Raw genomic sequence first — 131549 nt, 5'->3', positions numbered from 1 at the left:
TTCACTTAAAATCTTGTCCTGTTTGCTTTGTTGAATATTTTATGATGTTCCTGGTCTCTTTTTGAAAGGAGATCTGCTGCTTTATTTATTTGCATGTGACTGATCAGTGCTTGGGTTTGTAAAACTTAGCTTATCTCAAAAAATCTCCTTCAAGAGCAGGTCCTTGATACACAGTGGGTACTTGATACTGTAGCTCTTCATCCCAAGATAACTGAACTTCAATCTTCCTTTGTGTCCCATAGTGTCAGACTGACAGTTCTGTACTAAATCTTGTTTATGCCCATCACAGAATTAAAGTACTTAAAGCAAAAAAGAAAGACATTGTCTCTCCATGAAAAGTCCAGTAAGTGACCTGCTGTGACTGCATTTTGCACATTCTTGTGTGAGATGCTGGCCACTAGTGTTAAGTCTAGTTCAAGTGTCAGGCAAACAACAGTATTAAATCAATTTTATAGACTTTTCTTGGATGATGCTTCTCAACTTGCAAGAGATCTTTTCCACTTGCAATCTTCTGCAGACAAATCTGCTCTATCAACTCATACTCTGTGATCAGGTGTATTTTCTGTTCATTTTATCCATGGACCATATTTTTCTGATGAATAAAGAGGTGTGGAATGCACGAGGAAGAAAGTCTACCTTATGGCATCCTAAATCAGTTCCATTTCAAATAGCATTTTTTGTCTCAACAGCAATTTAAAGAGCTTTCAAAAATTAAGATAGCAAATATGCTTCTGCAAATTTACAGTGAACTTCTGTATACTCCTCCATAATCAGATTGCCAAAAGAAGGGAAGACAAGGAATGAATACTGTCCAGCAAACTCTGAGCAAGCAAATGAGACCATAATCAGGCAGTGACCAGCACATCACTTATTTTCCTATGTCTGCAACTGTGCCTGATGGCTCTGATGATGCACCTCATTTCTGACCTGGGAAACCATCTGCAATTATACCAATTTAGGTCTGTTTCAAAAACATCTTTCTTCATGCACCACCTGCAATGTTCTTTGGGAATCTAAATTTCACTTGTATTTTTAGTCAAAACCATAATTCTTGTAAAATTCCAAGTGAAATATTGAGATAACGCTCATATGTACCTACTGAATGTTTCCAGACCAGATATAAAGAACAACAAAGGAAAAGTTTTGACAAAGTAAAATCCATATCTTGAGGCAAATGCAGACAAACATCACCTGGCACAATTTGCCAAACAAGATACTGTGTGAGAAATAATAAAAGGAGAGGTTAAAAAATCGACCACTTTTCACTTGGTAATCTGTTAACCTCTCTAGTTCTTTCCAGGTCAGTCAGCAAAGTCTGGAAACTGAGATCCCTCTGCAATAGCAATAGCTTTGTAGGAATCAGATGAGCAATTCCAGGGTGGATGCATTAGAGTCTCAAGTTTGTCTGTAGAAAAAGCAGGGCACAGCAAATCAGGATATAAACTTACAGCAGGTGATATACTTTGTGCTGACACTCATGGGAATATTGTCCATATACTAATATTCAGAAAAAAAAATTTAAAGCCCATTTGACTCTATTCAAACCTTGTGATGGATGCTTCTTCAGAACAAATGTAGCTTTTATTCAGTTCAGTTTATTTCCATTTTCCAGAGGCTGTGCAAGGATTTAATGCAGTTTATCTAATCCATTATAAATGCACTTGGTTTTTAAAGCTGGATTTAACCTTCCTCAATGTCACTGTGTCAATAAAGGCTCCAGCCATAGGGGCATTTACGAGAATAATGATAATGTGGGGCAGGCCAGCCTCACTTTACAGCCTGTGGAGAGATAATGGTTACATACATAATGTTAAATTCCATGAGCTGGCCTGCTTAGAAGAGCTCTCTCACTTCATTGACTGTGGAAAAAGACTGAGCAGGCTGATTTCCTTTATTTTTACCTAAATTAGCCTCTAGGAGTGCCCTTCATTCTGCATGCTCGTATCTAATGTACACACATAGGTTACTTCATTTTGAAAGTAAATAGTCTCTCTATGGATCTGTTTGCACTAGTATAATAAAACAACTCACAACTGCATTGAATGAAAGAGTTTAAGTACTGAAGAGATAAACAAATTATTCTGTGCTCTCTGGAAATGTAATAGCTCTCAGGACTCCAGCTGAAAACCTTTTAAGATGTTTAGCAACAGTATTTTCTGCTCCTATTTACCCTAGGCCCATTAGCTGCATTAATAATGGAAGAGAAGAAAATAGAAACTAAGACATTCTTTGCCTTCCTGAAGAATTGATTGCAATTCTGGATCAGTTGATTCTTGACCTTAGACAAACTTGTCCTGTCCTGAGGGTTGGAATGTGAAGATTAGGGAAGGTTGACATTTCTGTGCCAAATATCAACTAGTTCAGTCTTCACTGATCTGGAGAAGAAAGGATGATCTGATTGCCATTACTCTGGGCACTGGGTGACTGACTCTTAGAGGTAGAGCACATCTTCCTAGGCTCACCAGCTGGGTTTGTTTTATCTTTGTAATTACATTTATATGACTGTGTCTGTGTAGGAGCATATGGACACCTTTCTGAGACTTCATGGATTTCTGCCCAGAATTACAGTGGAAACCCTTTTCCAGCAGTGGTTAGGAAACCTACAAAGAAGCAGACAAATAGAGACATTATTGGGGCACACTACCAATCAGTGGTGATTACTGCAAAATATTTCTCAGATTATCTTTGACTGTTTTTCTCCTGCAGTGTTGCTGAATTCCCATAATTTCTATTTTGTGACTCCTGTTTTCTCAGCCACACACTTAGATAGTGAGTAAGAAGTTCATGCCTCTTACTCAGTATCCTTACAAGAATTAGGATATTATTGCATTGATGTCATCACTGCAGGGACTTGTCCTTGCCTTTTGCCATCATATGATCTGAGGTTTTAACTCACATCCAAGAAGAGCAAACAGAAAACAGCTATAAGCATATTCTTGAAACTCTGAGCTATAAAGCTAAAACATATTTAAAATTGGACAAGTGAATATTCCAGACAAGATCTAAAATTTTCCTTCCAAAAATACAGTAGTTCATAAGCTAAGTGACACCAGGAAGTCCATAAATTGCTGCACCTTAGACATATTACTTTCCTGACATACTACTTTCTAGCGCCTCAAAAGCTCCAGTTCAATGGCCTCTACTGTTCCCTCTCAACATGCATCTGGCTGACTTTCTTGTTTAGCATGGGAAAGACCTCTCAGATCTTGCCAGACACAATATTTGGCCAGGTCTCACACCAGAGCTCTGAAAAGGGAGCATGACTTTCTTACTTCCACAGAATGAGACTAGCTTAACAGGGAAGAGAGGTGGTGACGAGTTCTACTGGGTAAAGCTTCCCTCATATTTTAGCAGGTAGATATTTTCTAGCTACTGATATAACCTTCTGGTCAGTGAGGTGTGACTGACTTGACTATTGTGGCAAGACTTAAACACTATGTCTCCCTCAAAAGAGAAACTGGACATGTCTGAGCCTTCAGTGATGATGCTTTGTGGGGTGTGTGGGATGCTTTGTGGAGTGTGTACCTGATGCCATGAGGGACTCTGGGATGTCAGATATGATGTCCCTGGGAGCTGAAGGTAGCAAAATGCAGATGCAGCTCTCCAGGGCTGGGAGATGTGAGTGCTCAGAGAATAGTGGCGACTGCAGTCACCAGTCCCAGGTGCATGGGAGATCCCAACACCACATTACAGAGCCCTTCTCTCCAGGGCTTTTGATGATGGCCGTGAGATTATACCAGAGAGATTACTGATAGTAACTGCATACTTGGTCACGGGTGCCCTCCCTTGCCCATTCAGGACCTTACAGTGCCTTGTCCACTTGATCTCCAATGGCTTCCATACTTCAGTGCACCCCTAGGACAGACCAGAACAACCCAGTGCCTCTACTTAGAGAAAGCATTTTCTGGGGGCTTTCCCAGGCTTCTCACTCTGTCCAATGTCCTCTCACAGAGAAGTCCATAGGGTGCACCAAGCTACCCTAAGATCTTGGTGAGTGGAAGCCAGGCTGGTGGTTTTGGTGCCATCCATGACTCTCCAGCTGCCTGGTTTCCTACCTCTCTGTATCTGGCAGAGCATGAACTCTGCAGCAGGTTATTCACAGCACAATGTGATTAATGTGGCTGGGAACTCTCTGGCACAATGTCCTGAGAGATTTTAAGTGCCAGGAAGTCTAATACCTACAAATATATTTATCTTCCTTTGAATATTTCATCAACTTGGAATTCATGAAGTGGATCTTTTACACGGGAGTTTTATGAATTATGTACCAGAATCAATGATTCTTCCTACTTTGCCCATATTTTACTTCATCTCAAAGCCACAGTGGGGATCACAGCCCATCGAAGCTGCTGCAGCAATTAGAGATCAAATGGCATTGAAGGAGGCAGGCATGTGAGGCCCAGGGTATTCCCCTGATTCATGGTCCAGGAAAAAAGCTTCACTTAGTTGTAGTTTCCCTTCTCATTTTTCTGTATTTCAGCCTCCCTCTCCTGTCTGCCTCACTGTCGTGGTGAACATGGGGTCACTGGGAGCTGACTCACCACTGCTACTCATCAAACACACCTATCTGGCCTTTACCTCCCATCCGTGACACCGACATGGATGCCTGCTGTTCCTGTCAGGAAATGGCTCTTGTATCTTCCCTGCTGGCACTAACTATGCTGGTAGCTTTCTATAGGTTAGTTTTTCGTGTTTTTCAAGGGAGAAATAAGTGCTATGGGTGAAGACCACTTACGTTACACTATGCTGGGTTACGTTATGTCATATTATACTACATTGTCAAAATGCTTCTGGCTTAGCCATTAACAACCCACCATCTTCGGCATCAGGAACTGAAGATCTATAAACTTCTAGTTATGCATATAAACTGTTTAGTTGAAACCACAATTCCCCTGTGCACAGTGGAGGTGGGAGGGAAGATAAAGAGGCACAGTTACAGCATGCTAATTGTGCACCTTGTTGCGCTAGTAGAAGGCATCCTGGTACTGTGCTGATGACAGCAGTATAAAAATAGCCTAGATAGAAGTGAGACTTCCATTGTTCTCCTGCTCCTCACCTCTCACCTGAATCACTTTTGCAGGCTGCTGCATTGCCTCTTATGAGAACCACTATGTGAGTGGAGTTTAATTAAAACTGAGGTCAGAGGCATGAGAAGCTCTTGCAGGCTGGCGCATAAAAAAGCTTGTGCCAAGTGATTTGTAGCAAAGTGAAAGAAAGCCTTCCCTCTAGATATTATTTTTTTGCATCCCAAGTTTTGCTGTTGGGAACTCAAGTGTTCTTTCCATACATCCCCCTTAAATATCCAAGTGAAACAAACTGAAATCCAGATTACAGTTAAAGAGTAAGTGGATTCCTTTTATATATTTCTTCCCGTATTCTTCTTGCTTCCTAGAGCTATGCCAACTCATTGAATCCCATCCAGCTCAACAGGAGCTTGCTGACTTCTTCAACAATCTACCTAAGTCCTGTTTCTCACAGGGGACAGCTCTTTATATCCCAGGGATTCCTTTCTCCTCCAAACCCTGATGTGGAATTCTGACTTCCTGCAGTGCTGGACCAGTTATCATAGGAAAGCAACTTCATTCCAGCTTCAGACCAACCAGTTTTTCAAGAAAGTGGACCTTTCTGGATGTTGCACTGCCTCACAGGCCTGAAAAACCAGCTTAAGCAAGAGGATGCTCTAGTACTGAACCATAATATCTCACTGGGACTCAAGACCATCAGCAGAGACTTCCCTGCTTTTAGGATTGAGTTGAGGGTCTCAGCATGGATTTCATATTTCTGCAAATGCTGTACAATAGCATGGCCCAGCCACCTAACTTCTGTTCTTTTGCTACTTACTTGGCTACAATAAAGGAGAGAGGGTGATCACAAATGAAAGTGGGTGCTTTTTTATTGAAAATGCAACACTTTTCTTCCTAGAACAAGTCTTTACAAAGAATGTCAAAGGTGCAATCCATCTGCAGTTACAATACTAGTGAGTCTTGTAGGGATTGGTTCTTACATGGCGAAAGTGAAGCCACCTTTGAGAAATGACTGTAAATAGACAAGAGCTATTTACTTAAACTTTTTTTACTTAAAACTAAAAAAAAAGCTAAAACTTAAGTTGAGTCCAATAACAATAATATGACACTGAATCTCTTTCCTAGGCGATGATGCAACGAGCAGATGAGTTAAAGTCTCCAAGCTTCTGCTTGGCTACTGCAGTGAACACCTACACTGAAGAATATCAGAGACTCATGGCAGAGCATGTTACTTGGTCAGCTTTTCAGACAAGCCTCAAGTTAGGGTGTGGTTCAGGTAAAACAGGATTGACAACCTGTCCTCAGACCCTGGACAGTTTTGTTTTTTTTCAAATGTAACTCTTAAATTACTGGTGTGGCACTGATTTTACTGCAAACATTTAGTCTGGCTATTTTATATGGGCTTTCTGCCTTGAGCTTGGGGTGTCTGTTTGGCAGGCAGCCCCTGTTGTGCTGTTCTGTGCCGTGGGAAAATACATGTAGAACATGTAACTCCAGAACATTATTGCCCTGTAGTTCTACACAACCACCCAAACCAAGTTCCTAAACTTTAATTGATGAGGCAATGTGAACACATAGTTCCCAGCTACCCACTTCTTCCATAGACAGCCTTAACTCATAGTCCATGTGCGTCTTGTGCTGCAGAAAGCCCTGAGCAGCAAGATGAACAGCAGTTTTAAATGTACACGAGCAACATAAGCAAAGTAAAAAAATAATAGCATAAAACATTGTCTTAATAAAATGCAACCAAGCAATTGACAGTAAGCTAGTCAGAAAGATGAGGAATGTAAAGTCTTTGTCATTGCAAATGCCGCTTTCTGTCTGAAATCCGGTGGCTGCAGAACTATATCAGCAACACCAGTGCCAAAGAGACCTTCTAGGCTGCTAATAAACAGACAGCATAATAAGACATCTTCCCTTCTTTTTACTGTTATTATGAGAGAACAGTGAATATAAATTTCAGCTGGTGTGTATAATAAAGGAACTTGAGTGCCACCGCTGAGAAACACCAAAGAAGAGAACAGCCAATAATAAATATCTCTAAAGATAAAACCAACCAGAAGGCAAATAAACACCAGACTTAAAGACTGGAGTTCACAATGCTTTGTCTAAGTCTTCTTATACTCAGAAGAGCAATGTTATGCACTGAATAAGAAGGGAAAAAAAACAACCCAATGTAAAAATATATTACCTGATTCTGAGATAGTTAGAAGCAAGAGGAGAGTCCTGGTAATGGGATCTTTGAGGAAAGGCAAAATGAAAGTGTTCAAAAGGAAAGATGAAGAAAACATAATGAATTTTGAAAAGCAATATTGTGGAAGAAAAACAGTAGCTCTGGGGATAGTTAGCAGACTCAGCCTTGTGTCTCTTTCTGCATCTCTACATGTGGTCAGAGCTGGAAAGCAAACAATTCTTGTCATTCTTGTCTTTTCACCAATTTAGAGATCAGAAAATTACACTTATCACTAAATAATAAACTGTGCTTCCTTTCTTTATACCTAAGGCATATGCTGAATGTGGTAAACTGCTGACAACACAGGAGTAGATGGGTTAAGAGGCAAACAACCAGAACACAGACAACTCATCTTCTTGCTTCCTGTGAAAAAAAGATGTTGTTCAATACCTTACAGAGGGTCCCTTTTCTGGACCACAGCAACCTTGAGAAACCCTTCCTCCCAGCCACATGCTGCTTGCCATGTTTTCTTCAGATGCACTTGTTGCTACTGTTTCAGTATTTTAGGATAACTTTTTCTCCTACAGAAGGCAAAGTAAAGCTTCAGAGCTGGACCACCTTTTTAAACTTTGCAAGAGCTCATTATCTACCTGCCCCTCTACATACTGCTCCAATAACCTTGAAGTTCAGCTCTGGCCAACATACTAGAAGGATATGCTTAACACAGAGAGTGGAGAATGCCAGTCATTTGTTTATATCATGAAACATGTTCCTTCTTGAATGAATGGAATTTACTAAAAAGCACCACAACAGGCAAAAAAGGCAGAAGGGGTTCTGCACAGCATGAGCTCCAGCTTTTTTTTTTTTTTTCCTGTTTGAAGGTTTTTTTACCTAGGGACTATGCCCTGTCTGGAGCTCTGCAAGGCACAAAGGGACATCTAATGGTTTGTTCATACATTGCAAGCAAATCCAGTGCTAGAATGGGTGTCATGTGATGAATTTTTCCAGGTTCTGCTTGCCAGGTACTTATGTCTTTTCCATAGAGTTTTAAGTCTATCAGGTAATTTCTTTTGGCTTCCCATTCTGGAGAAGAAAAGAAACTAGTATTTTAGAATTTTATGTATTTACCCCTTTCTCAATACAGGGTTATAAAGTGAGAGATGCTGAAATTTGGTGCGGCTGTGATAGAGACAAACCAACTGGATCTTCATTCCTCAGCCCAGAAGTAATAGATTATTCCACCCTCGAGCCCTAAGCTCCTACTTTGATCAGTAAAGATCGTGCAGTCAGCTGGACTTGTGTCTGATTTCCAATCCTCTTAGTACAAGGGAAGGAAGCAGTAATTAAACCTGTGCCCATCCTTGTCTCAGAACAATGGTTAATATTTTACATTTTGTTCAAAGGTGATTATGAGGAGTTCTGTAAGGGCAAAATATCTTTTCATTAGTGCCACTAGTAGCAGGATCAGCTAATGGATATTGTGTCACATGCAGGTCATTGCACCCTGAACAGTTGTGTATAGTTACAGCACACACCTGATCATGAGGTCAATCAATTCACGGTAGAGCTGTCCTACATGCAAAGCCATTTCAGCTCTGTTGGAGAATTGCATGGTTGTGAGTGTTCAGCACCTCTCCACACATGGCCTTTGCTCCCATTTCAAACACAAGTTTCATAAAGGCTCTTCCAAGACCCATTATTCTTTATATCCATCCTGCTCCTGTGACGTGTGATCAGCTGCTAGAGAGCATGAGCTCTATAGGGCAGCCAGATTGAGTTTGAACCTCCTGGGTAAAGAAGGTGTTGCCTGAAAGTACTGGACAATGTGTTTGATTTGTCCTTTGTCAAGGTCACACCTGGCTAACTGCCTCTGCAAGAATCCTGGGTATCAGTAATTAACATCATCTTCCTCTTCTCTGCAGATGAGTTTTTGTTCTTCCTTTGAAAGTTTACTTGTCTGCTACAAACTACATGGAGAGAAAGTGAGTGAGGGGGCCTCATTATTTTAAATGGGGCTTGACAGAACCTAACAAAGAGCATAAAACAGAGCAACTTTCACACACAATAGCACCAAGGCACTTACAGCAAGGCTGAGAACTCAATTACAGCCCATTACTGTCGGAGCTGTCTCCTGCTCTCTTGCTCTGTCCCTGTCCATTGATTTCCACAAAACTAATTCACTTTTGGCAAAGGTCAATCTCTTCAGCTGTGGTGTTTTGGCTAGTGATTCCTATTAGCACAGGTCAGTGCTGATTCCAGCCTTCTCACAAATATCAGGAGAAAAACAACTGAAGGAAAAGTGTGTTTTCCTCTTTGATAATTCTTCAAAATGGCAAAACTCAGTCAACTACAAGGTAAAAAGCAGTATGTTGTTAGGCAGTGTTCTTGCAGAAAGGTTATGACATGAGCCTGTAATACATCATGAACAAATGCACACATACACATCTCCAAGCAATCCATGCCTATAGTCTGATTGCACTTTTTTTAAACTGTTATTCAGACTTTTTACCATTTATCAGACTTTTTGCTGTCTATCCAAGGTCTCAGATGGACAATACAGATGGTTTTATAATGTTTTCATAATTCTTCTGGTGAAGAACGAACGAGAACTAGATTAAAATCATAGCATTGGCTACAGTGGCTTAAAACCTGCTTGATTTCTGTCTGCCCATGAACGGCTTCACATGGTCATCAAGACACACAGCCATACGTGTCAGTGTAAGTGAGGCACTGAGATGGCAGGACTCCTGCAGACAGGACCACAGCAGAATGAAAAACAGCTCCTTGGATGCAACAGATTGGCATTGGACAGCCTGCCAACAGGCACTCCAAGGTGTAAGAAACAGACCCATTTTAAAGTATATTAAAATGCTTTTTGAAAGAAATGTATTAAAAGATGGTTAAGGCTGAAATAACAATCAAGTTAAGAGATATCAGATTCAAAGTGAGTTGTGCAACATAATCAACCTTTCCTGTATATATCCATTATTGCTACACTTCTATCCATCATCCTGTACAAAGGTGGCAGCTGAATTTGAAATAAAGCTCAGCCATCCAGCTTTTGAAACAGAGAACACCCCTTCTGTTCTTTCCAGCTCCTATCTCCTCTATTATCCACTCTGTGTGTTGAAAAAGAATCCTGGAGTAGAGAGCAATATATGCTTCTGGAGTACAATTCTGACAGTTCCTCAGCTTCACAATTTGCCTCTTCAGACTATTAATATTGTCATGCCAGCTTAAATTTTTACTGGACTTGCACCCTGGCTTTTCCACTTTTGCAAGTGGAACTTCCTTTCCTTCTCTGGGAGGCTGGGTGCCAACATGAACCCCTGTTTTTTCAGCTAACGGAGTAACCGATATCATCAGTAGACCTTTGTTGTCTATGAAACCTAAGTACAGGAGTGGAAGCTAACACACATTTCACAGCTGTGGCCTAAAACTATTTGTTTGGAAGGGCCAGGTCTCTGCAGTGGGGAATTCCACACCCCTGGATGCTGCTTCGTATTTCTGGCAGGAGGGAAGGCTTAGTGTTATGAGAGTCAAAATACACAGAATAGATGGTTAAGGGGATTTTAGAAATATGCACAATACATAGGGAAAATGTAAAGTGAGTTTGGTACCTACAGAGATTTTTTAATGAGTGTAAAAATTCTGACTTACAAAATGTACTAAATTTTGTCAGTCATAACAAAGAGCTTTTCTTTATTTCCCAGTTCCCCCAGCAAGTAAATGTAATGTCTGTGTTTAGCATTAGAAAAATTTGTTTTCAAAAAATAAAAATGGAACTAATTCATTAATTAAAAACAAAGGAATAGAGTATTTTCCCTTTTCACCTTCCTTAAAAGGATTGCAATTAGAGAAAATATGTAATTGTCTTTGAGCATATTGCTTTACATTGATAAATTCTTAAACAGAAAAGGTATATTTAGCATAGTAACTGGTGCACAGCATGTAGCAATGAGCATTACTGCTCTCTCTGACTGTTATATAGTATTAGTGTTACTCCAAGGGCATTAGTACCTGCTTTGTTTACCCGTTTCCCTGTTACTAGTTAAACCTTAGAATCAGCTGTTATTTGCCTATTCACTCTTCTCCTCATTGGCTTTCTTAGAGATTCTAACATATGCATTAAAAAAGCTTGCCAGAGTTTTCTGAGCAAATAAGAATTTTCCTGCAGCTTTTCAGACAAATGTGTTTGCATATGAGGGCTATATGTTCCTGGAAAAATGCTTAAAAGCTACAGTGAGTGAGTATAATCCTAATTTTTCAAAAAGTCAGGGGAGTAGAGATGAACTCTGACCATCTGCCTGGAAAGACCAACGTGCTATGTGAGATGTGATCCTTGCACAGCTGGTGGAGGATGCTTGGTCTGTCCTCCTGCATTTACCCAAGGCTGGACTCCAGTTGCACAAAGCCTCCCCTCCAGCAGCTGCACACATATTCCCAGGGTATGGCATATCAGAATCCAAGATCCCAAATAGCTGGGGGACAAAAAGCTCAAATAATTTGTTTCAAAATCTCTTTCATTCTGCTTGTTCAAAGGAGGTTTGGTTTTGATTTTGTCATGCTGGCATATCCCACAATGGTAAAATATATCCTTTAGACTAGCCTGATTTCATCTTTCTTAGATAGTTGCTGATGCCTGAAAATATTTTACAGTTCTGCAGTTAGGTTTTGGTATGCTGGGTCCCAGCAATCAAAAGATGTTTTGTGCCATTAAGCACATTGAAAGTTATTTTCAGTAAGGACAACTTTTTTCCTTGTCTTTTGATGGTGTTGAAAGATGTCTTGCAGGACCTGGGTGTTGTTGAAATCTATGTGGGTTTGACTAAGAAGCTGTACAGCTCTCTTTTATTATATCCATTCCCTATAACATGTTTTGTTGCTACCAGCATTTTCAGACTTCTGACAGTAAATCTGGTTCCCCTGTTTCTTGCAGGATTTGTTTATTTTTACACTCCCAGGGTAACGGCTATATTTTTGTGATGTTTGAAATAATGGCATGCAGAAGGGTACACAAACAAAATGAGACCTTCAGGCCGTGCCACAGTGTAACAAATGTCAGTATTTTTCTTGCTGCTTTTTTCTCCTTTCCGCTCCATTTTTTTCCCTCTGCACAACCTCTCTCTATTCTTTATTTACTCTTGAAAAATGTTCCATTTCTGTTTCCTGTGAAGGCGTGAGGGGAGCTCACTGAGGGGAGCTGATGAGGAACTGTGCAGCACACCTCTGTTCTTCCCATTCTTATCTTTCCAACACAGTTTCTTTTGTTCACACAGACTGAGTAAACGGGGAGTTTCCACCAAATCTCTGGCCCCTGTCTCATCTTACATGTTCCCTGCTCTGCAGACAGCTAGTGGTAGGAAAAGGAAGAGAGCTAATGAGGATGGATGACCTGATATCCTTCATGGTGTGTGATGGCCAGCCCAACTGGTGGGACTTTTATGGTAAAACAAATTTTAGTCCTCTTTCCCATGGCTACATATCAATAACTTCTTTTTCTGGAACAATATTTTGTGCTTTTAGGTACTCTTCCTCTTGTCAAGCTCTAAATTGGATTGCTTTGGGAATCACACATCTCAAAGCCCAAAATCTGACCTTATATTCATGTAGATGGATGAGAGTAACCAATAATCTCCACTTAAGCTATATTTTACCTCTCACTGAAAACAATGGGGATCTTTAAGTTCTGTAAGAGCTACAGAAATGATGCATCAGACAAGACTGTATCAGCAAGCCAACCAAGCGATTTTCTGATACTCAGAACAAAAAGGAACTCAAGGCATTTTTCAATAATGATGAATACTGGAACTCAGGTAGCCACATCACACACAACCACGGTTGTAATAAAAGTTGGATACATAGAATGTCTGTGTCAGTTTTTTTACTCAGACACCACTTTTTTCTCTCAGACAAACTATACCTCACAAATTTCTCAGCATAAAACCTCTCTGATCATTCAGAGTATATCCATGCATTTTACCAGGATCCTCTACCATCAATCTCACATTGAAGAACATAGCAGCATGCAGATTTTAAAACTGGGCATAATGCAAATTAGTTCTTTTATTTCTCACTCACTTGGAGTTTCACCAATTCCCATGGAAAGATTCAAGCAGTTATTCTTGAAGGAATAATAACCAGAGAAAAATCAGGGTTTAAGAGGTTTGTGAGAAGTTGTATATAGCAGGACATCTCTGTTGTATGAGGATGATTTCTTCATCTGGCCTAAAACCTAAGAATCCTATAGCAATTTTCTTCAACAATTTATTAACAACCACCAGGCCATTAGAGTGTCCATGGATTTCGCCAGCCTCAACTTTCTAATTATCATGGTTAACATTACAAAATAAATGTATTTTGCAACAGTCATGTTCAAAACCGCCAGCACAGCCACATATTCCTCCACAAACCAGTCACCTATAAAGAACACGAAGTGAGTGTGGCAAATAACAATAAATAGTGCTAAAGAAACAATCACATTGTTTCTTTGTGCTAGAGAAACAAATGTAAAAACAGCTGGTTTCTTAGACTTGTAAGATTTTTCAGAGATCCTGCAGTAGGAATACTGAAATACACAAATCCCTGCTTTTCTCAGACTGAAATGAAAACCATGCAGTGGACTGTAACAAACACCCCTCAGCACAAAAAATTCCTGGAGCACGCCAGGACCCAGTTATGAATGGAAGGACCTTCCTAATAAAGCAGTCATTCCAACTCTCATCACCCAAAAACTCTTTGTGTGCTAACACTCAGAACTCTTGGACTCACCAGATGTTCACCAGCAGCCCTCCTTTCATGTTACCCCTTACCAAACTATTTCAAAATGCAAACTACATCCTTCCTTCTCTCTCTCTCTCTTTCTCTTCTTCCAGACTCATAGCTCTCCCCTTTCCACATCTTTTCTGAATTTGTTTGAGGGAGCAACATAACTATATCAAATGAAAAGCAATTATTTCTAGTCTATAGTTCAGCTTGGGCTTCAGTACTCATCTTGTCTAACAAAAAGACTGTGACAAAATTTTCTGTGCTTTCCAGCTCTTTACAGAGTGGCAAGGTTCTTTATTAGACAAGCTGACAAGCTTCATTAAACTTTTCATTGCATTTTTGCTGGACATGTCTTAAGACAGCATGTTTACAGTCACACAGATTTTGTGCTGGAATTCAGTGAGCATTATGTACCATCCAGCTGCATTTAATGGAGTCTCATGGGTGTGAGCAGGTCCATAACCTCTTAATTAAAAACAGTGTAGCACAAACAGACCCAAAAGACTGCAATAGCACCTGATAGACAATTAAAACAAAGCTCTAATAGCTTTTTGCTTGCCTCTAGTGATAAAATAGAACAATCAGAAAGCTTAATAAAAATCTATCAGTGTGTGTGGAGAAACATGTTTTGTGTATGACTGGAAAATGCTGCTCTACTTGTGAGCAGTGTTACAAATATATTTTTTTCATGTTATGAACCCTTTGGTGGAAAAGCTACTTTAAGTGAACTACATCCTGACAAAAGTTACTCCTCCCATCCTACTACTTGTGTGGGATTGGTTTTTAGATGTGGAAAATCTGTTTAACACACATGCACACACAAACCTCTGTGTTTTTAATCCAACAACTCTCCATAAGAGATTCCTTTATGTTAAAGAAAACTGTACCCATAGATGCAATATGGAGCAGAGCACGGGTAAGGCACTGGTAAGCAGCAAGAGAGTTTTGGAGATGAGGGAGGAAGGAAAGCAGGCAGTGGACAGAAAGATCTTAAGCCATCTTTTGTGCTGAAGGCTGTCACATGGAGTACTGCTCCTGGTATTTCCAGAACATTTTCCTTTACTAAGTGATCCAAAGTATCTGTTGAAAGCACCCAGAACCTTTGTACCTCTCTAGGAAAAAAAAAAAAACAAAACTTTAAAAGTGTATGTTATGCATTCTTTTTTCCTCTTTGTTTCATGATCAAAAGTGTATCACCATTTGAAGAGAAAGTTAAGGATTAGCTATTCTGACTTTCACTAAAACCAGAAGTGACTAGGTGTCATTACAAACTCTGTTCTGTTCCAAGATACGTAGATCCCATTGCTGTAGATAACCATTGTAACTTTTAACTGCACAGTTTTCAAATCTTTTAAATATGAGGCTGTCAGGTCTCATCCTACAATCAGACCCTGGCTTTGATCAAGGCAGACTTGAGCCATTGTGACTGCTACCCAGAAGACATACTTAGTTTGCATAGAGTATTATTCTTATAGAATCTGTGTCGCATACCATTTCTGTGTTTCCATCAACTTTGGGGACATTTTGGACAAATTATTTAATGTTTCTTAGACTTTACCTCTGGCAGAATTTTTAATGCAAAAAAAGAGAAGCAATTAAGTCCACTTTGTCTTAGCATGTTTTGTCATAGAGCTGTTGAGCTTGGGATACATTTCTAATTGCCTGCCTAGGCCATTCACCTAAATTATGTAAGAGCTGATTTAATTATCCCTAAAAGCTTCCCTCTAAATGAAATTCCATCTTATCCTTATATATGTCTCAGTATAAAGCATGCCTAGAATTTTTTTACTGCCCTTAAAATAGCAAAACCATGTTATGGGAATGACTTACACTATAGAGAGGCTTCTCACTCTTTTTTTACATCAGGAAGCCGACAAGTACCACAGTCCCACAAAGTTTTGTACCTGTTACCCATTCCCTCTAAGGGTGCAGAGTAACCTCCACACCAGCTTTCATATTAAGCCCCTTCATTGCTGAAAACTCCTGTGTATGAGCTTGGGTTTACTAGACACATTATTGTTTTCTAAAGAATTAAGCTGAATATTATTTTTGCTTCCTGAAGTAAATTGTTAAGTATTTGTGGAAAATTAAACCCCATATATGTTGGTGCAAAAATTGTTTGTCTCAGAGATGCAATAAACAGAGCCATACCACAGCATTAGAGAGCTATTTGCCTATGGAATGCCTCACAGTCTCTTACAAGACTTAAAATTATACATTTTCTCCCGAGAGCTTCAAACTAATACAGAGATTTTGAACTTCAACAAACCAGACTCTCTGTCCCACAATGCATCTTTATGGTTAGTGATGTATGGCAGAACCAAAATTCATTTCTATTTAGATGTAGATGTGGATAGAGATTTATAGATGTATTCTGCTTTAAGGAGCTTTGTTTTTCTACAGAATCAGCATTTTCCAGATCAAAATATTTATGTGCACACATTTGTTAGAGATATTTGTCTTCAAAAAACAGTCCCAATAGAAACTTTTCAAATAGCAGAATTTTGAATCTATGCTGCTAGGTACCTGCCTTTCACCACCTTCACACTGTACCTAATGTTTGCTTGTGGGCTCTATTATGTGACACCCATTTCATAAGGCATCCTTAGGGTTAAGTGAAGCTTCTTGTATTTGGTGCAAGATGTCCCTAAAACTAACATACACATATGTTCCCAAAAGGAAGGAAATTATGGATCAAAGCACTCTCTTATCAGCTTTATTATCTTTTTTGTGAAGTTCCTGCTATACACTCTTTTATTACCTGCTCAGAATTTGCTAAAATAAAGGTAAAGTTGGGTATAATTTATGCATTTTAAGATACGTAATATGTAGAATATTTCAAAAAGTGCTAAGAATGTTGCACCAAGGTTCTTTGAATAGCAGAGGACAATGCCTCTCTCTTGTCTCCCAGAGAAGTTATCTACTTGACATTTGTTTCTAAATGTCATCAAGACCAGAATGGGTGAAATGAATCACTGAACTTTTCTTGCTGTTGGCTAGGGAGCAAGGATGGCTAGTTTGAAATAAGAGTAGGGAAAGGAGAGAGAATATCTGTAGTCAGAGGAGAGGGGGGGTTGCTTTCTCCTGTTATTGTCTGTCCATATGAGGTTATGGTCACAAAGCAGCAAACAATTAGTTCACTCTTAACTAGACAAATCAGAACCTGAATGAATGTTTGCAACGTGACAACTGGTTTATCCAGGAAAAACTAGAAATTATGCTCAACCCCTGAGGATGGTTTGGAAGAAGATAAAGAGTGAGGCCTGTGGCTCAAACTCATGGAGGAGTCCTTCATTGAATACGACCTGGTGACAAGTAGAAAATGCAGAATATAGGGCACATATTCTGCATCTGAGAAGAGTGAAAACGATATCAGGAGAAAGCTGATAAGGTTTCAGATCTATGCAGTTAGAACAAGTGGTACAAAGAAAAAACATAGTTTGGCAGCCTTGGACAATGCCAGGCTGTCTCTTTCTCCACTCAGGCTCCACACAGCCTACTTCTCTCTTTGCCCTGCTTTTGTAGATTTCTAAAAATGGTTTTAAGTGGAGCTCTCAGTGAATTCTAACTGAGAGAATCATTCCAGGACTCTTCAAGTACTTCTGGCAATACCTCCAAAATTACTTTCCTTATCATTTCTCTTTTAAGCTCCCTATTTTATCCACTTCTTCTACCTTCCCTCCAATTTTCATCTTCTTTTTGGCTTCTTTGCCACCTCTATGTCTTGTGTTTTTCACCACTGTGTGGTGAAAAATAAACATTGACCAAAGAACTCTTATCCTCCCCTGGGGAAATAAAAGAATTGAAGATAAATTGTTCTGATCCATTTTAAATTTTTTTCTGTTTTGTTTTTCATTCTCCCAATTATCATTCATTTTATTCCTTTTCTCCATCTCTTCTTTAGTTCTACTTACCCTGTTTCTTACTGTCTGTTTTCTGTTTTTATGACAGATTTCTGACAGAGTAACTTGCTGCATGTCAGTGGAAATCAGGAGAATTTGTTTTTCTATTATTGCTACAGCTTTGCACAACACAAGTTAATGTAGAATTGCAGTTGTGATGATCTTGACAAGCTTGGAAATGACATTTAAATTCTAAATCACAGCCATTTATAATTTTTTTTTAAAAATATTACCTTTGGGGCTCAAATTTTTCATGCTCAGTCTCAGTTCAAGACTTGATTGGTTTTAGAAACTTTCATAAACATCAATCCAGCTGTTTATATTTTTTTTCAAAGTTATCCAATGAAGAGGAGGGGAAAAAATTGTTTTCACCATTTAAGGTATTTTTCATATACTTTTCAGCCCCAGCAACTCGAAACATCTTTGTTTTGAAACTTCACCCTTGAAAATGAACATACTCCTGAATGATGCACGGCTGTGTTTGAAGAAATTTGGTTTGGAAATTTCATACTTATAAAGATTAGAACAGTGTGTGCTGAGCATGTACAAAACATTATATCCCTTCTTTGATTTAGACCTCTTCCCAACTGTGATTAATGTTCTCAGGCATGAATATTTGTTTGTGCACTCATGAAAAATAGAGATGAATAAGATCTATTGCATCATCTAGTTCATCTTACCTCCAAAGGCTTAAAGCTGCAATCTCTATTTGTACCAGTGACAGAAGCTGAGAGTCACAGAAAGGTCCTTTCTTGAAAGTTTTCTGCAGAGCTTTAGTGGAACACGGTCAGCAATTATAACTCAGAAGAACATTTCTTGGTTTGTACCTTGGCTTTGCCATCTAAAACATTTTCTAGAATTTCCTGATATGAAATTCAAGAAACGGTAAAATTTGTACTCAACAGGTTGGACTATCGCCTGGTCTAGCCTAAGGCACTCAGCTTCCTTGACCTGTTTTGTAATTTTGAACAACCTGAAGATCTTGTCAGGAAGTTTCCCTTGTTATGACTTGCATTGTTAGGATCTTCAGGTTATGGCAATAGTCAAGTCAGGACCAGTTATGTCCCTCTAAACAGTACTCTTTTTATTATCTGTTCTTTATTATGAGTACAGGTAGCAGATTATGCCAATGACCATTCATATTTTTAGACAAGTTGGTTGTGCCAAGCTTCCTTCATCTTTGTCTCATGGAGTCATTCAGTTATCCAAAAGATCCTTGGCTCTCATTGCACTCATTACACTCACCCCCAGCTGTCCTATTATCCCAGCATATCTGCTTTCTACTGCACTTTTTTGTACTTCTTTATATTTTTCTGTAAGTTTTTTTTTTATTTTAATAGCAGGGCCTGGAGTGGAAAGCAGTTCTCAATGGTACTTAACAGCATCCCATGGCAGTTCTACTCTAGGAAAACGTTTTGGCTGGCTAGGAAATAGTAAATATTTATCCTGAAAGAAAAAAATATCTTAGTTAAGAACTTAGTTAAGAACTAAACATGTGGGATATTTCTGTCGCATTAAAAAAAAAAAAAAAAAAAAAAAGAAGCAGAAGAAGAAGAAAAAAGCAAGGGAAACAAGAAATAATCCACAAAATGTTTGATGTCACTGAAAAATATTTTGAACTGGGACATTTAAGACTGTCAACGATGTTTTTAAGGCAGACTACCTAATACACTTACATAACAGAATTTTAAGTCTAGATTTGTATCTCTGCAGGAAAAGGAAAGAGGATATTTGCAATTGTGTTAGTTCACCATAGTTAGTCCATCATTCCTCTGAAGAATTACTGTCACAAGATGACACATTTGAAGGAAAATATGAAAAGACACCAAATACTTCTTCTTAACTCCCAGACATGCTACTTCTGGAAAGCTTATGCAATTTTAAAAATTTGCGAAGTTTTTCCAAACAGCTGTTTGTTTTAGGGACCTGCATTTTCTGAGACATTGAGCTGGAACCTCATTTTCAGAAAGAGCTAAGTACTGCAATTTTGAAAAATGGGCTTTTTTAGTCGTCCCAAATTGGAAGTTGAAAAAGGAGATTCCCAGAACTAATATTTATTTTTGAATATGTGTTCCAAATTGTGTTACTGGAACACAGGCAGTAGCATAGCAGAGACAGCACATCATATTTCGCTTTGTCTGGTAGAGAAATGCCACATTTCATTAAAAAACCCATATATTTTAATGGAACTAAGATGAAAATTTGGCTGTAATTGGCAGATTTGAAGAAGTTATTTTATTCTGACTTATTTATGTAAAACCCAATAAACTGTTCAACATATAATTACTTATGAAACTTCTATGGCAAGAAACCAGTTTTCATATTCCTTTCAAAAATGAACAGGAAGTGGAAATTTCCTTCTCAAGAGCATTTTAAATAATCTCAAAAACAGGACATGCTATTAAAAGTGTAAGTTGTCATAATACAGACTTTTTACAATTAGCTGGTTTCCGAAATGTAATTTGACAATGTTCCTTTAATTATTTACATTTTGTTCTCTCTTTCTTGGCTAATTAGAATGATTTGCCCTTTTCATTTTTATAAAATCTCTTTATATATTTAAAGTGCAGTCATCTCATGCCACGATCTAACTATGATTAGCTTGACTCTGGATAAGTAGATAAAACTGCTAAAAACTCACTCAAACACTTACCTGATGTGTGTATCTTCTTTGTATCTGTGTACATAAATAGGAATACACCAATGCACTTTAGGGTGAAATTTTATTTTAAGTGTTTTTTTGCAGGACAAAGGAATAAGACATAGGAATTTTCACGAGGAAATGTCTCATGTTCTTCAAACTATTATATTGTGATTTGAAAAACTTGACATACCCCAAACGTTCTTTATTTTTTTTAGCCTGTGAATTTTTTTCATAGCCCTTCTGTTGTGGTACCTTGAAATTGTGTCATCTGGGACCTACTGCAATTATATGATTTTCATGATGACTTTGTGGACAAAATAACATTTTGGAGTGAGAACATTGAAAATTGCTTCACTCTTGGCCAAAGTCAGGGATACTGCAGGTAGAAGTGGTAGAATGGTGGGATAAATATTTTCTGCTTTCACAAATCTCACCAACATATTCTTCCTCAAAAGGAAGGTAATATAGGACACACTTCAGAGGAAATATTATTACCTAATGCTCTAATGTGGTGGTTTGGTAGTCCAGGCACAACAATATACAAATTCTTCTCTACTGTGCTAATGTCATGGCAAACTTTTCTGATGGTTGCGGTAAACTTTCAGCAGAATGAAGCATGTGGCACAATTGCAGAAGCTAGGCTGACCCACAGTAAAGAAGTTTAAATGGAGGATTCTTCTTTCAATTCATATTCATTGCCTTCTTAAAAGACTGAGTCATAGATATTCATCCCCAGACATCCTTTTAAGAGAAACAAGGCTGAGAATGATTGCATTTGTGTTGCTTGCAAATGATTGCGACTGTGTTTTGCAGCATTTATTTTCTGGGAGGTTCCTTCACTTTTTTCAGAGCCCAACTACATGACGGTAGAGTTACTGACTTTGTAGTCAATATAATAATCCTCAGCTGCCCTACCATGATTATTGCTCTCACATATATTTATATCACACCTGCTGAAGCTTCAGGATATTGCTGCAGTACCAATAATAAATATTAATATTTCTATAGCAATCAATTGCTCTTAATTACTTTCACTCCAGGAGCCAAGTGAAAGAGGAGCCAAGATCCAAAGAAGAGAGATCCTTATTCAGTGCCTTATTTCCTGAGGAGAGAAGCAATGCAGAGAGAACTGGAAATCTGCCAGCAAAAGGAGACACCTGAAAGAGGAAAAGATAAATATTTAGCCACTGAGATCTGTTAAAGTACAAAACATCATCTATAATTCAGATTCAAAATTACATTATTTAAATAATATCACAACTGTACTACAAATAGTTCTCCTATGCTGGCAAGTTACAAGGTAAATGTGAGACACATACCTCAGCCTTAACTTACTTCTTCTCCCCTGAAAGCGGGGCTGTCACTGGGACACTTTCTTGAACTGTTACTATATTTGTACTTTTTTCATGCTATAGTTAGATCTTTATCACAACTCCAAGGCTGAACAGTGGAAAAACTGGACAAAAATATTACTCCAGAAAGATTCATCCATTGGAGATCTCGATCCAAATTTTGTGCAGAAGGGCTGAGCACTGAGCATCCAGTGAAAGGTGGCAGAGAGAAGTTCCCATGGCCCCCCAGCAGAGGCAGTGGGTGCTGTGCTTATGGAGGCTTTGCCTCCATAAGGAGAGCTTCACACCAATCACGCCTACAGCTTTCAAATCTACCCAGCCTGGCCATGCCAGCATCACCACCTGGTGCCAGGGAATAGAACACCCCTGGGATTTAAAGACCTTTGTTGCTACAACAGGACTTGGGAGTAACTGGCTGAGGGACAATTTGATTCCTTATGAATAGCACAGGGGAAAGCCATGGGAAGAGCTGGAACTCAACTTATCCTCTGGCTTCTCACAAAGCCTCAGTGACCTGTCACCTAGCAATTCATGAGGAGTTTAGACAGGGAAAAGTCATCCAGGAGTGCTGTCCTCTGAGAGGAGGAATGAGGGAAATTCAACAGTCCGGGAAAACAGCCCATCTAGAATGAACAAGGAAATGAGCCGCTAGAGAGAAGGGAGGTCCAGAGAGGCTTTTAAAAGAGTCTTCATTCCCGTGGAGGATTGCATAATATAGTATTTGTTTTTACATAAAAAAGAGTAAATAATTTTGCAGTATTGACAAATCTCTCTCTCAACTGTTCTCCATCTTTTGTTGTTCTGATTATTATGGTTCAACTATCACAGAGAAACACTTTCCTTTTTACCTTCTTAGGAATGAAATAACTACTTTTTCATGTAAGCGGTGAGAGGAATAGGGAGAAATTGATTTTAATGCTTCCAAAAAAAATCTTCACTATGTCAGTAATTTCCTTGTCCAGCAATGGTCTGCAGTCACAGGAAACATAATTTCCATTGTATCACTGCACTGGCATTTGGGATGTATCACAGAAGAGCATCTTAGCTTCAGGCCCTGAGAGAGGTCTCTAGGCATGTCTTCTGAAGGCATGTACAAAAAATAAAAGCTGCTGCCAAAGACTGCAAAGCTGAGAGCCTGGAGATGTTTGTACCTGGAGCTTTGACTATCAGTGGAGATAAAGGGCATCTATGGAAAAGTCTGGTGTTTTGCAGCCAGTATTTGGCCACTAGAGAGAAAAAGGCTGACCAAGGCTACAGAAAAGACTAGGAATAAGCTGAAAGTTCTTAGGAGATACAGAAAAGTTTCCTTTTGTGCTCTGAATAGGATGCAGGGTTTATGTGAAAGGAAAGACTGCTTTTATAAGCACTGCAGTGTAGAGAGGTGGGCAAATGCAGATCTGGCTGGAAAGAAAACCGGGTGTGGTATTTATCTGAGATTAGCAATCATACAAAGATGAAATTTCTCCATAGAGAGAGCTTTTGCTTCTCTGTCATGATCGTTCAGAATCTTCCGGTCATTGTGGGTGGTTCAGATGATAGTCCTTGCTCAGTCTTTACCAGATAAGAAACATCAGTGAGAATATTTTGATGCTGAATCAAGAGTAGGGGAATATGGAGGGCTCTCACAGGAGGTTATGAAAAAGGAAAAGAAATGGAGTTATTGCCTCTCACCAATCTTTTCACTTCTATCTATTTTGCCACCAATCACTGTTGCCTCTCACCAAAGTTTCCAGAAATTAAATCCTCTTTACAGCACCTTGGTAGACATTGCTGGGCAGCACAACACTGAGGTCCTCACCCTGGGGCCAGGCAGGTGGATGGATGGTTTTGCAGAAGTCCCCAAATCTTTTGCATTGCTGGGCTTTTTCCGGCTGGCACTTTGTCAGCTAAACTCAAAAATTATGTTTGATTGTCATCAAGTGCTTGGTTGTTAAAAACAAGCTGTCATCCTGGTAGCCTACAAATATAATGTATATTAAGTGCATCCTGTCCTCTGTTTCCAAAGCAGTGTTACAATAATGTCAAATGTCAAAATACAAATATGATAATCTAGAAAAAGGCAGTGGGAAACAGGAGTAGCCAGACATGTAGGATGTTTCTACATCTCCAACATGTTCATTAATTTCGGGGACTATGGCCTTGTACCCCAGACTGCACATTGCAACATCCACCCCAAGAAAATGGGCAGCAACAGTGGAGCTTAATAAAAATAAGTGTTGAGGTTTATGTGGGAGCAGGTGGAGAATAGCATGAAAGAGTGCAGGTTTCTCACTTTTCTTTATGTGGAGTCTGTTTTTCTTACTAACATTGATGGTGTCAGTACTTCATCCCTCCTCTTTGTAACATCACCGTGAGCATGGAAGCAGACTCCCTTAGGGAAGCTGGAGGATTGCATCCATTCCTCACAGCACATCTTGGGCATACGTGCTCTGCTCACATGGTGCAACATCCATCTCATGGCAGGGTGCTCTTCTCTTTCCCCAGTTGCACAGGTGCCATCAGCAGGACCTCTAGCAGAGGCCAAGTGGTGCTGGGCTTCACCTGCCTGTGGAAATTCTCCCAAAGTCACTATCCTCTGGAGCTACTGGCAGACCTAGAAATGAAGCATTTGTTCCTGTTTGTGTGTTTGAGTTGCTTATGGGAGAAAAACCACCAAGTCATACAGGCCTTCCAAAAAGGAAAATTAGAAAGCACCAGTGAGCCAAGCACCAATACCCATTCCATGTGTGATATAATTAAATGGTTATTTACAACAGGATTTTTTTAACCATCATTGTTTTGGACTCTCTCTACCCTATTTATTATATTATTATTTCACTATATACTTTGCTAAACATTGACAGCCATTTACTTTTATTACACTGCTGTATCTTTACCTCTCCTGAGCACTTTAATTGCATTATTGCATTAGGTGCTTTGAACATATCTGTTACTGTTGCATAGCAGAGGAGTGATGTCTCTGGATATTTATAGTCTCTTTTTATAAATGATTTGGAAGCAACGCATGGCTTTTGAAATGATATCTCAGACTTTCTTTTCAGGACTGCATGTCTAATGTGGGTGAATAGTTACTGCATGTAAGAGACATCAATATGAGAAAGGGAAAAAACCATCTCAATTTTACATTTAGTGCATAATTTTGGGTTTTACTTTTTTTAGAGTACCATCTATACCAAGAAACATCTGAAAAAAATTACAGTTCTATAATGAATTTTTTTTTCTTTTTTTTGCTTGTCTCACTTTCTCCAGTTAAAGAGGAGAAATACTCCTGGTCAGCCAGAGGATCTCCTTACACTGATGAGTTAAGGACAGGAGCAGTTTAGCTGAAGGGAGTACAAAACCTTTTTAAGAGCTATTAAGAAAAGTGTATGAGCAAGGAGCTGATACAACATATTTTCAGTTGGGTTTCCTTTGCCAGCTCTGCAGCCTGTTTTGTCTTTTCTTGCAGAGCAATTTCGTTTTCTTCTTAAATGCAACCACTTCAGAACCACCTAAGTATCCTAAGGAGTACATCCAATGGAAAGTCAGTCAAGCTGACACTCCTGAGTGCCTGTGGTACTTCTGGAAGATTTGACCAGCAGAAGTGAAGAAAACCCAGAGGAAATGTCTTGACTAGTGAAATTTTGAATTTTTCCCATATATCAACAGCTCTTGCACAAGGGACATGTAGTCTCAGAAGTGCCAGGTAGAATGGAATAATCACTTCCCTCTGCCTGCTGATTACCCTTTTTCTAAAACCTCCCAGTGCCTACTTGGCTGCCTTTGCTACAAGGAAACACTGTGGAGTCATGTTCTCTCAGTCTTTTTGTGCAAAGCTGCTTTCCAGCTCTTCAGTCTCTGGCCCGCACCGTTGCATGGAGTTATTCCACTCCTTGTAGGGAACTCGGCATTTGCCTCTCTAGAATTTCATGGTCCTATCAGTCCATTTTTACAGCCTATATCCCTCTGAGTAGTGATCACACCCTTTTTCATGAAAACTGCTGCCCCTGGTTTGGCATCATCTGCAGCCTTGCCAGGAGTGAGCTCTCTCTCATCACTCTGGTTGTTAACAATCATAATAAATTATATTGTCCCAGTACTAGCTCCTGTGGCATGCCACTGATAAGACTACCAGCTGGACTTGTTACTGTGGATTGCCACTGTCAGAGCCACACAAGTTTTCCACCCTCTTATCAACTCAGTCCATAGTTCTCCAGTTTTTTTATGAACAATACATAGCCTCTCTGGTCCCCTGTTCCAGTGCTTAACCACTGTCAACAGTGAAGATTGTTTCCCTTATATCCAGTCAGATTTACTTTTTCTGAGACTTTTGATCATTGATTTTTTTGGGTTTTTTTGTGTACTTCAGAGGTGGGCTCCATCTTCCCTAAAAATCTACTTTCAGTTGTAGCAGACATAAATGAAATCTTTCCACCGTCTCTTCTCCAGCATGAAGAAATGCAGCTACATCCATCTTTCCTCACAGACTGTGTTCTCCAGCCATCTATCCATCATCAAAACACTCCACCAAACTTGATGTAGTTATCACTCTCTCTCCAACAGGGATCTAGAACTCGACAGAATGCTGTACATGCAGCCTCAGGACTGCCAGGTAAAGTGGAATGCTCCCTTAAACCTCCTGGCTATGCCCGAGGTGGTCTCTACCTCCAAAGCAGAAGAGGCAATGAGAAGACTCTGCAGGAGATGGGAGCTGTGCTATGTCCTGGAATCCCATTGTCCCTATCACCTTTCTTGGAGAGGTGGCTGATATGTACCCTAGATTTCATTTGAACAATGGGAGCGGTTTTGATTTCTGAAGACGTCAGGACACAAAGGTAAGGATGTGTGTATGCCCCCAAACTTGCTCCTGTGTGGTGTTTGGAGGCATCTGGTGCTGGATATTCTCAAAGAGTTGCTAGGTCCTGCAGGCTGTGCTATAGTCTACAAGATGGCTCAGACTGGAAGGTGGCAATCCCTACCCTGTATAAACAGTACAGGAGAGGTATGGCTGAGGAGAAAGGGGGCTCAGAGTCTTATTTTGACACGCACAGCCCATGCCTGTGGGACTTATGTGGTAGTTGTAAATTTGATTTGGCTGTGTATGACAAATCTTATCTGTATATTGTGGTCTTGCTTGTGAACAGAACAGCCCCACTGGGGCCCAGATTAGATTTTTATGGGAAGCATAGTCAAAACTAGGCATTTTTCCTTTGGGAAAATATGTGTGCTTTGTGCAGACATCTGTGGGAAAGATAAACAAGTAGAATAGTGATCCATTGGGTGCAAAGAGAAGAGCTAATTAATCGTACTGGTTTTGCCTGGATAGAGTTCATTTCCTAGTAGCTTGTGGGATGCTGTATTCTGGATTTGTGCATTGACAACACCCCTATTGCTGGACAGTTCTTTAAAGCATAATGGCTGTTTCTGCTTCTCACAAGGGCCTGCCAGGGAGGAGGCTGGGCATGCACAGGAAGGTGGGAGGAGAAACAGCTGGGACAGCTGAACCCAATGGAAAAAATGGAGATTTGTTAACTTACTACACATGACATTTTGCTAAGCAATAAAAGCTGTGGGGAAAAGCAGGAAGGGTGAATGTTTTCAGTGGCAGCAGGACCAGAAGTTATGCTTTGAAGATCCTTGCGGGTCCCTTCCAACTCAAGATATTCCATGATTCTATACCTTTTCTTCCCAAGTCACCACTACACATGATGGAGTCCTGCTTTCCCGGGGCAGGCTTACACCTGCCTGCTGAGGGGAAATAGTGAACAAATCTTATATGCAAATTCCTTTATTTAATGTGCGGCTTTTGCTTTACCTATTAAACTGTCTTTATATCAACCTATGAGTTTTTACACTCTTGCCCATGAGTTTTGATTCTCTTCCCCATCCCACAGAGAGGAGTGAGAGGGGCTGTGGGGCTTAGTTGCCTACTGGGGTTAAACCACAACATAAATATTTCTGATCAGTTCCATGGACAGCATGTGAAGGACTGGTGCAAGATACCCAGTCTTTTTTCTTGCCTGAATTAAGTATCTTGGACTTCACTTTTCAGTCTCTGGGAGAATTCTAAGAACCCTTTCCTTTTAAAAGTATGAAGCTGATAGCTGTTAAAGGAGGGCTGCCACTGAGCTTCCGTACTGCTGAAGCAAGGCATGAAAAACAAGAGCTGATTCTAGCAATAAACATCAGACTAGGAATGGTGATGTTTTTACAGCAATTTATTGAGTAGTCCTTCCAAGGTACTGGTCGTGCCTGGTTGATTACTTTTAGATTGGTATTTGTGCATGTTTTTAAAAATAGAATTAAGATGAGGATTTTTCCGCCATTGGGCGGGTGGTGAGGGTAGGGCAGGTGTTCAGATTTCTTCCTTTTGTTTTTCATTATGTATTCTAGTGGTCCCACACGGATACCTTAATAAAATACTTACCTCTCATGTAGAAGATTGATTGTTGTTTTTAATTAAGAAATCATCAGCTAGCATTTGACAGGCCATTTTCAGCCTCATTACAAATGTGTTCTTGATTAAATTTCAGGTATATTCAATATCCTGTAAATCTGAGAAGAGTGCTTTTTCTTTTCTACTATTCTATAGTAAACATGACAGATACGATGTCAATAGCATGTGCTTAGCATAAAGTACAATAATGGTAGTGGGGAGTTGAAAACCATGTAAACCTGACTCCTCAGAGTGGAACTGAATTCAGTAGCTTCCTCATCTGGAGAGCAGTTAGGAAAGTGTTGTCTGGCCCATCTAGAAGATTTCTTCTGATACAGAAATAAAAAGAAAAAAGGCTGGAAGACCCTAGTCTGTGGTCTTCTCAGGAGTGGGTCTTCAGAGTTGGGGAGAGGAAGGAAGATGGAAAAGTACTAGAAATCAAAGCTGAGCAGGAACTCAGTGCTGCATACTGTGAGAAGGAGGTGTCAGTGCAGAGCAAAAATATATCAAAAAGGTAGGGGAGAGGTAGTATATGTGTCTTAGAGACAAAAGGTGAGACAATGGGAGTATATAAGAAGGGGATAAGTAAGAAGCACTCAAGAATTTTGCACATCAACAGAAGTGAAATTATATACCTAAAAATTAAGAAGTAAAATCAAAACCTGATGACAGGAAAGATAAAACTCATTAATGGACCCCACAGGACCTGCCTAAATGCCCTGCCAGAGATGGCTTAAAAGAAAAATAAAACAAACCACCAAAACAAACCACAAACAAAAAACTCTACAAGAATACATTCTTCTCCTTTGGAAGATGCTGGGCATCTTTCTTCTCTCCACTAAACTGGGTGTACCTCAGTAGTCTAACCTTCTCACTTAAAATGTCTGTGGCTGGTTACTTCCCACAGAACATTTCCATGCTGACACCTCCTCTTTCTCATTTCTTGACAAACCAAGTTTAAGTTAGACTAGCTGGGGTTTGTCTTAAGGTAGTTGAAAGACACCCTGCACTTTGGTTGTCACTAGACAGAAACTCCTTTCTGTGTCTTCTCTCACACCATTATCTGTCTGATGATGTCTGGGAAAGCACCTAAAAGCCAAGGATAAATACCAGGTAGAAGGTGTACAGGTGACAGTAACTGTCATAGACATGTATTCTTCACTCTGTATTTTTATCTATTTTAGGTCTTACAGAACAACTTGAAGTACCTCAGAAACTGTCTGGTGTTCTCTGTAATAATTCTGCTGGTCTGGTCTGGAGTGACTTCTGAAATATTAATATTACTACTTAACTGCATTCAGGTGATGCTTCAATGTGTTTACCACCTCCAGGCTACCTTCTCCATCCCTTTTACAGAGCCTAGTACAATTTCTAAGTGGTGAATATTTTAAATAAGGTTGAACCACCCTGGAATTAATGTTAGTTTTGCTGATGCCTGACAAAAAGGAGAGTACAAGCTGAAAAACACAAAATTGATTTCACATTTGTTTGCAGCAGCACGACATAAAATTGCAGTGGATTGGAAACAAAAGGAAGTTCTATGTCTAGAAGAAAGAGGCTGAAAGGATGTTTGGAAGTGATGATAATGGAAAAGTTAACTGATGTGAGAAGTGATTACACAGGAGGTTTCTATGCACTGTAGCTGCCTCTCTACAACTATATTCAGCAAAGTTCATCAATACCCATTGCCTGATGCCCCCAGCTGCCACTGCATTCTTTTGCACTTTTGCAAATGCTAGTTAATATAACATTTTCCTGCTCGGCTGCTTAAAGGACACATATCAAAAAGATGGCTTAATTTCCAAAAGGCTCTGATGTGTAATATGGAAATAGTGCCACATGGTAAGCTCACTACTCATACTACGTCCAGTGCATTTTGCTTAAAATGCTTTAATCTGACAGCTTTTATTCCTGCTCTGTGCTAGAGTTACGTTTTGATCAAAATAAAAATAATGAGAAATGCAAAGCACAGTGTTGGTAGAAATACTAATTCATATTTTTATTGGGACACATAATCCTAAAATACCTGCTCTTTTCTCTATTGAACCAGAATCTTAAACCACACTATAAATAGAGTTAAATTGGTGGGGTTATGTTTCATTTTTCTCATTCCTCCATGTCTTGCCTGCCTGACTCATTACCCTCCTTTAATTTCCCCTGCAAGATAAAGCCGAAAACCAGAGGTCAGTAAACATCTTAGTTTTCAAATGACAAAAACTGAACTGTGCGCATGAAAGTCTAATCAACAGACCTGAGCAGAAATTTTGTGATCCAACGTTTTGTCATAAGAAAATGCAGATTTTAACATCATCTAATGGGACAGAGGGAAAGACAGGACAAAAAGGGTATTTTCATAAGGTAAAAAATTTTATTTAAAAATACTTATGCACTAACATTCCATTAGTTCATTTTGAAACAAGTTGTAATTTGCTTATTATTTGGGTTTGAAATTTAAGCTGTGTTAATGATAAAATAGCTCTAGAGCATTTCATTTTTATATTTTAAACACTGATTATAAGCTTGGTATATTCTTTTACAGTCATAGAATCACAGAATGGCTTGTGTTGGAAGGGACCTTAAGGATCATCCAGTTCCAACCCTACTGCCCTGGCAGGGAACCTTCCATTAGACCAGGTTGCTCAAAGCCCAGTCCAACCTGGCCTTCAGCACTTCCAGAGATGAGGCATCCCCAACCTCTCTGGGCAACCTGTTCAACTGCTTCACTACTCTCACAGGGAATATTTTTTTCCCTGAAATCTAATCTAAATTTCTTCTCTTTCAATTCAAAGCCTTTACTTCTTGTCCTATCTTCTCTCCAGCTCTCCTGCAGGCCTCTTTTAGTTACTGACAGCTGTAGTAATGTCTCCCTGCAGCCTTCTCTTCTCCAGGCTGAACAGCCCCAACTGTCTCAGTGTGTCTTCACAGGAGAGGAGCTCCAGCCTTCTGATCAACTTACTGGTCTCCTCTGAACTTGCTCTAACAGGTCCATGTCTTTCTAGTGTTGGGAACTCCAGACCTGGATGCACAACTCCAGGTGGGGTCCCACAAGAGCAAAGCAGAGGGGGAGAATCACCTGATGTTGAATATTTAGAAATATATAGAAATATTCAGCATCAGAAACGAAACTTTCTGATGCCTGACATCTGATGATATAAAGAAAAGGTTTGACTAAACAAAAATTAAAGCTCTGAATTTGTATCATGTAGCACTTCAAATGTTTTTCAGTTTCCTTAATTTTAAGCAAACAAACAAATATCACAAAAATAATGTGAAATATCTTCTGGCACGTCCAGTTTTATTCTGGGCCAGCATTTTTTATTGGTGAAATTTAACAACGGAGCTTCTTGAAACAACATAAATCGTTGGAATTACTGGTGGATTAAACAGGATTTACTTTTCCTTAATTGCAAAAATACCATGTGATCTCAATGAAAACTTTAATCCTAAGATTTCAAACTTTGATTCTCGAAATCATCTGAACTGTGTAGAATGGGGTTACTTTTAAAAATTTAACTTCTACAAGGAAATGATCAGTTTATGGAAATCAGACACAATGGCAGGCAGCAGAACCTGGCTGGCTGCAGTCAGAAATCTGAGCCCTTTGAGGACGGGCCACTTGAATTTCAGTCTTTTGCTTTCTTGAATCCCTGGTGTCATTTTTGCAGTCCTGTGCAGCCTCTGTAGCACAGAATATTTGTTGCTGCTAACCTGGGCACTGAGGACATGGCCTGCAAGACCCAGCTGCTGCACAGCTAGCCAGACTCCTCCTCCTCCAGACCTTCCTTAACTTAGGGGGCATTTGGGAGCATTAAGGGTGATGGTAAGGAAGAAGACAGGGAGAATGCAATTTTCTATATAAAGCTGCCCTAAGTTAGTATAATTAGATGGAACATACCTAGGCCTGGGGCTGATTTATACTAATGTGATGTTCATGTGAAAGGTGCCCTGGGTCAGAATGTGCAAAGACAGCAGTAAGCAGATCTCAAAATGTAAACTCCAGTCTCCAGTACTGTAACAGATAAAACATTGCATTAAGCTCCCACACAAAGCACTCTGGTTTAGACCAGGTTGATTGAATTGAATTAAACTGAGCTAAATTGCATTTTGAAAACAAATCATGACTTCACACACTGCGATTTGACTATAAAAAGATAAAGAAATTAATCTATTTTTTGAGAACATAATGTGGGTTTTGATGAGCTAATTCTGTGCACAGATTACACTGTACATTTTTACAAACCATTAATGGGAATTCAGAGCCCTCAGAGCTTTTTGTATTGCATCTCTATCTGACATTAGCACAAGATCTGTCCAACTCTCACAGCAGCAAGGCGGGCCTTGGTCTCAAGGAGACCTGGAGGGACAGAATCTGAAAGAATAATATCTTTAACCTTAGGGTACCAGGGATGGATCTAATAGCCCTGGTGATTGTACTAGCTTCAGACCTTAAATCATCCTTTTCAGTTGATATATAAGGCCAAATTCTATAGTGTCCTCTGGCTGCTTTGTGCTGTTACTGTAAGGCAACAACCATAAGCTGAAGTTGTCTCACTGATTAAACCAAATTTATAGTTGTTTTTCCACTGCAAGAAAGACACAGATATCTGAACCATGATTTACAAAGACTGAGAGAAGAATATCACAACATTATCAACCTTTAATGATGATGGAAACTGTAAGCTCTCAAAAGTATTTTCCTGGCACACATAGAAATAGAAAGGTTCAGGTCCAATGGTTACCCTTCTATGGACTGGGGACTTTTTGTACATAAAATATTTGGCAAAGGTATGGTTCTCTGATACTGCATTCTGTTCACAACAACTAAAACCTACAGATGGTGGGTGGGGGCAAAACATCTATCTTTTCCTTATCTTCCTGGCATATTCTGAGGAGAGCAGCTCTGCATTTTCAGGGCTATCCTACATGTTAAAAAACTTCTACCCAAGACTCCAAATCAATAACAACTCTCAAAAATATTTTTCCCAGGCGAGTAACTGAATCTTCTCTAAAATACCAGCAACACCAGAGATTGTCCATAAGGCAAGGTCATACCTGCCAATTCCCTTTTGCTCTGATACAGTATGCACTTATCTTGTCCTTCTGTTTACCTCTCTGTTTGGGAAAAGAGATGTTCCTGGTCTTGCTTTAGAGTCTGTCTTAAACTGTGATGAGGTCATAATGTCGGGCTGTAAATCTACTAAGATAACATTACTAAATGTTTTTAGCCAAGCAGTTCCACATCACCAGTGACAGACCCACTCTTGCAAACTGGTGGGCTTTTGCCCACTGTGACATACTTTAAATTCTGGGGGAAATCTGCAGAATAAGAATACATTTTAGAGACTGGTGCTTTTATTAGCTAACTGAGTCAGACTCTATTGTGCCTGACATTTCCTAAGGCTGGCAAAAGGACTGGTTACACCCTTCTCCCCTTACCCTGGAACAAGGGTTACACCAGGCTCTGTTTCCAAGCCTCAGGGAGCTTTGCAACTGAAATAAAAGTTCAGCAAGTTAAAAGTATCCTGAATGCAACATGTAGTTCTGCCATTGCGTGGCTTCAGAGGTGGCAGAAGACAATGAAAGTTGATCTTTACAGTGTGGCTCTTGTGTGCATAAGGAATCTCTTGTCAGGGAGACTCATCAACCCTTGAGATACTGCAAAGTACAAATTACTTCAAATATGTCCTTTTGGTTAGTGTTGCTCACTAAATTCCCGACAACCCTTGTCCCATTGCATGGCTTTAAGCAAATACTCCATCACTTTGATTGCAAGACAACAGAAATGGCCAAAAGTGGCCCAGAGGTGTGGTGGAGTTTCCTGCTCCTCTGAGCACAAAAACAAATCAATGCATCTGGTGACAGCATGCCACAATTAAGTCTTCTGCTTCATTTGTAAGGTTTGCCTCTGAGTATTAAGATTCTCTCTCTGGTGTTTGTATAGTGTCTCAATTATCTTTTTTATCTGATGAGTTTTCAAGAAAGGTATTATTATATTTAAAAAACAGTATTATAGCTCTTCCTCTCTGACATAAGACATTAGCTTGTGGTACCAATAGAACTTTGTGGGTAGAGGGTGGGGGAATAACATTACAGTTAAATCAAATATTATAAAATACCCCTACTTGCAACTTCGGTCTACATTGACTCATCATGAATGAGCTGGAGGATATTTTTTATCTGCAGCATTTGCTTCAATCCAAGCAGCTGATGAAGCCAAGTCTTGTTATGAAATGGCATGTTCACCCACAAGTATTGTTAGTTTCCCTTTGCAAAACAGGGCAGGCTGGCATTCCTAATTGTATCTTATTGACAGAAAAGGTTCCCAGGGGATGAGGATCAATTACCGAACCCATGGTAACAAACCCATGGTACCAAATCCATGCTTGTTTTGGAAAAACAAAGAGAGTCATAAATGGCATATAATGGAGAGAGAAACCAGCAAGCTTTCCCAGCTGAAAACTTTAATGAATTTTGAATGTTGCAGTGCAAAGGAGGGAGAAAGCAGTGTGATATGGCTTGTATTTAGAAAGGAGATTTCAATGATGTGTTTAATGCAGCATCCTCTTTTACCACAAAATTATCCAAATGTTCTATTTCATGTGAAAGTATTTTTGCTTTCAAGTTTCCAGCTTTTTGCATCATTGATACTTCTTCAAAATACTTTTTTTTTTTTTCAAGGAGCTCCCAGTTCTTAAAAAACAGCAACTGGAAGATCAGGGCAGAATGAGAGTTGAGGGACTGTGAGAGCAGCACAGGAATTAATCTTAGTTATGAAAACATATGGATGTGAGGGAGGGTAGACATTATTTTGCCAGTGGCTGGAGAACACTAACACAAAACAACTGTCCAGCTTGTCAGAATTACCACGCATGAATATCCATGAGTGAATATTTATTATAAAACATTGCTATGTTTAGGGTTGCCAATCTCAGTAGGAAGACTTCAGAAAATGCTGTGTTTTGAAACAATGCTGATGGTATTTGCTATTCTGTAGCCCACTGCTCTATTGCTCTATCAAGCATAGCTAGCATATATTTTGAAGGGTACTGTGGATGTAAGAGATCAAGGTGCAAACTGGTGTGTGGTGCTCTGTAAATTCACAGTTACTCACAATGTACTTTAACTTTCATAGGAATATGTATGCGGACATCAACCTGCTCACAAGAAAAATTTCAAGTGGTACTGATGGCAAAAATTCTGGATTCTGTGATTCTACTCAAATGGGTCAATTTAGAGGAGAGCTTATTTTTTAAGTGTGAGAAGTGTTCCCCTGGCTCTTTCCTGAGTGAACATTGAAATTTTCCATTCGATAGTGTTTTTTATTTGGCATTTAGTGTCTGATTACAAAAGTCAGGACTAGAGTGGTTTAATTTTCACTCATTCTTGGCTTTCTGTAAAGTAAAAAAAAAAAAAAAAAAAAAAAAAAAAAAAAAAAAAAAAAAAAAAAAAAAAGTTTTGCATGAAATTTTGAAGCTTGAGTTATTCAAATTCAACTATGGGTATTGTTGTAAAATCACTTTTTCCTAGGTTTGGTGACAACAGAATTATCTGACTTGGAAAAAGTATTCCATGCACAAGAAATACCCCTAGTGAAGAGTTCAACAGGGACTGCAGAAATAAGAACACAGCTTTGAGTGGTGGCTACATATGTCCTTGTGGTCACTTCTGTTATTCCAGTACAGCTCTCAACTAGAGTGCAAAAAGCTTCAGGATTCAGGCCCCCTTCTGCTTAAGCACTAGTAGATAACCTTGTATAACAAGGCTGGGACCCCTGTGTGATATCAGAGTACAAACCTACATTTACTGGCTGGCCTGATTTGAAGAAGTTTTAATGGTGCTGGGTAGAGAGCTGGGATGATCTTGGGACAAGAGGTTTCCCCTGCAGTTCACTGTGTCTGCTGGAAACAGAGGCATGTTGTAGGTTTGCACAGTCTGCATGCAGCTTGGTCCAGTCATTTTGCAGCAGGAGAAGCCCCTAGTTTGGAAGGCAAAGATGGAAAGTGAAGGGCGAGCAATGGCACAACATGTCTGGCAAAAGGAACTATTTTATCTTTGCAGAAAGGGCCCAGGGAGAGGTGAAGAGAGCAAGACAAATCTGATGAGCAGAGGAACTGTGAGAGCAGGCAAGGAGAATGAGAGATAGCACACAGACAGTTTGAGAAGGAGACAAGGTGCAGATAAGGAGCTGTATCTATCTAATAGATATTCTTCCCTTAATTCTAATGGAAATTCTATCTCCCAGAGCCTGTCAGTGGAAACCTAATCCACCTCTAAGGGATACATAGCACTGCTAAATGCAGAATTCAGATGATGACAAGGTCATTTTCATCTCATCCGCTCTAATGCATGGCCCAGCTCCTTCCTTCCCCTCCTCACTTCCCCTTCCTTGCACAAGCTGAGAAAGGAGAAGAGAAGCTGAATGACAAGTAACATTTCTAAAACACGCAGCATAATTCAGCAATGGCTCTGCTGCTGCTGAGGAGAGTTTAACTTTGCTTTTCTGAAGAGTAGCTACTCCGTTGTTTGTTTGGGGCTCTACAGGTGACCAAGGAGTTGCACTGAACAAATAGTTGCTGGAAATGCAAAGTTTAAAGAGCTGGCACATTGTCAGAACCCAGGATTCTCCTCTGGGTGTCCTGGATGGCCAGAGCCGCTGGCAGGGGGCTCTGAGACCCTGGCATGCAGCCAAAGACACACGTGGGGTTTTGATCTTAGCCCATGGAGCAAATTACCAACTCTGTATGAAGAATTACAAGCCACACACACAAGTTAGATAGCATAGTAGAGATAATCACGAGGTGAAAGGAAGGATTTCTGAGTGCTGTACAGGGGGGTTTTAAGCCTTGTACGCAGGGGTCCAAGTTTTGTACATGGGGGTCAGGAGATCTAAGATGGAGGGACTTGGGTGTGCCCTGTCCTCTTTCTTTCTCCTTCCTAGCCTCCATGTCTTTGGTGATGTTGGCACTCACAGATTGGTTTAGAGTAGAAAGTCACCGTTCAATATAGATAGTAGGTATTGGAGAAAAAGTATAAACATGTAGTACGTAATATATGATATAAAAGATAGCACCAGCCCCCTGGGAGGGCAGTGTGCCTTTGTCTGAGCTGCTGAACGGGCCACAGCAGTTCAGGGAGAAGAATCTTGTAGATAACCAACAATAAACAACCTTGAGAACAGACAACAGAAGACTACTGAGTCTTTCTTCGAAGGCACGGGTTGGAGGAGGGACTTTTCCATCTTTCGGGGTCACCCCAATCCGGGGTGAAACCCCACAGCACATGAGCTACTTTTTTCTGTCTTCTGAATGGAAAGCCGAGGATATAATACAACCTGGTCTCAATTCAGTGCTAACCCTACTTAAAGGGAGGACCAGATGACCTTCTGAAGTACATTCAAACTCAATAACACTGTGATCTCCTTAGCTATGTGAGATAGATAAATAGATACATGCACATATGCATGTGGATACATTTATACCTGAATTTCTTTGGCTAGAAAAGTAGACCACACATATGAAGACCAAGCACATGAACAAACAGGTTCTCTGTGCCTTAACTTTCTTGCCACAGACCAAATGCTAAGAAACAGTGGTCAAATTTCCCAGTATGACTGATCAACTCGCAGAATCAGGATGAAATGTCTGTCTTCACTTATTTTATCAGTTTTATAGATTTAAATATTTCCCAGATTTGTTGCATGTTTGTTTCTTCTCATCTTCTTTCACAGGGCTACAATCTTTCAAAAAATTTTCCAGGCGCTCAGCTGTGCTGCTGAAATAGGAACCTCTACATAAAGGAGATACTTGCTTATGAAGAAAAGAGTGTTTAAGCTCCAGCACGTGCTCATGAGAAGCAGGTGGATTCACCTCCAGTTGCATCCAAAGTGCAAACACAGTGGCTTGTCTTTTCAAGGGACTTGAGGCTGACACTAACTATTGTGACACATATCCCAGGTGTCTACCATAGCAACATGCAATCTTTCCTGGAACTGGTTTACAGTCTATTTCAGGAGAACTTGCTTTTTTCTCTTAGTGTCAGAAACAAAAGTGATTTCAGCCTGCCACTCCCATCACTGAAGTTCTCACTATGTAGGTTTCACTGCTTTCCTTTCTACCTGAGGGCCAACACTCAGCTTTGTCAGACCTTCATACCTTGCTAATCCTGACCTTGATGTGCTAAATTATCTTCTTGGCTTGGCTTTGACCTTCCTTGTCACTACAATTGCTGAGCTGGAGGATGATCCTGGTTAGCCTCACTAGACTTGCTCTGCTTGCTTTGCTTCACTACTGAGGGACTGTGATCTTCCTGTGAGGCCACTGTCCCTTCTGCCCTGCTCCCACTGCTCCTGGCTCCCCTTCTCTTTAAGAACAGCCTACTCATGCTGGACATGCATTACACTCAAAGTGCAGAGATGGCCTTATGACAAAAGACTGACAAATACTCAAAATGGGTGTGGTCAGAATGAAGCACTTTTGGTCAAGCAGTTTGCAATGAACAGGATACCGCACTGTAGTTCTGCAGCCACATGGTCCTGCCGCACCCCACCAGGGGTTTGGACCATCAGACACTGCACTCTCTCTCTCCCCCTGAAAATCTTTGAACTCCTAATTTGTCTGGTGCATGTCTACAACCATTTAATAGTCACATATGGCCATAGATCATTAATGCACAACCTGATTACATAGCTGCTTCCCTTTGCTAATGACTTCCAGGATCAAGCTCAGCTTGACAGATGCAGAAGTACTAACCACAGTGATGAAAGAGCACTTGGTCCTGGCAATCTGAGTGTGGGGGAGAAAGAGAGGATATTACACAATTTTTTTAGATTTTTAATAAGATGTCACAGATCTGTGACCATCATGATAATGGACAGATCCGTTTGTCTTGTCAGGGAATCTGCTACTGAAAGATTTCTTGACAATAGCTCAGGGAAGTGAGGTGGGAATGCTTTTTAGTTTTCTCAGCAATCCTCTAATACCAACCTCAATGAGGCTGCAAGAAAGCACCAACCCCATAATGTACTCTGAAAAATTGATGTACCCACTAAAGCATTACAGCCCGAGTATTGTGTGACTAATATGGGTTTGACAAGGACACAGGTGTGCCTACATTTTTGAATGGTCTAGTAGAAGCTAAATAAGTAAGTGTCTGAAAAATCCCTATAAATTTTCAGGCCTCTAGGGGATTATCTTACTTCTCTGAGTGTTGTCCATGTTTGGGTTATTTTTATAGCTCAAATTTATCTAGAGACACCCCATGGGTGGCATTTGGAGTTAATGATGGGTTTCGTCTAGGCATCCTCAAGATGCCCTGTTCCATGACCCTGTGGCAGAATGCCATGGCTAAGTGAAGAGACCAAGGGTGTTTCTGAGGGTAGCTGTACCTCATCTGCCCTCATTGCTAAACAGCTGGAACTGCAGCTGCCTGGGAAACCTGCAGGTGTCAAGGGGAACGCTGAAAACTGTTGAAACAGAGGCTGAAGGGCTGGTAGAAGTCCTGGCTTACCTCAGTCAAAGCCCTACTGGCTTATTAAAAAAGAGCAGAATAGAAATAATAAAGACCTATCCTTTGCATTTTGATAATCATAGAATGCTCCAGCTGGGATTCTGCAAGGACTCTGGATCTCTCTGATAGTCATGCAGAGAGCTTATAGCCTGTGGTGCCTTATAGTCTATGGTATCCAGGGCAGAGCTCTCTCTAGAGAAGTATGTGTGAATAGTGTGGCATCAACCCGACCTAGTCGCTCACAGCAGTGAATACAGTAATTTGCACTTATGACTCTGTGTCAATGTTAAAAGACTAAAATTGAAAGTATCAGTACTTCTATCTTTTACTATTCCCCCCTCAATGATTATTTTCAGGCTCATACTAACAGTTAGCATGGAGGTCAGAGAGATCATTTCCATAACTCATTTTTCATACAGCTTTTGCCCTGTCTCTTAAGGCACTCCAGATCACACAATATTCTCCATGAAAAAAGTACTGATATTTGCCATAAACCAGAAATCCCTGCTTTCCTTTTATAGTAACTGTCCCCACAGTCATAATGAAAGATGCAGTTATCACAGTGTCCTCCTTGCTTCCTCCTGTGCTATCCATCTCTGAGTCCTCCTCTAGGTGAGTGAGCCCTGTAATGTGTCCTTGGGGAATTCACAAGCTCCAAAAGGTACAGACTGGATATGGGCTGTGTCCCCATGGAGGATGGTTCTCACTCCACTGACAAATACAGTTCTGAATGAAGCAAATTGGAGCTGCTCTCACTCACAGCACTTTGCAGCCAGGATAGCAGCATGTGGGAGCTGGATGCTCTGTTCCAGCACTCATCATGACCTCTTTCTCTGAATATTCCAGTGTAGAAAGAAAATTCAGGGAGATAGCTCCATCTGCATGAGGAGGCATCATTCTCTTTTCAAGGTGATTTTGGATCATACCACTATAGTGGTGAAAAAACCTGGGTGTAGAGCCAGAATTGCCTGTCAGTCTCCTTCAAAAAGTGAGACGGCAGGCTGGTTGTTTCAGCTCTCTGCTTCATTCAGGAAAGAATCATATTCCTCTGAGAGTGATCAGCTTAGCTAATAAGAACAGAAACACAACTATAATTAGTAGAAATCACAGCTTAGAAAAAGACCCAAAGAGTGAGCCATACCAATAGCTTATAACTTAGAAGACTCATCAAAAGTTAATTAACAATGGAGACCTTGAAAAATTAAGTATATTTACAGCTGCAAGAGGCAGTGTCAATGCAAGTCTGGGCCTATCTGAATTTACTCTTACTTCTAGTGGGAGTGTTGGAATGCTTCATGCAAGAGGTTTGAATTAAACCAACCCAAAGCTTGACCCAATCCCATACCTTTAATTATACTATATAAATATACATGAAAGGTGCACTTAAGATACTATGTTCTGTTGTTATGGCAACTGATATTTTAAAAAGGGATGATAAGAAATAAGCAAAGGAAAGTTATATGGAAACAAATGCATTGTGTTGTTATAGCAACCTGTTAATTTCAATGAGGCTGGGAATTACCTGTGGGGTAAGCATTGCTGGGAACCTGCTTCCAGGTGTGGTTGAGGTGGGCCAGAGAAAATCATGTTATATTGAAAAATGTATTTTGGTTGAAGTTTAACTCTTGGAATTATAGGGTACCTTTTATATAAGACAATCAGTAACTTAAAGCAAAAACAATGGGTTTATCTCAGTCTTGTCAATTTACCAGGTTGCTGTTCTGTGACATTTGTAATACTTCCAAACTGATTTGCTTTCTGTGTCAGTCTTTCAGAAGCATGAAATACATGTAGGGTCCACAAGATTGGTCTTGAAATCATGAGGTTCCCTGGGAAGAAACATACAAATATATATCCCTGGAAGGGTTTAAGGCCAGGTTGAATGGAGCTCTGAGCAACCTGGTCTAGTGGAAGGTGTCTCTTCTCCATGGCAGGGCATTGCAACAAGAGCATCTTTAAGGTCCCTTCAACCCAATTATTCTATAAGTCTATGGTAAAATAAAAATAAAAATAAAAATAAAAATAAAAATAAAAATAAAAATAAAAATAAAAATAATTTTTTTTTTCCTGGTTCACTGGTGAGGTTCCGGATGACTGGAAGCTGGCCAATGTGACACCCATTCACAAAAAGGGTGCAAAGGAGGATCCTGGTAATTATAGACCAGTCAGCCTGACTTCAGTACCTGGCAAAATAATGGAACAGTTTATATTAAGTGCCATCACACAGAATTTACAGGATGGCCAGGGTATCAGACCCAGTTAGCATGGGTTTAGGAGGTTTAGGGTAGGTCATGTTTAACCAACCTGGTCACCTTTTATGACCAGGTAACCCGCCTAGTGGATGCAGGGAAGGCTGTAGATGTTGTTTATTTGGATTTCAGCAAGGCCTTTGATACTGTCTCCCACAGCATATTCCTAGATAAGCTGGCAGCCCGTGGCTTGGACAGGAGCACTCTGTGCTGGGTTAGGAACTGGCTACATGGCCGAGCCCAGAGAGTGGTGGTGAGTGGTGCTGCATCCAGCTGGCGGCCAGTCACCAGTGGTGTCCCTCAGGGGTCTGTGCTGGGGCCAGTTCTGTTTAATATTTTTATTGATGACATGGATGAGGGTTTAGAGTCTTTCATTAGTAAATTTGCAGATGACACTAAGCTGGGAGTGTGTGTCGATCTGTAGAGGGACGGAGGGCTTTGCAGAGGGACTTGGAATGGTTGGATGGATGGGCAGAATCTAATGGGATGAAGTTCAATAAGTCCAAGTGCCGAGTCCTGCACTTTGGCCACAATAACCCCCTGCAACGTTATAGGCTGGGGACAGTGTGGCTAGACAGTGCTCAGGTGGAAAGGGACCTGGGGGTGCTGGTTGACAGTTGGCTGAACATGAGCCAGCAGTGTGCCCAGGTGGCCAAGAAGGCCAATGGCTCCTGGCCAGTATCAGGAATAGTGTGGCCAGAAGGAGCAGGGAGGTCATTCTTCCCCTGTACTCGGCACTGGTGAGGCCACACCTTGAGTACTGTGTCCAGTTCTCCTCAGTTTAGGAGAGATGTTGAGATGCTTGAGCGTGTCCAAAGGAGAGCAACAAGGCTGGTGAGGGGCTTGGAACATAAGCCGTATGAAGAACAGCTGAGGGAGCTGGGGTTGTTCAGCCTGGAGAAAAGGAGACTCAGAGGTGACCTTATCACTCTCTTCAACTTCCTGAAGGGTGGCTGTGGTGAGTGGGGGGTTGGTGTCTTTCTCCGGGCAACAACAGACAGAACAAGAGGACACAGTCTCAAGCTGCGCCAAGAGAGATACGGGCTAGAATTAAGGAGGAAGTTTCTCACAGGAAGAGTGGTCAAATACTGGAATCATCTGCCCAGGGAGGTAGTGGAGTCACCATCCCTGGATGTGTTTAAAAAAAAACTGGATGTGACACTTGGTGCCATGATCTAGTTGAGGTGTTAGAACATGGGTTGGACTCGATGATCTTAAAGCTTGAAGGTCTCTTCCAACCTAGAAATTCTGTGATTCTGTGATATATATATATATATATATATATATATATATATATATATATATAAAATATGTATGCCTGTCTTCCTCATCCTTGTTTTAACTTCTCCCATGTGCCAATCAGTTTGTGTCACCTCTTCCCTCATTTTTGTCTTACCCCTCTCCTGCTTGTTTCTTTTTACCCCCCATTCTCCCAGGGTCTTACTCAACCTTAGATAACAACCAATTTTTCACCTGGGAAGGGTGAAGCTAAATTTACAGGAATTTTGAGCTCCAGAGGGCTATTTCACATCTAGTAACAATTCTAGCCTCTTTGCTGATTTCACTTAGCAAACATGACAAAAAAGAATGGGGGAAATGCAGTCCTGAGGAGAGATATTGTGTGAGAATAGAACCAAGGCAGTAATCGCACTTAAATATATAATGAGACTTCAGCCACTGTATACGAGAACACTCTGAAATCACCCCATTAGCTATGAAGTGATAAAAGAAAGAATCCTTGCAGAGCACTACTCATTCACAAACCACAGGACCAGTACTGCAACCAAGAATAACTTCACCATCCTGTAAAGTTGCTGTGAGAGGAAAATTAGGGCCCAGCGCCTTCTCTTGCTTCATGTACCTGCTGGGCACAGATGTGCTGGGAGAAAGGGGAGCATAGGGGGCTGTTGCTTCTCATTGGCTCTGCCCAGATCACCAGCAGTGCTTGCAGGGTGTTTATGACCCAGTCACAGCCAAGCAATGCTCTCTTTTATTTTTGCTTTTCACTGGACAACAGACGTTTCTGCCTCCTATTGACATAGCAGGAAACTGGTTATTCTTCTTACGCAAATAGGAGCTTGCCTCAAAGCTGCAGCCTGTCTTCTTGCTCTTGGCAATGGGGATAGATTTTCAACTTTCTGAGGGAGGTCACAGCTGGTAAGGGTACATTTCAGACCTGGCCCTTCCAGGCTGGTGGGTCACTTGGGAGCAGAGGAGGAGCAGGAATATGCATGCACCAATTTGGTGGAGCAACTGTAACACTTAACCTGCCTTCTTTACAAAAAACAGGCTTAATTTTAATTCTGGAAGTCAGCAGAGATACATGAACTTCCTACCTAAGTCCAGCCTACAAAATTAACCTCCTACCTAAATCCAACCTACGTGCATGAACAAGGCCCTACAACACAAGGGGACAGGGATGACAACTTATCTGCAGAGATGGCCAAAAGTCTGTGTCTATTGCACAGGTGTGTGGTGGAGCTGCAAAGCTGGGGAAGGATGCTCTGGGCTCCTGGAGGTTGGGAACTGTGTCAATCACAGAATCACAGAATATGCTGAGTTGGAAGGGAACCACAAGGATCATCGAGTCCAGCTGCCCAGGGCAAGCCCAAGAATCACATCATATGCCTGAGAATATTGTCCAAATGCTTCTTGAACTCTGTCAGGTTTGGTACTGGGACCACTTCCCTGGGGAGCCTGTTCCTCTGTATGAAGAGCATTTTTCTAATTTTGAACACAGAGTGCATCACATGGACTTGGTAAATCCAAGGAGTGCAACACCAGGAGTTAGCCAACAATATAGGTGGGATTTATTTCAGCAGGGTTTGGCTGTGCAAACATGTAGTGCAAAGTATGTTGAAGCTTCTTAAAAGGACTTTCTTCCTGCTTGTCTTAAAAACTTATTTACAGATGCAGCAGATCCCCTCTGGAGGTTCTTATCTCACTTCAGTAGTGAGAAAATATAGAGAACTGGGAAAGAAACCCTGTTTCTGGGTGTTAGCTGGGCAGGAACTAACCCATATATTCTCAATATGGCCTACCTGAGCCTCACTAGAAAGCACTCAGCTTAAGAGACGGTTTGCAATGGGAAGACGTGCTCCTTCAGTACCAGCACCAGTACTGGGAACTGCTGGAATCATATTTTTGCTGGGCTCAGGTACAGCTCAGCTTTGAGGCACCTTTGTCTGTGCTGTGGGTTTCGTGGTGTCTCTGAAGCTCCTGAGGGCCTGCACAACTCCTGTTAGAGTGTAAGTGCTGTGCACACCCAGTGCAGGAGCACAGAAAAGATCCTTAGGGCTGTTTGTTAATGCCAAGACTGTGCTCTGGATCTGGACCTCAAGAAAGATTAGGAAGCAACCAGTCCAGCCTCAGGAAGCATAGCAGAAAGGAAAACCCAAAGTGTCTGAAATTTTTTATTCATTGTGGTCTGTCTCCCTGCTTTGGCTTTTTCTATTAGCACATGCCTTTCTGTGGAAAAGTTCATTTCTCATCAAAATTAAAAGTGGGGGGGCAGAGATGTTAGTTCAGTTTTCATTTATTGTTTGACAATAGTGACAGACAGTATTTGTTTAAATGTGGTAGGTGGTTCATTTTTTTTCCAGTTAAAGTCTCAAACAATGATCCTTATTCAAGGTTTGTTCATTTTCTACCAGAAAATATATGAGTAAAAAAAAAATTTCCAATCAGCTCTTCTTCTTGCTCCTGCATCTTGATGTCTCTGATTCATTGACTTTCATACAGGCTTCTCTTTACATTCAAGACAGTAGTGATTTTACATTTTCCCATTTTTCCTGTGTCACCTCCAACACCTCCTTCTATTGCCTCACTCACTTGGGTCAGATTCCCATGTTTATACAACTTAAACCCTTCTCCAAATCAGCACAATGCTATCATTTTGTTTATGGAGATACAGAAATATCCATTTCAGTATGTCCATACTTCATACTGATAGAAATAATCCTACTCCATTTCAGGCTTGTTCCTTATAGGGACTGTATTGCTGTAGCAATTGCATAAGAAAAAATGACATTACAACCAAAAATTACTTAATCATTACTGACACTGAATATAGAACTCATCATGAGGTAGGTGGTGGAAATGATGGTTCTATTTTGACCATTTGGCAATCACCGAAGTCGAAAAAAGGCACATCAATGCCCTTATCACACTGAACAACCTAGCTCCAAGAGATTTGGAGAGATTTCACTGGAGAAGAGAAGGATGCCTCTTTCCTTTTCCTTCCTCTGCTAAACTTGAGGGCATCCTTGACTGGAAATATAAGGCTAGCTTCAAGTTTAAATGGCAGGAGCACTGTTTACATTTCTGTTTGTTTACTGAGACCTTGAAATGCCTCTACAGAGCAGTCTGCTCTCAGAGCTACTGAATATATTAAATTCCAACACCTCTTCTCTCTAATCAGAACTGAAAGATTGGCTTAAGAAAACAAATGGGATATTATTTTGTTATAATGGTATTTCATATTTATATAACTGGGTCTGAAAGGAACTGCAACAAAAAAAAAAAAATTAAGGTAAGAAAGAGGAAAAAAAATGTCCTAAATGTTTAATGATCCTCAGCAAACAATCTGTCCAAAGAAGGAAAGATTATTTTGTCAGTCTGACAACTGATCTATAATCTTGTTCAACTTGGTTAGTGTTCCCATCTCCTCCCAGCTCTGCCTTGTAGAGCTTCTAGGAAACTTCATTGAAAGAATTCTTGTTCTCAGTGCACCCTCTTCCTTCCCCAGACATTTTCAAGGTGCAGTTTAGCTGAGCACTTCTTGCACAGACTGCTATTACCTTCCAGGAATAAGTTCAGTATTTCCAAAAGAGGCTTAAATTGCAGGCCACATACATGTTCAGCTGAGTCCAGGACTAGAAGAGGCCTACAAAGGACCTTGGGAAATCCAGTCTACCTTCCCACTCCTATCTAGACCAGTTTTCAGATTTTAGTTTCCTGTTCCATCAGCTGGGCCACTCACATTTTTAATCCACTCCTGATAGGAGCTATTTCTTTAAAGGTCTTCTTTAAACATTCTTTAGAGGATTTTCAATTCTTCTGACCTTTTGCATTGCTCCCTGAAGAAGCCTTAGGGCTATGGGACCCACTGAGAGTTACTGCTCCTGTGGAATAGCCATTCCATAAAGTGATGATACCTTTATCAAAAAGGCGTCAGGGTGATTGAGTATGCATGAATCTGAACAAAACAGAGGAATGTAGTACTGTGTGGTATTTTCCTCATGCCAAAGTAAAAACATTAGTTTGAAGAAGCCTGAGTGTAATAAATTTCATTTTAGTTTTGCACTGGTTAGATGGTCCCCCAGACATACCTAAATAGAAGATCATCTTTTTCCTAATTGTGTCTGTGTCCTTGTCACTGAACTCCTCCTGCCTCTGGAGTAGGGAATTGGCTTTTATTACTGAGTCTGCTGTTTGCCTTTCCCATTCAGCAGAGGGAGAACTACAGGGTCTGTGATGCACGTGTTCATATACATCTGCCTTGTTTCAGAGAAGTTCCTGCTAAAAAAGATGGACAGCCTATTTGGTTCAAAGTCCTCCTAATAAGATAGTTTTGAGCTAAGGTAGTGGTAAAAGAAGTACTGTCAAGATTTCCTCATGCTAGTTACTAGGATGTGTGACTAGCCCTGAAAGTCCTGCTGAAAGTGTGTTGTTGTTTAAGCCCATCTTAAAATGAAGGAAATGAAGCATTGTGGGAACCCAGGACATCCCTCTGGGTGCCCTGGATGGCCCGAGCCACTGGCAGGGGGCTCTGAGACCCTGGCATGCAGCCGAAGACATGTGGGGTTTCGATCTTAGCCCATGGAGCAAATTACCAACTCTGTATGAAGAATTACAAGTCACACAAGTTTAGGTATTATAGTAGAGATAATCACAAAGTGAAGGGAAAAATTTCTGAGTGCTGTACAAGGAGGTTTTGACCTCTGTACAGTGGGGTTTGGATTTTGTACAGGGGGGTCAGGAGTCCTAAGATGGAGGAATCAGGGCATGTCTTGTCTTTCTTCCTTCTTCTTCCTAGCCTCCATGATTTGGGTGATGTTGGCACTTTAAGATTGGTTTAGAATAGAAGCTGACTGTCTAACATAGGTGATAGCTATTGGAATGGAATTATAAATATAGTACACGTAGATTTTAATATAAAAGATAGCACCAGCCTTGGGAGAGAGAGAGAGTGTGCAGAGTGTGTGCAGAGTGTGCCTATGGCTGACCTGCTGAGCTGACTGCAGCAGCCCAGAAGAAAATCTTAAGATAACATACAATAAACAACCTTGAGACCGGACGACTGAAAGCTATTGAGTCTTTCTTTGAAGGCACGGGTTGGAGCAGAGACTTTTCCACCTTTCGGAGTCTCCCTGACCAGGGGCAGACTCCGACAAAGCATCACGCAGCTGCTTTCTCAATCTCCTGCTCGCCACTCAACCCAGTGGAATGAGCAGGGGAGTCAAAATAAAACTTGTAAGTTGAGATAAGAAAAATTTAATGGGGAGAACAAAAGCCATAGACACAAGCAAATCAAGGAATTAATTGACTGCTTCCCATGGGCAGGTGGGTGTTCATCCACCTCCAGGAGAGTAGGGCCCTATCACGCACAGCAGTGACTTGGGAAGACAAACACCATCACTCTAAAGGTCCCCCCCTTCCTCCTTCTTCCCCCCACTTTATGTACTGAGCATGATGTCATGTGGTCTGGGATATCCCTTTGGTCAGTTGGGGTCACCAGTCCTGGCTGTGTCTTCTCCCAGCCTTCCATGCATCCCCAGTCTCCCCACCAACATAGCAGTACAAAAGTAAAAAAGGACTTGGCTCTGTGTCAGCCCTGTTCAGCAATAGCAAAAACATTTCTGTATCATCAACCCTGTATTCAGCCCAAATCCAAAACACAGTCCCACACCAGCTACTGTGAAGAAAGCTGACTCTACCCCAGCCAAAACCAGCACAATGGGGATGTGCCAGGCCACAGAGCACGTCAGATTAGGAAGGGAGCGCTGTGACATTTAGACTGGAACAGCAACGTCACAGAAGCTTATATAAATGTTCTGGGATTAGGGCAAAGCTTTGCGGAATGCAACAAGAGATTTAATCAAAATTGACATTTCCCAGGATAATTGAATGACAACAGAGGCAATTGCTGCTGCCAGCAGTGGAGTGAAACACAAACCAAATGTGTGTTTGTGGTGGATTACAACAGCTGATTATTCGAGTTCCTAAGCTTCTGTTCTCTGGAAGAATGAAGGGCATGGCAGGAGGACACACCTTCCATGTGTGCTGTTTCTCATATTCTTTCCTTCCATCTTGGGGCAATACTGGAGAGAGGATTACATGACAGAGAAATCTTTGCTTGGTCTGTTCCAACACAACAGTTCTTTTAATTACTGGATTCATCAGTTGTCCCAGAGAGGATTCATTGCAGTCAGCTTAGAAAATATCATTTAATTGTGATTAAAAAAAGGTCTGGACTAAAGCTTCAAGATATCTGAAGTTATGTAACTGAGTCATACTGAGTATTACTAACTCAATTCTGAGTAATACTACTTTACTCCGTAGTAAAGCTTTTCCTTACTTTTCTCTGGTGTCATTTCAGTGGGCAAAGCTCTGCTGGCAATATTTTTCAATATAGGCTGCAATTGCAACCCAGCCTCTTCCTCCAACACAGAGGTTCTCAGACTGTGTCCCACAGAGCACATGGGACTGGCTGCCAACAGCAGCTGCTTCCTCACACTTTTCTGGCTCCTTCTCTTCACTTCCAACAGGTAGAAATAGTTACAAATACATTTAAGTGCTCTCGTGATGTTTCTTTCCCATACAAGCGATTACTATTATTGGCACAGGGATGTACTCTTCAGCGAATAGAAAAGGCAGTAACTATACACTCCCAGATTGTAGTTCTGATGGTCCACATAAGCTCTGTGGCAAAAAAAGGGAAAGTCTCAGTATTAATGCAAAGGATCCCTGCTATAAGGACATCATAATTAGCTGATAATGCTTAATCTTTTCAGGTCACTGGCTTGTATCAGTGCAAACCCTTTGGGTTTCTGGATGCCTGACAGATGCAATAAGGGCTCTAGGTTCATTAATTCTCACGTTAATAATGTTTTTAATTTGTTATATTAATTTCATGACTAATATTTGGCTTTCAAAGCTGCAAGTATAATGTCTCCCTTTAAGGAAAGCAGTCTGGAGAAAAAAAGCCAGTAATTCCATGATTTATATATCAGCTTCACTTAAAAAGAGACCAGAAGAGAGAAATTATTTTTATTTCATTCAATGTCACAAGCTTAAAGAGGCAAACTGCATCATCTTTTTCTCCCACTTGGCTATTGGGACTGTACACATTTAACTCTGGCTCTTCACATCCAGGACATATAATGTACCATTCCCACCGAGGCCTTCTGCCCCACAGACAATGCACCTGGTTCTTGGATTAACACTGAACTTCATTTGGCAGAAATGAAGACCCATCTGAGGAAAGAGCTGTTCAAAGGCACAAACATTGTCTCACATCTTCTTGATCCTGAGATTTATTTGCCCTGACTCCAGCTTCCCTTGAAAAATCCAGAACAACCTTTCTTTCAGGCCATATCACCTTGCCAGTAGCTCCAACAAATCTGTGTACAGGACAAGAACTGCTGTGAAGTGGGACTATCACAGCCACTCCAGTTCCTTTGGCTTTGTCTCTGTTCTCCATGGTGAGGAGGCAGGAGAATGCAGGAATGAGAAAGCTGACTCTACAGCACTGAGGACTGGAATCACAACATTGAATGCTTGGCAGAAAACACAGGGTATGGTTGGGTTAGCCCAAGGTAAAAGGGCAATGACTTTAAACATCATTCATTATTTTATTTCTGCTGTAGGGAATAGGAACTGTCAACAAATGCTTATGACAATTGATTTCAAGACAGTAAGAGAACAATAATATTTAAAATGTCACTTTTCAGCAGACATGGATTATAGAGTAACTGGATTTCATCACTGAAGGAAAAATAGCCATAGGATGATTTATTCTCTGTTAGTATTGGTCTTTCTGCTGACCTTTATAAAGAGAGGTAAAACGTCTTCTTCACTGCAGTCTGTGTCTTTGACTGCTATGCAGAGTAAAGGTAGTCTGTCATCCAAACTCCTCAAGCCCATGCCTCACTTCCAAACCCAATCGTGTGTTTAGAAACACACAAGGATATGTTACAGAGTCTCCTCCAAAAAATACAAAAAATAAATATGTGAAAAGGCATTAAGAACATTCCTCTCACACTCAGGCCTCTCACACCAGGTCAGCGGGGTCTGCAATCAAACCTCCAAGGGTTATCATCAAGATAATTTCCAAGAGTTATTGTCAACTTGTGCAGCTCTCCAGCCTGTGTCTGCTTGAAAAGATCAAAGAACACTAGACATTGATCATAACACAAGCTTGCCAAAAGACATGCATTTAGCATGGAGCAGCATCCTTAGCACAGTCCAGATGGCTCTTTGAAGAGCTTTTATTATGCTTTGTTCCACTGCAACAACAGCTTTCAATGGCATTCTTGTTTTGTTTTGTTATCAGGCTCTGGAGAGCAGGAAGCATATGATTCTGCTGTGTTCCTCATATATACAATTCAACTACCACCCTGTCACCCTCTTGTCCCCAGTGCAATGTGCTAAACATGCTATCAACAGATAGCTGTTACAGGAAAAGAGAGCAGCCCTACGGGGTAGCAAATAGTCCCAACAGGAAAATGTCAATTGAGCTTTATTTTCCTGGTGTGGCCAGGCTCTTCTCAGCCTATGAGTGAACTGCAGTCTCAGCAAATGCACCATGTCATCGCAGCAGGGGCCTCTCAGATTTTACGCAAAATTTGGGTCTTCATCATCATGGCTACAAGAAGCAATAACTGGTTATTCTGGCAGTTCTGAACCCACAGATATGCAAACAAACTGGGCAATTGTTTTAATGTGCATTTCCATTATGCTCTTCTCTACTGGAATTTTTTGTCAAACCTAGAAACAGGCCATGCCTGTACCTGCAGATGGATGGAGCAATAAATCTTTACATTCACTGTTTTCCAAAGTAACATTCAAGTCAGCAAAATCTTAGAAATATTCCTATGGCCAGTGAGTAACTCCCTCAGATGCCTGCAAGAGCAAAGGCAACATTTGCTTGATTTGTGCACTGGATTGCCTCTGATCCATTAATTGCAATTTCTTGAGCCTGTTGCCAATTCAGAAACTATTTCTGAAATCAAATGAAGGCAAACACACCTCATCTCTACCCATCACTTCTCTAATTTGCACATATGTAATTCCTTAATGTGTTTTCCTGACTTTTTTTTTTCCACAGCACAATTTTATAAATGGGAAAAATTATGAAGAACATGATACATGAGAAACTTCCTAGTAAAAGAGAGGAACCAGTCTGGGACATGGCACAAGTCAAAAGATGTACATTATTAGGTTATTTTCTTTATTAAGAGTGAGAGTAAGAGATAACAATATATTCAGAATTTAAAAAAACTATGCCAGTTTGAATAGCAACCAGAAGCATTGCATGCCTATCTGAAAAGTTTACTGTGAATTTTAGGAATATTTCTCACCCTTTTAAACTTGTTTGATTCAGGAACTTCTAAAATCATGTAAAAAATGTAAAAAAACAGGTATTCAAACTGTTTTTATGGTGTTTCTCAGTAGTATCCTGTGACTTTTATTTCCAGTAAAAATATATTGTTACTTAGAATACCTGTTTTGCAAGTGAAAAATAGCTTAACATGGTGCTTCAAATGCAATATGAGCTATTATATTCTGCCTGAATTTTTTTTCCAAAAGTCTCATTAGATGCAACGCCATATCATCAAGCTAGCAACACAGAACACACTGCAGCAGTATAAATTTGCATGAACTGTGCAGAGTTTAAATGGAGAAAGATCCAGAATGGCAAAAGCTAGACAGAATACCTGAAGGACAACTCTGAAACTAGAACTCCAACACCAAATAAAAATACCAGCTTCCTAAAGAAAAAGAGCAAACTTGAAAAGACCAGTAATGACTGTCATGTCATCTTTGACACCGCTGATTTATTACAGGAACAAAAGGGCATTTTGTACAAATTAAAACTCTTAAAATTATGTGATGTTGGCAACATCTGAAATGAGCTTTCAAAATGGGGGCCTGAATAAACACAGGATTTATTTATTCTAAACATTCAGCCCTAACATGTTTCAGAAATACAGTGCACCAGATTAATTTTCCCAATATATTCAAGCAGAGATACTCTCAAGCAAAGTAATTGCACAGATACTTATATTAATAGCTACATGAGCAGATGATTCTGTCCTTTTCCTTCAAAAATCTGTTCCTCTAGACTATTACTCTGATAAAGAATGAAACCGTCTGTGGCCACTAACAACATAATTAATAAAAGCCAAATTAGTTTCCCTCCTGAAAAATGAACCACGGACAACATCTTCACCTTACAGATACCATTAACAAAAGTTTTCCCCCCCTTATCCACAAAATGAAGAAGTCATTTTCCCCTTCACAGACTTTCTTAAATAGGCTCCATCTGGTCCTTCTTTCTTCTAGAAAGCCAAACTAGTGGGGAGAGCTGGGATGGTGTTTGAATGCAATAGTAGGCAACACAAGTAAAATAAAAAATGAAAGTCTAAAGCTTATTAAAAATTAAGCTCTACATGTAATTTCAACTCAAATCACTTGTGTCTAGCTATGAGCAACTTGTTAGCTAACTTTGACCAGCTCTTGCCCTAAAAACAAAAGTTCTGCCATTTGTTCTGGAGTACAATCACCCATCTGAGAGTTCGCCGTGTCTCCCTGATGAAAACCAGGATAATTCAGCCCTGGTTTTCAGATGGTACCAAGCTTTTGCCTGTGTGGTTTGATGAGGAAAACAACCTGTATATTTTGAAGTCCCCAGTGAAAATACCAGGAAGTTTTGGTCTAGTCTTAAACTGCTAGGACACTTATGTTTTTGAATTGATTCAGCCTCCTGAGATACTGAATACATTGAAACAAAAATATTTTGTGGGCTCTCTTGGCAAGGGCAGCAGCAGATACTTTCTTTGTGTTAAAACTCTAAAGCAGGACCCTTGCCTGGTGGTGCTACGTTAGCTCTGAGCATACCCTAGACAACATTGTACTTTGTTCTTCCAGAATAGTCCAAATTTTTCATCTTCCAGAGACACATACAAAATCTCACAGAATTGTTCTTTGGGTAATCATTGGTGTGCGGTAAGAAGGGATACATACGAAGGAGACATTGTCTATCCACATCCATGGCAGCATCGTACAGCAGGTCAGAATATCAACACAGCTGAGAAACAAACATGATGCCCAGGCATCGAACAAAAATGCAAATCTTTGAGAAATGCTCATTAAACACTGTAAAAGACTGTGGGATGCCACAGATCCCCATGCAGATTCATGACACCAGCAGACCTCTGTGTGCTGTGATATACAAATGTAAGGTGTGCACTTGCCAGACAGACTCAGTGGTCATAAACTAAAGGTGGAAAATGAGAGGCATAATGCACAGCTAGAACCCAGAGGAGACAAGCCATAGAAATCATGGGGGGAAAAAAGGGAAGAAGTGATTTTTTTCCCCCAGCAGTACCCAAAATGTGAAAATGCAGGAAAATTTTACTTCCTTGGACTCAGAGAGAATAAGAGAAATATTTCTTACCCAAAAGTCACAAACAGTATTTGTTAAATCTTGGGGGAAAAAGAGAGGGAAAAAATTAGACAGGGAAGTACTATGCAGCAACATAAAATCAAATCTGAAGGGTCAGAAGGATTACATCCCAGGAAGGCTGCTGTCTGCCTGTCTTGGAAGAACCTGCACCTTTGATAGCTCCCTCAGGAACCTGTCCTTTTTTAGGCTTTAACAAGGCTGTGTGCACATGTCAAAGAGTACCATGCCACCACTGTTTCATCTAACAGCAGTCAGAACAGGAGTCACAAATGGACCTGGTGGAATTTCAGGCTTGTCTGTATCACTCTTTCACTGTGGCATCTGGCAGTGATTTGCAGTAGTTCACAGGGTAGGAGAAATGCCCCATATTATAAACATATTTTAGTCTGATTTCCAATGTAAATAAGGCAAATGTGATTATTCAGGTAAAAAGAAAAAATGGAGAAGAGAAATACTGCAGGTTTAAATGGAGACAATAGGAAGTCCATTTTAAAAAAATCATTCAAAAAAGCAAATTCTACTAAAAATCAGCTTCCCTGGTTCCCTTTCTCATGCAGGTACACATGTTATTTTGTAGACCTGTGCTTATTCTACTGGTGACATCTTGATCTTTCTTAGCTGCATGCTGTCTTTTTAGTTAATGCAAAGGATGTCACCTGCATGACTCATACAAGCAGAGGTTATCTCCAAATAGTCAACAGATACAGATGCCCTTCAACTCATCCACGAGGGTTGGCAGCAGTTCCTTTCTTGGAGACACTGTTCAGTGTAAACTCTGAGAAGATTTGTGTTGGTTCCCCATTCCCCAGCAGCCCTAGCAAACAGGATGAGGTGATTGTAAATAATTTCAGTATCAGCCCTGAGCAAGCCAATTGTCTCAAATTAATTTCTTTGTGGACAGAGGTTTCAGAAATGACACAATTTCAGTTCCCTCCATCTGCAGAAAACAATCAGCAATGAGACAGGATGAAAACGCAGTGGTTGCCTTGCTTGTCCAAGCTTGCTGCTGGACCAACAAGCTGACCAGCAATAGGTTGCTGACCAGAGCAAGGCATGTGGTTGCACTAACACTGAGCTCACCTCCCAGCTCAAATGGCCACTGGGGAGAGGCACAGATTGCTGTTGTTATTACTTGAAGTCACTGTACAACAAGAGCCTATGACAGGTAGGTTAACACACCCATTTATAGTCATTTGGCCTTGCCTGCCACCATTTCTGGACTTCACTCCTGAGAATGGTATTCTGACATGATACGGGAGTCTGAAGGGAAGGGAAACAGCCCCTAGACTGGCTGGTAATTAGCTGGTAATTAGCACACTCCCACTGTGGCAAAAGTTATGAGTACAGTGTCTCAAGAACATTATTCCACAGGACTGTCAGTCCAGGGCCTTTCATCAGAGTTTAAATTCAGCCCATTTTCCTTTTTAAAGTATAGTTACAGTCTGAAAAGTGAGTCTGTAAAATGAATTCTTAGTGTTTCCTATTTATTCCCTCTCAGTGACTTCCATACAAAACATGCTTCATTTAAAACTCCAAAATAAGGCTTTTACCTGCCAGCAAATATAAGTTCAAGGCAATTTCTCACAATCAAGTTATGTTCCTTCTATTTCATACATCATCACTAACAACAATGATTCTGCGGTCAAAAAGGAGGAGGAGTGTGTGTTTTCATGATGGATGTGGCAACATGGACCAGAACTCACTTTTGCCTGACTACAGTGCTGACAGTAGTAAGATTTTATTCGTGTCAGTAAAAATAAGGGCTGCCATTCAGTTAGGGAGACCTAGTGCATGAAATGCTGTTTTTATCACCACTTTCCTCAGCATAACCTCACTTTAAACAAAGCCACAAAACAAGAATGTCTCCCCAATGCTGCATCTTGTTTAATTCAGGTTGCCAGAGAGCAAGCCAATTTGTCAGAGACTATGCCTGCATTGTCATGCTGCACTGGTGGCTCATAATTCTGGTGTGGTTTATTCAGGGGTCCTAATTCTTGGCTAATGGCAACAAGCAGACCAAGGTATGGTATGTAAGTGTCCTTTTGGCCAGTGCTGACTCATTGGCCACCTGTGTAGTTCTGAAGCCTCCACCTGAATTTTTAACTTCATGATTTGCAATGTTCCACTTTATTCATTGTGCACCAAACGAAATTTGAAATGAGGGGGTCTTTTTGTGTGCTAGGTTAAAAAAGAAAAAAAAAAAAGAAAAAATAGAGAAAAGAAAAACAAGACATCACTCCCAACATGTTTTATGGAAGGATTCAGGGAAAAAGTCTGGTCTTGAGAAGTCTAACCTTTACACATCTGACCCTCAGATCCAAAACAGCATCTGCAGAGAAAGAGATGGAAGAACTGGTTTGCTATCCATGATTCCAGCTAAGCCCAGGTTGCTCAGACTTAGACTTACATTACAGATAATACACAGGACAGAAGCATCCTAAAATTCGCCCCTCTCTTTGCATCTGTTTCACTGCAGGCAACCTTTTCATAACCTTTTAAATCTCAGTGGATTCCTTGGAGTGAGGAACTTCATAAGACATGGGAATTGAACCTTTCTTTCTTTCTTGAGAGATTTCTAACCACCAGGCTCTGGACCATTCTGGATTGACACAGATTGACCACTTCTGCCATGGATGCCAGGTGCAGCCCAGAGATCTGATCCTCACTGCAGCAGGAGGAAGTAATGGAGGGAGAGCAAGCGTGGGGTCACACACACATGGGTCTTTGCTCCAGACACTAATCCCTTGACTTTTTCTTAGGAATTTTATGAAGCGCCCTGAGTTATGGACTATTGGGATCTGACCTTCTGTCATAGAACTGGTCCTGAAAATTGTTGCATCCTCTTGTGATTCTCCCACTGATTTCACATTCCGGGCAAGTAAGGAAGGTTGCCCTGTCACTGAATATGTGAACAAGCTCCTTTTGAAAATGAGTCCCAAGGCCCCTCTTTCCCCTTGCCATGGGAATAATGGCACTGTGCCCATGAGAGAGAATGGTGGAGGAGTCGCTGGTATCTCTTCCCCCTTTTTTTTAGGTCCTTAAAGGAGGACCTTACTCCTTCCTTAGCTCTATGGCAGATCAAGCTTACCATTGTAAACCATGGTTATGGAAGAGTGGGAATTAAACCCCTGCTTCAGAACTCCTGGCTTGGGCAATGCTCCTTAGAAGTAGAGTCACCCACAGAGTGAAGGCAAGGCATTCAAACAATGGGAAAAGCCTGACTCCCTCATTTTGATCATAGCCTTGACATTCCTGGGGTTTTTAAGTCAGTTTCATGCTGGGAAGTGAATCAGACCCAAGATAAATTTGGGTCCACCTCTAAGGAAAGTTTATGGGTGCACATAGGAGCATAAACATGTGGGCAAGGATTAAAGAGTGAAGGATAAGGAAAAGCCAAAACGGAAGTGTTTTGCATTACCATTCTCTGCAGAAAGAGCTCTCAGCAAATTGCCCTAACAGGTGTTGCTAGATTAAATCTCTTGTATCTGCTCCATTGCAGGTAATTTTTTTTTTTTTGGGGGGGGGGGGGAAGAGAGTAGCTTTTTATTGATTATGGTAATTATTTCATACTATTTTCAATAGCAACTTTCTTAAGACTGCTTTGGTCATGGCTTGCCTCTTGCCTGGCCTCAGTTGAAAACACAGTGCAGAAAGTTTTGACACGAGTGCAAACAAGTCTGCTTTTTCAAAAACATCGAGAGGTTTAGTGCTTTGAACTCAAATAAATCAACACATGAAGTATATCTTGTTGAAATTCAAATGTTTTCTTCATGAAATGATACTGAAACTGTAGTTCAGGTACCTGCTGCTATGTAGTTCTCACTCTACACAGAGTTTCCTACAAGAATGACATCTCATGATTTCAAGCATCATGTCCTCCAACTTGGTAGAAGCTGGTGATGCCTCATGCCAGTTGCATCATTCTAGTGGAAAATGGGAACTGGGTCCATATAAGTCCAGCCTAGAGAACTAATGTAAAGTGTGGGGTCCTGAACTGCTGTACCTCAGTTCACCATGTGGATGTCTTGGAGGTGAAACAGTCTGTTTTCATTTAAAATCTTCAGAATAGCAACACTTTTGCTTCTCCTATTCAGAAGACATAATTTACAAGATGGTAAGCTGAACTTTGGAAACCAAATTTTTCATGGAAAGATTGTCAAGAATAGCCTCAGATCTCATTCTTATGAAGTTTTCTATTTACCAACACCACAAATGGTCCTAACAGCCACTGTTGCAGCAGAAAAAGCCAGGAAAAAGAGGAGCTGCCAGCTAGACACAAATTCCACAGTAGCAAAACATTACATTTTCAAGCCATCACTAAAAATGAGTGGACTTGGAAAGATGATTTGGCACAATAAGTGACAGGTTACCACAGCCTGTTCAGCTCTGAGAGGTTAAAGAGAAAGCTTTGGCCTCCACTGCTGTCAGCTTAGTGCTTGTAAAATAGCATAAAAGCTCTTTACATCTTTCTTTAAAGCAGCAGGTAAAAAAAGCATGAAATGTGGCAGAGACGAGTAATCAGGTCCTCTGAATAACAACTTTCTTCCTTCCAAAATCTAAGTCTTGTTCCCTTCACTCCTCCAATTCATTCTCTCAGCCTTTGCATCATTTAAGTCCCCTCTCTGACTCCTGGAAACAGGAGTTTTATATATGTCATTGATGTATATAAAATTGACATGAATGACAATCGGGGAAGGAAAAGTGAGGTAACTTAGCTTTGTCTACTTGAAGTTGTTGCTTCATCTTCAGCAGCTTCAAGTTGTCTGTTTCACTGAGACTGTGATGGAGAAAGGAACAAAAAAATTGCAGAACAGCACAGTCTTTGCATGGAGACAGTGGTGGGGAGAGTATATCTGATGAAACTCACTCAAAACCAGGCGACAAAGCTTTTCCCCCTGTAGAAAAGCAATTAATTACTGTGAAAGGTAGAGCTAATTTTGTGCCAGAACAATCTGGAACAACATACTGTAATCTGCTCTGCGTCAACTGACTTAGAGCTTCTCTCCATCAGAGCATATATTAGAAATTCAGAATATTTTCAATACAAAGTGCTTTCTGGTAAGCCATCTTCCAACTAAAGCACTGAGTCCTTCAAAGAAGAAGGTCTATTTTAGAGAAAATATCTTTTGGAAATGTTCTTGTGAACTGATGCACCTCCTGTTTTCCTAAATGCAGAAAAGGAGAGAAAGGAAAGGAAGAGAAATGTGAGAGAGAGATCATTACCAGATTATTTGGACCTTAGCACTGCGTCATTGAGAGCCCTATCACCTGCTATCGTGGGCACCCTGTAAATAACTCCCTTGGTAAGTCTCTCAAGACACATCTTCTAACATTCATGTTTCTGACCCTCTCTAGTCTGTTTCCAGTCTCCTTGCTCCTGATTTCTGAACTACTTCAACTTTCTGTGCATTACTTTTCTGTTAAGATAGGTTCCAGAGAACGCTATTGGAAGAAGAGACTAGTTGCTGAATTTGTCTTTAAATTAGATTGTTAGCAGTACATAAATAAATGATAGACATGTTGGACAGCTTTTTTCTAAGCAGCATGATGACCCTTTGGCTTGCACACCTGCGCAAGATATAAAATACAGTGCCTTCTTCACTGTTGCTTTTCATGACTTTCATGTCATATTTCATGAAAATGGGGCTTTCTAAAACAGGTGCTTAAAAAAGACCAAGTTTTGGAATATTAGGAACTTGAAGAATCACCAGGTAAAAACATAGGAGTTAATCTTGATTCCATAAAATTACTTCATTGTTTTGTCCTTTCTTCTACTATTACAATGTTGGGTTTTTTCTCTTTAATATACTGTGCTTACAAATATTGCTTTTTCCTTATTACTTTCTAATTTTTTTCAACCCATCCACAATTCAAGATTTATTGAAAGGACAGTACTTCACTCTCCCTTTTCCTCATTATTTATAAGAGAATTGCAAGTAACAGATAACTCAATGTTTTCTGTCCCCTCTCCAAGTTTATTTCTCTCTCCAGATGGAGCTGACCTTCAAGGTTGAGCAAGCTTCTCAGTACTGGTTTGAAATCAGATCTCTCCTTTTACAGGGTGGCAGTCCTTGGCACTTCTGGGTGCAACACCTTTTAAATGACCCCTGCTGCTGTGGCACAAATCCTTATGTTGCTCTACAGCATCATTGCATGTCTGAAAGATTCACACATGGAGCATGCAGATTGCTCCTTACTTTGTTAGTTACTATTCACAAACATACTGTAAGAGCTGGTGGTGCTGCAACTTCTTACCCCTTGTCATTGTACTGCTTAAAGAAGAGGGCTTGCAAACCAGCCCAAAACACTGCTGAAAGCCATGTCACAGGGTTTCAACTTTAGAATCCACCCTGGTGTTCTGCCACCCCACACGAAATAAAGCTGTTGTTGGATGTTCTGAGTTTGACAGAGGATTAGCTTTGCAGGAGAAAAGGCCTTGTGCTCTCAACAGTTGTTTCCAGCACCAGCAATAAACTCTAATGCTCTGTCTGTGTCTCAGCTTTCTACGGATATTTCAGAATCCTTATTTAACTAATCTGAAAAGAAATAGAGATTTGTTTTGTTAGATTTTTTCTTAAGTTTTCCAAAGTGATTCTTCTCTGGTTCTTTTAATAGATAGGCTTCTAATGTTAGCATCATTTTTTTCTTACTGCAACATAAAGAGGAGGCAATACATTAAAGTGATAAAGTTCACAGTATCAGTTGAACTAATGAGTATCTCTCTGGTCAGAAAGAAGCAGAGGGAAAGAGGGGCCAATTTCCCTAAGAGGTCCTTTGTTGCTGTTCAGTAACCCAGCTGTCACTCACTGCTTGGAACATGCTAATGCAGAGAGATGAGGCCAGAAGTGGCTGTGGGCAAAAGTGAAATCCAACCAGAAGGGCTGACTGAATTCAGGCTGTGTGGAATTTGCCAGGCTGAGGAGTCACAACCCAGGGAGGGAGGGTCTCTGCAGAAGCTGCTTTTTAAGAAGCAGAAGTGCAGCACTCTTCCCTGATGCAGACACGTTGCTCTACACCATCTGTGTTTTCTTCTAGCCAAGCCCTGAAATTCATTCTGGAGGAATTGCATGAAGGGGACCATGCAGGAAAAGCCACCTGCAGTGTGTACCTGCAATACCCTGACAGCAAGGGCATACAGCCCGCAAGTACTATAACTGACATATGAAGGACAAAAATCTGCACAAAGAAGTGCCAAGAGTTGGACTTCTAAGTCTTTATTAGGCTTCCAAAATAAAAGTCTGCAGTTTTTCAAAAGAGATCACATTCAGAGTCTTGTTCTTAAGTGTGGTTACCATCAAGCAGGATATGCAGCTCCCATACTGGGAAACACAGATTAGCATAACCACATGCAAATTTTCACACAGCATAGAAAAGAACCAATTTCAGAGTATAAAGTCGGGTTTTTAATAGCTTTTTTTCATCCTCATATTAAAAATCAAGTTGGCCACGTGAGCAGTATGGTTAACAAAGCCTGGGTTTTCACTGACTTGTGTCTCGTGACACGATTTGCAGTTATTTTAGAATATGAAACCTCTAGCTGAAGCCTTTGTTGCCCTGGAGGGCACGGATAAGGATATGCTTCTTTGCACAGGGCTCACATGGCAGATTTGCTCATAGGTCTTTCTGAACATGTATTTTGGTGAAGCTTGAATGATCAAAACATAGCTGAGACCTCTTTCTCAAAGTAAGATGCATTTAGAGAAAATGGCTCTGGGTTTTTTGTTTTTTGGGTTTTTTTTAATGAATGGACTGACAGAGTGATGAAAGACATTTCTTTTATTAAACAAAGGAGGCCAAAGATTGATGCAAGTTTCTTTGCAAGTAAATATTGGATAATAGCAATAGCCACTGTCAAGTACCAATGATTACAACATATTACTCCATTTAGATTGTCTATAGAAATGTCTCTCTTAAGCAAAAGGACAAATACTCCACTTTTCTCCTCTACTCCAATCATCAGCCTATATACATTTTCCTAGTGACCATATAAGGGAAGGCTCCTTCTCCAACTTGCGCAGTTAAGAGAGATCACAAAGACGGAATTCTTCATCCAGAAACATTAATTTGCATAAAAATTCAAATGTTCTCTTTCCCCTATGTGTGGTTCAACAGAATTTGGGGTTACGCATACATTTTGTCAGGTTCTGTGACCAGCACTGACTGCCTGCTCCCAGCACCCTGGAACACTTGCAACTTTTGCTGCAATGCTCTGACCCATGTTATTGTGACAATTCTTTCACTGACTGTCCAGCTTGTTTATGCAAATTCTGCTTGGATAATGAAAAACACAGTCCAGAAGTCATGTTAATAGCTTTTCTGAACAGCTACGCTTAGAAGTTTCTTCCCCTGTTGACAAACAGCAAACAGCAGTCCAAAGTACTATTAAGCTTCTGGCACCCACCCTGTAATTCTGAAAAGTCATTTTTCATAACACCCAGTGTGTTCAAAGAACCTTCAATTACAATATATAGCGCAATAAATAATAGCTTATGTCTACTTATACAAATAAAGAACATAAAGTGAAAACCCCCAAAGTGTTCCATGTTTACTAATGGAAGAAAATACAGCTGCCTGTCCTGTTCCATCTTTCCTCACCTCCTCCCCATTGGCTGCTTGCACCTTGTCAGAAACTTCAGCTTTCTGTCTCTGGAGCCAACACTGTCTCAGTACTGCCCGTTCATACAGGACCTAGAATCACAAGGTATTTATCAGGGCCTCCAGCTGCTGCCACAATATAAGTAATTTTGTCAGCCTAATGTTTTATTTATTTGCACTTAACGTTCCTATTTAAAGGGGAGAGAATATGGGAATATTAATGGAAAAGTTGGGGGCAGGGAGCTGAAATGAGTTATTAAAAGTTTCACCACTTGAGTTTTTAAGCTTCTCCATCTGAAGCTGCTCAGTTTGATGTGAATGCATGCATATCTCTCATGCAAATTGTCCCAGAGGCAGCTATTTTGGGCAGAGTGTATATTCATTGTGGTGTCACAAAAGGTTGATTAGGTCTGCCGAAATTCCTGCTTGATGCTGATTGACTGTGAACGACATTTAAGTCTTTCAGATTTCCTTATCTAGCCCATTCTCTGCAGGCTGAACATGGACGTGCACCTTATGCAACCTCACAACAGACACTCCGAGCTGCAGATTTAGGAGCTTTTTAATTATCTGTGTGTAAGGAGGGAAAGAAACTGATGATTTTCTTTTTGTGCTGAGGGGAGTTTTTTCAGCCTGCTGCAGGAAGTGACACAAAACCCAGTGAGATGAGTAAAAGGGGCTCTTCTCCCAGAGCTGAGAAAAATGGAACAGATTTTCTTCAAATGTTCCCACAAAAATACACCTGTTGGCCAACAATGAAGTGGAAAAGCATCTTCACCTGAAAATGCAGCTTGTTATGGAGAAGGCTAACCAAGAGAAAAGAGAGGGGTGAAATCAAAACTCCTTTGAATACTGAAGTCTGCTATCTGACTTCACATTGCAATTTCTACTCAGCACTGCCAGTTATTCTGGTGCTATGTACCTTTACTTTGCTTATCTACTTTGCAAAACTACCAATTTTTCCTTAATCTTGCTTAAAAGAAGAAACTTAACTTTTGTGAAGTTTTGCAAAGAGAAGTGATGGTCTTCTTGAAAACTGCTCATTTTAGAAAATGGGTTCTAAAGAAAATATGAAGTGCTACAGCCTAAGGCATAAACACAGATGCATATACATATATAAAGAGGTGAAGGGAAAGGAATACAAGTTTCTTTCTACTCTTCACCTTTGCTGTAGATTTTTCCAGGTTAAACTCTCAGGCTCAACAGGCTTGCTGGGTCTAGCCACAGAACAATTTGGGTTAATGTTTGCTTCTGTGCAGATGCTTGAAGATGCAGATGAAAAGGCTTTCAGCAATGAACATAGTAAAAGTGGATGGAAGGACCTCAAATCCTTTCTGCTGGACTTCCCACTCACTTGTTTTGTGTGAAGAATGTGGTCATCTGTGGCTGTGTAATTTCCAATATCTCTAACAATGCATGGAATGATAAGCACCTATTGGTTCTAGTGATTGGCAACTTTTGGCAGGCATTTAAGAGATTTTTAAACAACTCTTAATCCCTCGCAGCTGTGACTGAATGCAGACCAAAAGAATTGGCATTCCCTCTGCATCCTTTGACTTTAAATATAATCACTTGGTGGCAGTGATCGTGTACATTGTCTTTAACAGTGGAGGAAATGAGCTTTAATTTTACAAAGTAATTGCATCTTGGCTCTCAGAGATGCCTACTGCAAGCCTATTCAACACATGCCCCAGTCCCTGGGCACAGAGCAGCACTATAAGCAGCAGAACCATTCCATGAGCTGCATCTGTAACTATCCCCTTGAATAGCTAAAATGTAGCTGATAGCTTTGGCCCAAAAGCTCAGGAGACATGGTATTTCTAACAGTGCTTGTTCTCACTTTGTCCGATATTACAGGTGTGTGTGAAACCAGGCTCTGATATGGGACTTGGTAGTGGAGCATGCACTGGAAATGGGAGGAAGAGCATGTATCACCTGAAGTCTGTCATGTGCCCCAGTGCTTTATCCCTACTGTCACTACAGCCCCTTCCCTTTTTCTCCTGTCCTAAAACTTCCCTGCTTTGGGATTTTGAGTAAGCACGCATATATATGGCTTTCTTAATTCAGGGGGCAAAGTGGGTCACCAGAAGACCATACAGACACAGGAACCTTTAGCAGTTACAGTAAGAAGACAGTAAATATGATCATTACACAGTCAGTTCATTTTCATTTATTTGTAACACCTCAGGGCAATAACTGGTTTGATGGGGCTATTTTAAAATCATTACCTTACTATATTCTATATTAGATCAATTCAATTTCTCACTTAAGATTAAACAACCCACTTGAAGGAAAATATATTTTTATTAAAGTCACATTTTAAAAAAACAGGTATTGAGCTTTTGAGGAATTAAATATTTACATTCATATGGAAGAACTGCCATAGAAGGAAGCATCTTTTCTTCCAGCCACTGAAAATACAACTATGATTTAGAGAATATCCTCTCTACTGTAAAAGAAACAAGCTCTTTCTCTCCCACATGATTTCTTCTCCTCACACACACACTGCACTCTTAGCCAGTGACCAGGAGTGACCACAAACATGACTTAGCCAAGTGAGCTTTTCCCTATTAACTTTAACAATTGAATCTGCAGAACAACAAAGTGCAAACATTTGTTGACTAGTTAAAAGTTGAAAGAAACAAGTCAGCAAATGAAACACATTACATCACTTTGCATATTCACCATGTACAAGGCACAGTTGATGGCAAAACAACTTGGACTGACTGTGCGAGGAGTTGACCCTTGTGGGATTGTGACCTCATCCCATGCCAGAGAGAGCTGAATCTTCACAGCATCCCTGGAGCAGCCTCGTACATAGGGCTGCAAAGGTGTGTGGCCTCAGGGGGGGCTTTTGCATCAGCACTAACAGGTTGTAGAGAGGGATAAGGATATCTCTAAACACTCAAGCACCTGTAGCCCCCAAAGGAAAAGGGAAACTTGCATGTCCTTTGTTTGATGAGAGATTCTACTGGCAGATGCATAGTTTGAAAATTTGGACTAGTTGTAAAAAGATGCTGCAAAATCGAGTTGGCACAGTAGTATTTTTTAAGAGCCTGATCTTATTTAATCATTGTATTGCTGATATTGATCCTGAATATATAGTTGACTGGCAGTTAATTACATGTCATTTAGTAAAACAACACACTGTCACAGTACCAAACTGCTTTAAACAACATGAATGGTGCAGTTTTTCCCTTCAATACCCATTATACAGTGGTCCATTTTTGCAGAGATATGTAAGCTATAACCATGCACTGGATCTCACAGCTGCCTCATGTTCCACCGGAATCAGGCAGACTGGAGATAGGTGGCAGGTTTTGAAGCAGTGACATGAGTCCTGGCCATGTTGTCTGGCCCCAACCCCAGCTCCTGTTATACCACAGATACCTTGGCAGCTGCCAGCACCTTCAATCTCTTGTGTCCCATAAGGCCATGTCTGGTTCCTAAAGGGTTTGTCTAATGCTTTTGGCCGCAGCAGGAAGTATTTCCAAGCCCTCTTGATTTCTGTGTGAGTGCCACCTCGTGACCCTGAATGACATCCCCAGAAGGCAGCCTCTTCATCTCAGTTCAGCTGTAGGCAGTGCTTGTGCTGGGAGCTTGTGTTGCCCCTTAGCTTGCTGAGTCCCTGATGTACTTAGGGGCTTCAGCGTCTCCAAGTGCTTGCACAAGCTATTTCCATTGCCATCTCTGGATGCTCTGTTGGATGAGGATGTGATGTCAAGTCACATTATGTCCAGAGAGATATGAAAAGACAGGTTTTAATATACAATGTCACTTCTTTCTTTATCATACCCAGTCTTAGCTCTGGCAATTAATGCTGCAGCTCAGAGGTTCAAACTTCCCTTTGGGGCCACTAGGAAAAACACGCTTTGCAAACTCTGTGAGAAGGAGCCTTTCCTTTCTCACCTCTGGAGGCCTTCTTCATACCTTCAAGAGCTTAAAGGAAAGGCAGGACCTCCTAGCAGGTTCAATGGTCCTCTCATATCTTTGGAGCCTCTTGCTCCCAAGAAATGTCTCACGTCAACCAGCATCCTGGCAGAGGAAGGGATAGGACATGGCATGCTCCCTGTGGCAGATATCCCTACATCACAGCTACCAAAACCCTTGTGGAGAAATTGGGAGTGACAAAGTCTACCTCCCCTGAACAGCAGATAGGCAGTAGCAAAATTTCCTGTTCCTTGAAATGAAAGCAACACATATTCTACTTGCCACTATGCTCCCAAATCTAAGGCCATCCATGAAATCAACAAAATGACTGGGAAAACCATGTCATAAAAGCTGCTCATAGGTCTGCAGCCAATCATTCCAGAGGCAGGTACTATGATCAGGATCTCACAGCAGACACCCACACTCTTGCAGCTAATTTTCCCTGAATGAATATCCCCTCCCTCCACAGTCCTGAAACAGTACGACCTTCTTAACTGCTGTGATTTCCCTATTGTTTTTATATTTTCCAACTTCTTTGACTGTTCTTGGTCCATTACAAAGGGAAACTTCTCCCTCTGAAGATCAAGTTGATCTTATTTCCCAGAAATGGTGTGTTGTCACATTTGAAACGGCATTGGCAGCTTGTCTGCAGCAGCTTTGTCCCCCCTCCCGCCCAAGGCGCCATGTGGGAAGAAGGCAGACTGTCCTTCCTTACTGCTGTACTTTGTGTTCACCATCCTTACCAAAAACTCACTTCATTGCAGGGTTCACAGTCAAGATTGATGATTTCACAAGAGATCTCAAGCCCTATTTCAAGCCTTTTTTGTTATTTTAAAGAACACCATTTTGTTTTATCTTCCTGCCTTATGGTAGACATTCTTTTGTCCTTAAAAGTACTTGGGCACAAGCTGTGCAAGGATAACAAACAATAACTCTATCCCATGGACTGCTGAAGCCATGTATATGGGAAAGAAAAAAACAACAACCACAAAACAAATGCCAAACCAAATAAAATCACACTGATCTTGGTAGCTCTGGCTAAGAAGGGTCTCACTAGTATGGCTGAGCAATGATGATTTCAGAATTCAAGACCACTAGTAGGGGCAATTTTCTTGTCTGTTGTCATTTGGTGGGCTTTCTACTCAGAGCATGCATTGTCTTGAAAAGCTTTTCTTTGCATCTGGCCTATGCTAAGAGATGTGTTTCATACTGACCCACATCACCTATTTCAATCCAAAACGTTTCTACCCTCCAGTCTTATGTTTAGAAGCACCACTGAAGTTGATACAACTGCTTGGGTGCAGACCTACTCTTTGGTCTTGGCATTTCAGAGGCCCCATGCAGAGCTGTACTCTTCTGCACAGAAATTAGTAGCCAAGAGAGGCAGAGAATTGCAATTCTGATCCTAGGTCTTGCTTGAATGCAGAATAGGGGAAGTGAGTTATAGACAGATCCTTGAAAATATTTATTGTCACTGGCTTTGCTGAGACTAAAGTGGACACGACATATGGCACAAGAATATTTTAACTGTGGTTGGATCAAATCTCTTAAGATTCTCTCTCACCAATAATTTTTTATTATTCATGATTAGTCTTGGAAGTGATTTAGTCTGAAAGCAAAGGGGGGGGTTACCTGCGAAGCAAGAAAATTACTCCATCTGATACCTCCTTATGCAAACTCAATTGCATAGGAAGCACTTCAATGTTGCAGTGAGATGGCATAATTCCTGCTGGGTGCTGGTCATTTATGGCTTTGAAATTAATTTTGGCATGTTTGCCCTTGGGACCACTCATGCACTTGAATTTAGCAAAGTGCCCTTTGCACATACCTGGATTGGGATCAAAATTCTTACCATAAGTAGGGCGTAAGGTGGTTCATCTTTAAATTAAAATGTTGAATTGTCTAACCTTCAGCATGTCCCTCCAGATGAAAATGACTCAGTGTTACCCCAGTATATAAATCTCCTTGGAAAGTTCATTCATAAACTGTATTTAAGGAAAATAGCTTCTAATTATGCAAAGATATTAACAACCATCCCATCTGATTGTAATGAGGATAATTTGCATTATTCCCAAACAAAAAGCTTCACTAGAAGAGTTATGGCTGTAATGCATTTTGCTACAGTCCAGCTAGTGATCAGAAAACCATTCTTTTGCTTTCTTTACAGATGTTCTGCTTCTCAAAAATGTCAGAATGGCTGAAGATGAACACTTTGCAGTCTGTCACCATGTACCCCATCGCTACATAACCCTCCATCATTTACCACTGCAGTTTCTTATTTTATTTTTCCTTTATAATCTTTCTTCTTCTCTTTTTTTGGTTCTGAAAGAAGTACACCATTGGACTTCAATTACCGGTTTTTCTCCAAGAGGTTGTAAAGAGCTCTGAATGTACTATAATCAGAGGATTATTTTGGTTATGTCAGAGGATGGTCAAATCTTGTAGCAGTATTATGTGGTGAAGCAGCACAATACTGTATCCATTAGACTCAGAGTGATCAATCCAATCCATTTGAATTATGAAATGCATAGAAGATATAATCTAGGCAGAGTTCATGTATGGAAGTTTGTGTTTAGCAACATGGTTTATGAGCCAATATGGGATGTATGTACACACTGCCTAATAAATAATCTCTGAGTGCCATGAGCTGAAGTTTCAAAGCAGCCTCAGAGAGTCATGTGTCTAACTCCCTTATGTCTTTGAAACCTCAGACACAATATTCTAGAAATAGGAAAAGGGCTTGAATAGTAATTACAAGCATATTTTGAAACTGGGAGAGTGAAAAAAAAACTGGATTCTGGGTACTGGAAATTGAGGAAGGAGAGAATGATGAACTGTGTCTTTTGGAGCTAAAGGACCAATATACTCCTGCAGCCTTGAAAGTTTGTATGAATTATCTAGCAATCGTACAGTGTGCTTGTAGCAGTGTTTTCTTTGCAGAAAGTCCTAACTCCTTTCAGGGCTTTATAGTTAATTTCCTTTATGAAAATTAAAACTGGATAAAGGGCAGAAGGAAAGAAATGCAGCTGGTATGTGGGTTTCTTCTTCTTGTTTTGTATGAATGGAATATTTTTCATTAGGCTGTATCCATATTAGGAGCCGTGATGAGGGATAATGAGAGACATGGGGAATAAACAAAAGAAGGGACATTCTCTGCTAATGTTAATTGGCATCATTAATGAAAATCAGCACAGAAACAGTGGTTTTCACTACCTGAGAATCTCATCCAGAGTGCTTAAATCTCTTCTAGCAAAGTAAACCAAATTAGTGCAAGGTTTGTGTCTGTTATGATCACATAGCAGTAGGCTGAAAATTGCAAGTTTTATTGTAAATATGTATAATTAACTTAACTGGAATTAACCAGGAGTGCATCTGTACAGGTATAAAGAGAAATACCTGACCTTGGTTTCATGGTAAGCCGTGCATTCCTTTATATCTAGACATTTAAGTGTCAGCAACTTCAGAGCTTGCTTTACTGTCTACAATTTTGGATTTTTCAGTAGATACACACTATGGCAGTCCTAAACACAGGTATGTGGAACTTCTTTGTACATTGTCAGTAGTAATCACAGCCAAAAGGTAGTTGTTATGTCTGAGGAAGAATTCCTGGGCTACACACTAATTGCAGAGCCCACAACACTGAAAAACTTGGTCCTTCTATCACTGTAATTTCAAAAACCCAGAGATGCTACTTGAGTTTTCATTTATGATAAAAAAGAAATGAATACCAGAATAAGCTATTTGGATTTGTGTATTGTACTCAGCTGCAATTTCCAGGAGAATATAACTTCTGATTGAAGTGTTGCATGTGTTTGGGCAATTGATCCATGATGGATTCTGCATGGATTCTCTACTCTCCAGTAAAATGTTGACTTCTCTTGCAGTCTTTCTTACATTTATGGCTCTCAAAATCTCTTCTTCCTAGGCAGCTATTTGCATTAAAAATTAAGAACTTAATTATCCCCTATGTCTCTTTCATTTTCATTAAATTGGATTGAAACCAGGCAGCAGGTTCAACAGTCATTGAGGGAAGGGATTCAAAGTCACACAGATAGAGTATGTGCATTCTGTCTACATAAAAAAAAAAAAGGAATAAAATAAAGGATTTCCCAATTTGGCAGCTGCAACTACAGTCATGCTGTGACCCTTCTGCATTCTTTCCACTCATCTTCCCTCCTCATAAATTTGCTGGCCCTTCTCCTCTAATTCTTCATTTCACTGTTGCAACTTATCTCCCTGTTCCTACCCCTACTTTTCTCTTGGGAATATCTTTCTTGTCCTTCCCTCCCTGAAGGTTTGTATCCCAGTAGAGTTGCTTCTGCTCTGGTGTTACAATCTAGAAAACAAAGCAACAGGAATTTTGCTTTTAAATGAGAAGCTTGTCCGAACACGTCCAACACATTCAGCAGGAACACTTTTGCTCCCCCTCACCTACATACATTTGGTTCTCTTAATTGTTCATCTCTATTCAGAGCAATTTCCTCGGCACGCACATTTTCATTAAATGTAACGAAGGAAGGACAATTTAGCATCCCACCTGTGACAACTCACTGATTCAGATCACGATGACCTGTTGTGAATACTTGGGCTTCAGTCAAGTTTTTGATTTGTGAGAAGAAGTAACCTCTGCATAATTAAGATTGTGGCGAGAATTTATTTATGCTGAGCCAGTTTAGTTTAAAAGTAAAAGTCCATTAATTAGATAATATATGAAGGCACCTCCAAAGCACTCACTGGCAGAATTTCTGAGAACTTACCATTTGTCTCACTTCATATTCTCAAAAGTCTGTCACATGTATAGTCTCCAGAAGGGGGGTAATTTATTTGTGGGTACACTGAAAGAAAAGCAGAGAAACAGCCTGTGAAATAGGGAGCTTGAAACTTTTGATGTCAATCATATCTGGAACAATTTGAAATAATTCTTGCTTTTCTGTCATGCAACAGCTCATGAATGGTTTGGCCTAGAAACTTCAAATATGATTTATTCAAAAGGTCCTCATCCCTCCCACTCTGCATAAAAAGAGGAGAAGGTTGGTGAACTTGGAAGCTATCCCCTGGAAATTTGGAAACAGCAGAGCTGCCTGATGGGATCTGAAATAGCTTATTGAGTTTGTCACAGACACTATGGGCTTCTGTAGTCACAAAATATGAGAATAGACAGCAACAGTCTGTATTGCTGTTGGAGAGGGAGCTCGGCTTCCTTGCAGCCAGCTGTTCTTTTAGTCACAAGCCAGCACCAAATCTGTATTATTCCCTTAATACATAGGGACTATTAATAATCACCATGGCACACAAATTACACCGGTGCATGGAGCTTCTGATTCTATGACTCCTTTGTTAACTCCACCATGCTCTGAGACACACAATCATTTTCTGATTTGTTCTTGTAGGTCTCCCAGTCTCATATCACCAGGGGAGCACTCAAGAGACATTTAGGAGTAAAGAAAAGGGATTTTTCATTATGATGCATCTTCTACCATCACCATGTTGACACCATCCGGCATGAAAAGCTCACTGAACAAAGCAAACAGCATAGCAGTGATAACAAGCAATTGTGGCTTTAGCAAGAAGGAATATACAAAAAAATCCAAAAAGTAGCTGTCAGATAATTACAGAGCTTTCTGCTGTAGGCTGCATATGTGAATTTTATGAGATGCTTACTAGAAACACATTCATTGTAATAGGAAACTTCATTCACTTACTTTTGTGAGCCTACATTGAAAATTTCAAGAGCACATGTTACACAGAAATGCTTTTTAAAAATATCTGTGATTGAGGACAGTGTTAACGCAAAATTTACTCCCTTACCACTTAAAAAAAAACAGTAGAAGAATGTGATAACCATAAAGTTAGGTCTCCACATAAGTAAATAGAAGCTTGTTATATGTCTCCCAGCTAATTTGCGTTTCAAATACTCCTTATATAAACTTAAATTTTAATAGATACCTGCGTATGAGATGGATGACTCATCTCAATGGCTGAAACCAATGGTCAGAAATTGTGCCGCAAAATGTTTGAGGTTTTTTCAGCAGAAATATGGGACCTTTTATTGTAAGAATACCCACATCTGCTTCTGGTAATATGCCAGGGGTGTGTATGAAATATCTTCAAAGCTAGCTTCTCTTGCATTTTGCTTGAGTAGCCTGATGTGATATTTCATGCTGTATTTGCTCTCCTTTTGTCATTATCTAATTCACAACAGAAGTTTGCTTCCACACTTCCACAACCACAGCCACTGGATTAGAGGTGTGGCTCAAGCAGTGAACTTCCTACATAGAAGCTGGGGACATCAGGGATCTAAACCAGCTCTCAGATGACTTTGGCAAAAATAGTATGTATTGTTTTGTTTTGTGCCAAAATTCTTTGGTCTTTACTTTTTTTTCCCTCTAAAGACAAACATGGACTTTTCCCCCTTTGCACTTCTACAAGAAATTCTTGACTCATCCAGAATATAAACAAGCCTCATGAGCTTCAGTTTAATGATGAAGAGATGAGAGGCAGAAAGAAGTTTTCCAATGCCTTTCATTTAATGTGAGTTTTGAATAGAAGACAAAACATCAGCAACCTTCACAGAATCACAGAATATGCAGAGTAGGAAGGGACCCACAAGGATAATCAAGTCCAGGTCCTGACCCTGCGCAGGACCATCCCCAAGAGTCACACCATCTACCTGAGAATATTGTCCAAATGCTTTTTTAACTTTTTCAGGCACAGTGCTGTGACCACTTCCCTGGGGAGCCTGTTGCAGTGCCCAACCCCTCCGGTGAAAAACATTTTCCTGATATACAACCCAAACCTTCCCTCACATGACTTCAGGCCATTCCCTGGGTTCTGTCACTGGTCACCAGAGAGATGAGATCAGTGCCTGCCCCTCCTCTTTCCCTCATGAGGAAGTTGTAAGTGCAGTGAGGTCTCTCCTCAGTCTCCCCCAGGCTGAACAGACCACCTGACCTCAACCAATCCTCATATGACTTCCCCTCAAGGCCCTTCACCATCTTTGTGGCACTATTTTGGATGCTTTCTGATAGTTTAATATGTTTCCTGTGGCACCCAAAACTGCCCCCAGCACTGGAGATGAGGCTGCCCCAGTGCAGAGCAGAGCAGGACAGTCCCTCCCTTGCCTGGCTGGCAATGCTGTACCTGATGCCTCCCAGGACAGGGTTGGCCCTCCTGTCTGCCAGGGCACTGCTGGCTCGTGTTCAACTTGCCATGAACCAGGACCCTCAGGTCTCTTCCCATGGCACTGCTCTCCAGCATCATATTTCCCAGTCTGTCTGTAAATCCAAGATTGTCCCATCCCAGGTGCAGAATCCAGCACTTTCTGTTGCTGAACTTCATACAGCTGGTGATTCCTCAGCCCTCTGATATATCAAGGTCTCTCTGGAGGGCATTCCTGCCTTCAATGGAGGCAACAGCTCCTGCCAGTTCTGTATCATCTGTGAACTTGTATCCCTTAGTATCCCTTCCAGTCCTGCATCCAAGTCATTTATGAAGATGCTGAAGAGCACAGGGCCAAGAATGGAGCCCTGTGGAACCCCACTAGTGACAGGTCCTCAGTCTGATGTCACCCCATTCACTATAACCTTTTGTTCCTGACCTGTGCACCTTACTCAATTTTTTAGCTATTGAAAATTGCCTTTAAATAAACAAAATTGCAGTTATACTTTTCTAGTCTTCAGTGAAAAAGGGAGGTAGTTGTGCTTTTCTGTCCTACTCACTAGTTCCATGAATCTGCTGGTGTGTGGGTATATTTTGAAAGCCTTGAATTACACACTGATTATTAAATGAGAAGACAGCCAATACTGAGTATAGTAGCTGTAAGTGCTATTTGGAGTAGTTAATCACTCATTTTGCATTGATGTTATATATTTTTGTCCCACTTAGTGTCAACTGATACAAACCAGCCTCCATGATACTGAATTAGTGAGAAATAATTTGGTAGTGAATTAGTATAAATTCTCTTTACAAGGCAAGTAATTATTTCTGTTACACATTAAGCTTTAAAAAAAAGTTGTTAATACTAGATAAAATCTTACTATGTATGTTTCAGGAAAAACTTGAAAGTCAGGAGTGTATTTTCATTTCTGGAGAATGACATGTGCCCTAGGGCATTCTTGTGCCCTAGGCAGTAACTTGCAATTTTCCTGTAACAGATTTCTTCTGGGTTTGCACTGAAATAGCTGCTTACTGTGTCTTCTAAATCTACATTCTATTTCTTGAAAACTTGAAAACAAGAATTAAATTATTTCTTTTTACTCTGCAGAGATGTCAGGGAGGAGGCTTAACATTCATTTATTTCTACAAAGTAGTGATGGTGTGTCGCTACAGGACACAAAATGAACGACATGCACACTGTTGTTCTCAAGGTGAAGAAAAAAAAGGAATGTTTATTTTCTGACTCCAACATTTATAGTTTTTTTAAAAGTGACAGTGGATTGGAGGGTGACAGTGCCACCTCTCCAATGACACTGGACAAACCAACAGTCCATCAAATTTCTCCTTCTCCATAAAAGAATGCAAAACAATGAGTTATTTACAGAAAGTGTGTGAGAAAGTTCATTACAAGAATGTAAACATCAGAAGGCTTAGAAAATCTTAAAAAGTCAGGGCGACAATGGTGAATATTACATGTAAGTATGTATTTGTGCAGCACCTCTCAATCTGTAGTCTGTGATGTCTGGCCTATTTTTAGGTGTATAAGCAACTCTTACATCCCCTGTACCAGAGACATTAACTATATTTGTTAGGGATCAGAGATCCATAGCTTGAAAACCACAGTGTCCAAGGAAACAAATCTGTAGAAGTTGCCATCTGTAGGTCTAAACAGCTTCATATAAACTGCTTGAGGATGCAACCATAAACCAGGGTGAAATCTCATGCATCCTCCCTTTTCCTCTGCTACCCACTAGTTTGCCTCATTCTCTGCTTTCATTCAAGGAGGCCAATAAAACCAAGCAATTTATCTTCTCTCTTCCAAGGGACCATGCCCTTATCTTTCCTAATTTCCCTCATAAATGTCATCTTCTGCTATGGGATAGATTTGAATAGAGAACTCAGATTTTCTTCTTCCTCTCAAGTTTGTACTATCCAGCTCCAGGCAGAAATACCTCCATTATGTCTGTAAACAGCCAGCATATGATTAAAGCCATCACAACCAATAAACATAAAATAGCAATGATCATCAGAGCTGGTGAAAAGAGAGCTTCTTCATTCTTTTAGTGACCAGTTCAGTCCTTGCCAGTGGCTTTTTTTCATTTTGTTCCTTCTGTTGACTTGAAATCTTAGGACTGACTTTGGATTTTAAGGGGGGGATGACATCAGTATCAAAATCAGCTTTTTGTTTACTTTGTAATTCCCACAGACAAAAGAGATATGAAATATTTCTCACGAAGGGCCTGAACCCAAGCGTCTCCTCAGCATCTTGCTGTGCTGAGTAGTCCTGTCCAGCTGCTTCTTTTGCTTCCACCTTCCCATGGAACAGGCAGGCAGGTGGATGCTTCCATTTTTTCTTCATTGAGAGAGGCTTTCAGGTCCCTGGTGTCTTCAGAGGAAGAGTCAGAGACACTGAAACAGGTTTTCATGAGGATAAAAAGTCACTTAGACACCTGGTTCCCCCTTGAGGGCCACAGCTGGTCTCTGTAATGTGTTTGAATATATTGTATGTGTACCAATGATTTCCAAGACTTTTTGTTTCTTCATGTTTCTCTTCTCAAGGAACTGAGGTGGTTTTGCTGATGCATGAAGACAGATAATGACATACTACTCTTTCCTTAGATAAACACACATACATGAGAAAAGACAGAGGGAATAGAAATAAATAAACAAATGCACAAAAATGGTAAGCATAAATATTGTAGATGTAGATAGGGGAAAAATATATGGCAGGCGGATCTCTAGAGAAACAGATGGATAGCCCACAGCAATAAGCAGTAGCTGTCCATGAAATAGGCAAATGCAGTGAGTGGTAAATGACTTGTGACTCTTCAAAATTTAATTTGCCATGAAAGCCCATCATGAATGATGCAAAGGCAATACCAAGTAGAAAAGTAGGTTTTCTTCTTAACCTGTGGGATGGAAAGTTATCTGACGGGTTACAATGAGCAAACATGAATGCAGATACACAGAGATATCTCAGCACTTGACAGTTCTCAAAGTTTATTGTCAAACCAAATTAGAGAAGTCTGCCACGTATGGGCAGGCAGAACAGCAAGCAAGATGCTAAAATGTCTGCAGTGAAATCATTGCCTTCTATGGCATTCTTACCACCATCTCCTTCCCCTTGACCTCCATTCACTAGTTCACTAGTTCATTAAGGCGTCAGCAGTCAAAAGCAACTACTGGGAAAGGTTGAAACCACCTTATTTGCTACTCATTGTCCTTCCTACTTAATTTGTTGGTATCTGTCAGTTGTTATTATGGCTGAGAAAAGGGTAAGGGCCTTTTTTTTTCTCTGTAGAACTTAAAGAACACTTTTAAGCACTATTCCCAGATTCTGATAAGCAGACTACAGTTGAAGTAGTAACAAACATGTGGAATTGAGATAAAGTAACCAGAGAACTCTGACTTTCATATGCTTGTGGAGTGCCGCTGGGGAAGAGTGCTGTAAAGAATTGTGCAGTTACATGTAAGTGCTGGTCTTCAGAGACCTCCTCGCCCTCAGTTTGAAACCCTTGTTCTCTATTCGCCTTATAATATATTCATTTGGGTAGATGGACACCTATAATGTGCAAGTTTCCCACAACATGAGATGTGAATTCTTTTGTGCACAAGGTAAGTGAATCTTCCCTCAAGGTGACATCTGATTCAGCTACCAGCTCCTCCCTTGTGGTCCTTCTGCCTCATATGTGGCTAGAGTGTCAGAGCTTTGCTAGATTGTTCCACTTAAATGTTTTTAAGTTAAAGATACATTTCTATGTGCACAGTGCTCAGCCCTTGTTGGTAATATGCAAAAGATCGTGAGGTCAAGTCACACTTCCAAATGCTCTTCAGACAATATTATCCCTCTCTGTCCTGATTCACTGCATGCCATCAGGCCAGCTTACAGAGATTCCCCCCTCCTCTCGGCATTTAGTCTTGCGTCATGTCCTCAGGGGAGCAAGGAATTAAATTGAATGGATTTTTGAAAGAAAAGCAAGGGAGCCCTCCTGCTGGAGCTGAATAAAGTTAAGACAGCTCTGTCAGCTGCATGTCTTCACTTTGCAGGGAGCTGTCAGTAAGCTCTTTAAAGTTGGGGAACTTACGCAGGGAAAACAATTGTGTGTGTCACCTGTAATCTATATGCCAAATTGCACCATGTTGAAAGCAACAAAATTAATTTTTATTTGTATAAATAGATCTGGTAGATTTCATTAAGATTAGGTCAGACTGTGGAGTTATCACATAGGCTTGTTTGCACTTTTTGTTAATCTTCATTTGCAAATGCTGATTAGTGCCACAAAACTCCCTTGCTGTTTATTGTAAAAGTCTTCTCTTCTTTTCTTCCTGTCAGAAAAGCTCAGGAGGAGGGAGAGGGGAGGGAGGAAGAAAAAGAAGGGGACTTCAAAGCCAGTAGCTAGAACCAGAAGGAACACGAATGTGGATTTACTTGAATCAGGAAAGGAGGAAGGGAGGACAAGAAGATAAACTCTGGTACTGTCTTAATATCCTGGATGGAGCAGGCCCAAGCAGGACCTCCTGATAATGAAACAGTGGTGCAAGAACAGTGCAGATCAGTGAAACTGCAGAAATTGAGCAAGTGGCCGTAGAAACTGCTGGACATAGAAACTGCTGGAAATTGAGCAAGTGGCCCTTCCCTCTGCTTTCCAGTTCATGCAGTTCTTACATCCATCTGACTGCTTTTCAAATTATTTCCCTGCAGGATCTGGTAACTAGGTCAGTTTTTTAGTACCTAAATCTTTTACCAAATACTGAACAAATACATCAGGGTATTCAAAGTACAAGAGGGGTGTGGATTTGCATAGTCAGCATTCAGGTTCCCCCAAGCCCCATTCTAGAATAATGGCCCTGGATTGCTCTTCAGTGACAGAACCCATTACTGCATGGAGGAAAAATAAAACTGCTTTCCAAAGATCCCAAGGGTAGAGACTGTGGGAAGCACATGCAACATTTTTTTCAAGAATGTATTCACAGCAATTTTTTTTTTTCTTTTATGAGTAATATGCTAGAAGAAAATGTAAGTAACAATACAAAATTAAATTTGGTGAATGTGCTGAGGGGTAATCCTTAGAGAAACCTTATCTATCTTGAGTATTCAAACACATCAAATTGCTGGGCATGATGGCAATTACTCCACTGCATAAATTCAATTTGCTCTTGTATATACAATATTATCTTCCGTAAGGAACGGCAAACTGCAGAATGTATTTCAGTAAGCACTATTCTGAGTAAACAGAAATGGCTTGAGAGTGCACTTCTGTGCATAATAATATCCCGATGAAATATTGCTCTGACAGAGCTGCTGAGTGTCAGGGAGATCACATCCAATGAGAACTTCTTCAGTGTTAGGAGGTTCTTCTTCAGAGGCTGGGAGAGACAGTCTCTGGTAGTTCTGGTGTTTCATAACCTGGGGTGAGAATGCAGGTGTTCCTTTTGTTCAGGTAAATTAAAGAAAAAAAAATGAAAGCGGTTCCATTGTTCTTGTAGAGACCATGCTACAAGTGCAGAGACAGGCCAATCCACCCACATATACCCATACTGAGGCATGTATACGTATGCACTTGTGTGTATATATATACACACATAAATATAGGACTAAAATCCTGTGTCCCCTCACATTTCAGATGAATGTCCCACCATGCTGAAGGTTGTGTAAGCCTCCCCCCCTTTTTATGTGACTTATTACCGGAGCACGCTGTTATCTATCAGCCAAATACACCCAGCATGCTGGATATGATCTGCTATATTAGCATTGGAGAAGCTGCAGTGGAGAACCAGCATTCAGGCCTGGAGCAGAACAGGCATATTTTGTATAAAGTCTTGTCAGAACATGCTGATTCATCAAAATGAAGCTTTTTGCAGAAAAAGACTAGCTCCTCTGGCATTTTCCTTTGGCATAACATGTTGGCTTCTTTTCAATTAAAATGTTTTATTTAAGAGGTCAAGATGGCCTTTCTGGTTTAGAGCAGAAAGTAAATTATAGTTTAAAAATGGGGAAAATTACACATCTATTTAAAAATGCAGTGTTTTGAAAAGTTCAGGAGAGATCCATTCACTCATCCAACTGAACACATGGAAATTCAAATATCACACGAGGTGGGATTCTTTGTAACCACTATTACCAGTTTTCATTATGTTATTAAAATTCTTTTCTTACTCAACTGCACATGTCTCTCTAGTCATAGTATTCTTCTGCCTGTGTTTTACCAGGACACCTTCTTCTCAGCAGAAGTTCTGCATTGTATGCAGTGACATTTCCAGCACTAATTCAAGAGCATAAGCATTATGAGCATCATGCCCCCTTTTAAATGGTACCCAAGTATTGAGGAAAGAAAACACCCACAGAATGTGCACAGACATCTTTGGTTGCATGTCTTTTTCTCTTGGTTTCCTCCCCTCCTGCACCTCATAGATGTTGTGTTGAAAGTTTTTTCTAGAAAATTCTCTACCAATACAAATGAGTTAAACTTCATTGTAATCAAGACATCTGCAGTTCTTTATATCACTAAAGAATTTGTTCTAGTTCATAATTTTTTTGTTTTAAAGGTTCCTCTTCCTACTGCTGCTATCCAGGCTTCCCAGAGTGAAACTACTCCCCCTGCTCTTTTTGATGCTGCTTCACTGTGGAGGCCAGAAAGCCAATTATTTAGTCATGGAAGAGCCACCAGTTTTAATTTTTAATTGTAGTGCAGGGAACTGAGAACATCTGCAAAGTCAGGGGGTGCAATGTGTGAGAGGCTCAGTTCCAGCTAAGGTGGATTGGGGGAGATGTAGTATGACATTTCCAGCAGATAGGATAGTAGCCTTCATCTGAAGAGAAAATAACTTCTTGACATACTCTAACTCAGTCACTTATGATTATCTGACGCTACCCTTGAGCAATAAGGATAAAAGGCTCTTTTTAAATTGACTTAAAGTCCACATAAAAAGGTTGCAACGGTTCACTTAAATTAATTTAAAACCTGATTATTTAAATCAGCACCACTTCTGTGTGCAGGCAAGACATAAGTGTTATGCTTTGTGGATGCAGTGCGTCCTACTGAAGGTACTGAAATGGCCAATTTTCCCCACAATCACCCTCTCCTGAGACTGAGAAAAGAGTTATAAAAGGTTGAAATTTGGCTTTCTTGGACACTTTCCTATTCAAGATATTCCAAAGAGCTTTTCAGTAATAAGCTGGATGCTGGTGCTGCAGAGAGAGCATAGACAAACCCAGAGACTGTTAATTCAACAGCAGTGGCTCCAAAAGAGCTATGAAGGTTAAAGTCTCTATTACTAAAACAGAGACTGTTGGCAATCTGCCTTAGAAGTCTCTTCTGTAGGACACCCCTGTGGATGGCCTTCATCCTGATGAGCCCGAATTGCCATCTGACACCAGATGCTGTTGCAATGTTTATGTCACTCTTCAGGAAGCTGTGCAGCAAGCTTACACACACGGAATGGGTCCTGGGACATTAGGGGAGGGTGCTGTGAAGGTGGCCAAGAATAGAGCCCTCCTGGGGAGAAGCATGCAGGGAGACAGAAGCCAAGAGACCAACTTACATTGCTGGGGACAAGTGAATACATTTTCTACCAAATTAAAACTGCATTGAAGGAATTTCAGACCTTTTTTCTTGGGCTGCCTTTGTGCCTGGCAGCTAGACAGAGACTGACGGCTGCTGCTGGGTATACAAACAGTCAGAACCAGCCTGCAGTTGTCACAGACAAACACAAACACCATTGCATCACCTGGAGGCATCCCAATTAAATGGAATTGTCATCTTCACCAAACCAGAGTTAGCACTATTAAATGTCATTAGGCTTAAATTAGGTTTGCTCCAAGAGATGTCCTGAATAAACAAATTTCCTGATTAAGTCCAAGTGGCATGTACTTTAATAAACTCTGTAACCACACTCTTGCACTTTTCCTAGTTTTATTGTTTCCTTGACTCTAACTTTCTCGATGTCATAGCATTCAGCCCATGGTCAAAACCTTAAGTGCAAAAGCTCTGCATATACAAGTCCTTTTATTTTTGCAATGTCATTTTCAGATTTTATTAAAGGAAAGACATCTTGTTTCAAAAATCAAGTCCTTGGTAATGGTGGAAAAATGGTACATGCAAAGATAAAGCTAACACAGTTGATTAGGCAACCAACAGTAAAATTCTGAGGCTGCAAGGCATGGAAGGGATGAGTGCAGATTGTGTACAATCAATCACAGAAATATGAGGTACTTTTAAGTTTCCTGTCAGAGATCCTGCTTATTCCCTCACAACAAGACTGGGATGAGCTCAGCCTGACTTTTCTCTGTATAGATGTTCAGCTATGCCCCAGTGTGACTTCTCTGCTCTGCTGATCCTTTCCTTTGCCTTCCTCTACATCTGGTTGCAAATTACTGAATGAGAGACTTGAAAACTTCTGGCATTCAACCACTGAAACTGTGTGGATTTTAAGTGTTTCAGTTGATGGCTTGAAAACATTACAGACAAATGTCTTGGTTTGAAGGACAGGTGTCTGCCAAGGAACGCAGGCGCCTCTGAATTATTACAACTTTGAAATTAAGGGGCTTTCAGGTGCAGATATAGGCAAAGGAATAACAGTTCTTTACTAGTGTGTATGTATATAGCAAGGCAAACACACAGAACCACAGACCCAGCCGCAGCCCTCTCTGGGCCGCGGGCGCTTTCCCTTTGGTGCAGTTCCGGTCACAGCCTCCAGGGGCGCTGTTGGCTCGCAGCCAGGTAGCGCAGGTGTGCTGATTCCCCGCGCCGGCAGGGGGCGCTGCAGCGCGAGCTCGGCCCTGTCTCCCTCACGCGGTGACAGCGTGGGGAGGGAGGGGAGCAGAGCCCCGCCCCTCACCACCTGGAGCCCCGCCCCTCACCACCTGGAACCCCGCCCCTCACCACCTGGAGCCCCGCCCCTCACCACCTGGAGCCCCACCCTTCACCACCTGGAGCCCCGCCCCTCACCACCTGGAACCCCACCCCTCACCACCTGGAGCCCCACCCTTCACCACCTGGAGCCCCACCCTTCACCACCTGGAGCTCCACCCTTCACCACCTGGAGCCCCGCCCCTCACCACCTGGAGCCCCGCCCCTCACCACCTGGAGCCCTGCCCCTCAACACCTGGAGCCCCGCCCCTCAACGCCTGGTCAAAATCTCGCCCTTCCCAAGGGAAAAAAGCCCAGGTGGTAGAGTAGCCAGTTCCACCCTTCCCCCACCTTGGCCATTTCTTTTGTCTCTCTTAAGTACCGGTCATTATCGCTTGGCAACAGATGGGACAAAATTCCATGAGAGAAAAAAACCAAAAGGAAAAATCCTAACCCTCAGCAACAAACATAAAAAATCAGGACTTTCTAAAAAAGATGCTTGCATCAACAAACTGGAGAACAAAAGCTTTTCTCTAGCAGTACAAGAGGACACAGTTTGGGAATAAGACTCAGGGCGACACAAGAGCTTTGTGGGAAGCAGCCAGATTGAGAGGGGCCTTGTTACACATCAAGGTAACTCATCATAATCTTTTCTCTCACTCTTTTTGTACAAGACACACTACTAGCTCCAGAGTACCACATTGATGAACCCATGAATCTAGCTCCGATGCCTGATCAGCTCCAGCTAATGGTGTCACTCTTCTTCCCTGTACACATGTAATATCCCAGTGAAAGAACACAGCCTGGAAGACCACAAACCTCTGGGGAGGAAGAAAACATTAGTTAAGTCCTGAGTTTGAAGATAACTGGCAGTCTCGCCACCCCAAATAAGTTACCTGAAACTGAGAAAGTGCACAAGCAGAGATAAGGAAAAAGAGTTAACAACTGGGGGGGTTAAGCACTAGAATGGATCTTCCAGAGAGACTGTGCAATCTCCATCCTAGCAAATTTGCAGGCTCTGCCCTGCAATCCCAGACAACCTGCTGCTCTGAGCAGTTATACAAAGGCACTGCTCTCCTGGATCACCTGTGGAACCTGTTTTTACACTGCATGAGGCCCAGCCCAACTCCTCCAAGGAATGAAAGGTGAGTCAGAAAACACCTATATCTCTTCTCTAAGCAGTCTTGGGAAAGTCCTATGGATGTGCCAGACAAAGGCTGAATAAGTCAGTTGCCTTTCATCCATGCTGCTCAGTAAAGACATTGAACAGCTCTTTTGCTGCTCATTGTTGCTGTCTGAGTGACATTTGAAGAAATAAAGAAAATGAGACTGTCATTATGTGTTTCACCCCAGAGACACTATTGGCTAGCTGGATGTTGCAGTCAGGCACGTGAAAACAAGTCTAGGCACGCTGGAGCTCCAGTGGTGGTAGGATAGAGTTTCCTCTTGAGGAGGGTCCGTTCCTCAGGTTCCCTCTGACAGAGATGCCTTAAGGCGGGGTGAAGGAAAGGGGATGGTTCTGATGGAGGGTTTTAATCCAGAGTTTTTATTCCGGCCCAGGGAGAGGGAAGGGGTAGGAAGCCTACCAACCAGGAATGGGAGAGGAGGTCCCAAGGGACAAAGGACACCTCAATGGCCCAATGCCCCTCAGGGGGTAGAGGGCATCTTTTGAATTTGCCCAATCACTCAACGCCCTTCTGGAATTCCTGGATTGACAGACAGTGCTCAGCAGGGGTCAGGGTGGGGAAAGGAGAGGTGATTGACACACCTGGGAGGGAATCTTCAGGGGAGGAACCCAGGTACTGGGGTAAACCATGACATCACACCGCAACAATTATGCATTGCAAAACTAAATAATTAAAATTGCCTCCATCATAACTCTCTTTTATCATGGGTTTTATTTACATAACATTCCCTCTTTTACATACTGAAAAGGTAGGGCATAAAACAACTTAGCAGTTGGGCACAGCATTACCTAGAGCAAGGAACTGAGTTTCAACTGCCTCATCTCTAACTAGGAAATGGGTGAAACTCAAAAGAATTTAAAGCTGATCTAAGTAAAGAAACTTATTTTCCTAGCTCCAACTACCATAGCAGTTGCTTAGACTGGCTTAAAGAAAAAGTACATATATTGCCTTTGTCATGGAGGCTGAAAATATGCTCTGTATCACACCTATACATAGAGTACTCTTGCCTGGACTGTGCATCTGACCCTCACCAGAGCTGTCAGTCACAAACACATTGGAAATTACAGCTCATTCTTTGGACTCACAATGCCCACCTAATGTGTTCAAAATAAGCTTCCTGTTTACTTTAGACTGTACCTAAACCCACAAGCTGAATGCTTCTCTGAATGCCCTTGTCAAACATAAAAGCCTTTCTTGTCCTTATGATTTTCCACGGCTGCCTCAGGCATCTGTACTGCTGCAAAGAGCAATTAAAGGACAAGAAACCTGTCTGTCAAGCACAGATCCAAGACACTGCATTTATCCCTCCCCTTATTTGCTTTCTAGCTGGCAGAAAACACCATGATCAAGGTATGCACTTTGTCTCGGGACTCCTTTCTCTCCTATGAACTTGAATATTGTTCATACAGAAAATAATTGAGTCCTCCAGCCACTGATTTTTGTGGACAAATATAGATTGAAGGCCGGATTCCTATGTCCCAATATGTTCACCCAGGTCCTTCCACTAGTGCTTTGTTTGAGTGCCTGTAGGCTGCTCTCAGGGTGTTCCTTAGATCCTCCGGATCACTTCTCAGAGGCAATAAACTTTTCCCCACTGAGTGGGTTTTGGCATTTTCCTCAAAGATTGCCTTCATTCAGGAGCAATGAAAAAACTGCAAGAGCAATGCCCTTGTCTAGGAAGACTTCAGGCCCATTTTGCTCTTGAAGTAGTACTGAACTGCAGTATGTGTTGAGCTAGATTACAATTCCCTGTCCAGGACATTTTACACAAAATATTGTGTGTCATGACACAAATAATGGGACATCCAGCTCTGCTTTCAATTAGATTAACTTTGAACAAATTATGTTTGGCAGGGCAGCTTTCAAAGGAAGGAAAAAGTGTGAGGTACCCACACCGTCTTTAAAAAAGACAGAGTAAAGCATACTGTGATTTTTTTCTTAGTTGGTATTACTGCAGCAATGCAGAAGCATTTTCTTTATATCTTGGGTATATTATTGCCTTTATGCCCTGAAATACATAACTGCATCATCTCTGCTCTATTGTACAAAGCTCCTGGCATGTTTTTGATGTGAAGTATAAGCAAATGTAGTTTTCCTAAGAAACAACAGCTGAAAGCTGTCTTAGAGCTTCTAATATAATCTGCAATTGATACAAAAAGCATGAGAGCTTTTTGATTGTATTTTCCATACTTCAGCTTAACTCTCTGCTTATTTATGTCCATCATGAAAATAAATTGTAGCTAAGTCTTCTTCACCAGTATTCCTACATGTTAAGAAGACAGAACAAGCCTCTTCACAGTCATGTATGGAAAGAAGAGACATGGTGGGCGTAAACTGAACCAAGAAAGATTCATATCAGATATGAGGAAAAACTCATATTGAAGACAAACTATCCAGAGGGACCGCGCCTCCAATTTCCCGTCCTTGGAGGTTCTGAAGTCCTGAATGGGTACAGACGTGAGAAATCTGTTTTGACCTTGTCTGTCTTTCTTGTAGCAAATTAAATATTATTAAGCCAAAGAACATCCAGCTGAGCTATAACATTCTTTGATGTGGTAACATGCTGCCATAATAGAAATGGCAAAAGGCACCTAGTGGAGGTGCCAAAGAGCAGTGCAATCCCAGCGCTTTCCCATGACTGCGTAGGGTTTAGCAGCTTTGGGTAATAAGCAAGCTGAACCTTTCCACATTCTATTAAACTTCAAGATATATTCAGATTGTTTGTCATCTAAGTTCATCCCTTGCTATCAGAAGAAGAAATGCTGCTGGGTTTTGGTTTCTTTGTTTCCCCCACACCAATCTCTGTCCCCAGAATGTATTCTGGAACTGCTTTTTTCCTCAAAAGCTTACTGCCTGAGCATTGGAGAAGGCTATGGTAAATGCTGAACTGCCCAAGCTAGCCTCCTTTCTGCTGTCATCACTCAAGTACCAACAGTGGAAAATGAAAATAGTTATCCTCTTCTGGGCAAAGTTGCTTCAAAAATAAGCCAGAGGAACAGGGATATTCAATATAGTTAGTTGATAAGAACCATCTCTTAGTCGTCATCAAATCACTTATGTACCTAACCCATAAAGGTAACATTAAACTTGAAAGTATTTTCAGCATAGAAAACTAAATGGAAGATCTGGTATATGTTTCTTGGAAAGGGTATCCTGATATCTGAGCATCATCACTATGATGTAATGAAAATTACATTTCAGAGATGGAATATGAACTGCATGACTGTTCCAAGGGTGAGAAGTATATAGCGTTTATATGGAAACAACAACAAGTTGTCTACTTCCATCCAAAACAGGAGTGGAATACAATTCCTCCAGGGTACTTTTCACACACTCAGTGAACATTGACTTGACAGCAGATAATAAAAGGTTTGCCTGAACTATCTCTGATCACAGGACTGCCATGGCTTGGTTGAATCACTCCTGGCTCTAGGAATATAATTTGCATTAAACTACTTCAGGTTTAACTTGTGATTTTAGTTCCCATTGCCTCAATGCCAAGATTTAGCCTATGTGTCTTGAACGTAAGAGCTATGCATTACAGCACTGAATTAAGTTCTGTGGGAAAATGTGTGTGTATGCAAAGCATGCTTCTGGCTGAGCAAGAGCAAGGTAGTGAATAACATGTGATAATGTCTTAAATATGATAATATGTGATAAAGATATCAGCACATGTGATTTCATGTGGGTACATGAGGCAGTTATACATGTCCATTTAACTCCAATTTCCTTTTTGCCCTCCTTCAATAGCATTTTTGTCACTTTAATGAATGAATGCAGAAGCTAGCATTGTTGGGAGGATGTTTTTAAATGCTGCATGTCTACTTTAATCTCATATCCTGTGTTTATCTTGTCATCTGTGCTGTGGTCATCGTCCGTGGTTGAACAGCTCTTTGCTTCTGGGGGACCAGAGTCTGTCAATGTTTATCCATCACTCCTTTCAGCAATTTCTTTTTCCTTCCAAACTATGGGTATTTTGTGGCCTTATGAAGGACATGAAAATATTGTGTGTGCCATAACTGAGCTGGGACACCTGAACAAACCCTTTGCCTCCTCTGGCCTCCTCATGTGGCCCTTTTGGCAAATGCAAAAAGATGCTGTGTTGATACAATACCACCAAAGGAGATATGAATCAAGAGTATCAGTACTAAACAAGAGAAGTGAACACATATGAGTGAACACTTAATTTTTGTGTAGAGCCATTGGTGCATTTTCCTCTTATGTGGATTGCAAAGCAATGCAAGAGAAGTGTTCAGAAAATAGAAAAGAATAATTCAAATCTCTCTCTCTTGCATAAAAATAAGTCCCAGTTTTATTTCATTTCTAGAAAGACTCTGGTCAGATGCCAGTTTTCTCATGCAGTGGTATGCCTGCTTTCCTCAGTTTGCTGATAGGGATCTCCAGGAAGCTGAGGACACAGCTGACTTAGCTATGGGCATTTATGAAACCATTTCAAATAGAAGGGTCTGTGTAGTCCAAAGGCTGGGGGCACAGCCTCTGCTTGGCCTGACTGGATTGTAGGATCTGAGACATAAATGGATTTAGCACAGCTATCTTGCACCCAGGACAAGCCCCAGCTAGAGTTTCTGCCTCTACTGGCTCTGAACACAAAGCCTGACTTCTCCTCCTCTTCCACCTCCTCCTCCTGTCCTTACCTAGGAGGCTGTGGCCTCTCTTCCTACAGGAAACAATTCAGCATCCCATTGTCATGATTCAATCCTCTGAACCCCAGCAGCTTCTGGGCACAGTGTGACCACAGCAGTAAGAGCCATCTTGATGAATGTTTAACATTACAGAGTTTTTTCTTCCATGAAAATAAACCAAGGTTTAAATGTTCAATTCCTTTCTGCTTTATGCACATTTATGTTTTCTCTAAATGAAGCTACATACCCTAACTCTGTTCCCCCTCCTCCCCTGGAAGCTCCTACTCTCTCATTATTTTAAGGCATCAAACCTGACTCAGTAAATTTCTTCTTTCAGAACTGTCATGTTTCAGCCTCAGAACACAAACACAGTATTTGTTCCTAGAGTGCTTCCTTTTTAATGCTTTAAAAGCTGTTACAAATGTCTTGTTTCCTCCCAGCCACAGCTGTATTAGATTATCTGCTATGGTTTTGGTTGGTTTTTTTTCTAAAAAAAAAAAAAAGTGGTACTCCTGATGCAAACTCAGCCCTTTAGAACAGCAACTGATTTATAACTTTTTATTCCCCAGACCAAAGGTTAACACCTCTCGTCAGTTACTAAAGGTTGTATTGGATGCCAGGAAGGAGCAGCATTTTTCAAGTCAAGATTTCTAGGAGCAAAATTGAGACACACCATTTTCAGAGTGTACCTGAAATAGGCAGCCTGCGGGGAGCAAGCAGGTTTGTTAAAATTGCAAAAGGATGAAGAAGGAAGACAAAGGAAAACTTGCTGCAAAGGACAAAATGTTTCTTTTCCAACCATTGCCTAGGGATGGGGTGGGAAAAGAGAGCTGCTCTGTGGTGCATCTTTTTAGGTGGTAAAACCAAAGCACCAGCAGAAAAGTTTTCAGGGAGAGTAATGCAAAAACAAAGCAAAAAATTCTTAACAGTTAACCCATGGTTTTAAATTGTAATGAATTAACTTTTGTATATTTTCAAATTCAAATACTGCTGAAGGAACAAAAAATTATGTTGTGTGCTGATGAGGAGTACTGTTTTTTAACAAACAATTACCTTTTTGAATTCTAGGATAATCAAAAGACAGACAATCTTCAAGTTTGGTTTTCTCTTAAAAACAACTTAATTGGATTCAAGGAATCTTGGATGTGCTTTAGTACAGTAGATAACAGCTCAATTAATGAAGCTGAAAATATAAATATGCCTAGATGAGGACAGCAGGAACAAAGCAATGTGTCTATGTCACTGTAGATCCATCCTATTTAACTTACTGTAATACTGTATAAGAATAAACAATATAATGGATAGTGGTAGGTTGATAAACAGATATAAAACATCCCTCTGCAAAGGATAAGACTACTCACAGAAGGGTTATTCAAAAAGTTAGATAACCACACTGTAAAGAGAAAACCCCTGTCACAGATTTAAAGGCTAATGATGGAAGTATATATATAAAGTTTATATATATATATATATATATTTTATATATAAGTTTATATATATATAAGTTTATAAATATATAAACTTAACTATAAAGTTGGAACAGTGAGCAGTATATTGTGTAATGGATGAGACTTCTGTAGTGCCAGTCCCTGACAAGCTATTTTTCAGACCCAAGGCTGGAAAGCTTCCATCTCCAAGAGGTGGGAACTAAGGAAGTCACACTTTTAGAGCAAGGAGAAGGAGTGAAGCATTATGAGTACAAACCCAAGTTGACTCTTCTGCATCAGGAAAGAAATGTGCTCTGCTGATGTCAAGGAGTGTCCCTCACAAAGAGAGGTTTTTTCAGAAAAACATTGTCAGCAACACCTGCACTCCCAAGATGGAGGTGAGGACACCAGCCTGTTCATTACACTCTTTCTTGAGTGACAAGATGTGCCACCCTACCTGAGCTGGCTTCTCCCTTCCTTGTGCAGACTTGCTTGGGAGGATGGAGAAGAAGAGCCCAATTTGTCTCAGGACAAACACTGACCATGGGAAGGCTTAGCCCCACCAGCAGGATGAGTGGTAGCCAATTCCCTGAGTCTTGCATTAGCTTGCCACAAATGAATGCTTATGTCTGAGGCAACGTGCATTGTTTTTCTTTTTTTTTCAGCTACATCACCTGCTCAATACAGCTCATAGAATTGTAAGCAGGCATGAGAAAATCAAGATGTCCTGAGACAAACAGAACCCCAACATTAACCCTGAGAGCAAGCTGATCAACTAGCATTATAATCTAGTGTTTCTCACTGCTGGACTGCTCTGGAGGTTGCTACTGCTGCACTCAGGGGACCCCAGAGCAAATTACAACTTGATAAAAAATGGAGAAGCCTTATCGTGTTCTAAGGAGGAACAGTAAGAAAAGGAGGTGGTCATTATAGATGGGTAAACAAAACTGGAGAGTGAAAATCTGCGTCTGTCGGTGGGCATAACACTGCGGAGCTATTTCTTAACTGATTTTCATGGCCCGCTGGCTTTTGTTTTGGTTCCTGGCTTAGACAAAGAGCTGGAATGCCCTCTGCCTCCTGCTAGTGCAGTTTAAAATAAGTACTCTGGGCTTGATGCTAGCCCTAATGTGCATGCTGGGGTCTCTCTTTTCTCAGTTTGCAGTTTGCACTTGTATTTAGGTCCTCTGCTTGTTTATGATTTATGAAGCTTTCACTCTGTCTATTGCGTTTAACAAGCAGTGTGAAGAAAAGAGAAAGCTTTTAGCTCCAAGGCAAAAAGAGAAAAGAAATGGTTTCTCCTATTCCTTTAATGCAATTTAAAGGAGATTGGAAGTTAAAGAAGCCAGAAAGTGAAAGATGGAATGGCAGAGGGAGAACAAAGAAAACCCTAGACACCTTTAATTTTCCCTAGAGGAGAATGTTAGGAAAGACAAAAATGTTTTTTCCCCTCCAGCCCCCAAACTGAAGTGTTTTTCAGACACACAGATTGGATTTTCAGCTTTCCCAAATCATCTTGGCAAGGTAAAGATACCTTGTACTATCGTCATCATCTTTTATTATCTCTACTAAACCAAGTCAAGTGTTATTTAATTAAAAGGGACACGTAAAGCTAGGGCAGGCAACTCAAGTACAAAGGCAGATACCCAAGACAGCTCCTCATTTTGGCTGAGATGCTGCAAAGCTTGGGGACTGAGAAAGAGGCACTGCAGTGAATCACCTGTGGTTAAAAAAGGCAGTCTTCCTGGGGAGTGAAGGAAATAGATGGGACATCTGGGATAACCTGGTCTGAGGCTGCAGCTCTGGAGCTGAGCAGAGGCTGTTGGAAAGGCTTGAATATAGGCTGAAGTTTTATTTCACTGACCAATATTTTCTGAACCCTCTTGGAACTTAAACCATGTGCACCCTCATTAGTTCACTAGCAGGTCTACATCCCCAGATGTATTAAGCCTCTTTCTAGATACAGTGAAATGAAGTTAGAGAGTAAGGTCCTTGTGCTGGACAACATCATATTTCAAAGAAAAGATGGCATGCCAGCCAATCCTTGCCCCTTGTTTTTGCTGGAGATCTCTCTAAAAATCAAGAATACAAGTATGGCTTTGAACTCTTATTGTCACCTCTAAAGTCAGATGATTTAACCTCTTTCTTATGACACAGAAGTCAGGTTAAGCAGTTTATTCATTACCTAGGACGTAAGGTTTGTTAAAGTCAACAGCAACAAAAAAGTGCACAGGATTAACAGTCTTTGGTTCAAGACCAGAACAGTCAAACTTTTGTGGTTATGAAAAAGAAAACCCTTCCAGTCATCCTGCATAAAAGTTCCTTTCTGTTCTGTTATAGGTTTGTTATTCTTTAAATGCCTCAAACTTTAAGGAAAAAAGATACTAATATTAAAAAGAAAGCACAGCACATTTATTACTGAAGACATTGGTTCCTCCTTACCTCATCCATGTTCTGTCCTCCCTAAATACCAGGAGAAATAATGTGATACAGTTGCAGTAATTGTGAAGGTAATAAAGAAAGGAGAAGAAAAATTACCATTTCATATTTTTTTGAAAAGAGGCAGAAAGGCCTCATACACATTTGTTTTCCATGCCCAGGTCAGCTTTGATCTCTGCAAACATAAGGTTTAAGCCAAAAGGATATTATTTTCTAAAAGTTTTAAGCATTTGCAAGTAAAGACTTAAGGTAAAAGTACCTTCTCAGTTTTAAGTCACTATAATTAGTTCATGAAAGTGACCAAAATATTTAAATGAGGTTTAATTATAAAGATTGAAGAGATGATTTCAGGAAAGTGAATTGCAACCTTCCAAATTAAGACAGAAATAAAAATCAAGGCAGAATTTAAAAAAAAAAGTGCTTTAATTATACTTCATATTTTTCCTCAAACTGATTGCAAAGATATATGGATTGCAGTAATCACACACATACTGAATTTGGGATGTGATACAGCAGGACTTTAGTATCAACAACCCATATTATCCAGACTGGGGACACTGGTGCACCAGCAAAGCCAAGAGCACAGCTCCCCCTTATTTCCATGGGCTTTTAAGGTATGGAAGAAGTGATTAATGGAAGTGCCTCCATTTTATTCACAATTCTTTCACCAGGCCACTTCCTAATTGTGCAGTTTTGACAGTAGGTAGGCTCTTGCTCCTGTATACACTCCAGATTGATGAATTTCTTCATCATGGGCTTCCCACTCACTCCAAACCTCTGGTTCTTCTGTGCATTAAAGGTCAGGCTTCAATTTTCTTGCCTGGGTACTTATTCCATCTCACGTATTTTGTAATTTGATCATACAACACTGTGATGTATGTGAAAGGTGCTTTATAAATCAGTATGTAATAACAACATAACAATACTGCATCCATTTGTTAAAGAGGGAGGAGATTCTGACTATCCAGAATATAATTTCCTCAAGGTGAACCTGAGGCAGGACACCAGGCCTAAAAACACTGTTGCTCTGCAGAATTGCCATCCCAGGAGAGAGTGCTGAAGTGGCTGAAGCATTGAGCCAGGCATTCCCTCACCCCAGTTTTGTGTCTGGAGTTGCCATTTATGTGTGAACAATAAAGTCACCTGGAAGTCAAGAGCCAGACTTTCCAGGGTGTCGAGACATCTAAGGGTAATCAATAGTCACTGGGATTTTCACACCTATCTCTAACTGCAGCAAATGAGAGATGGTGCTTAAGTGCACTTTAGACAACCAAATGCCTCTGAAGACCTGACTTTTCACTTCTCTTTGTTCTTGTTTCTCTGTGCAGCAGAGGTAATGTTGCCTGCTTGGCAAAGGGCTGACAGTTTTCACCCTGTCATGACCACATTTAATCTGTGTCAGAAAAGTGGTGTTTAAAAAGCAGAAGGTGTTACTGTATTTTTGGGAAGTGCTAATGGCCACCACATGTCAGCCTTTGACACATAAGCGACTACAAACACATCTACAGCCTAAATGAGGAATTAAACTATCCTTCCTGAGGTAACCATACTTACCATGATACACAGGAAGCAGGGATACCCAGGCATGCCATGCCCTGATCCAAGTAATCCTGCCACCAGGAGCAGCCCAGTGCCACCAGACTCAGATGTAAATACTCACTTGGTGCTGTGCCCCACATGGATATGGCCCCAACAGACTCTGATCAGGCTGGAGAGAAGCTTCCCAGGCTCCTTCAGGCAATGAAGTGGTGGGAGGTTTTAGTGACAACCCTGCGTATTCCTCAGCCATGGCTGCAGAGTGTTTATGTGATCAATTCAGTGGGAGGGAGAGCAAGAGAATCAGTAAAAAAGGGCTACATCAGTTCTTGGAAGCTTTGGGAATGGAAGAAAGATTGCCACCATTTCCAGTGCCCATATATACATATTTTCTCTCAAACAACATGTTATTCCTGCATTCAGCTCTGTGCTGCTCCATGCTTTCATCTTCCTGAAAGAAGCAGTTCCAGTGACAGGGCGCTTTGTACCCTTGTGCTGGATGCCAACTGCTGTGTGCTGAGCTACCCATGTACGGTCAGGCCAGTTTAACTGCCTAAGACTTCAGTCTTAGATGGGAGATCATCTGCTAATGATATGTCCACCACCTATAAAACCTGTCAGTTACAATATTCATCTTTCTACCGTGGTCTTAAGAGGAAGATGAATTAAGATTTTAATGTCCCTTAAAATGGCATATTTAAATACTCCTCATTATACGTGAGATATTCTTTTAGAGCTAGAAGAGTGAGGATTTCTTCAGAACTGCAGCTGAGTGCATTGGGGTCCTGATTCTCACTCTCCCTCCCCACAAGAGACAGACATACAGCAAGTGGACTGTGTGTTGCAAACGTTGGGCAGGAGAGAGTGCTTCAATGGCTTATCCCTGCTGAGGAAAGCTGAAGGAAAGACCCATTTTCCTTTCTCTTGCTGTCCTGGACTGCAGTTGCATCAGAGGAAGGAGACACACAGGTGTTGTTTTGTCCTACTATTGCTCACAGCTTGAGCTAGATAAAAAAACAGCCCCAAGTATTGATATAATTACCAGCCCCAAGTATTGATATAATTACCCATATTGCTGATGGGACATGCTTTGGCTTGCCTGGCCCCTGCGTCTGAACCAAATAGTGGCAACTGTGGTGTTTCACCCCAGAGACAAGCTGGATGTTGCAGCCAGGCACGTGAAAACAAGTCCAGGCATGCTGGAGCTCTGGTGGTGGTAGGATAGAGTTGCCTCTCAAAGAGGGTCTGCTCTTCAGGTTCCCTCTGACGGAGATGCCTTAAGGCAGGGTGAAGGAAAGGGGTCGGTTCTGATGGAGGGTTTTAACCCAGAGTTTTTATTCTGGCCCACAGGCCTCTGAATCGAGCAACAGCTCCAACAGAACACTCACCCTCATGGCCTGTTCGCCCTTTTACCTGGGGGAGAGGGAGAGGGAAGGGGTAGGAAGCCTACCAACCAGGAATGGGAGAGGAGGTCCCAAGGGACAAAGGACACCTGGATGACCCAATTCCCCCCCAGGGGGTAGAAGGCATCTTTTGAATTTGCCCAATCACTCAACACCCTTCTGGAATTCCAGGATTGACAGACAGTGCTCAGCAGGGGTCAGGGTGGGGAAAGGAGAGGTGATTGACACACCTGGGAGGGAATCTTCAGGGAAGGAACCCGGGTACTGGGGTAAAATATGACATCACACTGCAACACCCAAGTTCTGTGTATGACAGCACAGAACATAAAACATGGAGTAGAAACAGATTGTGTAGGAGCTGCACTAATTCCAGCCTGGGCCACATTCCTATACTCTGCTGCAGGGTGGTTGGTATATGTTAGTTTGGGTTCAGTGCTCCATCTCAGTGATGTGGTTCCTGGAACATCTATACAGACAGATAGAGTGGGTACTTCATAGGTTGTCCTTCAATTATTTCCCTTTCCTAGCAGCTCTGAGAGGCAGTCACTTGGCTGGAAGAGGAGGAAACACATCCACTCTGTCTGAGATCTAACCTGGTCCATCTCTAGAAATTGGAGGACTGTATAAAATAGGTCTGCTTTACCATCCTTACAAAGCAGTTCAGGGAACTGCAGGTGGTATGTTCACAAGCCATAAAGCCTGTCAGTTATAGTATTTATATTTCTACCATGTGTTTAAAAGAAATAAACTTAGAGAAGGTTAATTAAGATTTTAATGCCTTTAAAGTGATATGTTTAAGTATGGGGAACTGATCAGGCAGGTCAGGGTGCACCTCAGACTTCATCAAATGATTAGCAGAAGTAGTGTCAGGATGTAGGGATGAACCCTAGTGCCTGAGGTGCATCTGAACAGAGTAGGAAAGTGATTCAAGGCCCATGGCTGTCATATCCCCGCTGTTTGCTTTGGGAATAGCAAACAGTGACCAGACCATAGCACAGCTCTTTGTCGCCCATGTGTCTGGGCTTCCTTCCCACAGAAACCAGGAGGGCTGGCAGGAGTGGAGTCAGCCCATGGCTAAGGTATCTATCAGGAGATCTTCTGAGCTCCTGGGTAAGTCCAAAATTTCAGACACAGCTTCCATTGCATTAATTCATCACATGTGACACCTCCTGCCTAATGTAAGCTTTTGAGATGGATCACCTGAATTATCTTCTGTATCCCACTGCATCCAACCAGCTTTAGCAGATTCTGAGAGCTACCAGGCTGACCAGGAATGGTGGTAAAGGCTCTGCAGCTAGCTATATCATGCTTGAGACACATAGTCCCTCTATTGAAACACCACAGATTAAATAAAATAATGGCATTTATTTTTGTTTTCTATTTACTGCTGTTGACATTGCTTCCCTCTGTATTTGTTTCTTTTTCCTATCTATCTAATAAGATTTCTGAAATCTTCCAGCAAAGTGCCAGCAAATAAGAGTTGCATAAGCACATTTTGTTGGTGCAAAATCTTTGCCAGTGCTTAGACAAAAATTCTGGCCTTTCAAGCAGAAATATTTGCCACTTCATCTTTTGTCACTTTTAAACCCTACCCCATCTCCAAAACTTTGATTTATTAATTCACTAAGTTGTAAAGAGTTTTGATTGCTGTTGAACTCTGCAAAATGACTGAAGGCCCCATGTAAAAGCCAGGAGTTCTGCCTTGTGCCTGACAGGCAATGTTCAAGCATTAGATTAGAGATGGTGTGGAGGCTGAACAGTGTCAGCTACATCTTCTACATGAGCAGCTGCACACCAGCAACTGATTAGGTGTTTTGACACAGATGTGTCGCTGAGGAAGTCATAAGGGGGAAACAAGCTTTGTAAGTGGAACTTTAGAGCCCCTCCTCATCATATTTGCAGCATATTAAGGTGCTTTATTGCACTGTGAGAAAGCTTCTAGGAAGAAATGAGTACACAGCTCCCATGGCAGGAGCCCAGCAACTATGCATGTGTGCAAGTATAAAGGAAAAATAATTTTCACCCTTCACTCTGATAATTCTCTCAGCTGTGTTTCTCTTGTGTCACCTTTTTAACAGCTTTCTTCATGCTGGAAGATTTATGTATCTCCCCATCTCTGACTGCATCAGCTCTACTGTGGAAAGACGGCTGGGGGTAAAATTAGAGGAAACTGAGAGGTTATGTTCCCATCCTAACAGAACTTAGTACAGAAATTATAGAATAAAACACAGCTGCTGCTCCCTGGATGGGACACAGTTGGCATGCTCCACAGTGGTTCCTCATAAAACAGTAAGCACCGGCTAAGGGGGATGGAATGGATCAAATATTTATCTGCTGTCCTGCTGCCTACTCAGTTGCTCCTTATTTTGTTTTGACATTCCTTAGCATTCCTTTGCTGTGCCTTTACTGATTTGCACTTGCTGATTTCATACTACCTCTTAAGCTTTTCAGCACCTTTAGCATAGCATCCCTGATTTTCAGGATACTTCCAGTATCAGTTTGGTGCTAGCCCCAAGACCATTAGGTGTGTCCCTTTTTGTTGCATTCCAGTGCATCCCAGATGATACTGAAAATTATGAGTAGAGCCTGATCATCCCCTGAATAGACAACAGTCTATAATAATTATATAACTTATAAAATAAAAATTTATAACATGTCCAGAGGCAGTAAGCTTAGGAGTGGCCTCTAAGTCATCTTGCTCTTAGGACTGAAGCTGTTTTTGATGGATAATACCTACTTTGCTTTCAAAATACCCAGTGCTGATCACCACCTAGCCTCAAAAGGCAGTGTCTTCCCACCACTGATTAGCACATTCCTTCCTGGTTTTATTGTGAGAAAATGCTTCCTAATATATAGCATATGTCACATTTACCTAAATTGTTGTATTCTGTTTTGAGCAGTATTTTTAGGCAAAAGAAACCCAGAAATGTTAAGGTTGATTATTACCTGTGACAATGTGTGTAACCGCACGTGTGTTCCCTTTAGTTTGGCTGGAAACAAAGCAGACCTGATTAGAGAGTCATAGAGACATAATAATGAGGTGCTGAAACCAAGGTTTGAAGATTTCCTAAGAGAAAATGGTGTAGCCAAGCCAGAAAATATTTTTATTTACTTTCTGTAGTAAACATGTAGCAAGAGTATGCATGGACTAATTGCTGGATGTATCTGCATCTAAACATGACTGTACCTGTTGGGACAAGTTGGTTTAGTGTGTGTGCTGCTTGTGAAAGTGCCTAGAAGTGGTTACCAGAGAGACTCTAAGAGCCAGGCAGCTGTATTTGTACTTTGCCTGGTATTCTTCTAGCTACTAACTCTGCCAAACTCAGGGACTACCCACAGAAATGCCTGCTCCAGAGTGACTCCTGACTGAGGTCTTGTCTGTTCTGCTTTCAGCTGGAATAAAGGTAATTTTCTTCTTAGTTGCTGGTACAGATCTACACCTTGACTTTTGAACAAAAAGAACAAATGAACAACCAGCATGCCTTTTGCTAATCTCGAAGTGAGAAGGATTCATAAACCGTGAATTTTCAGGGAACTGTTACTCAATTGAAGTCATGTCACCTTTCATTTCCTGCCTGCAAAATCCCTGAGGCATGCAGAGCTACAAAGTCACACTCAGGCACACTCCAGCAAATGTTGGGCAGGTTCTCTAAGTATTTAAAAGGGGAATAATCCTTTTGTGTGATTTTGAGACTTATCACTTTGGAACTTTTTTCAGAGGCAGCAGTCTCATTGAAAATGAAGTTTCTGCTATAGCTTTTATAGCTAATATTTTCCCTAACATTCTGCTTTCTGTGACATCAACATATTTATGAAGACCAAAAGTAGAACCAGACTCACTGTGGATTTCTACAGTATTTTTTTTCTGGCACCCTTATGGCTGCAGCATCTTCATATGCATTTTGACTATAAAAAGAATTCAGATCTATTTCTCCATGGTCCCTCCATCTACTTGTATTTCTATTTCATGAAGTTACCCAGTTCCCTCTTATGATACATTACAGTGCTTCAGCTTTCTGAAGACAGCTCATCCCTGGCTGCAACAGCTGTGGAGAGTACAGGGAAGGATATGGCCAGTGGTGGGAAGTGATGGACACTCTCTGCTGACCGTAGAATGATTAAGACCTGTACTAGATGCTTTTTTAGATGGCTAAAAGTGAGATTAATCTCTAAGCATCCCAAAAGATCCCTTTGTCTCTTCTTTTTCTCAGGATTCCTTGGAGCTGGAAATTCACAGCACAAACCTCCAAGGGTGAGCAGTCTATGCCATGAAGGCTCAGATTCCCCGGCCAGAGAGATACTGTTGCTTGTGGTTTCTCTTGAGCTGGGGAGGGAGGTTTGTATTTGTTGTGATTCAAGCCAGCAGAGAAGTCCAGCTATGCTGCAGAAGTGTGTGAGAGACAGTGTGACCCCTTGATGCACTGAGACTTCATGGTTCCCTCTGGCTTTGTTCCAGCACTCTGCTGACGTGGGAAGGCACTGCAGCAGTTCTGGTCTGAGAACACACTTAACTAAGCAGTGCACCTTTTGCTCTTAATCCTGTGCTGCCTTGGATTCTTCTGCCTGATTTGTATCATTTTATTACCCAGAAAAAAGAAAATAAATTACCCAGAAGGCATTATGACCAAATTGCTGAAGTTCAGTGAAACTTTTCTATTTCTTTTCACAGAATGCTTTTCTGTACTTAGTCATACTTACCTGAAAGCTTCTCATGTGGATAGGAATGGAGTTCATAACACTAATTAAACTCTCAGGACATGAACAGAAGCTGAAGATGGGCTGTCAGAGACATCAACCTGGTGTCTATAATCCCAGGCAAATGCATAATTTGTCTCATTAGATTTTTATTTTTTTTTTAATGAATCTACTTCTTCTAGGTTTCTCCTGGAAATTCAGTTTTTTAGAGTACCTTGAGTATCTTTCCATACCCGAGAAGGTTAGAATCATCCATCTTCTAGCCTCACACTTTATAAGTCACTTAAGGCTCATGGAAATTATACAGATTCTAAGATGCAGCTGCAGAGCATCTCTCAAAGTGAAGCGTGTGTTGTCACCATTGGTTTGCTCTCCCAAGCCAAACTGATTTCCTAGAGAAAAAGACACATCTTCCTCTGGCTAAAGGGAAAATGGTGCGGTGGATTTTAAGTTTTGAAGTGGAAAGTATGAGTGGAAGAGTAGACTATAAGAGGAAGAAATAATCATGGATGTCTCAAAATTTCATGTGGCTTATATTTCTAAACCACTAATCTATAAAAACAAAAATCCAAACAGATATATTGCTAGAAATGAAAAGTCACTTAGTGGTTGCAAAATTCACTTCAGGCTGCTAATTTGTAAACTAATGAACTCTTTTCAACCATAAAAGCTATATTAGGCATCTATTAAAGTATTAAGGAAGGAAGGTAACCAAGTCAGAGATGATATTATGTCTTTATTTCCTGTATACTGGATAATACATGCGCCTGAGAATATGGCAAAAGAAACCACAATATTGCCCTATTACAGTTTATAATGGAGAGGAAATTAGATACAAAGACATTGCTTGACTTAACAGTCAGAATAACAACATCACTGGCTACTAGAAACAATTCATCTGAGTCTCTTCTGGTCTCCTGAGAAGCTTGAAACAAAGGTGCGAACTAGAAAGGCAGAGGACCGGTTCAGCACACTCTCTCCCCAGTTTCTCTCATTTACTTGCTGGAGTTTGAAATTTCATTTATGGATCCATATTAGAAAAAAATAACAAATATACAGAACTTAAATTTCAGAGTGTGATTTCAATCTCAGTAACTCAGTTTGGCCTCAAAGCCAACAAGTATGACTCTCGGTAAAACCAATCACATCCAAGTCTCCCACAGCCATGATTGTCCAAAATGAATAAGTGCTGCTGTTTTCCTAAATTCTTTAGGGCTTCCAATATACAAATAATGTTTTGGTACCCCATTTGAGTGCTGCATTGAGTTTGGACCTGAAGCAAAGTCAGATAGAAAAGGGTGCCTTGGACAAAGCTGATTAAAATGTCCAGGGAAAGGACTCCCTGTATTTCCCTCGTTAGGAAAGGGAGGCTGCTCATGGCCACATACCTCTAAATTGTTGTCTGATGCCTGGAGCACAAAGAGCCCCCCCAGACTTACACCAAATCAAGCAAGGTTAAAGGGAGCCTTAAATCCAAAGGAAGACTTACTTGGTTTGAAAGCATTCAGAGGTTTCCTTTTGACTTCTGGAGGGTACTTCTCTGCAGCAGTGGAAAGGTGTGGCATTCACATTCTCTGGAAAATCCCTTTGCCCAGGATTTTTCTCCTGGGAAGCTGAGAAGCCTCAGAGAAAAAGGAAACAATTATTATCTCATTTGCTTCTCTTGTGTTTGCTCCTTTGGAATGGTGAGAATGTTTTCACTCATTGGCCAATCAGTGCCAAGCTGTGTCGGGACTCTGGAGAGAGTCACAAGTTTTCATTATTTGCTTTTTACTATTCTGTAAGTATCCTTTCTGTATTCTTTAGTTTAGTATAGTAGAGTATTCTTTAATATAATATAGTATCATAAAATAATAAATTAGCCTTCTGAGAACATGGAGTCAGATTCCTCATTCCTTCCTTCATTGGGGCACCCCGCAAATATAATAGAAAGGCCCTTTGGGGTCTTCTGGGAGCTTTTGCTCTTTTTGAATGAATCTTGTCCCTTCACTTGTTTGTCATTCAGACAGCAGCCTTCAGGGAAATGCCATAGACAGCAACAGAGGATCTTTAGAGAGCAGCAAGGCAAGAGCTCTCACAGGAAAATGCACCTTCATTTTGCTCTCTGATTTTTTACAGCATCTTGGTGTGTCTCAAAGGTTTGTCTGGAGCAATGCGGCAAAATGTGCTTTTCAAAAATGTTATTCTTGCACAAATCTTTTGGAAGAAAATGTCCAGGGAGAAGAACAGAATAATCATCTGAGAGGGCTTCAGTGAAATGCTGCCTGGCAGGACAATGGTGAAGAGAAGGGGATATTCCTTTCAATGAAAGCTGGGGCAAGCTGTGGAACAAAAATACAAGTGCAATTGTGCCACAGGAATGATCAAATGTTGTGTGAGCATCATGTGAGGAAGGTTATCAAGACAGAGCAATCCATTGAGTTAAAGCCCCATGACTACTGTGGGACAGGACTCACAAAATTTTACCATATTATGATTTTTCTTGGTAAAATCCATAGTACTTCCCAAGTCACTTGAACATTAGAGTTTTGAGGTGTGAGCTCTGGAGAGGTCTGCCGGGTCAGAGCACTTTCCCTTTGAAATTCCCAGGGATAGCAGATGCTTGAATCTGCAGTGTTTCATGGGTGGGTGGCCAGAAGAAAAGGAAGTTGATAGGAAACCTGTTTTTCCTCAGATTGTTAGAAAATTGATACAATCTCCTGGCATACTCTTTGTTCATTAACTGGCAAAAGGAAAATATAACCAATCTTCTGTTGAAAAACTTCTGTCCAGATTTTGTTGAAGGACATGAGGATGAAGAGGTAGGAAAGGTCTGTGAAAGGCATGGGACATGGCTGGGCATGGGACTTGGCTACTACTCAGCATGTGATAAGAAATCACGAAAGAGGAGCTTCTACTGTAAGGAATCAGATCTGGTACTCAGTATATTGTCTCCTGCCTGCAGACAACTGACCATGAAAGATTACTTCACTGGAGCTAGCCAAAATATTTCTTTTTTTTTGGGGTGTCCCTCTCCAGAAAGGTTGTGCCAAGGTTTGGTTTTCTGCATCCTTGGGGAAGTTGGCACTTCAGAACAGCCGTGGGAGTATTTAGGACAGCAGTTTGCAGCCTGCAGGCTCCCCTGGGGCTCAGTGATGTTCCTAAGGGACTGGTGAAAGCTGGCTCAGAATAGAAAGGTCAGTACACTTGAAGCAATTTTTAGTTCTGCTAGCAAACTGCAGGGAGCCAAAAGTTATCACTCTAGAAATAGTCATGGAATTAAAGCATGGGCTTGATTCAAACACTGGAGCTTGTGCTTGTGCCTGTGGCCCCAGCAAGTCTCATGTCTGAAGCAGAGCTAGTCACTCCTCTCCACCACACACTGGTGCCTAATGCCTTGGAAAGAAGACCTCCACATTTCTCTGTGCCTCTGCCACTTGACAGAGGCTGAGCCTTTCAACATTCATTATTTGTCTCCTGACAGTTCTCTGCCAGGGCTCAGCAGTCAATGAGACTGCAGTTTTCAACATTATTTTGCACACATCACCCTGACCAGATGCTCAAAGAGCTCGTGTCTATCTCCTCAGCCAAGTTTTCACCAGACTGCAGCTCACTGGCATGGTGCACACCAAAGACCTCACTGTTGTTTTTGTGCCTTGAGCATGAATCAAGAATTGCTATAACTCAAGGTAGAACATCCAGCAAAATCATCTTTGAACATTTAAAACCATAAGTGTTTCACCTGCCATCACACTAGAGATGCCTGAATCATCAGGTGTCTGTAAATGGATGATGTCTTTCTAAGAGCTTCAGCAAAACCAATTAAGTTTTACCATTGTTATCAGTAAAAGCAAGATTTAGTTCTGAAGATTCATAGAATCATAGAATGGCTTGGATTGGAAGGGACCTTAAAGATCATCTAGTTCCACCCCCCCTTTCAAGGGATATCTTTAATTTCACCAGGTTTCTCAGAGTCTCATCCAACTTGACCTTGAACACTTCCAGGGATGGAGCACCCACAACTTCTCTTGGCAACCCAGTCCAGTGCCTCACCACCCTCACAGTAAAGAATTTCTTCCTAATATCTAATCTAAACCTAATCCCCCTGTTTGGAAGCCATGCCCCCCCTTGTCACCCCATGCTGTTGTAAATAGTCTCTCTCCATCTTTCTTGTAGGTTCCCTTCAGGCACTGGAAGGCAGCATTTGGGTCACCCCAAAGCCTTCTCTCCTCCCGGCTGAATAAACTGAATTTTCTCAGCCTTTCCTTTTAGGAGAGGTGTTCCATCCCTCTAAAGATCTTTTTGGCCCTCCTCTGGACTTGCTCCAACAGATTGATGTCCTTCCTTTGCTGGGACCCCAGAGCTGGATGCAGTACTGCAGGTGGGGTTTCACCAGAGCAGAGGAGAAAGGAGCAGAATCTCTTCCTGCACCCCGCTGTCCACACTGCTTTTGAGACAGCCCAGGATTCAATTGGCTCTCTGGGCTGTGAGTTGACATTGCCAGGTCATGCTCAGCCTCTCACCCACCAGCACCCCCAAGTCATTCTGGGTAGGGCTGCGCTGAGCCTGTTCATCCCCCAGCCTGTGTTGATACCTGGGGTTGCTCTTACCCAGGTGCAGCCCCTTGCACTTGGTCTTATTAAACCCCATGAGATTTCCATGGAACCACTTCTCAACCTTGTCCAGGTCCCTCTGGATGGCATCCCATCTTTCAGGATGTGCTCTTGAGGAGCATAACATGTGACTTCTCAGTCTGTCCAACACTTAGATCAGTCTTATTGAACCTCTGATCAGCACTGTTATATAAATATTAAATAATAGCACTAAGAATAAGGGAAAGAATTATTCAAATTGAACAGTAGCAATAAAAAGGACTAATGAATTAAATCTTAAAAAATTAAATTTACATTATCTAATTCTGTAACTGTGTGATTTAACTCAGCAAATTGCTTAAGGGCCCATTTTGCATGAAAAGTGCTGTAAAACCTGAGCTTTATTGTCTCACATTTATCTTGAGTGTTAAGAAAAGTTTTCAGAGGCAGCAAACACAATGAAAGAGAGACTTTGCCTAGTGGAAGAAGTGGAATTTGGATAATGATAAATCCATGCATCCTCTATTTAGTGCAGGTGAACTAATGACTATTTAAGACAATGAAGTGAGTGTGACTTCTGCCTTAAGAATCTCAACACATTCACAGATGTATGTGGGCATCACAGTGTGCTGGCTGTTTGTTTCATTCTGTGCATCCTCTCTTGGGCACATCAGGAAAAGGAGGCTCAGTCAGGTTCAGCACTACTCAGAGCCTGCTCAGCTCTTCTTTCATTTGTCTGAGACATTTCTACAAAGACTGTGTTAGCTATCTAAAAAGTTTCTTTCTTACAGTTTCTACAGTTGCCTTGAAGAACAAAATTTGTGTCCTTTAGTGTGGAGAGTGATTGAGAACATTGTTGGGAATTGAAAGTAGCAGCACGGGTAAAACTGGAAGCTGTAGCTCCAACTTTGGTGCTCATCCCTTCCAGATAGAAATCACCGACACAAGTAGATGCATAGATACACATTCCTTCACAAACATTACATTAGTTTGCTCATGCTGTGGGTAATGCATGCACAGACACTTTAATCTCACTTCATTTGGCAAAATCCAGAGCTTTGGGTTTCCAAGTACTAGTGGCTTATTGTAAGATTGAAAAATCCTGACTTCAGAGAGGTAAAAGACAGGGCTTTTGGTTATTACCCTGTGTATTTCCCAGAAGGACCACTAAGAGGAAAGGAAAAAAAGAGGGACAGGGAACAAATACTGACTTGTTGCCTGTGTTTGTCCAGTGCCTAACCAGGTGGAATCCCAATCTCTCAGGTTACTGCAGCTTTGAAGTGTAATATTGTAAATAATAAATAATAATGTGCTCAACTTGTCTCTCCCTTTCCCCTGTATAGTTTCTGGTCTGTGCTAAATTCACTCAAAATGAGAGTAAAAAAATTTTTTTTCCAGGTATGAATGATGCTCTGATACACAGAGTGCAGAACTACTGCCACCAAATGATTTTTTATCCCAGGTAGAATTTGGGCACTTGGAACTGTGCCTTGGGATGTCCATCCTTTCTTGAAAGTTGCTAACTAGCCTCTGTCATTTATAATAATCATGATGTTTTTTGATCTGGAATGATTTTGAAATCTTGCAGGATCCCATATGCACTTTCAGTATACTACTCTGTCACTACAGGACTGTGTGCAGTCCTGCTCACAAAATCCCTGGTCTACAAGTGAGACAAAGCTGAACTCAAATTTTCTTTGATCTCTTAGTGTTTTGTATTCCTACAGCTATTTTTAATATATATCTCCTTTCTAATACAGCCCAACATTTCTATATTCTTCATGCTTTCATGTAGGGAACTCACTGATTTATTAATATTTAGCAGCTAAAAATATCTCCTGTTTCTGGCTTAGCAGCAATACTTCTCTCTCTCCGTGAAAACATACAGGACAAAACCACAAGCCTGCAGTATGCATTTTAACTTCCATATACCAGAGTCAATATTTGCTTTCAGAATGTTGTTCCTCTGATGAAAAAATGGAAAAGCACATAAGTGTCTTTGAACAAACTACTGTTTTAGAGAAGACTAAATCAATAGAGTCAATACAGAATTGAAAGTAAAAAAAACAGTTTTGGTAATGGTTAATAAGATGACACATTTCAATTTTTTTCTGCACTTCATTATTAGCCCTTTATTTTTATTTCTTTAACATCTCTAAGCTTTACCAAGACCAATATCAGGATATGAAGACTGACGCTTCCTTAACAGGCTTAAGACTAGAGAGATATGCAGCTGAGCTGTGCCTTGCTATAAAAGCCTCCTCAGCCCAGAGTGCAATAATCATCTCACTAATCACAGAATATCATCTTTCATTTCAGGAAGCTGCTCTCAGCACCTCGAGAAATTTCCTCTGAATGAATCACAAAAAATAATTTCATTTCTAAATTATAAATTAAACAAATGACAATTAATTGAGCAAATAGCTAGCTCTATTACCGAATCTCTTCTTGCTGCCTGAGGACCTTCTCTGGCTCAGGCCTCCCTGCTTTTCTTGCCGTGGGATCCAGCTTGTTCACCACAACCAGCTGCAGCTTCTGAAATTTCCTTTCCTTACTGGCCTGAACATTTTCTATTCTCTTCATTCAGCAGAAGCTTTCTTCTTCTTGCTCTCTTCCCTAGCTGAAAAGGAGCACAGTGATGAGAAAGGGTGAGGGGTCTGCAGAAGTTTTTCTCCAGACTGTGGCTCTTTAAATTCCCACAAAAGGTTTTACAGCCACGTGGCTTCCAAGAGGCTATCTAATGCCTGCTGCTGGGTGCTATGGAATCAGTTCTCCTAACTTGGTCCCTGCTGTCTGTTTTGCTTCTGACACCAAAGCAGTGCTGAGATCCTCCTTTTTGCCCAGCGCTCCAAAAACCTGGGTGTTCCGACCTGATCAGTAACAGTGAGGAGCTTCTCGGAGTGGCCTGAGGGAGGCAATGACTAGCAGAGTGCAATAGGCAGCAACAGAGGTGGTGGGATTGCCTGACAGAAAATTTGAGCAAAAAACAGCACCTGAATTATGTTTGTTCATTTGGAAGCACAGGCTTCCTTCAGCCCTTGCTCACTGTTTCAGTATCTTCTGGAGTTTGTGTTATTCTGAAGTTTTTGAGTTTCCAAAAGGTGTGTTCCCTCTGAGATTTTCCTTCTTTCATATTGATTCCAAGACCTTTCTACTAAACTTCATTTGAAGTTTCTAGGACAAGCTGCCTTGAGAATAAAATGCAGTTAAAAGAGCCACAAAGCAGTGAAAAAAAATTCAGGATGCCACATTGGTGAGGTTTACATCTATTTGGAGACTGAGCTAGAGGCTGTATCAGATATTAAACCTTCAGTTGATGCACCACCTTTGATCCCTGACAAAAAATAGTGGTGTTTTGACAATAGCAAATGATGAACAACAACAAGAAAAAAAATCTAGTTTATTTTATTTTTGTCAGAGTAGTTATGGACAGAATTCATTGTCAGGAAGAAATGAAATTTCATTCAGAGGCTTGTGTTAATTCCAAGTGAGCACACAAATCCAGTTTGGGGTTTGTACTTCACATGGAACTTTTCTCATGAGATTACATATTGGTAAATCTTGAACTGAAGCTTTGTACCCTGCTCAGACAGATTTTTGCAGAAATGTAATTGAAGCCAGAGCACAGACACCCATGTGGAAAAGGAGAGAAGTCGAATTATAAATATAAAAAATTCAGAAGGAGCCGAAGCAATGAGGAAAACGGGGTGTTATGGGATTCTGGAATCACAGGAATGCACTAAGTGATGGAACATGCCCCCTGCTCTCAGAATTAGCTGCTTCATTAGCAACGGCTCTGCTAAGCCAGGGAAGTTAATTAAAGGCTGCAGCCAAGCGTGTACAGAGTGAACAGCCACTGCACAGGGAGGCTGCTGCTACTTCATGCAGGCTGGCAAAAGACATTTTGTCCTCTTTCACTTCCATGCCTGGAGCAGCCATATTCCTATATTATTCCTGGTTAAGAAGGCCCCAATGAGGGAGGAATGATGAGGAGGACTCCATCTTATCAGAAGGCTAACGAATTACTTTATTCTATACTATATTACACTATGTTACATTACATCTAAACTGAATCTGCCAAGCACTCAACTCTGCACACAACTGCACAAGTGCACAGAATCTCGTGACTGTCAGCCGACAGTCCCAACACACACACACACACACACACACACACACACACACACACACACACTTGGCCCTGATAGGCCACGGAAACAAAACACCATCACTTTGGGTAAACAATCTCCATATTACATTCTACTTTTGCACAAACACAGGCACAGCAAATGATAAGAATTTTTTTCCCCTTTCTCTGAGGTTCAGAGAATGTGAATCCCAGAAATATTCTTGGGAAGAATTGTGCTTTGCTTTTCTCTGTGAAGAGAATGTGGCTATACTATACCTTCCCCAAGGAGATGGCGATTGGTCCCTGCACCGATTGCCTCACCCGCGATGGCATGTGCTGTGCTGTGCATTGTGCCACAGAGGCAGAGTTGCTGATGCACGGGCACCGTGCAAGTGTGATACCTTGGATGCAGCGCCAAGCCCAGAAAGGCACATGATTTATTTCAATTGTCCATGTGGACAACTGTGGCCAACTGCAATGTTGAAGCAATTTCCCCAATTTCAGGACGATAAGGAAAAATTTAGCTCCAGTTATGGGCATTTTAGGCAAATAGGGTCAAATTAGGCTCCACTGCTCACAATGCATGGGGCCGGTGCTTTCCATGAACATACATGAGCACCTATAGACAAATGGAAAAGTTTGATTAAAAATCTTGGCTTTAGTTTACTGGTGGATCAATAAAATAGCTTTCCCAGCCTTTCCACTCTGGCTCTCTATGGGTCAGCCGCAGACCAGCAACAGGTGGGAGAACTCAGATTGTCAAGTTAATGAGTGAATGCCATGATTTTTATCTACCATTTTACCTAGGCTACTCTGAGGCTTAGAACCAAAGGACTCCCCAGACAAAAGGAGCAGAAAAAGCCCAGAAAAAAAATCCAAAATCATAAAACAACCTCAGAACAACTAAATTGACTTATTGCAGAATTTGCAAAAATAAATAAATAAATAATGTCTTCAGGGCTTTCAAACTTTGCCACACTTCACTTGAGTGACTTGGTAGAGCTCAACTGTGAATGAATTTTAAAAAACCCCAAACAAACAAACAAACAAACAAACAAACCAAAAACCAAAAACCAAATCCCAAGGCAGTAACCTCTGATATCTCAAGGGATTGCTCCAAAGCTGTCAGCACTGCACTGCACTGGGCAGTGTGCCCCAGGTCTAGTTTGCTGGCTGTCCCATTGTGCCAGATGCCAGATGCCTCCCCCTTCCTTCCTTGAAGCCATCCCAAGCCTGGGGTCTGAGCAGGCAGAGAAGTGCCCCCTGCACTCTTGGGGAGCCCAAAGGCAGCTGTGAAATGCCTGCAGTGGCCTGGGTCTAGCTGGGGTTCCTCTACAGGATGCAAGGGGGCCAATCATTAGAAAAAAGAAAAGAGGGTGAATGTCTGTGTTGGGTAAATGAATAGGAAACCACAGATAGGATGAAGGGGAGACCTCCCAAAGAGGCAGAGAAGATGACTGGAGGCAGTCTCTGTTTCAGTGATCCAGTGCATGACTTGGAGTACTGAATCATGAAGCTAGTGGTGGGTACACAGTGGCTTTCAGGTTTTCTCACTCTGTATTATTTCCATTGAGAGACACTTTCAATCTTCCCACCAGCAGTGACATTAAGGACTGGGCAAAACAGCCCAGCAGCAGTCCTAGACGAATTCAGCAAGTTTTCCATTGAATGCAAGTTTATTTCCCCAACTGTTTTGTCTATATTTAAGATCCTTTTGGTATTTCCTTTCCAGAAATATTGTAGCAAAGCATCTTTGCCAGAATGAAAGCTCATGAAAAATGAATGTTGAGACACAATCTGCAAATATGCTCTGAGAGTAAATTTCCTGTTGTTCAAGCAATTGTAAAATTCATAATTTGCCTTATATTTTATTATATAAATTACACAATCAGAGCACAGTAACAATATAAAGTGAATTATGTATCTAATCAACATTGCATGCATTCCAAATATCCTCAACAAATTACTGGTGAACAATCTACAGGCTAAGAATTATTTGCTCGCACAATCTATGGATCTTTTCAAAAAACAAAGTCATTAGAGGAAGTTCTTGTCTATTCCCAGAAAAATCTGTAAATAGAGAGAGAGTGTGAAAATGAAGGAAAAAAAAAAAGAGATTAATTGTGCTCAACTCACGCAATCTAACTCTGTAATTGACCATCCATGTGATTAAAAAGCTGTCAAGGACAGGCTCTTGAGGATGGAGTACCTGGTGCAGATATCAAACTGTGACAAAATCAGAGAATTCATTTGGACAATCACATGGAGAACCAACATGCCCAAACCTAATTTTGGTGTGAAGAGCTTCCTGTAGGGAGAAAATCAGAGTTCTTAGCAAAGATCTGCAAGGCTTCCTCAAGTTCTGCCTCCTTCTTGGGGAAAGTAAAACACAATTGCATAGAAACCTTTGCAAATAATGCCCTTTGGAATCTCACCTCATCCTGGATAAACCACTTCCCATCTTCGCTGAGCCAGGGAGATCCTGTTTGAATCTTCAGTTGTGTTGGTGACCCAGCACTGGGGTAAGGGGGCAAGAAGATCTTAGTGCTGTTTCCCTCTCCTTTGAAACGTGAACAAGTAATTTCACCCCTTGGTACTGTTTTTCTAATTTCTCCTGTTTCATTGTTTGCTGCAGAAATTAGGATTCAGATGGACTAAGGGCCATTTCTTCCTATGGTGCAAAAGACCACGCACCAGGGCTGATTCTCACCTGAGCATCTTTAGACCAAGACACCAAGATTCTTATTTAGTTAATGGACAGAGGCACCTCCAGGAGAAGACTGACCCCACCTTTCTAAAACACATATCACAGAATGGGCTGGTTTGCCGTTGAGAGCTGTAGAGAGAACCCTTTCAACAAGCACAGCATAGGTGCTTCACTTGTGGGCGGCTAAAATCAGCTGAATTTCTTTCCCCAGATTTACACAACACCTTGCACAATGCGGCCCAGACCTGCAAACACTAGTATGGATTTTAATCAAGGAGAGAACACTTAATTAAAAATTTCCCGTGGGGATTGCCTTCTATTCTAGATGTTTAAGGCTTTTAATTTAAAGAACAGAATGATTGAATCTTCCCATCACATCAGTAAGGTAGATAATCACCCTTAAAATTTTCTTCTAGCAGGAAAATTCAGGCAGAGAAAGACAAAGTGAATAGAAACACAGGTGCTAATTCTTCCTTCACATCCCAAAAGGCGCACTGAGCAAAGATACAATAAAACCAGATAATAAAATAAGGCAGATAAATGGCTTGTAAGAGGAAAACAACCTCTTGAAGTAAGTTTGAATATGTTTTCAGAAGTGTTGTTCCTCAAGAAAGGAAGGGAAACTTGGTTTTGTGCTATTGTGTGCACAGACTGGTGGGTCTTAATTAAACAACTCAGAAAACATACAAAGAGGTGTGGTCACTTGATTCCTGTTCCTATTCCTCTGTCTCTGTCTTTTTCTGCACAAACACTGTGGCTTCTCCCTGAAATGAGCTCACTGCAGGTGCTGCCATGCCATCCTAAGGGAAGTGTGGATGTGTTCTGCTTTCTGGATCCACCTAGCAGAATTCACTGCGAAACAGGGATGCCTCCAAGGGAGATGGAGATAACTGAGTCAGCACTGGACACTGCTGTCAGTGTCCATGGCCCCTTTCCAAACCCTCACTCAAGGCTGCAGCTGGCTGCCAAATTTGGAACAATTATGCAAGAGAACTCACTATTAGTCAGGCATGTGGATCTGAGCTGATCTTTTCTTCCTTTAAAGAACAATCCTACATTTCATGTCTGCAGTACAAAATTATATCTGACATGTAATTTAAAAACCAAGCCTTACTCCAGTAAATGGGATCAAACAGCAGGGCATTTCATTTGACAGAATGGATATTTTTAGTTTTAATATTGCATTAACTTTTCCTCTTCATGCCTTTCATGGATTTTTCATTCTTAGGCAGCAGTGCCTGACTTCTAACTAGAGTTGTCTGTCTGACCAGGATTTCAACAGTTCTCTTAAGTTCAGAGAGGGCTTCTGGAGAGCTGACATCAGCTCCCTGTTATTGTCATTTCTTGTTTCACTTGTGCCAAATGCAAAACTTTGGTCTTTGAGGGACTAAAATGATCCCATTAGGTAGAAATGATATAGGATTAAATTGCCAATAACCACAGCAACTTAGAAGACTGCTGCCCTCCAACTAACACAGCTTGCAAGAGGCCTGCAATATCACCTCAGGTCTGGGGTCCTGGTAACTCACTCCCAGATTGTGAATCATCTTGGCCTTGCATCTTCCTAGTTCAGCTTACAGACTGAATCGTCGTCTGCCTACACAGCAAGCAGTCTGCTATACAGTAGTCTAGACAAAACCTTGTTTTCCCCTGTGACTCATGAAAACTGTGTTGTCACAAGGAGGATGTCTAGTAGGAACTTAAGTGTTAGCATCACAATGCCAGCAAATGTGAGGTTTTATATGTCTCAGAAGGTGATTAACTATAATATGAATAATACAATACCTATCCTGGACACCCTGGATGACAACTCTGAGTAATTACTCCAGCATGATGCAGTAAAGTGCTCTAGCTAAATGCCTAAGTGCTACATAACAAGAGTTTTTAATTAAAGCAGCCAAATATCTTTCATGTTGGGTAAAAGAACTGTAAAATTGAGAATGCTGTAAACATTTTGGACATTAGACAAAGTCTGGTCTTTGGTCAGAGACAAAGAATCGAAAAATTAGCATGACAAGAATATTTCATGTACACAATCACACCTAAAACCAGGAAGGTTTTGTGGAAACTGCATCAGAAAATTGACAAGCCCCACTGATCAGGAGGACCAGAGTACCTCTGCCAGAGAGCTGGATCCCCAGAACCTGTATAGACCTTCCCTACACTGCCAGTGCCATGTTATTTGATGCTGCCAGAAGAGAGAAGGGGGACCTTCATGTTAATAAAAAAACAGCTCCATGCTGTATTGATACACATCAGATAAGTCCTAGCCAGCACTGATCTCAGATCCCTTAACACGACAGATGGTAGTAATTTAATCATGTACCAGTAGATGTTTTTCTATCAAGCCTAGTTGCTGTATTTCAATGTCCAAAATGATACAGTGTTTTCCATAGGATTCTTTTTATTTTTGACTAAGAATAATGTCAAGAAAAACACCTTCTAACTGCCTCTCATGGAAAGAGAATGAAAGAACACCTGCATATGCTGTTTGTGGCTTTAGGGATAAAATTCATGCTCTGTCTGGGAGGCGCAACATGAGAATGCTTCCTCCCTCCTAAGAAACTCACATAAACTCTCTGTCTTGCCCACAACTCACCATCTGATTTGAAATGAGTACCAATGGAAATCATTGCAGCATGTTTCTTTAAAAAATGTATCCTGCCTCCACAAAGCTCATCCACCACATCCTGCCTGCTCTTGCGTCCCTCTTGAAGAGCTTCATCTGCAGTGACATTTACAGTGAATTAAGTTTTCTTGAGCATGGCTCAAATTTCCTTTATGTCTCCTTGCATATTTTCCCTTTGCATCCCTGGACTGTCTGCTTTTTATGGAGGCTGATTTCTCTGCAGATCAAAACCCTGAGCTGGTCCTGTGGAGACCATTAGGCTCACTTTTAAGAAACCACTTTAGGCATCTGAGCAGTAAAGTGTGTTCAGCCACTAGACATTACTCTGGGCTCTGGGAAGTCCTGGGTCACCTGTGTTAATGCAGCTGTGCCCAATGGGGTGGGTTGATCAGTACTTCTGCATTGTCCATTCGTGTTTTGAATGTATTTTGCATACCATGGATCCTACAGAAAATACATGTTTAATCCAAACTAGTAAATTGTACCATGTTTAAAATTTTTGAATCGTAGAATGGGTTGAGTTGGAAGGGCCTTAAAGATCATCTCATTCCAACCTTCCAGCTGGAATAAGGGACACTTTTCACTACACCTTATTGTTCAGAGCTCCATTCAACCTGACCTTGAGGATTTCCAGGGATGGGAATCTTTACCTGTATTTTTAAATGGAAAAAAAAAATCTGGATTAATTGCATTAATAATTCTTACTCCTTCCAAATCATTGAGGGGATTTAGTCTCTCTACAGCAAAATCACCAGCTGACTTGACATCTAGTATTTTTCTAATTTGGTTCTTCCTATCATTTCTTTTTCCTTGTAGCTATGCAGCAGTTCATTTTTATCCCTTCAGATTTTCCACAAAGGCAAGTCCCCTTGAAAATTCATGTCCCTACTTGTTTTGAAGAAAACGAGCTGTAATTAAGAGAAGTTGCATTACTTACAAAGTTGTCATTTGCAACACCAAATACATAAAAGCAAGGGAAATGCATCATTAAGGACATAAATCTTCTCTTCTACCCACCTAATAAATAAACAAACATATTATTCTTATCAGGTACAAAGTACAGCACACTTCATCAAACTCCAGAAATGTAAACCCCCACCTGTTCTTTCAACAGCAGCATTACAATGAAATACAAAGCTTTCCTTTAAAAAAAAAAAAAGTCTTAAAACTCTGGACTCAGATTCTTAAAATGGCATAAATCAGCATAGTTCTTCTGGCTTCAGAGATTGAGTTGTTTAACATTTGTTGAAAATGTGACACATTATATGTGAAGTTCTTTATTCTGCTTCATAATTCTCTTTCTTGTTTGGAGCTAATATTCTCCTTTGACTCCTATATGTTGTGGGCTGCTATGATCTTATTTCTAAATCAAAACTGGGGTCCTCCTAAAGATGTATTCATACCTTCATTCATTCAGGGCAATTTAGATGGCTGATCTGATTCCAACACCTTACTTGTTCCTTTTCACCTTGCAGTGAGTGAAGGTTTTTGAAGAGCTCAATATGATCAGAGGGGCTGTGGTTAAAAGGCTGCAGGTTGAATCACACTGTCACAGGGTTTAAAGGAGTGGAGAGTTTTGTGGGATGTTTTGCAAGCGTGTCTTGTTTCTTACCTGCAGTCCCTAGGTTTTACTGACATTCATCTACCACTTTTTGATTCCTTTCTCTTTGTACAAAGGGCCATGTCTCCACTAGTAATCCATGGGTCATCTACTTTCTGGCCCTGGTGCCAGTAATAACCTGGCTGAAGTTTGACCTCAGAGTCACACTGTGCCTTAGAAACAAAAACAACAAGTTTTAGAAACTTACCATAAAACGGATTAGAGCAGATTTTTCTCAGTGATCCCATATTGCTCAGGGACCATAGTTTTGAGGAGACACTCCTAAATTTGCCCCTACCTCAATCTCTGTAGCTTGACCAGAGGACAGGGCAAGCTGGTAAACAGACATTGTGGGTGGTGGGTGACCTTGGGAAGAGCTTTGGGCTGCTGCTGAACTGGCAGTGATGGCATGTCAAGAGGCACAAGAGGTAAGGTTAGTGCAAACACCTGGTCACTGTGGAGTTTAGTGTGATGGATACTTAGGAAAGCATAAAATACCTCATTCTGTGCTTCCACAGCTACTGTCAGGCAGACTGACCCAACAATTTCTTCTCATAACTGCTGCTTGCATTCTTTGCATCCTTCCTCTCTTTTGGCTCTGTGAAATCATTTCCCATGGTGCAGTTGTCAGTGCTGAACCCAGATGGATGCATCTGCAAATTCGAGGATTTCTGCTTTAGGGGACAGACAGGTATTGTTGGTACTGGGACAATACAGGGCTCAGGCCCTCTCTGGCTAGCTGACGGTCTTCAGAGACCTTTCCTGGATGAGGACATGATCCTTGCCAGTTGATTGAGAGATTATATAACCACAAAAGAAGCAACATTTCCAATATAAAATTTCATGGATGTATACCCCACCTTTCCTATGATGTATACAAATTGCTTGGTGGGGAAACATTTGGACGTAAAAAACAAAATACATTCTCAGTCCAGGCAGCTCACAGCTAGAGAATTCACATAACAAATCCGAGCAAGTGAAAGAGCATGAAGACATAGTTTTAAAAACCCCACTTGACTATGATTTTTAGTCTCAGTAACAGACAATTACTATATTCCCTAAATTCATCATCATAAAGTTTAGTTACTGGTAAGTCTTGTCGGAATCCAGAACATCCCTCTGGGTGTCCTGGATGGCCAGAGCCGCTGGCAGGGGTCTCTGAGACCCTGGCATGCAGCCAAAGACACACGTGGGGTTTTGATCTTAGCCCATGGAACAAGTTACTAACTCTGTATGAAGAATTACAAGCCACACACAAAAGTTTAGATAGCATAGTAGAAGTAGTCACGAAGTGAAAGGAAGGATTTTTGAGTGCTGTACAAGGGGGTTTTAGGCCTTGTACGCAGGGGTCCAAGTTTTGTACATGGGGGTAAGGAGATCTAAGATGGAGGGACTTGGGTGTGCCCTGTCCTCTTTCTTTCTCCTTCCTAACCTCCATGTCTTTGGTGGTGTTGGCACTCACAGATTGGTTTAGAGTAGAAAGTCACCATTCAATATAGATAGTAGGTATTGGAGAGAAAGCATAAACATGTAGTACGTAATATATGATATAAAAGATAGCACCAGCCCCCTGGGAGGGCAGTGTGCCTTTGTCTGAGCTGCTGAACGGGCCACAGCAGTTCAGGGAGAAGAATCTTTTAGATAACCAGCAATAAACAACCTTGAGAACAGACAACAGAAGACTACTGAGTCTTTCTTCGAAGGCACGGGTTGGAGGAGGGACTTTTCCATCTTTCGGGGTCATCCCAATCCAGGGGTGAAACCCCACGAGTCTGAGCTAAAACTCATAATTAAGATAGAACTTTAAAATTCAACAGTTAATCATCAAATATTAGAGGAAAGATACTGAGAGGAATAGTCCAAGATGTAAATGTCTTTACTTCTTCCATGCCAGGATGTGGGTTTACGAACTGGTCAAAGAAGTCCTGTTGGAAAGATTTTGGGGAGACACAGGGTAGCACAAGGCTCTTAATAGATCTCCTTATAGATTCAGAGATTATTTGAGAGGCTGAGATTCAGCAAATGATTAACTTCTCCTGAAGAATGTGCTACAGGCCTTTGATGGGGATACTCCCAGCAAAATCTCTCCACTACAGCAAATAAATCAAAAGCGTAAGCTGTGCTCTGGATTTGTACACACTGATCATGTTTCACCTGGTGATCTCTAATCAAATCTGCATGCAGGCTGGAAATGGACCTAGCCCTTCACTCTTCTATTTCTCTTAGTTTTTCCTGCCTCCTGAAAGCTGTTTGCACACCTTACAAACCAGGCTGACAGTGCTATTTTTAAATCAGTGCCATTTTGGGTTTCAGGTTTCAAATGAAAAAAACACAGAAATGGTGGACTTGTGCTTAAAAAAGCAAAAAGAAATGGTAGACTTGTGCTTAAAAAAGATTCTGACAACTCCTGATTAAATTTGTGGACGCTCAGAGAGGTCTGGATGCTTTTCATAATGGTGCCTTTTTTAATTTTTATACTAATTATAAAAGTAAATGAAAACAAAACAATAGGATAACTGTGTTTGCTGACTGTTGTGGATTTTAATGAGATTTTGAGCAAACAAACTCCACTCCAAAACAGGTGTTAAAGAACAATAACTGCAAAATCCTATAAAAGAAAGTAAACAACCAGTGTGACTTCAGGTTTCATTTACACATGGGAAAAACAGACTTGAGGAGTGTCATTTAATTGGAATTTTGTTATTAACACAATGAGACATTAACAGCATTATTAGAGGAGACCCACGCAGGGTTGAGCTGATTAATGGAGTTGACTAGCCCATTGAGAGCTGAAAGTTGCCTGACAATTCTGCCCATTAATTAGCAAGATGCCACATTTCCTCCCACCGGGCTCTGCTCCATTGAACGCACAAAAGCTTGCCGCTCCTTCTGCAAGTGTTTTCAGATTTTCTTCTAGAAAGTTTTCCTTCTTCCTAAAAGCATCCATGTCAAGTCATATCAAGAGCTATATTGCCACTGAAAAGGCACCAGCAGCGGGACTCAATGGAATATTGTAGCAACCACTTAGTACATATCCTCAGTGTGTTCTCAGTTCACAGGATCTCATTGCTTTCTCAGCCTGTGCAAACTTTGAGCATCCATTATTAACTCCCACAAAGAATCCCACTGCTTATTCATCCTTTCTTTAAAGAACCAGCTGCTGCACCCTGTCACTTGCAATTTTCTTCTTTTCTTACCTCACAGAAACGGAGGGTGCAAGGCTGCTGTGATTAGGTTGATCATTTGGAGTTTTAACTTTCTAAGAATATTCCCATCAACAGACTGTCCAAGAATCAGGAAGCTGCTAAATTTCTATAAAACTCCCTTTGATTCAGTAGCCATATCAAAGATTTAAACCCTTATTTATGAAAGTTGCTTGTCATCCAGCAGACTAAATCTATCACAGAAAAGCAACTGTGCCTTAGCATCTTCTACAGGGTGATCCCAAGACATACAGGGAAATTATTATTTCCTCTTAGATTGCATAGGAAAGTTCTATAATGATATATAAATTAAACTTGAAACGGCCAGGCGTAGTTTCAATGTCTCAACAGAGAAAACTGTCAAAAATAAACAAACAACACAAAGAGACTAGAAGAGAAATTAGATTTTCTGGAAGAGGTTTGGAAACTGCTTACTTTATTTTCAAAACCATCACAACACAAAGACTAGAAAATAATGCAGAAAGAAAGAAAATTAATTGGGCCCATATACCTTTTTTGTACATGCACAGGATGAAGTTGTCTTGAAATCTTGCTCCACACATACAGAACAATAAGCAATCTTTTCTATTTTGCAAGGCTGATGCATGCTTACACAAACTGCAAATCAAACCAAAATTCTTCATAAACATGCTCTGAATGGACATTGATTTCAGCTGCATAAAACACTGGGATTTACAAAACGCAGCTTTTCCTTTCTAGTAAGTTCTTAAATTCCACAAAGCAATCAGCAAAACTGGTGAAGGGAAGTGAAAACCAGTGGGAGGGTTGTGGAGAAGTGTAAGGGACAAGTCTGTCTGTGAAAAGGCAGCTGAAGAAAAGCCACCCAATCCAAAGGGCATCCTGTATATTATACCTTCAAAAGTGCCTAAGTGACAATAGAGATCCAGTGAACCTCCACCAGCACATGTCCATGCAGAACTGAAGCAGGATAATTTCCCACAGAATGGGTTTTTCCTATTTGTCTTGCTCTTCTATCCTAGGAGTGGGTGCAGATGTACAAAGACCATGCTCCATGTTCAGAGGTGCTGAGACCCATGATTGCACAGTCAGGCATAGCTGCTTTGTCAGCTGCAAACCCAACCTACTGCAAACCAAGTTTGCTGCTCCAAAGAGTGGCATTCATTGCACTGATAAGTGGGACAGTTCCAAACCATCCAGAGCTGTGAGACCCATGGATGTGCTACAGGGACAGCTCCAGCAGTAATATGAGAGCCTTACAATAAGAAGTCCAGGTGTAGCCCCTACCCTACTCCCGTGCTAAGCAAAGTCCAGGTGTAGCCCCTACCCTACTCCCGTGCTAAGCAAAGAGAGAGGTTTGAGATTGCTGACAGCTGCAATCTCAAACCATCTTGAACCATTGCTTTCACCAGTCTGAATAAGGCTCCTACCTTCCAGAAAATTTGATGACATTTAGACTCCTGACTCACTTAATGCTTTATTTCCTAAGGTGTTTTAGGTGCTCACAGGTGAAGGTAGGCACGCACTTAGAGTTTTGTAAAGCACCTAAAGAGACTGAGGGTGATTGCAGTGGGGTGTAAGCACTTCATTTGCACTTTTGAGAGCACCATTAGGCAGCAGTGTGTATTTTTAGGTACATAAATACTGTGGGAATTTGGGTTTGGAGTGCAGTGGAGCACATGGTTGATGGGAGATCATGTCATCTGTAAGAAATTCACTGCATTTTCCTTTGTTCATAATCCTCATGCAATTGGAAAAGAAATGCAGGCACCTGGCCCCTACCACTTTCACAGACAAATCTACAGTATATGCCTGATTACTCATTTGTTTCTTTCTTTCATCATCTAGCAAATGAAATCCACGAAAATGGAAGGAATTTCAGTACCTTTTCATTTTTCACAAGCTTTTAAACACAGGCCTCTCAATTTTAAAATGTTCTTTTCCTTCAACAATACCAAGCTTTTTTGTAGTAAGTTTCTTTGCTAGTGCTTTCAAAGGTCTTTGTGAGTTTAATAGCTCATTGCAATTTTATATATGGGGAAACTGAGGCATAGAATTGATAAGAATGTGTACATTTGTTCGTCAGACCAAAACTGAGAAAGATGCTCAGGATTTCCAGTCCAGTGTCCTGGGCTAAATTTTACTTACCTTAATTTCAGTAAATTCATCACTTAGTCTGACAGATGTAGTACATGACACAAATAAACAGTTTTTTAAAAGCTTTTTTTTAAGAATTCGTTGCTCAGGTTTCTACCTCAGTAAGAGACACTTGTGAGCATACTAAAGACAAAGCCACAGTTAAAAAAAAAATAAGTTAATCACAGCGAGAAAAGGCAACTTTAAGAGAAAGAGAAGACCAAGAGCAGCTTTAACATATAGAGACTGAAGTCCCTGATGAGGTCTCCTGCATCTACTGGTGTCTTCATGTCTTCATTCCAAGCCAGGCGGACCTTGAAAGCCAAAGGAATACAAAGACACACTATGAAAGCAGCTTGTAGCTCCTAAGGATATTTTATGTGCAGACAGGTTATGTACTGCATAAGGAATTGTAGGCGATGGGTAGCAGAAAGGAAGATATCAGAGAATTTCTTGTTTGTTTCTTTGTTTATGGCTGGGTGTTTTAAAGTTAAGACAACTTTTGAAAGTTAACTGATAACTGAAAAGCAAACTGTTGTAGGGAGCCATAAGGATAAATTTTCTTTATGGCAATGATAATTCTCTGGTAGAACAGGGAAAACCCTCTTAGATTTTAATTGAAAGTGAATTCTAGAATATATCTCTAGAATATATAGCTCCTCTAACCCTTCAGAGACAATATGAACTTCAAGCTGGTGATCCCTTCATCCTGTGTGAACAGAGAAATAAATGAGAAAACAAATGTGATTTTCATCATTTTTAGTGCACTACAAAATAATAATAGAGAAGTGAAAGATGAGATGTCTATAGTCTAGATAACTAGAATCCTGAAATAGTTGAGATGAGAACAATTGCAGCAATTTTCCACTGATAAGCTAGAGATGCAAACAATGGTCTTGGGTTCAGGTCTCCTTGTGAGCTTCAACTCCTGAATTCTATCCAGTTGGTGGACAACCTAAAACTGAAGAAGGTATTGTGAATATGTGTGGATGCCATGGGACGGAGAGAAAGAAATGGCAAGCGTTTCTCACAGCGGCTTGTGAGAATTTTTAGGGAGTTGTAAGGATGTGATAACTTGTTAAGTTAAAAGAATCTAAATGTAAACAATCTGCAGGTGGTGTTTTTCTACTTTGTCTGTCTGTTCTTCTCAAGGACAGTGAGGAAGATGTTTTTGTTAGTTAGCCAATCAAATAGAATCTGTCGTATCACTTTATAAAAACCACATGGTTCTCTTGAATAACGCCTTCTTTGCTCTTTCCACAACACTGCCTCCCGCCAGTTCCTGTGTCATTCTTGGCACAAGAGTGACAAATAGGTATACCATACTCAGTGTAGATTGATTTGTGGTGTCATAAACAAGGGAACAACCAACAACATGGAAGGTAGCAACTAAAGCCATATGGTTCTTCTCTTCTTTTGGGTTTGCTCTTGGGACAAGACCGAAGGCTCATATCAGGATATGCCTCCAGGTATGTCCCTACACAATAATCCTGCATATAGGTTTCCAGCTCTGACCAGCTTTGGTAAGTCTAGAGGTAATGAAGAACCAGTTCCATACCTGCTCTTGAAAGTACACTTGATTGCAGCAGACCTTGGAAGCTCTTTCCTGCAGGAAGACTTGGAGGTCAGGCATAATCTGGCTTCCGAAGCACAGTAGGACTGATCTAAATGCCCCAAAAGCAAAACCTCAATTGCAGCTGATGGTTTTGTCACTATAAGTTATAAAAACAAAGGTAAAAAATAGGTGGTGATAAATTCTGTCCTTTCAGAATGACAGCTTTTCCCTTATCCTTGCTAAAGAGAAGGTTTTGCCTAAGAGGGTCCTGTCCAAAGAGGCCTCTTGTACTTCCCTGCCTCTCCAGTACAGGCAGAGCTTGTCTGTCCTTCTAAGACCTCCTGTCTAGAATTCTCCAAAGCCCACCAGAGCAAAGAAAAACCCCTTCTTATCAAAGCAAGTAGAAAACAACAAGATAGCAAAACAAATTGCCGATCCTAACTCACTCCTCAGAATGTATGTCCTTATTTCTAGCCCCTGCCACTTTCTTATAATGCTTGTGATCACTGATTTATTTGACAGCTTTTTTTTTACATGGATCACAATAGATGCTACAATAAAAAGTGTCTGTGGCTTGTTTAAGGATCTGGATATCATTGCTAAAGGGTCAGGAACTGTGGTAATAGTACCTTTAGAGCACACTTGTTCACCAAACATTGTGCTTATTTGGATGATATCAGCTAAATTGGGCTTGTGGCTATTTCCAACGGTGAGTGAATCTGAAAGCCAGCTGAAAGGCTTTATTCAATGTGGCATTCTCTGGTTTTGAAAAACTAATTTTCACTATTCTGTATGAGACCGCACTTTCCAACCCAGTGCTTCACTGGTTTGTGCAGTGCAGGGGCCCTCTCTCCACTGAACTGATGCCATCAAGGCAGATCATCAAAGATGATCAAAGCACTCTGTGGCAGTTTTCCTTAAAACTCTTCATGACCTTCTCCATGGAGTACTGAGTGATGAAAATGCTCGTCTTCTCACTCCCAGCAACCATAACTGTTCTTTCAAGGGGTGTTAATGAACTTTTCCTCTCCTTTCCTCTCCTGAATCACTTTGGGCCTGCAATTTAGTCTTCTATGGAGAAATATTGAATATTACATATATATATATATATAATGTATATATATGATATATATTTATATATATATATATATATATATATATATATATATATATATATATATACACACACACACACGCACACACATACACACATATGTGCAAGGTATGTTTGCTGCACAGGCTAAGTGTCTGCAACCTTGGCCCAGGAATATATTATTTGATTGAATACCTTCACCAACAGCAGTGGTGAAAACTGTGAGAGAGCAGCTTTGGTGGGTGCCCAGCATACAGCCAGGTTCAACCCACTACAAGACTGTTAAATCTCTTCTGAAAGGGAGGAGAAAGCTGTGCTGTATATTTGCAGGGGAGGTGCAAAGACTTGGACTGAATGATCTCCTGTGTGGGGAAAGCCCACAGAAAAAAAACAACTGTAAGAAATCCTCCAGGAAATTCTGAACCACATAATTAATTTGAACCTGGCACCAAAGAGGTGTTCAGCATTTTCCCAGGTTTCCAATGTGTCAGTGGGGATTTGCCTTCCCCAGAACAGGCAGCACATTAGAGACAGAATGGCTGAACCTGCATGGGTGCCCATCTTCTCAAAAAGCCTTGCAGATTTAATTTGAGACAACATATCTCTTTCAATTCCTGTACTAGGGAAAAAATACTTCATGTGCACCTTGTCTTCCAAGATAACCATTCCCTTCACAGATCTTTCTCCTTTTTGATTTTACTGTCACGAGGGACATAATATATTCTCACTTCATCACATTCTCTGCAACAGTAATACTGAAACTCAGGGATGGATTATGGTCTACCTCATGTTGATCCTGCCTACTCTTGAGACACTAATCCTATGGATGAGCATCTCAGTTATCTTTTCTTTAATCAAATACTGCTATTTTTAGCATGGACACCTTATAATGAAGACAATGATAGTAGCATTTTAAAATTTTTTGAAACAGCACTGGTGAAGGCTTAGAGATTTAAGCTTTACTGCTGATAAAGAATCAAGTACAATTGTGGTAAGGAAGAAACAAGTGAAAAAATTCAGGGAAGGGTTTATGACTGATTGTAGAGAAAAACAATACAGGTGGAAGAATCCTTAGGGAGTGTGGGGTTGAGTGGCTATTTTTCTGGAGGGGATATTGCTATTTAGACCCTGTAAAATTTGTAATCTCTTTTAAGTATAGAACAATGTAATGGGTTGTGGGGAAGACTAGAAAGAGGGAAAGCAGATGGTTGTCGGAAAGACAGTCTAGGAAAAGAGGGAGAAATTAAAAGAGAAAAACAATAATAAAAGTAATGAAGGGACAGTACTTTTCCCTAAAATTCATGAAAACATGCATATTTTATGCCTTTGTGTCTATGCAAGGGCCTGTGTTTGGAGCAAAAAAGTGCACATACTGTTTCTGACACATCTGGAATGCCTTCAATTATCTGGGCCAGTAGGCAAAATAGATAGTATAAGGTTTATTTAAATTAAAGAAATATGAAGTTTGATGAATTAAATATGAAAATAAATAATACACATTGTTCAGTAGCCCTTGAATTTGCTTTGATGTGAAATGCAATTTATTTTGCATACATTTATTTTTTCCCATTAGAGCTGCAGGTTTTATTCTTCATACCACAGAACCCATTGCAGGAATTGTCAGGAGATAGATGCGAGGCTTTTAAGTGAGAAGAAAATTAGGAAACTGTAATCCCGCTATCTCAATCTGTCACTGATTGCTACTAGTACCTTAATTCTACTTAAATTTTTCAGCAGTCTAATAGACTGAAAGATAGCCATATCAGTGCCACAGTCAAGCTAAATGTTAAGAGGCAATTGATGTTTCTGGACTGTGACATTTGTATCAAAGTCAGCACTTCAGGATAACTGCTGATGGAAGAGGTGACACTGCATTTAGCAATGCATGTCTTCCTCTTCCTGTAGTCATCAGGTTGCTTTAGTTTTAGTAGTATCTCTTATTGGTCTCGGAGCTCTGTTCTGCAAGGTGGAGAGATTGCAAGGCAAGGGCAAGGAATTTTAGCTGTCAGCCTCTAAATAAATGTCTGGCGGTAGAATTGCCCATTGGATTTCTGATTTCTGATGTCTGGTTTTCTACTGAAGTGCCTTAGCAAACTGGGGTTCTTATGAATGAACCTGTTTTTTCCCAAGGCTCTGAAAATGGGCACATGAGCAGTGAATACTGAAGTGAAACACTCCCTTACATTTTAACCTGCTATGATCATTCTCTTTCACACAAATCCCAATAAAAAGTTGTCTGTAAGGTATTAGCATCTTGATTTGACATCATCAAAGTGGTGCAGGCAAAGATTTTGGTATTTGTGTTTTACTTCAATATTCCTTTGACCTCAGACACAGGTCAAAGCTCTCCATTATTTTTTACAGTTCAGAATGTGTCAGTAAAAGAAAAGAAACCCACAGGCTGCAGGTTTTCTTCAAGTAAATCAAAAGCACTAGTAATTGCCTTTCATATTTTATTTCAGAAAAATAGTATATTCATGACTCAGTATGATGCTATAGACAAATTAATATTAAGGGAAACATAGAGGAAACGACAAGAACACTGAGAGAAGAAAGCATCTGCGAAGAGCTTTTTCTTTCTCTAATGAAGAGAAAAAGATGATAATGCCTTTAGATGAGGTTCCTAAACAGATGTGTGCAGAGCTGTACACAAACTACTTCAAAGTAGGACACAGATGTTGTCTGAATAATTTTCCCAACACTTTTCAATATACGTGCATGGCGAGCTAGGAGTTGCTGTAGTTATCACTGCCAGTGGTGATGCTGGAGCTGTTCAGTGTGGAAATTTCTGACTCCAAACTGAAACTGATATCCAGGAATGAAAGGGAATACTACTACTCTTTATGGTAAAATTGTGCCAGTTACCTTTTGGTATATCTTATATTCATACAAGGCAATTGACTAAATACTGACCAAGCCAGAAGCCTTGGAGGGATTGAGCTGTATCTCAATTCTTAACATGAAGGCTTATCAGAGCAACTAATCCTATTCAAGTTTGGATTAAATTTCTCTGCATCAGCATTTCAACTATGTATTTTTACAGACATGAACCATCTAGCTGAAAGTAATTTATTCTGTATAAATAGTGTGTCTTCCAAAAGAAGAGACTTGAAGCTTTTATAATTAATTAAGTTTCCCAGTTGCTCCAAGGGATGTATTGTATGGAGTCAGGATGCATGTGTATGTCGTGATTACAAAGATGCTTTGAGCAGGATAAGCTGCACAGAACCACAACTAGATGCAAATATCAATTATGCTTTTTACCTGCCCTCCCCCAATGTTTCTCTATAGTTTCTCTATACACTTCCATCTCATAACTGCAATATTTGCTATTCATATCTACAAAAAAAAAAGACATCCAAACAAATATTCTACCTCAGCAAAGACTCACAGAGTACACCAAGTCCATGAAAAAATAAAGCAGTCTTGGGTATGGAGAAGTCAAGTACAGTATACCATTTTCTTCATATGCAAAAAAAGTCTTTGTTCCACATTGTGCATCTTTGTTCATGGGCATTTTAATTGTCCCCCAGTCACACTGACTTCTCTTGAAAGATGTCCTCCTCCCTCAATCATTCAGTTCCTTGAGCATTCAATATAGGTACTGTGTTACCTGAGCCACTGATTCTCTTTGCACTTAATCCCTCTAATGAAGTGGGGAGTAATTCTCTTGTCCCAAGTAACAAGTGAAAGGATAAAAGGAGATGGCCTCAAGTTGCACCAGAGGAGGTTTAGATTGGATATAAGAAAAAAATTTCTTCAACAAAATGATTGTCTGTGGCATTCACATTCTCTGAATGGAGAGAGACATAATTTTCTCTCACAGGATTTTTCCTGGAGAAGCACAGAGAAGAAGAGAAAACAATTCTTATCTCTACTAGCTGCTCCTGTTGTTTTGCACATGTGGACTGTGTTAGGAAGATTGTTTACCTGAAGTGATTTGTCAGTTGGATTCTGCTGAGGATTGTTTTGTTTCCTTGGCCAATTGGGTCAAAGCTGTGTCCTGGCTGTCTGGAGACAGTCATATTTTTTTCTTTAGTATGTATGTTTTGTATAGTATAGTATAGTATATTTATCTCTTTAATATAGTGTAGTAAAATGTAATATAATATTTTAATAAGCAATTGTTCAGCCTTCTGAATCATGAAGTCAGATGCCAATCATTCCCTGCATTGGGGGCAGTCCTGAATACTATAATTGTCGAGTGTTGGAACAGGTTGTCCAGGAAGTGATTGAGTCACCATCACTGGAGGTATTTAGATGGAGTGCAGATGTGGTGCTTAGTGACATGGTTTAGTGATGGATTCAATAGTGCTGGGATAACAGTTTGACTTAAAGATCTTAAAGGTCCCTTCCAATCTAAATGATTCTATGATTCTACCTAGAAACTTGTGCATCTGCATCATTGCTTCTGGATGACCAAACTCTTGTCTTTAAACCTACATCATCGTAACTACAACAGACAAATTATTCATACATCCTTCAGTAAATTGTTCCATTGATCACAATGATCTGAAGGCATTCCTGATTTCCAATGTATATTTTTCTAGCTTTAGTCAGTATCATGGTTTTGATGCCTAGAGAGGCTACCTGAAACAGAGGCTAGACAATGTTAAAGGAATAAGGAGTTTATTTATTAAAACATCTTCAAAGAATACACTTTGGGCAGTACAAGAGCCCAGGCATGGCTCCACCCAAGATGGACTTAAGACAGATGAAAGATGGACAACTGGTCACGAGTTTTCACACTTTTATAAGTTTTGGTCTATTTACGTATTGGGGTTAATTATCCAAGTACAGCTTCAGGTTATAAAGTCCCATTCTCCCAGATTGCTTTCTTCAATTCGCTGTTGTTTACACTTTTTGGGCTTGAAGCTGCAATGGTGTCCTTGGTTCTCAGGCTGGAAAAGGATTGTTTGGTCTAACTAAATTGTGAAACACTTTATATGAAGCTCAGAGTTATACCCTAAGGCAGTACAGAATTTGAAAAATATGAAAGCTAAAACTTAATTTTAACCCCAGCCATCAACCAAGCCCCAAGCAACAGCTCTCACACTCACCCCAGTGGAATGGTAGAGAGAATCAAAGGGAGAAAACTCATGGGTTGAGGTAAAGACTATTTAATAGGTAAAGCAAAAGCTGCACATACAAGCAAAGCAAAGCAAAGTTAGGAATTCATTCACCACTTCCCATGGGCAGGCAGGTGTTCAGCCACTGCCAGGAAAGCAGGACTCCAGAACACATAATGGTGACTTGTGAAGACAAACACAAAAATCATTCCGAATGCCCCCTTCTTCCTTCTTCTCCCCTCAACTCTACATGCTGACCATGATGCCACATGGTACGGAATATCCCTTTGGTCAGTTGGGGTTAGCTGTTCCAGCTGTGTTCCACTTTTGTTCCAGTTCTTGTGCACCCCCAGCCTCCTCACTGGTGGGGTGAAGCAGAAAAGACCTTGACTCTGGTAAGCACTGCTCAGCAGTAACTAAAACTTCCCTGAATTATCATTATCATTTTCATCACAAATCCAAAACACAGCACCATTAACAGCTACTGTGAAAAAAATTAATTCTAAACCAGCACAAACAGATATTTGGACATATGATTTTACTTCTTAGTGTCCAAACATTTCCCCATTCTCCCAGTATGTAGTTTTAGGTCATGATATAGCAACTCTTCTGATGGCCCAGGTACAATGAACATATTTAAGTCTTTTACTAGAAGGCAACACATTCTCTCATTGAAAGAGACTTACATTTTTTTCTTTGAATCTCTTTCAATTTGTCAACAGATAGTCACAGAGTGTTCTTGAATAGTGGAAGTGACAGGCTCTGATTGCTAACTCTCTGGTTGTTTTGCATGTGCCTGAAGCCTCTGTACGTCTGTTTTGGCAGACAAATCGTTTCATCCTTCCTTTTATCATGCTGATGACTGATAAGAAATAATGCATTTGGTTTAGTGGCAGCTGTTTGCTCTTTTGATGAGCAAGGCTACTAAATTTAGCACCTTTTGGCACAGTCTGAATTTGTTCTCATCCAGTCTAAGATAAATGAAATAGAACTGGTGATTTCAGTCTTGAATTTCTTTGACCTGCAAGCCTTCCACTATTGCAGTCATATCTCAAAAGAAGTTATTATCTTTTTGATAAAATGGTAATCTGACCACTTTAAGACAAGTGTCAAGCTTAATTTTACAATTTCTTTATTGCATTCTACTTAGAAAATGCTAACTGAGAAGGGCAAAAATGAAATTGAGTTAGAACATATGCCTTATTTGTTAGTGGAAAAAATAAGTGGTTTAAATTGGTTTAAACTCACAACCTTTTTCACCTTTGAAACAGCAATCAACTACTTCTTTCCACACCCAAGGTTCATGAACACACACATACACACACCCACACGGATTGTGTTGCTCAATTTGAAGCATCTCTACCACTTCAGCCCAGAGATGAGATACTCAACCTTCCTAGGGGACTTCTTCCAGCATCCACAGCCCTTGCAAAGGATCTGGGTCTAGTCAGAGCAACCATGCCTGGAAAATAACAGCACAGGCCAAGGCTTGCCCGGGAATATCCTGCTTGACCATTTATTTTCATAGCTATGCTCTAGATCTTGAATATTTCTGGCCATACTTAGAACACTAGATGTTGCCCTAATATAACAGCAAGTAGAATTTCTTGAACAAAGTCGAGGTTCAAGCAGAAAAAAATTAAGAGGGAATGTTGACACTTGCACTCTGAAGCATGCAATTTCTCCTTTGGGAAGTAGGGCATAAAAGCATTGAGTACCTTCATTGCACCTACGGAAAATTGTGGTATTAGGTGACTAAAAGCCATGCTGGGGCAAGGTTCATGTGGCCTATGAAAGGCTTCAAGGTTCTTAGCACATTTTCTTTACCCTTTCTTCCTCCTTCCATGCAAATGAAATCAATTTATTTGTTGAATGAAGAAACACAACTAATCACAGCTTTAAAAATGGATTAACATAGGCATGCTCTCTTTACAGTGTTAAAAATGGATGGGGCTCTGAAGTCCTCCAGAGCATGGAAATAAAATGTCAAGACTTGAAATTTTATCTCAGCTCCAGTTACAGGGAGGAAGAACCAATATTTCAAGGTGCTTTGCAGAACTTCTGGGTAAGAGGCAAACACCTGGCACTTTAATTTTGATGCTTCAATATTATACTCTTGAAAGAATCGACTCTACCCACAAATCTTCAGAAGGAGACTCCCTTTATCCTTCTGAGATCTTTGATCAGTCATGAAATACTGAAGAGCAACACCATCAGAATTAATTATTGTTGGATGTCTAATTCCGGGCTCCATTGAAATTAATATAAATTCATGTCTCCCCTCTAAAGTGACTATCAAGTT

At 40.7% G+C, this 131549-nt stretch overlaps 1 long non-coding RNA gene across 1 annotated transcript; it reads right to left on the bottom strand.

Moving 5' to 3' along the window:
- Positions 1–21542: 21542 nt before the first annotated feature.
- Positions 21543–73325, bottom strand: LOC119708575. The gene is made up of 3 exons (XR_005259122.1): positions 73195–73325; positions 72006–72083; positions 21543–21668 (listed from the first exon to the last, which is right to left on the bottom strand). It is a non-coding gene; the product is annotated as an uncharacterized LOC119708575 (long non-coding RNA).
- Positions 73326–131549: the final 58224 nt, after the last annotated feature.

This window comes from Motacilla alba, chromosome 1A, assembly GCF_015832195.1.
Source record: "Motacilla alba alba isolate MOTALB_02 chromosome 1A, Motacilla_alba_V1.0_pri, whole genome shotgun sequence".
NCBI classification, from domain to species: domain Eukaryota; kingdom Metazoa; phylum Chordata; class Aves; order Passeriformes; family Motacillidae; genus Motacilla; species Motacilla alba.
The sequence above is the reverse complement of the archived record's forward strand: the minus strand, read 5'-3'. Positions and strand labels throughout refer to the sequence as shown.